Source organism: Falco biarmicus, chromosome 7 (assembly GCF_023638135.1).
Source record: "Falco biarmicus isolate bFalBia1 chromosome 7, bFalBia1.pri, whole genome shotgun sequence".
Classification (NCBI taxonomy): Eukaryota; Metazoa; Chordata; class Aves; order Falconiformes; family Falconidae; genus Falco; species Falco biarmicus.
In genome coordinates, this window is record NC_079294.1 from 67,063,145 (window position 1) to 67,174,763 (window position 111,619).

At 46.8% G+C, this 111,619-nt stretch overlaps 9 protein-coding genes across 16 annotated transcripts; 6 read left to right on the plus strand and 3 right to left on the minus strand.

The window, feature by feature from the left end:
* The first annotated feature begins 8,145 nt into the window (after nucleotides 1–8,145).
* On the plus strand, nucleotides 8,146–22,234 carry ANKDD1A (ankyrin repeat and death domain containing 1A). Of its 4 annotated transcripts, none has more exons than XM_056347832.1 (15): nucleotides 8,146–8,409; nucleotides 10,808–10,911; nucleotides 11,588–11,707; nucleotides 12,296–12,394; nucleotides 12,822–12,926; nucleotides 13,785–13,883; nucleotides 14,306–14,404; nucleotides 15,539–15,637; nucleotides 15,975–16,073; nucleotides 16,319–16,417; nucleotides 17,375–17,473; nucleotides 18,765–18,860; nucleotides 20,090–20,291; nucleotides 21,004–21,135; nucleotides 21,364–22,234. In XM_056347832.1, the coding sequence occupies exons 1-15, from the start codon at nucleotides 8,175–8,177 to the stop codon at nucleotides 21,423–21,425; spliced, it is 1,749 nt and encodes a 582-aa protein (XP_056203807.1). In that variant the 5' UTR covers nucleotides 8,146–8,174; the 3' UTR covers nucleotides 21,426–22,234. The 4 variants fall into 4 exon arrangements, with proteins under 4 accessions (XP_056203807.1, XP_056203808.1, XP_056203809.1 ...); XM_056347833.1 differs by having other exon boundaries at nucleotides 15,978–16,073; XM_056347834.1 differs by having other exon boundaries at nucleotides 11,588–11,686.
* Nucleotides 22,235–22,442: 208 nt separating this feature from the next.
* SPG21 (SPG21 abhydrolase domain containing, maspardin) lies at nucleotides 22,443–35,452 on the minus strand. Its single transcript, XM_056347837.1, has 9 exons — nucleotides 35,321–35,452; nucleotides 31,075–31,168; nucleotides 26,854–27,015; nucleotides 25,916–25,996; nucleotides 25,172–25,317; nucleotides 24,643–24,751; nucleotides 24,079–24,186; nucleotides 23,436–23,576; nucleotides 22,443–23,092 (listed from the first exon to the last, which is right to left on the minus strand). The coding sequence occupies exons 2-9, from the start codon at nucleotides 31,135–31,137 to the stop codon at nucleotides 22,970–22,972; spliced, it is 933 nt and encodes a 310-aa protein (XP_056203812.1). The 5' UTR covers nucleotides 31,138–31,168; nucleotides 35,321–35,452; the 3' UTR covers nucleotides 22,443–22,969.
* Nucleotides 35,453–37,244: 1,792 nt separating this feature from the next.
* CLPX (caseinolytic mitochondrial matrix peptidase chaperone subunit X) lies at nucleotides 37,245–58,061 on the plus strand. Of its 2 annotated transcripts, XM_056345268.1 has the most exons (14): nucleotides 37,245–37,404; nucleotides 40,982–41,142; nucleotides 42,602–42,719; nucleotides 46,869–47,023; nucleotides 47,869–48,028; nucleotides 49,214–49,255; nucleotides 50,432–50,608; nucleotides 51,489–51,653; nucleotides 52,005–52,093; nucleotides 52,652–52,816; nucleotides 53,795–54,094; nucleotides 54,597–54,689; nucleotides 54,941–55,047; nucleotides 56,164–58,061. In XM_056345268.1, exons 1-14 carry the CDS (start codon nucleotides 37,335–37,337, stop codon nucleotides 56,252–56,254), a joined length of 1,893 nt encoding a protein of 630 aa, XP_056201243.1. In that variant the 5' UTR covers nucleotides 37,245–37,334; the 3' UTR covers nucleotides 56,255–58,061. The 2 variants fall into 2 exon arrangements, with proteins under 2 accessions (XP_056201243.1, XP_056201244.1); XM_056345269.1 differs by lacking the exon at nucleotides 49,214–49,255.
* Nucleotides 58,062–58,141: 80 nt separating this feature from the next.
* PDCD7 (programmed cell death 7) lies at nucleotides 58,142–62,926 on the plus strand. Its single transcript, XM_056345273.1, has 5 exons — nucleotides 58,142–59,035; nucleotides 60,179–60,317; nucleotides 60,657–60,893; nucleotides 61,514–61,601; nucleotides 61,993–62,926. Exons 1-5 carry the CDS (start codon nucleotides 58,292–58,294, stop codon nucleotides 62,108–62,110), a joined length of 1,326 nt encoding a protein of 441 aa, XP_056201248.1. The 5' UTR covers nucleotides 58,142–58,291; the 3' UTR covers nucleotides 62,111–62,926.
* A 133-nt stretch (nucleotides 62,927–63,059) lies between these two features.
* UBAP1L (ubiquitin associated protein 1 like) lies at nucleotides 63,060–79,064 on the plus strand. 2 transcript variants are annotated; one of them, XM_056345272.1, is made up of 6 exons: nucleotides 63,060–63,904; nucleotides 66,455–66,606; nucleotides 67,283–68,023; nucleotides 69,200–69,409; nucleotides 74,003–74,104; nucleotides 75,073–79,064. In XM_056345272.1, the coding sequence occupies exons 1-6, from the start codon at nucleotides 63,889–63,891 to the stop codon at nucleotides 75,205–75,207; spliced, it is 1,356 nt and encodes a 451-aa protein (XP_056201247.1). In that variant the 5' UTR covers nucleotides 63,060–63,888; the 3' UTR covers nucleotides 75,208–79,064. The 2 variants fall into 2 exon arrangements, with proteins under 2 accessions (XP_056201247.1, XP_056201246.1); XM_056345271.1 differs by having other exon boundaries at nucleotides 66,452–66,606; nucleotides 75,073–79,062.
* Nucleotides 79,065–79,150: 86 nt separating this feature from the next.
* Nucleotides 79,151–80,863, minus strand: KBTBD13 (kelch repeat and BTB domain containing 13). Its single transcript, XM_056345270.1, has one exon. It carries the CDS (start codon nucleotides 80,531–80,533, stop codon nucleotides 79,151–79,153), a length of 1,383 nt encoding a protein of 460 aa, XP_056201245.1. The 5' UTR covers nucleotides 80,534–80,863.
* A 1,057-nt stretch (nucleotides 80,864–81,920) lies between these two features.
* Nucleotides 81,921–87,286, plus strand: RASL12 (RAS like family 12). Of its 3 annotated transcripts, none has more exons than XM_056347141.1 (6): nucleotides 81,921–82,194; nucleotides 83,118–83,234; nucleotides 83,341–83,397; nucleotides 84,519–84,592; nucleotides 84,686–84,876; nucleotides 85,706–87,286. In XM_056347141.1, exons 2-6 carry the CDS (start codon nucleotides 83,126–83,128, stop codon nucleotides 86,088–86,090), a joined length of 816 nt encoding a protein of 271 aa, XP_056203116.1. In that variant the 5' UTR covers nucleotides 81,921–82,194; nucleotides 83,118–83,125; the 3' UTR covers nucleotides 86,091–87,286. The 3 variants fall into 3 exon arrangements, with proteins under 3 accessions (XP_056203116.1, XP_056203114.1, XP_056203113.1); XM_056347139.1 differs by lacking the exon at nucleotides 81,921–82,194 and adding an exon at nucleotides 82,583–82,800; XM_056347138.1 differs by lacking the exon at nucleotides 81,921–82,194 and having other exon boundaries at nucleotides 82,807–83,234.
* On the minus strand, nucleotides 87,075–95,405 carry SLC51B (solute carrier family 51 subunit beta). Its single transcript, XM_056347137.1, has 7 exons — nucleotides 95,205–95,405; nucleotides 94,084–94,149; nucleotides 91,503–91,603; nucleotides 89,978–90,352; nucleotides 89,532–89,675; nucleotides 88,580–88,670; nucleotides 87,075–87,749 (listed from the first exon to the last, which is right to left on the minus strand). Exons 3-7 carry the CDS (start codon nucleotides 91,540–91,542, stop codon nucleotides 87,533–87,535), a joined length of 867 nt encoding a protein of 288 aa, XP_056203112.1. The 5' UTR covers nucleotides 91,543–91,603; nucleotides 94,084–94,149; nucleotides 95,205–95,405; the 3' UTR covers nucleotides 87,075–87,532.
* A 4,387-nt stretch (nucleotides 95,406–99,792) lies between these two features.
* Nucleotides 99,793–105,685, plus strand: MTFMT (mitochondrial methionyl-tRNA formyltransferase). The gene is made up of 9 exons (XM_056346761.1): nucleotides 99,793–99,967; nucleotides 100,562–100,774; nucleotides 101,200–101,322; nucleotides 102,143–102,245; nucleotides 102,778–102,853; nucleotides 103,409–103,500; nucleotides 104,006–104,087; nucleotides 104,716–104,801; nucleotides 105,102–105,685. The coding sequence occupies exons 1-9, from the start codon at nucleotides 99,819–99,821 to the stop codon at nucleotides 105,300–105,302; spliced, it is 1,125 nt and encodes a 374-aa protein (XP_056202736.1). The 5' UTR covers nucleotides 99,793–99,818; the 3' UTR covers nucleotides 105,303–105,685.
* Nucleotides 105,686–111,619: the final 5,934 nt, after the last annotated feature.

Below are 111,619 nucleotides of genomic sequence, written 5' to 3' on the forward strand. Positions count from 1 at the left end.
CGGGAACTCCGGCCTTTCTCAGCGATGCTCTCCCATGAAGGGCAGCAGGACATGCAGGCAGCCCCAGAAGGTCACTTCAGTGCCATGTAACGAGAGGCCAGCTCCTACCATCTGCTCAAGGTAAAATGAAACCTAAGTGAGGGATTGCAACCAAAGAAACCAGCTGCACAAGAAGCGCTTGCACTCAAAAATCAGCAACATTTTCAGAGAGGGGCAGGCAGGATGCCAGCTCAAAGCATACCAAGGCCATGCAGGAATTTTTCCAATTAAATATTTTTCCACCAGAAAATAACCAAAGCCCCAGCTTTTCATTTGCAAGGCCATGGAACAACTCTGATCAAAGCTCTTTAGGTGGGATCAAGGAGAAAAATGAGAGAGCAGAACTGTAGGGTGGCCTCTCACCCAGCAGCAGGCTGCTGAGAAGGGAGAGCCAGGCTTCAGGCCAAGCCTCCTCTGGAAGACTTAGCCCAGTGACTTGGACCTCAGCTTCTCATAACCCAGAGGAAACCGCCTTAACTCAACCCCTGCTCCAGGTCCAAGATACCTCCTTGTCCTCTGGACAGCCCACCCACTTGGAGCTTTTCACGGTGCTCTCCTGTGCCGTGCAGGAAGGGCTGCACTGTGGTTTTTACATGGAATGAGGCTGAAATGGGAAAGGCTGGGTTTGGCCCAGCTGTAGTGGCAGGCACCAGTTCCCACCTCACAGCTAAAGCCTCTCTATGCAGATCTTGGGTGAGGTTTTCAAATCTGACTCATGCTTGTGCAGTCTCAAACACAGAGTAACCCACCCATCATGCTGCAAGAGAAGGAACCAGGACCCAGTGTTTACTGGATGAGCAGTCAAAATACGCATGAGTGAGGCACAGCCAGCTCCCAAGTGAGCAGAGACTCCTGAGCTGGCAGTGCAACAAAGGCTTACACAAAGTAAAACACCATCCCTTCCTCTAAGGACTGACAGCCTACAGAACCCCAAGCAGCTACAGTCCTTGTATCACAGTGGGGAGTCAAGGCATGGGACAGAAGTCCAGATTGCTGGTAAGTCAGATTTCTGGTCACCAACAAACCATCGTCACTAGAAGCAGGATTTCCTAGCGCTGTGCACCTTTAAGAGACAGACCACCAGCAACTCCCTCCAGACCACAGAGGTCAGCTCAGGAGCTGCAGTAACTCTGCAGCTGTCCCCAGCCCTGCCTGATGGTCACTCCACCTGGTTCCAGCCCATTGCTACCCCTGTGAAGCGTCTGCTTGAAATAGTCCCATTTTGGGAATTCCACAAGCAGTATGGAAATTCAGAACATTTCCTCTTAGCTTTAGGAGTAGAAAACTTTATTTTCCCATCAGTCTTTCTCTGTAGAGAGAAGTATTAAAAGCTTCAGCAGAATAAGTGTGTTACTGTCTATAAACAGAAACTCATTCACAGGTTAACAGCAGAAAGCTGGAGAATTACAGGTGTCTACAGGCACAGACTGGTTGCCATTTGGTTTTCCCTTTCCATGAGTAACAGCATGAAAGTGAGTCAGGCTCCATAGCTGAGTCACAGCAAGAGAATATAAACTTCCTCTTCAGACCAGGAGAACCTTGGCAGGTGGAGGAAGAGCTCTGTGGATTCTTCTGCCCTAGATAAACACAATATGGTGAGTCCATGGAATTATGCTCCAGAGCCTGGGATCTGCAAGCCTGTCCCAATGATCCTGTGGTGGAAACATGATAAATGTATGACGAGATCTACCTTCTGTTCCCTGTGCTCTGTATAGGTTCTCTCTCTTTACAGATAACCCCATCTTTCTGAAAGAGAAAGCTAGAGTTTGTGCTTTTTAAACGCTGCTGAGACCAGCTACCATTTGAATCAACTTGTTCTATATTTGCTCTCAGACCGTGTGCATCACCCCATCACAGCATCATCTGCTAGATGCTCAAGCAATGTGATTACACATCTGTCCAGGGTTGTTTGTTCCCTTGTCCCTCCTTCTACAAGTACATTGCACTGAAGCCAGAAGCAGGACAAGCAAAACACTTGCTGCATTCACACATGCTCTCTCCAGAAACAGAGCAGAGCTGAAGCCCAGCTGTGCTCCCCCACCTCCTCTCCACTGATGTCATTATTTTCCATGTTGCTTGTTGTGTCCAGAAATGAGGAAGCCCCTGGAACGCAGCAGCCTGTGTAGGAGCTGTTCCTGCACTGATCACCAGCAACTTTAGCAGCAGATTTTAAAGGGAAGCCTGGTGGGCTGCAATAAAAGTCATCAGGCTGCGATTTGACATCAGCAGAGCTCCTTGTACAGCACATGACTCCGGCTGCTGTCCCAGCCCCCTCCCCCATCTCCCAATTCCGAGACCACGAAATTACTCATTAGGCTTGGAACAAAACTCTTTCGGTGCACTTGCATGTGGCTGGAGGCAGAGACAGATGTTTCAGGCTCTGGAAGAAAATTACTGAGAGAGATGAAATGCTTCCAAAGCTGCACTGCTGTCTCCTAACAGTAAGCTTTCCTGCTCCTGTTGCGCTCCGTGGTTTACCACGGGATCAGAGAAGAAGGGAGCAATGGCATCACAGTTTAGTGACCCTTTGCTTCCACTTTGCTTTTATTAAATGCTCAGAACCAAGATTTTTTTTTTTATGCTTCAAATTTTGCATGAAGTCCTACAGCATGGCATAAGTGCAGCTCAGGGCTGTGCTTCTGGCAATGGGTTTCAGCACTGCAGGTTTATGGTTGTAAGATCCTACATTTCAGCTACACTTTAGTCCTGAAAAAAGCAGGGAAGAGATTGCCTTTAGGAGTCAGAGAGTCCTCAGAGGCCCAGGAACCAGAGGATCCTCCCTCTTTTTACACATGCAGGAAAGTGAGAATAAAAACATTGCCTGCAGGCATGTCAGCAAGGGGATTAGGCTTAGTGTACGATTATTACTTGGTTTATAGGATGCAGCAGTTCCCACTTCCCGCAAACAAACACTTGCTCAGCTCCTCATCACATTCAGACCAGGAAGGCTCAGGAACCCAGCTCCATCACAGTATTTCTCTTCTCATATTCAAGACCCTTTAGACCCTTCCCTGCTACACTTGCTTTTGTTCACATAAAAGGTGTTTTAAGAGCATACTAGTCTTATGTTCCTGATTTTGAAAGACTGGCCTCCAGTCTTCCAGTAAGGCATACAGTTCAAAGCAAGGCCAGAATGACCACTGTAACCTGATCATCACTGTGAGACAGAGGTTGTCGTGCCAGTAACCTCCCTGCTACTGGTAAAAGCTGGGACTCGGGCATTAAGAGACTTTGAACACAATGGGCTCCTCTAAACCTCCTTCAGCAAAGCATCAGAGAAATAACAAATATCCCCCCCCAGTATTTTTTAAGATATCATTCAGGTACAAATGATACTGGGCAGTTATTTTTTTGCTTCTCATGTAGTCCGGCAGGATAGATGTCAGCCCAGTTCTCCACAGCTGGAAGGAGAACATACTCCATTCGAAGATGTAGCAAACTCGTGTCAGTAAGCTCAATGCTTCTGGTCAGGCATCAATAGGAGTGACCTCATCATCAGGAACAAACTTGGCCACAGTGCTAATTGCAGGTAAGCTTCACTTTCCAAGCTACATAGAAGCTTAAGCTCATTCATCTTTTCAAGGGATTTAAAGGCCTATCAGCTTTGGGAAGTAAGAGTGACAGGAAAGGGAAGTCCAAAATCACCAGTTGAAACTTCCAGTTGCTGTTAACATGGACTGAATCATATTTGTCAACCTCATGCAGCAGCATCTTGCCAGGCAAGACTCACTCACCAACCCTCTCTGACATTTCGTGGCTTCCTTGAGACATTTCCTTACAAACAAAGAAAGAAAACCTTCAATTTCTCTAAAGTGTCATTTTCTCCCAATCCCATAATACAGGATCATCCCTAAGCCTAAAACAGAGAACATGACTTTGTGATACAGGCTGCTTCCTGAGCTAGGAACAACAGCTCTGCCAAAATACCTCATTCTGTGTTGTCTTACAACACTGCACAGGATGAGCAGAGTCTGGGAAGACAGGAAAAATGGAATTACAAGCTCGTGAAATGGACACTGACAAAAACCTGAAGTATCAAGCTCACTCAGATGCGTCTGTGTTTAATGCAGTCATCAGACAGTCTCTGTTTAACTAAATATTTGACTTCAGAATTGGGCCTGAATTATTATTGGCAAAGCTTCCAAGCTCCACAGGTCCCTCTAACAAGCTGTTCCTCTGTGGAAGCCTTGCAAGGAGATGAATATAGCCTTTGAGGAAAGTGCTGGATCCCTTCTCAGGATTCCAGAGTGGGTTGTGGAGTCCTGTTAGGTGTCCAGGGTTTTTGAAAGCTTCATATGTTGACTGTTAGAAGCTACAGGACTGATGTTTGTGTGCACTTCTGGGATGTTCCCACAGGAGTTTTGGCTCCGCAGCATGTCACAGCAACAGAGTTATCAAAGAAAGCACCAAAAATAACCTAGTCTACAGGGCAACTAAAAGCGTAGCCCAGACAAAAAATAAATAAGATGGAGCCACACATGAAGCCATATAGCCAGAGTTGTAATGTGTATTCCATTCTAATGGGACATATCTGAAAGTGCAGTTTGCAAATCAGGACACAGAACTGGTGTGGTTAGTCCCTTTCGTACCCACAGCAGGGACATAAAGCAGCACAAACATACAGTTCCTCGTGGCATCAATGGAAGCCGTGTACCACAGTGCCCAAAGGATCTGGTTTACATGCTGCCACACAGATCTCATGGTTGCTACTCAGCACATTGTGCTGTTTGACACCCAGTCATGTAAAAACAGTCCATCAGCACTGAAAGAGGGACGTGGTCATCCCCTCTCCCATGCAATATTCAATTTCCTGACTGTGGCAGCATATGCCAGAAAAGACAATCCTCCAGGGCTGGAGGCTGTTTCCGGAGCCAGGCTCCCCCACTGTGGGCAGCTCCAGGGAAGCAGAGGCTTGGCTTCCTGGACTACAGGCAGCTGCAGGCAGGAGGAGTCTCCTTCCAGTTTTGCTTCAAGGGAAGATTATGAATTGAAGTCCAATTTTCTAAACCTTTAGGTAAGCAACTGTTTCTGCATAAACACATACTGGTTTGTGGGCTGTATTACATGGCTAGCTGCAAATCTGACTGACTTTAAAATCACAGTGTACACAACTAAACCAGAAAGCAGAGACACCTTTTAAAATGGCATGGATTTGAGCAGCTTGACTCATGATTTTTGAATGGAGATCGAAAATAACGATTATCCTAAACTAACACATAAAAATTGTGCATGCAAGGTAAGAGCACAAAATACTGCGTCTCAGAGAGCCTTCACTCCTAAGCAAGAAAGAGCATGTAGCTGGCTTAGATAAAATTATCATTCAAGTGAAATAAAGTCAAAGACTTTTAATACCTTTCTAAAGATGGAGTCAATATCTGGAATATATTGCAAAAAAAGCTCAAATTACCACCTCCCTCTGTCATTCGTTATGCTACAACATTAGTGGAAAAATCCAAAAGCACTTTTAGGTCTGTTAGCTAACAAATAGATCGCTAGGCAAGTGTTCGGTGTCATTAATAAATCCTTGCAGCATTCTGTACTTAGTATCAGCAGAAAGTCCTCATCCCTTCCAACCCTGAACACATACTTATTTAGTAAGGACAGCAGGAATTGCCTACATTGCTTTTTTGCTGCCTGCTGGAAACACCCAAGCCTACAAACAGATGCAAACTTTCAGTGCATCTGTGCTACTTCTCTTCTGAGGTCAGCATTAAGCAGCGTAAGAGCCGTAGGTGATCAGTCCTGGCTGATTCAAGCTCTGGAAGTGCAGACAATGACATTAACAGTGGCAGGTTAAATCCAGCCAGCTTTCCATCCAGCATAACAAAAGACTAGCAAGAGCCAGAGGTCCCACCCAAGGCTGGGATGCATGGTACACCGGTACAAGCAGGGATTATTCTCTGCCCTATTAAAGGCTGTTTCCCCAACCCCCAGGCACTAGGATACCCAGTGGGAAGGGCTGAACCCTTCTCAGTCATTCCTGCTGGCAACATTCCAATTTGTCTAAAGACACTTAAATATTCATCAAGAGAGAGCAAGACTCTGTCTCATCGGGTGCACAGACTGCTCTCCAGGGAGATGGGACACCTGCCTTCTCCACTCCCTGCTCCATCAGATCATTAATTATTTAAAATAACAGCAAAGAGCAAGAAAAACTCTCCGCATCAGACATGCTCACAGCCTGCTGTTTATGGTACTCTCTGGGGTCTTGAGGAGACCAGGGCTTGCATCTCCCCTCCGGCAGAACGGAGGATCAAACCTACCTTTCCCCCTTCCTTGGGGAGGATGCTGTACCCGCTGGGCTATTATACAAAAGGTCTCCCTCTTTATCCAGACAGACCTTATGTTTGCTTTTCCTACCAAGGACACTGTCTATTTTTAATTAGATTTGAATAAAAGGAAAACAAAACACAAATCCAAAGCTCTGAGACCAGCAGCTAGCCACAGATCCCCCCCCACCCCCCCCACCCCCCCCAATCTGTGTTCGCTCAAGGGCCTAAGGCCTATTTCCCAGCCAGGCACGCCAAGCCCCGCTTGCGGGCCCAGAGCAGGTCAGCTGCATCAGCGCCACGCTTGGCTACCCGAGGCCCTCGGTGGTGGGCTTCAATAAGATGGAAACCACCAGCTCAGCCCTGCTGTTCCCTGCCCTGAAGACAGCTCTGTGCCCACAGAAGGCTGTTTCTAAAGGAGACCCTCAGCTCCTTCAGGTCTCTGCATCCCTGCATCCCCCCGGCACGCTGCCAGCCTCCCCGCATCTCCCACCACAGGCACACACCCCGCGCTGTCTCGCCGGAGCAGCACAGACCCGCACAAGGGTCCCAGGACAGGGGTGACCCCCAAAACTGGCCTGAGCCCAGAGAACAGGCCCGTCTGCACCCTGGAGTTCGTTGCTCGCCGCAGCACAGCGTGGCAGGGGAACAGCACGGGCACCCTCAAGTGGTCGCCGGGATCGGTGTGCGCTCGCTGCCAAGCCCCGGCACGGCGCGGCTGGGGGCTGCGGGAGGCTCCTCCGCGGAGTCCTGCTCAGGAGGGGAGACAGCCCGTGACAAGGACCAAGTCTGTAGGCCAGCATGGAACAGGGAGGGAATACAGACCTGATGTCACCTCTCCTGTCCTGAGACCAGCAGCAAAGAAACCTCCCTCTCTGCAGTCTGGTCCCCTTTGCTGTCTTGGCTGCTGGGAAGCTGTACTCAGGAGGAACCAACGTCCTGCCTGCCATGAGTTAAGCTCATGCCTCCCAACGCTGCCCATCCTGGGTTTGCAGAACAGGTTATTCCCTTCTCCTCGCGGCGCCTTCCTATGCATTTGAAGGCCAACAAACAGCACCGAGTCAATCAACCCGAGGTGTCACTCAATTATCACCCCGTATCCATGGCAAGACTGAGTGCAAGCAAACATGGCAAAGGCAAGAAAATGCAAGGAGCAAGGAACACTCATGTGTCACACTAACCCTGACAAATTAAGATACGGGGGGAACGTTGCGGCAGCCAGACCCATGGCAGCAACCTTGCATGGGCTGAACTGAAATGGCTGGAGGGGTGGCCCCCGTGTAGCTGCAGGAAAGGTTTGCTGCCAGGAGATCCATGACCTGGTCCTTCATCAAAAGGCAGCATCATCTCTCTGGCCTGGAGATGGACAACACTTGACAGGACCAAGCACCCAGTTTTGTAATTGTTTAGGCCGTTTTGGACCCTTTTTTTCTGCCTACCTCAGACCTCACCAAAACAGATCTGATTCTCCCAACCTCAGCTCAGCCCACTGCCTGATTCCTTTCTCCTCATACTATCAAAATGGAAACGAAAAGACAAAACCAGAGCCAGATTCTGGGACAGAAGAATTAACTAAAACTCTGAGTGATGAGCGCTCTTAACCCCCTCCCGCACCTGCTGCTGCACCCCGGCAGTGTGGCGGATGTGAGCACCTCATCCCCTGGGAACACCAAAACCCTGCTTTCAGGGAAAAAAACCACCATCCCACCCCCAATTTCCCACGGAGCAGCAACCCCTCTCCTCCCAAATCGGTCTGGGAACAGAATTAAACCACTCACAGCCCCGGAGTACGAGCACTTGTCCCAGCCACGCTGTGGTAAAGGGGGGCACCGGCCCAGGTAACAGCCGTGCGATCCCCTGACTGAAATGGCGCCAGCTGGATGTTCGCCCCTCAAGTCACCCCAAAACGGCCGGAAAGCACCGTGCTCGTCGGAAAGAGCATTTATTTTATTTTATTTTCCTTTAAATGACAGTTCGAGAGGCGCCCTACGGCGCAGCAGCCAGCCCGCCCGTGAAGCGGCGGGGCCGCGCCCGTCAGCCCGCCCCGAGGCGGCGGCGGGCGGCAGCATGGAGGCCGGCGTGGCGCCGGAGGACGACAGCCGTGAGTGGGGGCGAGGGGGGCTGCCCGGCGGGGCGGGAGGCGCTGCGCGCTCGGGGGGGGCTGTGTGGCGGCAGGGGGCGCCGGCCTCCCCGGGCCCGTGCCGGCGGGGGGCTGTGCGGCAGGGCCGCGGTGCTTTTAGGAATAACACAACCTGTAAAAATCCGTTCAGAAAGAACGCAGCTGCGTAACCTACGCGGCAATCGCCACTGCTTTTGCCCAAAGCATCCTGCATGCCTAAGGTGCTGCATGTAACCCCGGTACCCCCCACCCCCGCGCCGTTCTGCCCCCCTCACGGAGCGGTCCCCGGCCGCCCTGGGCTGGCTTGGTGTCCTGCAGCCTCAGGTAGCGCCCAGCGGACATGCCAGCGCCTTCCTTTGCGGTCCTTTCATCTCCTTCGCTGCTTTTTTTTTTTTAAACCTCTTGCATAATAAACTGTCTGTGAGCTGGTGCATTGAACTGAGGGTAAATCATTTAAATTGTGCTCCACGCTGTTTGGGATAACTGAATGCATATTCAGTACCATCAGGTATGAAATACCCCAGAACCTGAGCCTGAAGGAGAAAGAAAACTGCTAAATATCTATGGGAATGCAGCTGTTGGAAGGGTGCGTGCTATGATGGGGGGTGCACGTACATTTACATTACATTACTTCGCCTGTGTGGACAATAAATAGGAAACTCAGGCTGTCAAATTGTTTCCTATGTGTTGCTGAAAAGAAATAAATTGAGACTTCTGCAGCCTTAGTGATGCCAGGTTGATTGTTGCATCTTCACAGGTAGAGGAAAGAGTAAATAAGTCAAGGGGCAGTTTGACATCTGTTGGCAATGATGCTTTGTGCCATCGTAAAATGTAAGAACACATTGCTGTCACCTGGAGAGCAGGTGCAGCAACATTTGCTTAACTGAAACGGAGGATTTACTCCACTGAACGGAGATAAGCCATCAGTGTTGTTAATTAACTATTAATTAATTAACATAAACTCTACAGATTTTCCCAAGTTCTCCAGATATTTCCCCTCAAATGAAGGGTCCTTGTGGTGTAAAAATGCAGCCCTGTTAACACACCTGACCAGATGAGAACAGGATCTCAATATACAGTGTAGAAAATCCTGTTCCTGCAGAAATCAGTGTCCAAATCCTACTGCCTTAATTGTAGCAGTAGGTCCGACACTCTTAAATTCCCTTGTCTGGTATTAAGGTTTGTGTTATTCGTGTTTTTCTTGAGCTAAAATTTTTTGTTTGAAGGTAAGAGGAACAGAAACTGGAGGATGAGGTTATACCTCTGCTGCCTGAAGAGCCCACAGTAGTGGTGCCTTTCTTCTGTGCCCTCCAGAGACAAATGTGGTAGTGCTATTTAGACAGCAAGTCTCCTGTTTATCTCCTCAGTGTGGTGGAATGGGAACAATAATATGTTTTGATGCCTCTTGTGTGGCCTGTGGTTAGTGTCTAGCCAATATGTTGAGACAAACTGCAGGTGCGTTGAGCCCCTGCTACCCTCAAACTGCAGCCTGAGATCTGCAGAAATGCGAAAGAGAGCAGAACCTCTGAGCCAGCTCTCCAGTGGGATGTAACAGGGTGAGGGTCTGACACAAGCACTTCTCAAAAGATTTCCCCAAAAAGCATTAGGACAGAGACTAAGTCCAGCAAAGACTGACACCAGGCTTGCCAAAAGCCTCCAGAGCCTCCCTGTCAGGATGCAGCAGGCCCAGAGTCACAGCCTTGCTCTCGTTTCTTGGCAGGAAGGTTTGTTTGATCAAGGAGAAGATTGCTGGGGCAAGGCCCAACATGGAGAGTAAACGCTCTTAAATTATGCCTAACTGTGCAGGACAAATACTGCTGGTTGTGGTAAATTATGTGCAGAACTGCAACGGTCTATTAAGAGATGCAACACTAATCACAGGCCAGGCTAGCAGTTTTGTGCTGCTTGACTGATTCATGTTACCTGGAGGGGGACAGCAGGACCATGTGTAAAGGCCTCCTTGTAGAGCAGTGGGATGTAAGTGGAGGGGTGGAGAAAAGAGTCAGTGTCTTCTGCCTGAGACCTCACACCAGCTCTGTACCTCAGAGGATGCCCAGTGAACATGGACCTAATGGATCAAAAGGTTTTGCAGCTGGAACAAGGCCATGCAGAGGACACTGAGTTAGAAGAAAAGCTGGTAGGACTGGAAGAGCACTGGTGTCACACCGGGTACTCAAGGAAGGGGAGATAATGGGAGAGGACAAACCCAGCAAACATGCCAATGTTTGTTCGGCTGGAATTCTTGCTGAAAGAATCTTTCTGCAGTCATCCTTCCTTGAAGCCACTGGGGCCGGTGAGATGCAGGGGAGATTTGTTCGGGCATGCTGCTCCATGCTCCTTGCCAGCACTGTTAATGCCTGCTCTTGTGTCTCTGTTGCAGTGCTTCATTCAGAGAAGGAGTTCCATGATGCGGCAAAGCGTAATGACACAGCCAGGATGGAGGAGCTCATCAGGAGAGGGGTCGACATCAAAGCAAAAAACAATGTAAGTCCTGGGGTTTTCTACCTCCAAGCTGCAGGAAGTGCTGAGGGCATGTTTCAGAACTGCAGCTCCTTAATGCTACTCTTCTCATTAGCTACTCAATTGGTCAAAGCTTTAAAATACACTGCCCAGTGCTAAATAGGGCCTGTGGCAACTGATGAGTTTCACAATACACTGAAACCCACGGCGCTGTCATCCTGGTCAGACTGGAAAGTTGCAAGTGCTGAGAGAGGGTGGTAATTTATGCCTCCCCTTGCAACCTGTGTGTCAGATACAGCTCCAATGAAAGGCTTTGGTTTTGCTATCTCTTTACGCCAAGGCTGTGGGTGTAACTTAGTTCCTGGTGCAGGTTCCCCCTTGTTGACCAGTAGGTTCCTGGAAATAGGGGATTGCACCCATCCCTGCTGTTTCAATCTGTCCATTGACGGTCAGCGATGTTTTTAATTCCTGTGCTGTTGCTATAGTCCAGAACTGCAGTTTCTGAGTAGAAGGTGACTAGCACCCGTCTACCTGAGAAGACAGCAAAGAGACAGATGGCTGTGTCCGAAGAAAACCCTGTACAGTGTGAGAAATTCTGGCTCCATGGATGGCAAAGGAGATTTTGGCCTTCATGAAGACTGGGAGATACACATGCGCTCTGCATACATCAGCCTTCCCTCTCTCCTTCCTCCCCTTCCAGATAGACCGGACTGCCCTGCACTGGGCCGCAGGAGCAGGCCACGTGGATGCTGTGCGACTGCTCCTGGATCACGATTTCCCAGTGGATGACGAAGACAGTGTACAAAGGCGACTCTCCCTTGCATGTCCTGCAAATGTGTTGGGGGAGCGCTGGGGGCTGGGCGCTGGGCCAGCAGTTACAGACTTCACCTTAGCCCTGGGTGGGTGGCACAAGGCATTGCAGTGCTTGAGAAGCTGTGGCCTCCCTGCTGAGGCAGGTGCAGTGCCTTTCTGGAGCAAGCCTTGTTTTCAGAGGTGTCAGTGCTCTGTCTTTTGGCCTTTTCCTTGCATGCACAGTGACCAGGAAGCAGGCTGGTAGAATCTGTGAGGTTTCCTGTATAGCACGGGGATGTTTGGCTGCTTCTGGTCCTGTTATTGGGGCTTGTGAGAAGACAGGGACAGCCAGCAAGTTCTCTTTCCCCCATAACAACCAGGCTAATACACACCATTGACTAGGAAGTGGCAGTCAAGAGGCAGGTCTCTGCTCAGCTGCTGCAACCATCTGTGGCAGGAATAATAGTAATTGGAGAAAGGGGCTAAAAAAACCCCAGAAAGAAACAAAAATGTTTGGGAAACTTCATGAAGCTAAAGGAACAGCTTGCCTCCAGGGTGGGTGGGGATGGTGGTGGCTGCAGTTTAGCTGTAAGTATCTCTCTTCTTTTCCACCCAGTTTGGAATGAATGCACTTCTCTTGTCTGCCTGGTTCGGTCACCTCCACGTCCTGCAGATCCTCGTCAGTGCTGGGGCCAAGATTAACTGTGTCAATAGGGTGAGGCAGTCTCCCTGTTTGGGTCTGTCACGTGCCTCTAGCCAGTGATGGTGTGGGGAGAGAGAGAGGCTTACCTGTGAACTAAGATTTGCACTTCTGCCTTATTCCTACACATGTAATAATTGTAGCTATAGAGATGTACACAGCTTGCTTAGCTCATATTTGTGCAGTGTTGTTGTGGCAGGTGTTACAGAAATGGGAAATGGGTTTAGTGAATCAGCAGTTCGTGTATTTTAAAATAGACCTTGGTTGGGAAAAGGAACATTAATACTTCAGTCGTAACGTGCTGTGTGCAGCACAGGCTAGTTTAGCCCTAGAGGCACAGGAAGGCATGGAATGGTTCTTTGCTAACAGGATCACATTGTTAAAACAGACTGTCCCGTGATCTTGGACTTGTTAAATGAGCAGTCCTTTATCTCCTCTCCAGAATGGCAGGAACATGCTCCACTGTGCGGCTCAGAGGGGACACATCCAGGTGATGGAGTTCATCATGGAGGACCTGGAGGACATGTGTGTGGATAAGACAGACAAGGTAGGAAGGCTCTTCACTGCTTTGTTTCGTCAGGTCTGACCTTCCTCTGCCAAGCTTAGCAGGAATGTTGCCCTTTGTCTTGGGAAGAGACTCAGAATCAGATGCTACTCCTGGAAGCCCTCCTGAAGAGGGGGGCTTAGGGTCGATGGGGGTTCTGGCTCTGGTAAAGCTTTGGCAGCCAGGGCTTCGCAATGTAGCCTTTTATAGAATAAATTCAGGAATTTCAGTGTCCTCCTCTCTTGCAGCTGATGCTTCAGAGGGTATTGTGGGTAAGTAATAACCAAAGCTAACCCTCTCCCAGCATGTTCCAGCATTGGCTGATCTGTTCCTGAAGACAGCATAAGAACACACAGGAGCTAGCGCACATTTTTTTTGACTCCATGGCCTTTATGGTTCCAAGAGTGGTCCCCACTCTGATGCTTGGGAGTTAAATAAAGTAACAAGAGATCTGCCTTTCCCCCAAGGGAGTTCTGACTCACTCAATAACTGGGATCTCAGATAGTAATTCCATTTTTTTATCCGTAGTTGCTTTTAGTAAACTACTTATTATCCCCTATATATATGAAATAAATACTGAAAAGATCTCTTTTCCAGTGTTTGGTGAGACCAAAGTGCCTGGAGCTGTTAGCCCCAGTGGGTAGTTCTCTTGACCTTGTTTTGTTAGGGTCATCCCAAATGTAAAGCAGTATAAAAGTTAACAACAGAATGAAAGGTAACTATTTTTGAAGTGCAGCACTTTCCCCCCCCTGTGGACTGGGTTATTGCCCAAGGCATTATTGTACTGCTTGCAGAAGGTGATCTAATCTTGTGTTTTCTGAGCTTTTCTTGGACTATAATTCTTTTTTTTTTCTTGCGAAGATGGACAGGACAGCGTTTCACCTGGCTGCAGAGTATGGGCGGCTGGAGGTGGTAGAGTTCCTGATTCGACTGGGTTGTTCTCACAGTGCCAAAGACAAGGTACAGGCATAAAACCACATGCAAGGGAGGTGAAGTCCAAGAATTAGGGGCTGTGAAAGTCAGGGAACAGGATACCAGAAGAGGCTCATGCATGCAAGTTCTCAGCAGTTGTGACTATGGTTGTGGTATGTCAGGGCTTTTCTTCCCTATCCAATTGCAAGCCATTTGCACCTCACTCCATGTTGGATTTCTCTCCAGGACTTGTCAGACAGCATACACAGCAAGCCTAGTGGACCATGCTCCAGTTTAAGGTAGCTGGGTTTCCTCCCTCCCTGCTGCAGCTATTAGAAAACTGTTTCAGACTCTTGTTACTGGTTACAACCCCCCTTTTCAGCCACCCTGGATATACTCTGTGCAAGGTTGTGGTGTATGAACACTCAGTCTTGTGGTACATACATGTATGAAGTGTTGTTTACCTTCAGGAAGAAAACACAGCATTGCATTTAGCTGCTAAAAATGGACACCTCTCTGTACTGCAGAAGATTGTAGACATTGGAGTGGACCTTGATGGAAAGAACTTAGTAAGTACACTTAAATGAAATAAAAACTGTGTCAGTTTCGCCCTTTCCCTCCCTAGAAATAATCTCCTGCCACAGTCATCAGGCTGAATAGTCAGTATCGACAGGAGAGGTCTAGAAGATAGCTGATTTTATCTGAAGTGTACGTGTGTAACTGCAGGTCACACTTGCAGAGTATCAGTGAAAGGCAGCACGCTTCTTGGACTGATATTGCATTCTAAAATATTGCCTTTTCTTCCTGCTCTATCTGCTGACCTACCGTATCACTCCATTTAATCTCCCTTTTTCTCCCTGACCCTTGTAAATTCAAGTGCCTAAATGGTTATTGAGTGTGTTTTAAACTAAACTTCACTATGCTTTATAGTATTGACTTAGTCACTGAACATATGGACCTTCTGTTTGAGATCTCTCTTTGCCAGACCTGCTTTGGAAAATTATGTGGCTGGTACACAGTTAATGATTTAGATAGCAAATATTGGTTTAGGAGCACTGTTATTTATTTCAGGGCACACTCCCAATTAAGTTTATCAGCAATTTTTTTTAGTCTTATTTAGTTACTGTCTTTGAAAAGTGTATTTGATTGTGATTAGGATCTGAAAGAAAGGGGAAACCACCTTCTCTGGTAACTGGTAGCATTTGTCTTCCCTTTTGTGCAAAGAGCAATAATAAAACCAGATTAAATCACTTCGGGATTCTGCTTGTTTCTGTTTTCTTGTAAAGAAATGAGCTGTAGCTCTTAGAAAGGAGAACCAGTGGTTGAGGGCCATGGGTTTCCAGTTCTGCCTATGGCTGTCTCTGGGCTACTCCAGGAAAACAGTTTGTCTTCATTGTCCACGTGAAATTCTTTTCTGTTTGCTGATGGGCTGAAGGGGAGGAAAGATGGTAGACGCGGTGTCTGTCTTGTGGCCCACAGGCCAGCTGTTTCCAGTGGCATAAGGACAGAGCAGTACTCTAATGTTGGTGGCAGGTAATAGTGTCCTTTATTTTCCTAACAATCGATTGGAGATCCCTGGCCCTCAGAATTGGTATTTTAACATGTCGTGGATTCAGAAGATGGGGTAGAGGCTTGCTCATTCTGCTCCTCTTCTTGGCCTCGTCTACAGAAATGCTGCTTGTCTCCTTTTTTGTTTTGTCCAGGAAGGACTTACAGCTCTGCACCTGGCTGCTGAGGGAGGTCACAGTGACTGTGTGAAGCTGCTCTTGGAAACAGGTGCTGATGTCAATGCCCAAACCCAGGTTAGCTCCATGGAAGTGGCTCCATTTCCAAACACTACTTTGTGGACTTTTGCCCAGGCCCGTGGTCTCCCAGGGAGGGCACCCGTGATCGGGTGAGGCCATGTGGAGCCCAGCACTTCAAAAATAGTGCAGGGAGTCCACAGGAAAGCACACATGACTTTATACAAAGAGATGGGTGAAGCTCCCTGGAACTGGTTTGGCTGTGGGGACATTCTGTATGAATTTGTCAGTATGGGGGTATGGGGGAGGCGGGGAGATCTCTGTTGATAGTTTGTAACACCGCAGCCTCTGAGAAGAAGCCCTGACTAATACCCGTCTCTTCTGACATGCTTCTCAGAAGAAGATGAACTGCCTCCACTACGCAGCCCTGCATGGCTATGAGGAGATAGCAAGGATCCTCATGGATGCAGGAATCCACACAGATGCTGTTAATCATGTAAGTCCTGCTCAATGCTCTCATCACTTACGAAAGGCAAAGCCAGTTTATAAAGCTGCTCAAGAGCATAAAGCAACTCCGAAAGGACCAGTGCTGCTACGGGGCTTGTGCTTATGGGGCAGCATCCCCAGTCTGCCCCCAGTCCAGGCTGGCAGCTGCCTTAGAGTAAGGCATGCTGGGCACAGCATGGTCCTTTCAGTGCCCTGAGATAAGCTCTTCCTAAGCACAGGGTCTACTTTCCACAGCAAAACGCATCAGCGACACACATTGCAGTACTGCACAACTTCCCAGCAATGGTGAAGCTCTTCATTGATGCAGAGTGTGACCTTGACATTCCAGATAATGTAAGACTGCGGTTCCTATTCTTTGTCTTTGAAATGTGAACCAGTTTCATGGGGGATTTGATCACCTTGGGGACAGGATTAAAGAGGAGTGCTTTAAAATGGAGAAAACCTGGAAGCGCAACTTAGGAAACATGAAACCTGTGAAATGATTCTGGATCGCTGCAGTGAGGTAATAGCTTGATGGCTTTCAACACATGGGCTGTGTCATTCCCCTGGGACCTGTGCACAGTGACGTTGCATAGTCAGATTCTTTCCTCCCTGCTGGAAGCAGGTGGCAGAATTTTCAGGCCAGAAGATATTCTGCTAAGTGTTTGGGGGGATGAGAATAGGAGGCAAGCCTGGAGGTAGCTGGTTGTCTCACCAAATCGTAGTTTTGTGAATGAGGGACTTTGTTGTAGCTTGTTTGTGATGCTTTATTTAATGTTCATTCTTGTAGTGATGTTCTTTCCTGATGACACCATAAAATTGCCACATTTTTTGTTTGATTTTAGTTGTTTCCGTTAAACAGTCCCAAGGTACATACAGTTTACAGTGCATACACATTAACCCAGCCCTGTGTCCCGGGAACAAAGAATTGGCACAGGTCCTTTCCTCCCTTTGCCAAACTGTCTGCCTGCAGATATTGTTTAAATAACAGGAAATAGTATAGTCTTATAAATGACCCTAGGGAGCTTTATGGAACTGAAGAAGTTCCTTCTTTGGACTGAAATGTTGTCAAGGAGGCTTCCTAGTGCTGGTGTTGGGACAGGGACAGATCAGTTCTGCTCAGTCTCAGGAACCCAACTCCAGTTTGAGGTAGGAGGGTGTTTGGCCCTCAGTTTGAAAAGTGATAGAGGGAAAGGAGGGCAGAGATGACAGCGTTCTTACAGTGCTTCCTCCTGGTATTGTTCTGTCCTGTCCTTCCAGCCTCACACTTTTTCTTCTCTGAAATTTAGTCCTTTCACCCTCCTTCTGTAGAGGCAGCAGACCTCACTCCACATCGCTGCGGAGCATGGCAGGCAGGACATTGCCGAGATGATTCTTGTCGCAGGAGTTAATCTGAAGCTAACAGACAAGGTGAATGTCTCCATGGGTTGAATAGGTTCTGTGGAGGTACAGAGGGAAAATATAGATGGTCTTTGTCACTGTTTTTCATCATTTTCAAGGGATGCTAGTAATATTAAAATCTGGATATTTCCAGGGATAAAGCCTTGAAACACTGCTTAGTAGGTTATTTTGATGTATTTTCCCAGAAAGAAGTGATTGGTTCTTAGGAAGGTAGAAAACAGTTCACAGAGTGAGCAAACTTTTTTTTCTCAGAGTTGTTCTAGTTCCTTCTACTCGTGCTATCGTGCACGTTAATATCAAACATCCCTAATAATGATAAAAAATATACCTCAAGAATTACAGCACAGATGTTTTAATAGGTTAAAAGTACCTGAATAGTATTGATCTGACACCAGTGTCCAGGCCTTCGACCCTTTAATTAAACCAACAAAAAGAATTCTAGAGGAATCAGGCAAGCTTTGTGCAGCCTGCAAGGATGGCACGTGCCCAGAAAATGCTGAGGGGGGCTTGGGCAGAGATTAAGATAATGCCAGCTATTCACAGCGGGTTAAAGCACATAGAGACTTGAAGCCACCTGGCTGGGACGGCCTTCAGCTGCAGTGAACGTTTGCCACCTTCCAGCAGTCTGTGGAACCGCAGTGAGACAGTGCAGGGAACACATTCACACTTTGCTGTGGGAAATTAGGTTTCTGCTCACATCTGAGGCTAGAACCGTTCTCACTGTCATGCCTCGTGGCTGGGCTGGCTCGCTTTCCTTCACGCAACTTTCAAATCTCGTTGCTTTCTGCTATATGCTTGTAGATATAAATACAAATCCCCCCCGACCCCAACCAGTCCAAAATCATGTTCATGTAAGGAGTGTAATTACATTTTCATAGTCCCGTCAGCCTGTGCTTCTAGGAGACCGTTTCTAATCATACATATGGGGAGCCTATAAAATTAATGAGGTTGTATAAATCACTTCAGTTTGGTGTCAGCAAACCCGCTGTGCAGCCTGAAAGCACCCTGCCATCCACTGTGGGTTGCAGGATGCTTTCCCAACTGCTCCTGCCAAACAGGCAGGTCCCCTGTGGCGACAGGGGAGATGCTGCACAGCCTAGAAAATTACTTCCCATGCCCTGCATGCAGTAGCTCAAAGCTAGCTCACATCCATGTCTTTACAGGTAGAGAACAGGGGTCCTTCATCCCGGCTGGGTGCGTTGCTCAATAGGCCATCCTGCCTGCTACTACAGACTGCTGGGTGGGCATGGAGATTGTGCCCCCTAAGCATGCAAGCTCATTTTTCCCCTTCTAATTTCAGCAAGGGAAAACATCTCTGGATGTCGCTGCCCGAGGCAATCACATCAACTTGGTGGACATGATTATCAAAGCCGATAGGTTTTACAAATGGGAAAAGGTGAGCAGCTTACACCACCATCCCCTGTGCTTTGCAGGGCAGGTGTAGCTTTACCCTCTTCATTGAGGCTCCACATTACCAGCTGTCAAAAGGAAAAGAAATACAGGACACCCTGTGGTGGCCTGACCTCTACTTTCATCACCTTACAAAACAAAGTCCTCATCTGCCAACAACATCTACTTAAGGCTTTCGTCATTCAAAACAGCCTTGTTGTTAAAAACCCCAGGCTGTGCTGAAGGCAACTGGGGTTTTCAAAGATGCTTTGGCAGCTGTTCCCAAAGCCCTGTAGAAGGGAGTGGGGTAGCATTTGTTCCTTTTCCCAGAAGGAGAAACTGAAGCACTGAGCAGGAAAATGCTTGGCCTGAGGTCACCGAATGGGACATGAGGAGTTTTTCAACAGTGGAAGGGAGACACCTCTTGCAAGCCGAGAGATCAGTTGTTGGTGGAGGCATACAACTTGACTTCCCTCTCAAAGAGCCCCGCAGCTGGGGCAGTTCCTCCTGTGTTTCCCAGCGTGGCCCAGCAGTCTCTCTGGTCCCACGTCCCGTGTGCAGCTGCTCAGCCCCGGTCCCCCACCTGAAACCCTGCCTACACCAAGCCTGTGCCCAAACCAATCTGAGCAGAGGGTGTGCTGAAAGTACAGCCAAACACCACATCCCTTGCCTCTTGGTAAGACTTTGGGCATCCTCCCATACCAGGAAAGGCAGTGCTGTAGGAAGTCAGCAAAGAAGGAAAAAGAAGGAAAGGCAGTGCTGTAGGAAGTCAGCAAAGAAGGAAAAAAAAGGAAAGGCAGGCATACGCCTGTGGCTCAGGTGCAGCTTCAGGATTAATGCTATGTATATCAGGCCCTTGCAATGGGCTTCCCACACAGCCCTGGGGAAAGTCATTTAGTCTCTTTGCAGTCTGGCACTTAAAGGGGGCTGAGCAGCTGCGACTGTGTTGCAGGGGACCAAGGAGATTTAATTAAATGATTCTGCATACAAGCCTCAGATAAAAGGCACTGTAGAAATGCAAATGGAGATCTGCATGGGCTTCCACAGCAAAGCTGCTATTAACAGGATGCGTTAACATGCATGATTAGAAGAGAGTGAAACAAGAGAATAAAAAATTTGTGCTGTGGCAGAAGGAACTCACAGCCACCTGCAGAGCTGAGGACCTGGGAGGCTGCAGTATGACAGGTACATCTGCAGCATCCCAGCTGAACCCCCCACCCCGTTCTGGCTTTGCAGGACAATCTGAACAGCGACTCTGACTCCTGGGTGGCAAAGCACTTGACCTTTAAGCAAGATCACAGGCTGGAAACACAGCACATTCGCTCAGTAATGTGGAGATTAGCTACTAAGTACCTCAGACCTGGTGAATGGAAGAAACTGGCACATTACTGGAAATTCACGGATGCCCACATTAGGGCTATTGAGCAACAATGGACAGGTATAAACCACTGCCCAGGTTATTTCCCTTCCTTCAGTTCAACTGTGTTTCTAGGAGGCAAGTCTGTAGTAATACTAAGGCATGAAGAAAAGCAGCTGACTTTTTTGAAACAACCAAAAGATTAGGTTAAAAATCCTGGTTTTAGTGGAGTTATTTACACACTGGAGTCTAGGAGTAAAGCACAAAAGCATGGGGATTAGTGGTTCATTGCTCACTTCTGAGGCACTTGCCAGACCTTCGAGTTCTTGCCACAGTTCTTGTTCTGTAGGACAGGAGAAATTTGCTGGCTTTATTTTTTCTTTTAAGGATCTGAACCAAGAAGTCAGGGAAGTCCCATTCAGAATTTAAGAGATATGTTAGCAGAATCAGGTTCTGAGTTTCAGGAACAGATGACCGCTGTTTCGGTTACTGTAAGGACTCCTGTAGTTTGCACGATGCGAGCAAGGGGCTAAGCTGTGCTCTGAAGGCAGAAATTCTGTATTGCCATGAAAGGTTGTCTGACAGGCCCAAGCTCATTCATAGCCACTCCATTAAGCTTCACATGAATCTAGCAATCACACCACAACCAGGAATTAAGCTGAACTGTATTTCAGAACCTCCTAGTAAAATCCAAAGGGGAGGGAGGGCTGTCCAAACCCACTGATTCAGAAATCTGCTCTGGTCAGGGCTGCGTGCTGTGTGCAGGATTACATTTGTGGTTTCATCTTGCCAGGCACTAAAAGCTACAGGGAACATGGCCACAGAATGTTGCTTATTTGGCTCCATGGTGTGATCGCAGCAGGAGAAAACCCAATCAAGGGATTGTACGAAGGCCTTGTAGGGATTGGAAGAAGAGATTTAGCAGGTAATACCTTTTGTCTTCCTCCAAATAATACACACTGAGCACTACCTGAATTCTGTGGTTATACAACATACACAGAGGAAAACTGAATTCAGTTCACACAGGCTAGAAGCCACCCCGCCCCCTTGCCACTATTATACATCATTTTTTTTTCCCTTTTATTTTGATCAATTAACACATCCTGCCACAGCTTTATACTTTATGTGCAGCAGAACATTCTCTTGTTTACAGAAAGCATTCGGAAAAAAGCAAATGCAGATTCTGCATCTCCACGGAAGTGCACAGCCATGTAACAGCAGGACACCAGAGGTTCCTTCAGCTGCTGCAGCCCTGGCTTGTCTTGGAGCTACAGGAGAAACACCCACTCTGCTCCTGATCAGCATAAAGAGCTGGCATGGCTGCTGCCGCCTTCTTGGTCTGAAATGGCAAGGGTGTCAGCAAAGGCTGACAGTCTAAAATGCCTCTTTACACAGAAGGGAGATTTTTAATCAGCTGTTGCATACAGTGCAGGTACTGTAATAAGACTTCAGTGAGCGAGCCTCACTTGGCATACTGTATCAGGAAATACTACACTATTTTACTGTAACTTGTTTACATCACATTTTTGTATATAAATTTTTAATTGTTATTTTTTTAAGTTGTCAAGGGGAAAGCCTTTGTTTTCAGGAATGTTATTTACTTACCTTTTTGGGGGGGCATCTATCAATTCTATCTTAGATGTGTTCATAACGTCCTTGTTAGGGTAGGAATTTAAGAAAAGTCAAGGCTACTGCTTGGTCCTTTTGGAACCTTAAGGGTTTGTGATCTTTAATGTTTCAACTCTTCACAAAGAAGTTTCAGAGAAGAACATTAACACATACCGTTTATATATATAGAAGTGTAGATTAGCATAGAAGTACTGCATAAAAGTAACTTCTTTAATCCCTTAGGTTACAGCTTGAAAAGTGTAAGAGTTGTCATTGGTTATCTACACAGCCTCTGACAAAGACATACAGCTTTCTTAAATACCAATTCATTGTGTAATACTTCATATTTATTTCTTACAGTGTTTCAAGGGGAAAATAACGTCTGTATTTCAATAAAATCAGATTTTACCCTTAAATTTGCAAGTTGTGCCTTATTCTTTATTAAAAAAATACTACATAATTCTTACTTAGAGCTAAACCAGTGCAACCTAGTGATTAAAGCTTGGGGGGAATTCAAGCAGAAGGTGGTGGTTTTCTTAATTTCTTGAGGTGCTTGTAGAGGCAAACCAGGACTGCAGTAAGCTACACTGCTCTTCTCTCGTAGTCAAAACAGGAGACACCTGCTGAAATTGAAGTTTTATTGAAAACCATTTTTAAACAGCAAGAAAGTTAAAAATTCAAATGCTTTATTTCAAATAGAAATTAACTAACAACACAACATACGAAGCAAGTGAGTGGCGGCAATGTTGTCACTTAAACACCTTTTAAACCAAATATTCAACAAAAATATATGTCAGCTTATAAGTACACAATCTGCATGTGGCAATATATACAGCTGAGTGAAAAATATAAAAAGAAATATTGTTCTGCTTAAGAACATGACAGTGACGACTTTGGTAGCAAAAATGTCTTTGTTTTTAAAACTGTAATCTTCAAACGAAGCCTCCTTGAATTCAAAGACTAAAAATTAAACAGACCTATCCTGTCACACTTCCAGAGGTTACTGTCCGTGGGTAGTTCACTGACTATTGATCCTGTTGGAATCACACAGTGATAATCGGTTAACACAAGGAAAAAGGCAGAGTAGGAACAGTTGATTGTACACAGGAAGACCACCAAACCAACTCCTCATTTTCACCGGCACCCAAAACCTACTGCTCTTCTTGCTCATTGCTGGTGTGAAGACGGATCTTTTGGACTTCCAGCTCTTCTGCGCTGACCATGGAGGGATCGATGGCTGCATACCGGGTACCGTGGAACTGCAGTAAATGGATCTGTTGCACATGGAAAATAACACTGAAACAGGTGCAGAAGCACAAGGTTTTGGTAAAAGAGAAGCATTCTTTCAGAATAATTTTTGAGAGGATGAAATCATGGCTCTGGAGTACAAGATGTTCAGAGAGAGGACAGAGGAAACAGGCAACAGCCAAACCCCCAAAGCCAGCCCTCCGTGAACGTGGCTGCTCCCAGCCTTGCCCTCCCTGTGTCAGCTATCTGCAAGCCGGAGCAAACAGAGCTCAGGCAAGCTAAAAAATAAAAGTAAGCACAGAAAAGGTGCTTCCTACAGCTGTTCTGGCTGAATGCATTGGTCGATTGGGTTTGAGTGCAGAGACTCACTTGAATATATAGGTTGACCTCAGCACTCCTGCAGAGATAGGGGAAGTTGCCTCCGGTTTTGAGATGAGCTCTTCTGGCATTAGGATAGAGCTTATACATTTCTTCTTTTGCTTCAGTAGAAAGTGCGCTTTGGTCAAATACCTGCATAACAAGTCACAGGAGTTAGCTCTGAATCTCAGATTTTGCTTATTAAATCAGACTGGATACGTGCTGCTCCTAGAAGCAATTCTCAGCTTCTCTGGAGCAGTGTTGAAGAAACAGAAAACAAGCAACCTGGTGTAGTGGATGGTGTCCCTGCCCAGGGCAGGGGGGTTGGAATGAAAGGATCTTTAAGGTCTCTTCCAACCCAAACCGTTCCATGATTCTGTGTTAGGCACTGACAGCTAGAATGCTAACGCTGTGATACATAAACATATGACTCTGTTATTGCACAGAATATCTAATTCATAATTTAACACAGAAGAGTCACGGTGTTGCTCAGTCAGTAGGTGGCTTATCTAAATATGAAGTTACATGCCACAAATAGTTAGCAAGTTGCTAACAGAATATCTAGGCCCCATCTGGATATCCAGGTGGATATCCAGGTCAAGGGGAGAAACTGTTAAAAAAAAAAAAAAAAAGGATTACATGGAGATTAACTTACATCCATAATGGTTACAGGGATGTCTCGAATTTTATGAGGTTCTACATAGGAGTTCTGGCAGTTGAGAGTAAGCCTTGAAGCAAGCTCGCTCTGGCCTAGACTCTCCAGCTTTCAGTAGAGAGAAACACTGATTAGCAACATATTTCACTGCAGGAAGTTAATGCAATATTAACAATACAGCCAAAGAGAAGTTAAAGGAAAACATGACTGCACTTCAGATGAAGATTACAGTTCCAATTTAGCATTACTCTGCATGAGACAAATGCTTAAAACATGTTCCATTAGTTGCTCCTGCCCCCAGAACCTACAGATGCATCCCAGCACTTTCTTCTCTTCCACCTCAGTTTAACTCCAGATTTACATAAACAGAACTGTAAGGTAGACAGTCACAGCATCAGTGAAACTGCTGGAGCTGTGACAGTCAATACCTGCTAAAAATTTATTCCTCACTCCTCCCTTCCGGGAAAGTAAATGAAGAAAGCAGCAGAAACACCTACAACCTCCTGCTAAGTAAATCTTTCACAGAGACTGACACCACAGCCGTTAGCGTACACAGCTACCTACCCTGTCCACCATGAAATCAATCCCATCAGCCATTTCAGGATCTAGAGGACCAGATGCAAAATTCCCAAGGACAATTTTTTTCAGCATAAAAGCAGGCATCAGCCAAAAGCTGAAACAGAAACAAGATGTAACAATCTTCAAGCATCCAGGACTCCAATATTAACATGTTCTGTTGTAAGCACTCCCTTTCCTTGCACAGACTTTGTGCTTTAACTTCAAATGAAAACCTGAAGAAGCTTTGAGAGCACTGAGATGGAAAACCTGGCAGCTAGGTACTCAAAATGTTCTGGGAAGCAGTTAATCTTACATTGCAAAAATGTATTTTAAACAAGGTGAATAACACTTTCATCACTCTAAAAAACTTCCATTCTCCTTGCGGCATGGCTTTAAAAGTCACAAGCATTCCACCCCGCACCTCCCTCCCCCAGGCTGGAAACAGGTTAGATGCACATCAAACCAGGTCAGCGTGACATTTCACTGCAAAAAAACTAATGCCATGAATCTGCAGGCTTGTCTCAGTCTCCCTCACCTGTTTGCTGTCCATGTCTGATTGAAGATAGAAGTGTCACTAAAGGAATTACACAGGATCAGAGATTGAACTCTGGGAGATTTGTGTGTGTATTCAGCAAATTTTTGAGCTAGAAAGCCTCCCAGAGAAGCTCCAAAAAGGTGAACCTAATTAAAGGAAAAAGAATCATGTTACACTTATGAGATGTGAACTCTAAGCACGATGTTTCATTACAAAAATCAGTCATCCAAATTCCACTGTTGTCATAAGCCATTTTTTTCAAAGATTCACTCTTCTGTTCAGCTTCTGATTTTTTGCATGATATAAATGTGATAAATACTGAAAAAGGGAAGTGTTTCCAGATCACAGTTCATGTTTCTGTGTGCTCATCAAGCTTAAGAAAATAAAAAAAATCAAACATTTCACTTTGTCTTCAACAGCTTTCCAATCCAAGATACTTTATTGTGGTATTCTGTACTACACGAATTAGGAAGGAAAACTTCCATGAGATCTCATGAAAAACTGAAGTTAACCAATGCAATTTAATAGGCCTAGAATAGCAGTTGAATTTAGGCCAAGTATGACAATTTTCAAGGGTATTCACCTTCAAAAATAAACTAGTTTCAAATGTAAAATTGCAACACAGCCTCCTTTATTTATAGGCTATGTTTGTGTCATATTTTATACCCTTTCTTTTAAATGACTCTTCAAACACCAGGTTTTTATTGCAACTATACATCCATTTCCCCATCTCTGAGCACTCACTTTATCCAGCTGAAGGTGGTCTAACAGTTTTCTGAATCCATCACAGAACTCAAGGTGATCCCAGTACACTGGATACTGCAACTAAAATAATACAAAGTTAGAAAAAGCCAGCCTCGGAGCAGTACCCATCAGCTGTCTGCTTGAAAGCCATACCAATTCTCACATGAAAGGTTTCAAGGTAGCAACCTGCCTCTCCTGTGTCATGAGGCTCAAGCTCTTCAGCAAGGTCCCTAACTCCCCAGGGTGCAAACACCTCCCCCTCGCTTGCACAAAAATACACAACTCAAAGTACTGGAAAGCAAACTTGTAGGGGAAAGTACAGCATTGCTTCACTCTAATCAGTGGCAGGAGAGGCTGGGAGGATTTTTCAGCAATTTTGTAGCACGTAGAGTTGGCAGGTACAGAGATCGTTAACTGCTGCAAGAGATACAGCAGCATTCCTAAAGCCGTACTGTTTAGCAGAAATACTGTACAGCTCAATAATCTCAGTTCAGCTCAGGAGCTGAGAAGCCAGACAAGAGCACGCTGTTAGGATTTTGCAGAGTGACTTAGCACTTGCAGCGATGCAGGCTAAGAACCAGGTTATCCACCAACCCTAAGGAAAACATGGAAACCCTGAACTAACTCACATTTGCCTCATGGCTAATAAAGATACAGCTGGAGGCAAGAATGACTGGCACTCAGGGCACACAAGGGAAAAAAGCAGACTGAGTAATTAATAATGTCCACACACAAAGGCTTTGGGTAAATGCTGCCATAAACATACCGCAGATTTCAGCCTGGACCTGCAATGCTACATATTCCACAGTACAACTAGCACCAAGTTTTTGATGGATTCCCTTAGTCAAAACTAAGTTGTTCATCTTCATTATCCAACCTCTGATGACAGCAACAAGCACAAGTAATACTAACTTTGACACAAGACAGAGAATACTCACAGCAATAACTCTGTAGCCCCATCCAGTCAGCGCCAAAATTTGCTGGAAAAACACATCTGCAGTTCCACTTACAGGAGGGAGAAATATGAGCGGGCACCGAATACTCCTAGGTCCTGCATCATACAGTGACCAGACTTTACTATCATCATCATCTACTATTATCTGAAATGACAGGCATCGGGGGAGAAGAAACACACAAGACAAATTAGATTCTTCAGCCACCTTCCAGGATTGCTTCTACACAACACTTTATCATCTAGCAAACACCATAATACTCAAGACCCCTTTGAACAAGACCATCTTTTACTCTTCTTCACAATAGCTTTCCTCTCTCAGGCTGTCTACTAACTGGAGTTACAGTGTTTGTGTGGATACAGCTGGAGCAGAACCGCAGCCACGCACTGTCAGACCAAATGCTTTGTGTGTCCTGACATAAGCTGGATAACAAACACGGTGCCATGGCCCAGGAGAGACCCAGGAGGTCAGTTCAAGGTATGGACAGCAGCAGCTGTAGGCTGGAAGACACAGGGCTGCCCCTGGGAGCAGTTTTTTAAACAACCATGGATATTTACATTCACTGGACAAAAGATGTTACACGTCTGGATACGTGCAAGCCTAGTGAATTAAGCAGCTAACACCACAAATTATTGATCTGAAACAGTTAAAGCCAGCTGCCAGAAACAGAGATGCACACAACTCCCCAAGCAGCACTGCAAAGCTGACCTGGAAAAAAAACCAAAACGCTTCCATCAGCTGGCAGCATCTCGGGAGCATTTGTAGTGCCTAGGACATGTGGCTGGCTGAAGCACATTATCCACATGCAAGCTGCCATCCTTAGTGAGCAGTTCCTCATACACTGCCCATCTTGGGCAGAAGTTAGAAGTCCTACCACAGTGAGTATATGTAAAAGTATAGGAATTAGGCAACGGTCATCCTTTCTGCAGTGCTGGAGCCTGACTTGCTTTTACAGAGCCTTTTCTACCAGCAAACTGTTTTATATATTTAAGGTGCTCTTTCAGTGCTCCACAACCCAGCAAAAGCGTGCAGCTTGTACCAGATCAACAAGCACAAACCTCTGGGGAAAGCCTGCGTCACACAGCAGGAATTCATCTCCTCTGTATCAAAATTGTGTAGCTTTTTGAACAGCAATATACAAGCACAATTTGCTTCATCACAGCAGTTAAGCTTCTCAGGGAATCGGAGAAGAATAGCATACCACAAATCAGATTTGCTTGACTAACAAATCTGCTTGTAATAAAGCCAGTATTTCAGGCTCTGGGGGCATGTGAGCGATCACATGATACTGCTGTTTTGTAAAGTATCTATAAAAAAAAAAATAAAACTGCATACCAGAGCTTCCAGACCACTGAAACCATTTAAAAATAAACCTTGTACAAAAGCCTCCCATCTCCCCCCAAAACCCTTGTCACACAACTCCAGAGCTCCAGGCCTCGCCGCTCTCAGCTGTTATTCCACCAGTAATGTCGGATCCAGGATCCGTTCAGGGTGGTGGTTGGTGGCTACTACAAAGTTTCCCTTTAGGAGTATTTCCAAAGGTGAACCATGCTCCTTGAAGTCACAAAACCAAAGTTAGTTCACGTCAAGAGAGCTGAGGCTCAGAGATAACGTTCCTCAAGCCCAGACAATGAATCAATGGGTTTAAACAATTGTTCTATTTGACTCCCAGCCACATACTGGATAGTTTAACTCCAGCTCCCGAACAAGGCTAAGCACCACGTAGGCAGATAGCAGTGTGGCTAACTGCTGGTTTGGTAGGTCACCAGCCTTTTTCTTGTTCTGGTCAATCGATCATTATCACCTACAGTTTACATAAAGGGTAAAATCTGCACTGCACTAAAAAACGGGCAGAACTTTCCCCTGTCCTAGCAGAGCCAGAGTGTCCCTTGCTGAAGACTTTTAGGAAGGGGTTATCTAAGACAGCAAGCAGTGTATGCAATTGCAGGCTCACAGGCAAGGCTAAAGACTCACATTAAAAATGTTATTTTCTGTGCTGTACTTCCTGTATCTGAGAAGAGCCGGAAGGGTAATGGAGCTGTGAGTTTCCTGCTCCTGTCAGGAGGAACATCTCAGCCCATTTTCAAACAAAAGACTTCCTTAAGTAGATCTGACAGCAGTGATGTGTGCTTACCAGCAGTAATGATGGTTGGTCATTCCTTCCTCAGCACTGCACATGCTTTGCCTATACTTCTGGGCAATAATGCAAGCAATTGTTTTCCTAACTACAGCTTCAGAGATTACATCTTCAAATAGGACTTTTTTTTTTTTTTCTTCTCGCTCCAGAAACCAGGGCTACTTTGTTTCTTTCTACCTTCTTCATACCCCACATTCATCACTGTGGCATCATTTTACTTTTGAGTAGACTGAACCACTCAAAAGGGTAAGGTATTCCCTAGTCTGAAGGTCACCAGGTCAACAGCAGCTTCAGTTTACACGTCCCCATTTATGAAATACTGAGTAGTCAGCAGCAGCTGAAGGCACTGCCCCTTGGCAGCGAGCTGCAGCGTCACACAGTCCCCAGGCAGCAGCAACGTGTCCTGTGGTTACAGCCTCCAGCCCCTTTCATCTACTGTACCGCATCCCACAAAGCAGCGCCTAAAAGCACCTATGCGTCATTCCGCTGAAATACTGTCCCCCGGCTTTGCTGACCCAGTGAGGCACTGCCTGAAGGCAAAAGCATGGCACAAACAGATCCAGCAGATCTGGTACTGGCCAGAAACAAAGAGCAGCTGGACAGCCAGAGCCTAGACATAGCCAACAGCAATGGATCTTTCTTACTTACAGAAGATGCAAACTGGCAAAAATGAACGAGAAACCCTGAATGGAAAATCCTACAGTTCTTCCATAAAGGTAGTTTCTTCGAGAAAGTTACACACCACTCAGTGGAAATAGTGCTGGGCACATATAAACATCGTTCCTTAGGTTTGGGGACACAGTCCCTTTCAAGTGGCCCAACTGCAAGCAACTTGCTATTGAAGGAGGTAATGCTGCTCTTGCCTTTGCTGCCAGCACCATCCCCGTGTTCCTGCAGCCCACACAGCCATCCAGGTTAGGGAGCTGAACCAACTGGAAGTCAGTTTAACCCAAAACCAAACTATAAAACACCTTCAAGCTAGGCAGGTCACTGACCCCGCTCAGCTTGCGCGGTCACATGAGCAGCCACCACGCTTGCAGGAGCAGCGGGCTGGGGTGTAAAGGCAAGACCGTCCTTCAGGCTGGCGGGAGCCTGGGCTGCTGCTGCAGGTTAGTCCGCAACCATAGCCCCAGCAGGCTTTATCTGCAAGAGCTATACATGAGAGCTGGTGCAGGTCAGGAGTGATGTACTAAGGGAGGGCTCTTAACTGGTCTAGAATTTCATTGCACAGTTTTCTTAAGTAAAATTACTGATTTTAGAATTCACCAGACTTATTTTTTTGGGAACACAGTAATTCAAAGCACTTTTTTAAAAAAACCCTCATGTTAAATGTCAAGTGAAGTGTTACAACAGGTTGAAGTAATTTCATGCCCTCTGTCGCTCAACATATAGGGAGCAGACATCGGGGCACTGCATACCTCAAACACTCTCCTGTGGTTCAGCAAAAGGAAGTGGAGAAATCCAAGTCTGAGGAGAAAGTGGTTGGACAATGTGATTAAGCAGAGGACTTCCAAAGGACACTCAGTGGAAGAAAGCATTTATTTTTCCCCACCATCGTTAAGACATCTGTCCACTTGCAGGAAGCCTGTGTGCAGCCTGACTGCCAAGCAGCTGCCTTCAGATACTCCGCTTCAACCTGAGGACGATGGTAGGAACGGCAGAGGTGGCTCCGGCAGCACGGCTGCCTGGCAGCTGGGTCAGCTGCCCACCTTGGTGTGGTGCAGCGCGCACAGGCAGCTCCATGAGAGGCCATGCACGAGGTCCCCAGCACATGCCACCTCCTCCAAGTCTCCTCCTCAGGCGTGGCTGGCATCAGGATGCCAGGTACCGCTGCCATGGCTCACAACTGTGAGCCTCAGCTCCCCACCACACGCAGAAGTGACCTCAGCATGTGAAAATTAAGAGTGTGCTTTCATGCATTCATATGATATGTGGGATAACAGTTCAGGAGATAAGCCAGGTCACTCGCACAAGCCACAACTGTTCTGCATTAACCAAACAGCTCAGCCTTCCCCACTACAAAGCAAGGGGAGACATTCTACCCACAAGACCATCACAGCTGTACGTACCTTTTTAAGAGGAACTGTGCTTCTGAACCAGTTATAGTCAGGAGAGACTTTAATCTCTCCCATGATGTTTAGAAAAAACTCAGTCTAGGTCAGCCTGAAAAAGAGAGACAAAGTTAGAAAGCAATACAGTAGCTTTACTGTGGGCAGCATTCAAAAGCTATGGTGTTTACATAAAGCATTTCCAGGGCAAGTTTGCTCTTATCAGTTATCGTACTACCTCTGACTCACACCAAGTTTACTTATCCTCAGTTTTCATCACAAACCATTTAATTATTCTCCTGAGAGGCAGTCACCTGACTGCCTTACTGTACCAGCCTCATTATGAAATGATGACACTTTTGTAACAGTATTCCCGTGTAACAGTTGTAAGAAAAGACAATTGTGTTGCAGGCTGTAAGTGGCTTTAATACTCAAAGCATGTTTTTGATTTGTTCTTAATTTATAAAGCACTCCAAATTTATATCTAATAAATATTTATCCCATTCACTCAGCAGTTCACACAATAGACTCACATTATTTCATGAACCAACTGCCTAAGTATTCAGACCATGTTCTTCCATCTCTAGAAGATGGAAAGAAAAAAACAAGATCACATCTTCCCTGTGCACGGGGAACATCAGCTGATCTGAAGCTTAATTTACAGAAGAGTCCTGAAGTTCTAATTCTATCCACACAGAAGCTGACTTGTCAGGAGTTACCAACAAAGGTATCTTTGAAGCACACCGATTAATACAGAACAAATTGATTTTGAGTTGGGTCCACACAGGAATACCACTAATTCACTCTGAAGTCAGAATGTCCTGCGTGTCTTATAATACTCCATTAATTAGTAATAAACACTTAGGTAACTTCTAGAATTAACTTTTTTAAAGCTTCCATTTATACAACAGATGGTATCAAACAGTTTTGAAGCTTGCAAACTCAATAGCTTTACCCTGAAAGCCAAGTGCCTCAAGAGATTATCTGCATGCATTCACACACAGCACTGAGCATAATAAAACAAAGCAACTTTTGCTCTTGTTACTTAACAGTTGCCAAGTACAGATCAATAGGTTTTGTCTCTTAATTCTTCATAAAATAAGACCTTGGTATGTTCTGTGAGTCAGCCCAATTAATTTCTCCTTGCAAGAAAGCTGCTGGTGTGCAGGCTTAACTAGCTTATTGGGTTCCAGCTGGACGAACAGTTACAATTTCCTTATCTTTCAGTCTTCATTTGCCATTTTACAAGTACAGAAATGAACTTCAAAAGGGAAAGTACTTTCTAAACTGCAAGACAACACACATCTTCCACAAAGCCCATGATACACCTCTCATGTCCAACAAGGGTCTGAGGTAGGAAATTCAGCTGCGTGGCCATTATTTCAATTTTGTGTTGCTTTGTTTCAGTGCTTGCATCAACTATTCTGCTCTTTGTCATAGCCTGGCAGCAGGTAAAAAATACCTACTCCCAAGAACCTGCAAAGCAGAGCAGGTACAAAGATTCGTTACCAGACTAAAGAGGGACAGCTGGGCATTAGAGAAAAGAAACAGCAGTGCAGACTATTAATTCCTTTCCATAACCACACATCAATAGTTTTCAAAGTGCTATTCAGTAAACGAGGGTGTGACAAATTAATGGCATAAATAAATTACAGCAAATGCCTTAAAATGATATGTTCTTTTGGAGTACGATATTATAGTAGGGCCAAGAAACTCAAGTCATGGTCAGGGCCTCGCTATGCCAGGCACTGCACAAACACAGAGACACAGGAGAAGATTTTTTGCTAATAATTCTGGCTGCCATAAAGGGTCAGCAATTTCTTCCTACCGTTATTACCTTTCTTTTTTCTGCCACCTCAGTCTAATTCATTCAGCTACTTTTCATAGAATCACAGAATGGTTTGGGTTGGAAGGGACCTTAAAGACCACCCAGTTCCACCCCCTGCCATGGGCTGGGACACCTTCCACCAGCCCAGGTTGCTCCCAGCCTCATCCAACCTGGCCTTGGACACTGCCAGGGATGGGGCAGCCACAGCTGCTCTGGGCAGCCTGTGCCTCACAATGAAGAATTTCTTCCTAATACCTAACCTAAGTCTACTCTCTTCCAGTTTAAAGTGATTCTCCCTTGTCCTATCACTACAAGCCCTCGTAAAACGTCCCTCTCCAGCTTTCCTGTTGGCCCCGTTAAGTGCTGGAAGGTGCTGGAAGATCTCCCCAGAGCCTTCTCTTCTCCAGGCTGGACACTCCCAACTCTCTCCGCCTGTCTGCACAGGAGAGGGGCTCCAGCCCTCTGATCATCTCCGTGGCCTCCTCTGGACTCGCTCCAACAGGTCCATGTCCTTATGTTGGGGGCTCCAAGAGCTGGACACAGGGCTGCAGGTGGGGTCTCAGGAGAGCAGAGAACAAGGGGAGAAGCACCCCCTTTGACTGGCTGGCCACACTGCTTTTGATGCAGCCTAGGATATGGTTGGCTTTCTGGGCTGCAAGCACATATTGCCAGGTCACGTTTAGCTTCTCATCAACCGACACCCCCCAGTTTTTCTCCTCAGGGCTGCTCTCAATCCATTTTCTGCCCAACCTGCACTTGTGCTTGGGATTGCCCTGACCCAGGTATGAGGTTTGCAGAGGCCCACCTTTCAAGCTTGGCATTGCTGGCAAACTTGCTGAGGGTGCACTCAATTTTTGTGGGCTGGCACATCACTTGGGAGCACAAAGCCGTCTATTGTTAGAATAAGTAAGGAAAGGGTATCATGCAGATGAACTTTGTCCTGTCAGCATACCTCAGCTCGCACCAGAGTGCGTTAAGAGTCCATCTGAAACCTAGATTTTGAGGTTCTCAGTTCACCTGCTACCACTTGTGGAAGCAAACCGTTGGCCACCAAGACCCTAGGCTGATTTCCTCCAGCTCCTTTCCTGCAAAGGTCCATCTGTGACCACCACTCCTAAGAACTGCCTCTCTTTTAAAGCAAGAGTAAACAGCCTTTCTTTGATTATAGAAGTTTTTGCTGAAGTCAGCGTCCTACTACTAAAATTTGTTTCCCCTGGTACAGAAATGCGGCACTGAATTTGCACACACAAATATTAATGTCATCAACAACTATGTGCTCTTCTGGACACAGAAAAGCTGAACTATTAACTCAAAATAGGAAACCAGCCATCAAAGGTAACTCAAATCACAAACAAAGAAATGACACTGTTCCTGATCCAGCCTCTGAAGACCCGAGTTTAATTTTTCATAAAGCCAAAGAACACAAAGAACCCTAACCCCTTAAAAACAATTCCCCTAGGACAAATCACCTACGGATGTGTTCAGAGCACTTGATAATATTCTCCCTATGAGTTATCCCCACTACACTAATGACATATTCCACTCGCTATGGATTTAGAAAGACTTTGATCCTGCTGCTAGAGAGGAATCCCCAGAGTGGATCAGACAAGCGGTGACTCCTCTCCCCGCTGCTGTGTCTGCCTGAGCCGGGGCCCTGCGCAGCCACCCCCCCTGCGCTGCCCACACAGCGCCCACTCCCACGGGCCAAGGGACCTGAATCAGCAACACCCACACCGAGAGCTGACGGGGGCTGCGGGCAAACCCCAGGAGATGCAGCTGACGGGGGCTGCGGGCAAACCCCAGGAGATGCAGCGGAGACGTAAGGCTACATGTGCTTCGTGACCACCAAACACAGGCAATGGGGAAGTTATGGATAACTGGGATGCTGGCAGCAGCACCCTCTCCTCTCCCCCAGTGCTGTTCCCACCGTCCCTGACGCAGCCGCCCGCCGACCCTAGCCCCTGCTCCATCCCTCCTCCTCAGCCACAGTGCCACCCCCAACCTCGCAGGGAGGAGGAGGCCAAAGCCCACCCTGCACCCCCGGCCCTGGTTTTCTGCCCCACAGCACAGGCTGAGGCAGCCTCTTCCCCGAAGCCTCCCCCGGGAAGACGAACGCCCAGGGCTGGGCTTTGGGCTCCCTGCGGGGCCGAGCCCCAAGACCTCCTCCAGGCCAGGGCCCCTTAGGGGCCGTGAAAACCCCCTCCCCCGGCCCGACGGCTCCTCACACCCTCCCCGACAACTCAGGCACAGCCTCGCCCAGGGGCAATGCTGTCCCGGAGCCTGAGAGACCCCCCCGGTCTCCTCTGGGCCCATCCGGTCCCTCAGGTCCCCCGAGCCCCCTCCCCGGTCGGGGGCTCTGAGAAGAGGGGGCAGGCCTGTCTCCACAGCGGTGACACCCCTCCACCCCCCCGCCTTCCCCGCTCGCTGCTCAGCCCTCACCGGCTCGGCAGGGCCCGGGGACGCAGGGCCGCCGCTCGCCTCCTCCTGCCCCGCTGCACCCAAGCGGGGGCGCCCGCCGCCGCCCGCTGCTTCCGGGTGCTGTGCCCGCGCCGGCCACGTGACGGAGGGGAGGAGCGCGGGCGGGGCGCAAGGCGCGCGGCCGCCATTGCTACCGAGGCGGAAGTGTGCGTGTCCGGCGCCATCGCTACCGAGGCGGAGATCACGTGCCCCCGCAGCGGGGCGCTGATTGGTCGGCGCGGGCCCGCGGCCGCCATTAACAAGTCTGGGGCGGCAGCGTCTGAGGTGATGGTTGTTGTTGATCTGCTGCTCGGCTGGTTCCTCACAGAATTGGGTTTTAACCTAGAAAAAAAGGCACAGCAGCTCCCCGGTGGTGCTTAGTTTCGCTCTCTGCTGCCGCTCTACTTGGTGCAGGTGTCACTGTTACCTGCCACTGCCATCCAGTAGGAGAGAGCATAATTTTTTTGATGTATGTTGAGAAATCCTGAGTGATTTCAGTGAAAGCACCGGTGAGTGAAACAGCTGTGTTCAGATCGGGGTCTTACTTTTAATATTCTAGGCTTTATCCAGCTCCCTTGACTTGGCTGTTGTGCAGCACTTGCTTGTCTAATACAATATCAGGGTCTTTTCATTGGCTGCATCTGTTCAAGCAAAGTTTATTTTTAAAAAGCCCATTTCAAGGCTGTGCTAAAAGCTGAGTTAGGTGAGGTGAGTTAGAAGGTGTAATGGCACTACCTGCCTTTCATACACGAAGAAACATTTGCAGGTAAAGCTCTGAGCTGAGAAAATTGTTTGTTCAAATAGTTATTTCATAAGTAGTATTTTACTGGTGTATTTTCAGTACACCAGGTTTACAAGGAAGCTGAGAGCACTGCCTGTTGCCATGAGTGGTCCAGACATTCTGTGGATGCGCAGCAGCATGCAACCGGTACTCGCTGGAGACACTGCTGCTGTTCCTTCTGTGCTTTCATAAGGTGCGATCGCAGGGCAAACAGCTTCTGTTGACGTGTGTCGGTGTGTCCCTGAGCCCAACCTGCTCTTCCTGCCTAACTCCCTCAAAAAGCTCCTGAAAGGAAACACGGAGGTGGATTTAATGCCGGTTAAAAATCAGACTGGCATCTGTCTGGCTGTAGGTGGTGGTGTTAAACCTGTATTTTACAAGGGTTAAACTCCATCCATAGTTTTGCAAAAACTAAAACTGATGTTGGATATTCTCGCTGCTTGCAGCTGAGCAGCATGGTGTGTGTTAACTGCTGCTGGCATGGTCTAATGGTATTTGCTGTAGGGCAGCTCAGGTTAATTAAGGAAAGCGACAGGTGATATATTCCTCTCACTGAGTTCCTCTAAAAACCAGTTGGGATCAATTAGCTTCATTTAATTGGTGTGTGACTAGTAGGAGCTGAAGGTGAGTTGAAAGAAAGGGACCTATAGCTAATTGTCAGAGGTATGTGTAAAGAATACCTTTGTATAGATTTACGTACACAGTGTTGCTCCCTGCCTGGAGCTGACCCCGTGACAGGCACTATCATTTGCATCTCACTCCCAAAGTTGCTTCCTTTTGCCTAAAGTTTTTTCAGCTGGTTTTTGTTGTTTTTTTTTTTTTCACGAAAGCCTTTTTGTCAAAATTATTTCTAGGATCCAAGGGACATATTTATCTGGTGTCGTGTGAAGGAAGCAGAAGGAGGCGGCAGGAATCGCCCGAGATGAGCTGTGTGGGGGGCAAATGCTGCAGGTCCCGCGGGGCCCGCCGCCCCGCGCGGCCCCACCCCCCCATTTCCCGTGATGCAGCGCGCCGGCCCCGCCCCAGGACTACGCCTCCCATGATGCCCGCCGGGCGGGGCTGTGCGCGGTGACGGCAGGTGGCAGCGTGCTGCCGTCACTGAGGCGGCGCGGGGAGGGGGGGGGGGCTGTTTACGGCGCGGGTGGGGCGCGCAATACCGCCGCCAGCGAGGCCTAGTCGGCGGCGGGGGAAGCGGGCTGGGCCCGCGGCCGCACCATGTCCGCCTGCCACAGCTGTGCCGCCGCCGCCCGCCTCCTGGGCTCCACGCTGCCCTCTGCGCGGAGAGGTAACGCCGTCCCGTCCGCCCACCGACGCCCGACCGGGCGCTGCCCGCCGGCGGGGCTGGGCCCTCCGTGGGGGCCCGAGCGCCGCGGCCCCTTCCGCTTCTCTGAGGGGGAGCGCCGTTCCCTGTGGCCGCCGCGGGCTGGCAGCGCTCCGCCGTGGCGCGCCGGAGCGGGGTCAGCGGGAGCAGCCCCCCCCCGGGGCAGGGGGAGGGAGAGGAGCCCTCCGGCGCCCAGCGGCAGCCGGCCTGGGCCAGCCCGGTCTGCGGCGCTGCGATAAGGGCTGCGACTAGGCAGTGGGTGCGTGTCTCGGCCTTGCCGCCTTTTTGTGGGCTACTTACCTTTTGCTAGTGTCACCCTGGGTGGTGTGAGGGGGCGGCCGGTGTTGTGTCAGAGTTAAGGGCAGCGTTAGGTGGTGCGAAGTTCTGGGAAACTACCCGGCATTGAAATATCTCCTGGGAGACGTACATAGAGAGTTAATTTCAACGGACGTGATTTTCGGCAGCATTTGCCTAGTGTGTGTTACCCTGCAGTGCTAGCAAATGAGCTTCATTAACTGACTGATTAAAAGCCTGCCTGTTCTGCAGCCTGAACTCGAATTATGTCTTATAAAGGACTTGCCCTCAGTTAGCAAAAAGTAATTATTTCCAGCTTGGTTGAAGTATGAGACTGCACAGACAACTTACTGGAAGTTGAAATGGAGGAAAGCTGCTACTTTTTTACTACTTTTGTCCTTTTCATGGTGGTGTGGGTGGTGAGAGTTGACAATACCATGTGCTGCTTTTGGTGAAAGGCAGATGATCACCCCCAAATTGTGCTGAAAATCTCTGCTGTTGCCACGTTTGCAACAAGATTTTGAATGATTGTGCCCTCAGTAATAGCCTGATGAGTCCAAGGTGATTTATTGCCTTCAAGAGGTGAGTTAACTCATTGCAGTTGACTTTACATTTACATCTGCATTTCATGATGTCATCTGCGATGAAAGGTTTAAACCAGTACTTTCAACTCCAGCCTGTCTGGCCTCATGTAAACTGGAGAAACAATAAACTTTAAAGCAAGTAACATTCTGGGTTGACTTAAGAATTATCTTTTTTATTTTTCTTTTTTTTGGTCAGAACTAAAATCTAAAAGGTATATAAAAGAACAAATAAGACTAAAACACAGATACAGAGTAATAAGATCATTTATGCATCAGCTTTCCACAGAAGTTCTTCTAAAAAAGAATAACCTTGGTGCATTTTTGTTGTTGTAACAGATTACGTCTTCTGCCAGGTACTTTGTTTGTTGTTGCTGGTTGGTACAAATGTGAGAGTATTCAGAGTACGTGGATCAATCTAGTCCGTCAAGCGTTGTGTGGGACAAGGAGGAGACTTCTGTCAGTCTCCCTGTCACTTCCTTATAGATTAGATTCTATAAGGCAATAGATTCTTCCAGGATATTTGAGGCTCGGCCCAAAAGTCATGATTTCTTTCCTCAAGTATCAACTAAAGGTTAATAAGGTGTGAAGGAGCCTCCCAGTATTTCTTAACACACTAATCTGAATGCCTTGGATAGATGCCAATTTGCTGTTTCAAAAAAAAACCCCAGCTCTGACTGCCAGCTACGTGTGTGAGTGAATACTGCTGTGCTAGCCAGCTGTTGCATATTTGAACATTTATCAGTATCTGGAAGTTGCCGGACATTGGGCTGGACTGTTGATTTCTCCTGAAAATCTGCCTCTGGGCTTATTTATGCAAGAAAGTAGTTGTGATAACTTTCTTACTACTTTATTCTCTAACTGTACAACTGTATTTTATTAAAAATAATCACTCGGACCTCATGATAAGCACAGGGACAAAGCATTTTGTGTTTAGCCACAAGGTGTTGTAGCAGTAATATGTTTGGGGTTTTTTTTCTGGTTTAGCCCATCTATACCCTTTAGAGTTCAGCATGTGTAGCAATGCTCCCCAAAGGCTGGCCAGCTAAGACTTTTGTGAAAGTGAATTTAACAGCAACAAAGGCATTACAGTGTGGGTGTAATGCTGCTGGCTATGGATCTGCTGCCAGCATCCTGTCAAATGCTGGAGGTGAAGCCCCACAGCTGCGGTGTTTCTGATCAGTAGATGGGCACAGTCAGTAATGTGGCACTTACTAGCTCAGTACTTGATGCTGTATATAGTTTCATAGTTTATCCAATACAGTTTTCAATATTTTCTGTGTCACAGGAGTACGGTGGATCAAAATCAGTCATCTTTAGTCCATGTGCAGTGCTTAGTGGTAAAACACTTAGTTTCTGTATTACAGATTTTTAAAAAGATTACATTTTTAGTTGTTAAAAATAACTGCAAACGATCCTCAAGTTCAGGAATCTTAAGCAGCGTATAAGTTAATAAAACAACTTCAAATCTTATTTGACACTGTCATCTTGGTTGTGGCTTTGCAGAAGCCTGTGAGGGTTTTGCTGATAAATTTAAGCTTGTTCATAATGCTTTTCTTTATTTTTCTATTTTTCCGTTATAGTAGCAAGGTGAATTTTCTTAAGTGTCCTCTTTCAACTAAGATTCCAGCTCTTGGTTGTCATTATTACCTGTTTCAGAGCAGATTAACTGTACTCTGTACTCCTCTTGCCATTCATACTGTTCTTATTATTTTTTTAGAAGATTTTTTTGCATTTCTCTAGGATTCTCTCTAATAGTGAAACCATGTATTGTCAGCAATTTTGTAGTTGTCATTGTTGCTATATAGCTCTTTTGTCAAGTAAGGCACAGAGTTCTTGCCAAACCAGAGAGCAAGTGAGAATTTTGCCACTTGAGATGAGAGATAGATTCCAAGCTCTTGTCTGTGCTGAGATGTTGAAATCTCAAGCACAGTATTTGTTGATTCACATCATACCTAGTCATGAAATGTAATCCTGCCCGCTGTTGCAAGAGGAGGAAAAGGCTGTTTAGTTTCTCAATGAGGTGTTTTTTTTCATGTTGGCAATAAGCTATTTCAACAAAGTTAAAATTACAGTGAATTTTTGCTTGTGTGTGTCTGTCAGCATGTGCCAAATATAACACTACCTTTCAGTTTTCCTCAGGACAACCTTTTCTGTGAAGTGGTACCTCAATTCCTGGAAACTAGTTTTTAGTAGAGTTCATGAGTGAAAGCCAGATCCAGACGTGCAGTCTGTGAGTCTGAGGCACTTTTTTGGTAATTTTTGCATAATAAGGGGACATTTCAAAGGTCTCTTTCTGACTTCAGGGGTTGAATTATTTCACAATAAATTCTGGATGTTGATCGTATTTATAATTCTGAGGATTGATTTCATAACTGGGATGTTCCCTATTTCATGACACAATGGGACTCTCAGTTATCTGATGTTAGAGGACCTGAAATTACTTTTGGGTCATTTTTGGACAATCCAGGCAGCTTTTAATGTGATGAACATTAAGGTGGTAAAGAGAATTTATTTTGGATAACTGAAATTTGGATGTTGATTTCTGTTGTGGAAGCCTTTGATCTCCATTTAAGGTAAATAAATTCTGGGGTTTGGTGGCACTTGTATTAGAACTAGAGTATTTTTGATGTTTAATTTTCATGTGTGTTTGGGTTTTTTTTTAGGTATTACTTGTGGTCGTACACGCATCCCTGTTTTAGGAAAACTTGGGACTTTTGAAACGCGTTCCCTAAGACGAATTCCTCTTAGAAACTTCTCAGAAACACCAGCGTATTTTGCTTCAAAGGATGGTGCAAGCAAGGATGCTTCTGGCGATGGAAGCAAGGTAATCTCATGCATTAGGTTTTTCAATAGTTTATATAAAATGTTTCTTTAATTTTTTTAGTAGATTATTTCCTTAGAATATTCCTGAAATTTTTTCTAACTTGACGTTTCTGATCCTTCAAATTGCTACAAGTGATGGTGAAGAAAAATGTAATTTGTTAGCAGACAAACTTCGTAAGCGCCCCATAACACTTTTCCCAGTTTTATGAATCTTTTTGCCTAGTGTAAAGGGACACTTGAAAATTTCGTAGAATGTTGCAAATCCACAACAGGTTTCAATATCTCAGGAAAAAGTAGTAATCAGAACTATTCTTCAAAAGTCTGCTACTCCAAAGTAGGCTTTTTAAAGTAAGTACATCTTGAAATTCTTTTTTCAGCATTGATTTGTTTATACTAAACAAGACAAGTTTGTGAGGAGGCTAGCTTTATTATTGTTAATATTGTAGTCTATTTTCATCCTAGTCTTTCTCTATAGTTATAGTTAATAAACAGCTTCTTCAGATAAATGATTACCTGAGAATAAAACTGCTCTTTAGTCAGCAAATAATATTCTGAGAGTTCACAGGCAGTAATGTCGCCTTACAATGGCATATTGTGACATCTGAGGAACTGTCTGGGTGACACAGGTGTGTTCTGAAGGTTCAGATTAAACTTTTTTTAAAAATAAGAAAGATAAACCTTTTTTTAATAGTCTTTTTTCTTGAGAAGGTTTCAAGGAGAACTGAGGTGGTAAGCAAGGTTTAAAAAAAATGGGTGACTGCCTTAGAAAAGGGAAGAGAGATCTTTGCTGTTTACTCAAATATAGTAGCTTTCATTAATAACCAAAGTATGAAGGCATAGAATGGATATAGATTTAAAATTTTTTAACCTTGAACACCACTAAGCAGGGTAACACAGGGAAAGATAAGTACGTGTCTGTCAGGGAATTCTGCTGTAGAAGTAAAAAACCATAAGTATTCCAAGCAATTTCTGAGATGCTTGTTTTATAGGCCATATGTACCCTACAGCCATCTGCCAGCATAGCTACATCTGTCAAGGACGTGAGAAGAGTTGTGGCTTCAGAAATCCTTAGAATCAACACAGTTGCGATAATGAAATTACTCTCTCTATAAGTATGACTTGTTTTTTTCTCTGGGGTTAGTATAAATTACATGGAAATATACTATTAAAACGTTCTTGCTGTAGTTTAGCTTGTTATCATTCTAGTGTCAGTCAAGCGGTTCTAACATAGATGGGTGTCCAAAATTGGCAGACCTGGGAAATGCAGATGTGTGTACATTTCAAAGTGTTTATATCCTGTTTTTCTAAGTTTTTGAAGTCTTTAAAAAAATCCTGACAATAGTTATTTTGTCATTCAGCTGTTGCGGTATTCACATTAGTGGATTCCATAAACACACTGCTAAATGCCTGATGTTAACAGCTCCATTGTTTGGGGCTAATTGTCTGGAAATCTTTTTTAGAAGTCTGTCGGTGAGGGAGGTGGTAAAAAGTCAAGTTCTGGAAGCTCTGGGAAAGGAGGGAACCAGCTGCGCTGCCCGAAGTGTGGTGACTTGTGCACACATGTGGAGACTTTTGTGTGTAAGTTGTAATGATACTTTCTTTTTTAAATAGCCACAGATGTGACTGTATTTGTGATCTAATGTAGTCCTGATAGCTAAGTTTTAGCCTACCTAATTATACAATGTCAAAAAATTTGCTATGTGTGGTTGGGCCACGTTGGCTTGATCATGTATTGTCTCTGTGGATATGTTTGTGTAATTTCCTGTGATGTGTGGTGGAGCAAAGTATGGCCGTGGAATTCAGACTGCAACTGTGAGTATGCAGTTTTATCCAGGTAGGAGGTTGTAAAGTCCAACTAGAAAATCCAAAATGTGTCAGGTACCTGGTGTTCAGCAGCAACAGCTGCTTTTTTTGAAGTGCAGTCCAAATTCATACCGGTTCTGCTTTAGGTTCAATCAGACTTGAGGACATTGCTCCTTGTTTGAGTGCTAATGAGGCCAGCTTAGAAAATAGTTGCCAGAAAGCAAATACCCATTGTTAGCTGGTGGGTCTTGAGGAGGAAGTATCAAGTTATAATCAGACTTGTACACTAAGAAGCTTAAGACAAGGTCAGCGTAAACTTGTTCAACAGTTGTTAGTATCACAGTTGGTGAAAATAATGAGCGGATGTGCTATTATTTGCTGCTACTTATATAAAATACTATTTAATAAAAATGATCAAACGTCATGAATCACAAGACAATTCTATACTAACATATTTATTTATGTTAGATAAAAGGATAAGTCCTCAGCTGCTATTTTTTTCCAGAAATAATAAGCTTTTTTTTGTTGTTTGCTTTTTGCCTATAGTTTCAAACTTTTCTGCAAAAGCTGGCGCTAGTTGATGTAACTAGAAGTACAACCCTATGTGGTGTTCAGTGTATCAGTCTCTCCTTGGACTAGATGTGGTTGAAAATAGTGGAAGGATTTTTAACCTCATTTTCGTTCTTATCAGATGGTTCATGAGTAGACACAGACATTTTGAAACTCTCCCTTCCCCGTTTGCTCCTCTTGTTACTGGAGTTTGTGCTTTTATCTGGAAATACCACTAAGGCGTTGCCCCGGAGTAGAAGCAGCAGTGTAACAACAAACAAACCAAAAACTAATAGGAAAAAAGAAATCTGTCCTGTTCTGCCCGAAATGAGTGGGTTGCAGGTTGTGTTAAACATACTGTAACTTGATTTGTCAGATAAGCGTTTCATGTTGCTTAGTCAGGAAAAATGATGAATTTGCTCAATTCTGGTTTGAATTACCAAACTGCAGAGCCTTAAGTCAATACTTAAAGCAAAAGGAAAATACGCAATTAGCATTTGTTTCAGTCTTTAAATATTAGGTTTTTCAGTCATTTTGTAAGAAGTAGGGAAACAAAATCCTAACTAAAAGCCACATTTATTAATAAATTAATTGCTATCGAGTTGTAGTGTGACAGGCTGGTTGTCTGGTGGAGTTTGTTTTTAATGGGGCTTCACTTTGTATCTGCAAATCTTGCACAAGGATTTGCTTGGCAATGCTTTTTCCAGTAATTAACAATTAAGGCAGAAGATGATGCAAACCAAAAGGAATTTTGCTTTGACACACTTTCTCAGCAGTTCCTGTATTGGTTTTGGTTGTGAGACTCTGTAAGAAGAGTTTTGTGATCAGTGAAATAAGATGTGAGCCTCAGATATAGGGTGAAATCCAATAGCTGTAAAGCTGATTGGCATAAGAAGCCTTACCTAGGCGCTGCTTTTACTGTCTCCACCTGATGCCGTCAGGTTAGCTCCCATCCTCCAAAGCAAGACTTCCCTGCTATTGTACCTACTTAATAGGCAAGAAGCTTCCCTGCTTGCTTTCCTGATGTGTTTTTACCTTATAGCATCTCAACCCTACAAGTGTTTTTGAGATTAATCCTCTGATTGTTTTTGCTTCCTGTATGTATTTTGGAAATGCGGCCTTTCTCTTTGATAAGGTCAGCTTGTATGGTATTTAGAAATCTCTTTGAAATGCAGCCTCCGTGGTAACGTTGCCTGAATCAAAAACCAACACTTGACTTGAATTTTAGTATACTGTAAATATTTGCAGACATCTTAATGACAGTGAAGTGGTTTGACAGGAAGCTCTTTGCTGTGCTTTCATGTGTTTGCTAAAAGAACTTGTGAAAACATGCCAGTATTTGAGAATAGCAAAGTTGCTTGCAATTTTGAGTTTTAGGGAGATAGAAGTACTCGAAATTGGTTTCCTTGCATTTCAGAGCAACCTTCTCAGTTCTCTTTGTTCTGTTAAACTTACATTGATACTTTTTCCCAGATTGCTGTGTAGATACAGAAACTGGCCAGTTTTACAGCTGTGTTTTGATAACTAAGTCTGCTCCCCCAGGCACCCTGTACATCAGAGTTTCTCTGTAACCATTGACCTTACTGGTCTTGCTGAAAATTGGGAAGATCTCTAATAACCTTCCTCTGTGCTGCCTGGAGTAATTGATAAAAAGTGTACTCTAAACAATATTTTGTTTTTGGTGAATGATGTTTTGAAGATGCACAATAGTATTCTTACAGCCTGCTATTTTATTTTCTATTTTTTTTAACCGTTCCGGTGGACCTAAAAAGGGGGCAAGTATTCTTGTGGCGCTTTCATCCTAATTAAGCTGACTGTTAGCATTGTATAAGGAAGGACAACCACCTCATGGCACTGCAGTCATCAAGAGTATCAGAGGTGTTTTGAGTGAGCACTGGGAGAAAGTTTGGGGGGTTTCCCGACAATTTTCCCTACAAAATTGTTGCTAAATGATAGTTATGTAGGAGCAGTGGGTGCTTGCAAGTGGTTCTTCATCTTGTCCCATCAGGCAGATAACCCAGGAGAACTTCCTAGTATTTATATGAATTTTCTTTGGAGTAGAGTTAATAAAGCTGTGATGGTCACAGTGTTATGTGCTACATTCTTAAAATAATTTGCTGGTCTTACTTATCCAGTCATAAGGTATGCTTAGTATTAAAAAAAACCCCAAACAACAAAACCCAACAAAAAAAAACAAACAAAAAACCACACCTGCTCCTCTTTTGCTGATGTTAGATCTATGGGAGGCAATAACAAGTTATAAATAAGCAGCTTGTTTATTGCTAGAGGCTGTTATTAAAATGAGCTGGTTCAAGCTGTTTTCTAAAAACTTCTTATGATTTCAGAAGTTTTGATGTTGAAGCTTTTCATGTGGTGGTTTTGCTACGTTTACTTTTAATTGAATACATTTACTAATTTATTTACTTTAAATCAGTCCTGTTGCACATGATTTGCATTTAATAGCATAGTAGTATGGTCAGAAAAGATCTATTTTTGATTACAATAATTACAAATTTATTCTTTACTGTCTATTTTTGTTTATTTCAACTTTGCTTTTCCAAAGGGAGGAAAAAAGGTAGTGCAAGTTCTAGTTCGCAGGCTTTTGAAGCCAATCTTTGCAGAGAACATGATTTCTTGAGATACAGTTCACAAAGTCAGTGGTAGAAGTGTTTGGCTTTTGGAATTTGAAAGAAATTTGTTCTGCTCCTGGCAGTAAAAATAAATAAGCAAAAGATCTTGCAAAACATCAAAGTCCCGATCATCTGTTGCATACCACAGCTGCCTCTTGTTGGGATGAGCCCTTTGTGTGACCCCACTGTGCTCTGTGTCCTGGGCTTAGGTGACTGAACCATGCTCCATAGTGTTCCACAGCCAGTGGGATGCAGAGACTGGGAGCTGCCACAGCTGTCCTTTCCTGAGTCTGCTGCATGCCGTCTTTGAGATTGACGGTGTAGATTGCTTCCTGTACTTTAGAGTAGTTGGTCCCTAACCACAATTACGTTTTTGCCTGCTAGTTTGAGTTAGGAACTGTTACTGTGTAGTTAAAGCCCTCGTTAATTTTACATCGCTCTGAGATGCAAAGTTTCCTCTTCTGAGTGTAGTGCTATTGAAGAAGTATGAAATAGATTTTTACTTTTTAATCCCTTGTTTGGTTGCTGCCCTGCATTGTGACTTTTTGGGCAAGTTGTATTCCCTCTGTGTCAAATTTCATAGTCCAATAATTTGTTTTAAATCTTCTAAGGTAAAGGAAGGGGAAGTGTGTAAACAAAGAGGTGACTGTGCTGTCTTACAGGTGCTTGCCCTTTGTATGACAAATGGGGCAGTTGAATGAATGCTAAGCAGTTCCTCTTACTGTTTTGTTTTACTTTTCTGTAGCTTCCACCCGTTTTGTGAAGTGCGAAAAGTGTCACCATTTTTTTGTTGTACTGTCAGAGGCAGACACAAAAAAGAGCATCATTAAAGAGCCTGAGTCAGCAGCAGAAGCAGTGAAATTGGCATTCCAGCAGAAGCCACCACCTCCACCGAAAAAGGTATGGTTCTTAATTTCATCCCAGTGTTTCCTTCTGTTACAGCCTGGTGAAATGCTTTACTTCTTAATCTGCATCAGGTGTGTAACAGTTCACTTTGACACAGCAACAAGCAATAAAGAAGATTAGCTCAAGATTAAACCTTTGAGAGCTATATGACCCAGCAGGACTCTGATAAAAGGAACAAGTAGATTCGGTAAAAGCAGCTGGGCTTGTTTTCCTCTGCCTTTGTCTTGTGACTGAAGTCCAGTACCTTCATTTTCTCCTTGTGGCCCTGCTAACCTCAACCCTCACCGTCCATAGTATCTTCCATTTCCTGCAATGGCCTCGTATTCTGCACCCTTACGTTAGCAGCTTCCTTCTGTAGCTGCAGAACCTTTTATTTGGCCTGTTTGTGGGTGAGAACTGTGGCTGGTCAGCTTGTGGCAATGACCCATCTTAAATCATTTGGTTTCCCTCTCTCGAATAATGCAGGAGCTTGTTGTGTTTCTCAGTTTCTAGTGCACTGTAATGGTTTCTGAAGCTGCACGTGGCTCCTGGTTAGGCCTCTTTTAAGAAATTTAAGTATACTTGAAATTTCTGTTCCTCTTACAAATTTGGGTGAAAATGACAATGGATTTAAATATTCTTAGGGGAGAACTGACAGACACAGCATGATTGTGTAAGCACCGTGGTTTTAAGTAAACTCATCAACAGCAATGTATTTTGTATTTTAGATGCAGGGCTTCTGTTTCTTAGTTCTGTAATGGTTGGTTTAGACCAAAGTCCATCTTTGGCACAGTACACTATTTTTTCTTTTCTGCTGCAAGATGATTTAGAAGTGTTACTAAGATGGAGTTACCTTTCAGATTTATAACTACCTCGACAAATACGTTGTTGGTCAGTGTTTTGCCAAGAAGGTGCTTTCAGTTGCTGTGTACAATCATTACAAGAGGATCTACAATAACATCCCAGCTAACCTGAGACAGCAAGCAGAAGTTGAAAAGCAGACTTCTCTAACACCAAGAGGTTTGTATGATGTTTTGTACTTTTTCTGGTCAAACAGAACCCATCATTTCATGGCCCTAACTTAACAAACCTGACAAAGGTTTTACCTTGATGGTAGATGTTCTGTATATGTAAAAGAATTTCTATCAAATTTAATTTTCACTGTACGTGAACTTCTGTGATCTATTTAAATAGTAATCCAGAAGGTTTATAGTGCCATGGGTATTAAAAGTTTAGTGGTTTTACTGACACATTATTAGATATTTAACTTTATAAAGTGAGTCTCCTAAATTTTTCTTTCTAGTCTCATTTACAGCTTAATGGTAAATCTGCTGCTTAATCTGCAAGCAACAACTAAGACAATATTTTGCATAGGTAATTTGATGAATAATTAGCTTTCTAACCTTACTTGCTGCTGTTGGCAGCATCTGTTGGTGACCATAGTATTCATAGTATTGTTCCATATCTAGCAGGTGTAGATGGAGTTACTCTTGGCAGTACTTTTGCTACTAAGTGTGTAGCTATGTTGATCTAATTTATTTTTAGAAGTAGGATTCAGTTACTGTTTCTGATTCAAAGTGTACCTTGATTTTTTTTTTTTAAGGTGTTTTGTTTGGTCTTGCAAAAAATAGTATGCTAGGCAAACAGAAAAGAAATCTTCCTTTTGTGAATTTACGTAAAGAAGTATTTTAACTGAGGGGAAAACACTAGTAGCACTGGCCTGGCAATGGTAGAGAGCAGTTGTGTACTTGGCACTGGAAAGTTCCCGACCCTCCACAGAAAGATAAAATGGTGCACATCCAGAGAGACTGGCAGTAAATGCTTATGACAGATAGTACTTTGAAATATGTGAAATCCTACATTATAACACTTGGATATAAACGTGAGAGTTTAAGGCAGCCTTTTCAAACCAAAATTATATTTTTGCATTTTTCCCCCTTCTAGAAGTGGTTTTAAAATTAAAATCTAATCAGAGGTAATAATTGTGACAGTTTTCAGTTGTAGAAAGCTTGCTGTCATTTTAAAAGCGTGGAAGCTGGGGTTTGGATTAATTTTGGCAGCAATAAAAACTAATTCATGTGGGAGTGTCTTGTTAGAAGTACATTCGTACACAGTGATGAGATATTCAGAAGAGGGCAAGAGGTGGAGAATTTATAAACTTTTTATAAACCTATATTTTATTACTGTTTTCATCCTCTCTCTTAGAATTAGAAATCAGAAGACGGGAGGATGAGTACAGATTTACAAGTAAGTGAACTCTCTCCTCATGTCCTCCTCTGCAATATTTACTCTTTTGATGTTAACATAGAATAGTCTTTAGTGACTGCTAGTTTTGAAATGCTGGGTAAACTTCTCTTTGCTTTTCTTCTGCAAGTAAGTTTAATTGAAGGCATTGAGTATGCTTTTTAACAGAGGTGGCTATGATTTGACTCTTTTTATCTAGTTCTAGGTGGAAAGCAGGTAAATTGTAAAATACAATCTTTTATGAAGTTAAATAATCATCTGTCCTTAGAATTATTCTCAGTAAACCAAATGAAATGTAGATTTTATTTTTTCTTTACTTAGATCTGAGGTGCGATGATATTAGTAATGACATACAGAATATGATGTGAGGTAAAAAATAAAGGAAGTTATGCAACTGTTTTCTGCAGGGTATTTGCACTCTTAATATGCGCTGTCACCTTGAAATTCAGAATGTTGCTGCTTTTTGTCTGGGTGATGTCAGTTATGTTTATTTTCAGTCCACTGGTGCTCTCACTGGCTATTGAACTTCTTTAGTCTGTGAACTTATTCCTTAGTCTAGTGTAGGTCATTTGGAATCACGGTTATTGTTCTTGAAACCAATTTTCTTGATCTTCAAAATTCTACCCTGCAAGCCAATTAAAAAATTGCTCTGAAATTAAAAAAGTGCTCTGAAAAAAGAAAATCCAACTGAATGTCTGTATCCATGTGTAGAGACAAAACCTGTAACAACCTGAGGCAAGTCTTTAACTCTTGAGACTAGAGCTGTGCATTGCTTTTGTAGTTGTTACAGTATGCCAATTCTTGTACTTTTTCATCATAGAGAGCAACAGTTTGGGTTTATTTCTTGTGTTAAAAAATAACTCATTTTAACTGTAATTTTTTATAATTTGTAAAAACTAAAAATGTCTCTAGTTTTTAATATAGAGGAATATTTTTAGATAATCCACTGTACCATTGGAAACTATTTTTGTAAATATAAATATAGGCTTGTGCAAAAATAGTTGGAACTCATGTTTTGGTACTAATTGTGCCATATTGCTGTTGCAGTCCTATCTGTAAACTTCTCTACAGATAGAATTATAGATTTGCAGAACAAAACAGAAGAACCAAGCTTTTATTGTGCATGTAAGGTAATGACAGACCTTGTGAGCGCTCAAACAGTACTGTTATTCTCTTCAGAACTACTGCAGATTGCTGGAATCAGTCCACACGGTAATGCTTTAGGAGCATCGATGCAGCAACAAATGAACCAGCAGATACCTCAGGAAAAACGGGGAGGAGAGGTACTAGATTCGCCCAATGATGACATAAAACTTGAAAAAAGTAATATTTTGCTGCTTGGACCAACTGGATCAGGTATATAGCTGTGTGTTTTTATAGGTGTCAGATTTTTCTTAGAATTGATTATTAACAAGTCATTTTCCTCTTTTGTGAATATTCCAGTCTGGTGTATAAAAAGCTGGGGGTTTTGTGCTTTCATGCCATGGTAATAAGCTGAGCTAAATGACCTTGAAAAGAAAGCGGATCTAGTCATGTGTGGGGTTTTTTTGTTTTGTTTGGGTGGGGTTTTTTATACTTATATTTACTGGCTGATTAAAAGATGCAACTTCCACTAAGCTAAAATAAAATACATTTAAAGTTTCTGTTACATGTTAGTTAGATGTTAGATGGCAAGCTGAGAAGATGCAGTTAGAAAGTGTTGGTTAGCGCCTGGGACAGATCAGTTGCAGGGGAGATAAAAGAGAAATTATATTTGTATGTTCATAAGAAGTGGAAGTGTTTGTGCTGAAGACAGCATTTTGTAGACTATTTGGGAGAACATTCACTGAAGAATTTTTTAATTCTGTTTCTCCCCAACTTCAAAGCAGGAGCACTGGACTTTGCACTGCACCCTGAGTGTCTGCAAAGGTCTACTGATTTATTTAATGTTTAATCTATGCAAGTACATGTATTCTGTTTTTTATATTGTGTGACATCTTATTTGTGATACTGTATGCATTTCAAGCTGCCTCAAATGTGTACTGTTAGTCTAATTCAGAAATAGAGCTTGCCAATGTAAAAAACACTGTTGATGAACACTAGCTCCCTTGAAAAATGTTCTGATATGAATATATGAACATGCTGGCATCATTCAAAAAGTCTACTAACAGTAATAATGATCCTATGGTAAATATTTTGGTTTGTGTGCTCTAGAGAAATGTATGGTAGTTGTAACATATGGTTTTTATTTTATCAGGTAAAACCTTGCTGGCTCAGACTCTAGCTAAATGCCTAGATGTACCTTTTGCTATCTGTGATTGTACTACCTTGACTCAAGCTGGCTATGTTGGTGAAGACATCGAATCTGTCATTGCAAAACTCCTGCAAGATGCCAACTATAATGTAGAAAAAGCTCAGCAAGGTAAACTTTTACAGTATGTTTTCTGAAGTTCATTCATAGACTGTGTTCATCTCGCCTAAGTGCTCTAAACTTTGAGACCACCAGTACTTCTGTAATATATATTCCTGTTGCATGTACTTGAAACTTTAACTCACTAAATCAGAAATAATAAACCTGAAAAAAGCTTGAAGCATATCTTGTAGTTTTTTTACGCTTGTCCATAGTTGGACAGGATTGCATACATTTTTGCAATTCATAGTATGGAGGTAGAAAAGACTGCTGCTGTATTAAATTATGTTCTTCCCTGTGTGTAAGTTCTTGCTTCTCTTTGAAAAGTGGAGTCTTCCTTAAATCCATTTGCTGTAACTGCAGGAATTGTTTTTCTGGATGAAGTAGATAAGATTGGCAGTGTGCCTGGTATTCATCAGTTACGGGATGTCGGAGGAGAAGGTGTTCAACAAGTAGGTATTTTTTGTGGAGTAATTTTACTTCATAAGTGAACAGCTGGTCAAGTCTATGTATCATCCTACTATGTGTCAAATATCATGGGAGTTTATAGAGTCATAGTTCTTCAGTTCCTTAATTATTAACCTTTGAAACCCTCATCTTTCCTTTTTACTTTTTTCATTCAAAAAAACTCTAAAAATCTCAAAAGTAACTCAAGACTGCTTCACAGAAATGTTTTAATTGAAAAACATCTTCATAGCATTCACATAGCAACTTGCATAACATAGGCAAAAATAGATAACTTTTTCTGTTTTGACAAAACTTGAAGTAACTTGTTAGTAAGCGCAGCTCATGATGTTCATGGGAGTCACTTTAAAGGAAGACTTGTCTGTCCCTGAGTGGAATTGTCTTACATGGAGAACAGATTCCTTTAAACGCTTACTGTTACTGTAAAGGCATAAGGGAGCAAAAAATGTAAGTACATCTGTGAAAGTAACCACAGTATGGTGTGCTGCCTTATATGATGCTACACATTAGAATTTTATATTTCTTCTTTCTTCTTTCTTCCTTAGGGCTTGTTAAAATTACTAGAAGGCACAATAGTAAATGTTCCAGAAAAGAATTCTCGTAAACTACGTGGAGAAACGGTGCAGGTTGACACAACAAACATCCTCTTTGTAGCTTCTGGTGCTTTTAATGGTCTTGACAGAATTATCAGCAGGAGGAAAAATGAAAAAGTGAGTGCATCAGGCTGTGTTTGAACTGAAAAATTATCTTAATTACTGTTCGCAGTACTGACTTCTCAAGGTCTTGCTATATTTATACTCCCACTGTTTGTAGAGCAGTGGGTTTCCATCTGTTACCTGGGAGCTTGAGGTCAAGCCTAAGAAAGGTAGCAAAGAACAAGCCTGTTGTTAGTAGGCTTAAGTAGCTTGCTGTGGTCTTCCACAGAGACATTCTTAGCATATGCAAACAGGAAAAAAATAGGGGGTGAAAAAGGTTGAAAACTGTTGGTAGAGAACTTGCTGTCTGTACTAGAGTGGTAAACGCTTTAAATTGTCATGTCCAATGTTTCTTAAAAAGGGAGTGTGTGAAACAGTTCTAGCAGTTGTAATAGGATTTCTTTCAGTTGGAGTGTACCAAGTACGAAACTGAGAAAACCTTTGGATGTTAGTAGAAAGAGGCTCTTGCTGTTGATGCTCAGATAGTTTGAGCTATCATTATCTTAAAATACCTAGTCATGCAGTTCACTATTTTTTGTGTTAATGTCTGGGGACAGAATTCTGGCTGCAGCTTTCTGACAAAATGTGCACGCTGTCTTTAATGAGAGTGACTGAAATCCAAATAACCGTTCATGGTAATTCATGTAGCTTTTCATGTAAGCACACTTGCATGCATTTGCTTCACTTCTGAACAGCCCTTTTCAGCATCACTGGTATTTGTAAACGTGGTGGGACATGTTACTACTAACCTTTTTTAAGAAAAAAACTTGCTCTTAGGCTGAGGTGTTGATACTTTACTGAGGGAATTAAATGTTATAAGAAACTGATTGTGTGCAAGGGGTCTAATTTTAGTATTGGTAACTTCTTGAGCTTGAGTGAGTATGTAATGACATAATCGGTTGCTTCCGTTTTTTTAATGCACGTGGAATGTGATTTAGTTGCATAAAGAAAACTTTAGTAAAGTTCTGTAAGTACAACATGTTTGTTTTGCAGTACCTAGGATTTGGGACACCATCTAACATGGGAAAAGGCAGAAGGGCTGCAGCAGCAGCTGATCTTGCTAATATAAGTGGAGAGTCTGATCCACATGAAGATATTGAAGAAAAAGATCGCTTGCTGCGTCATGTGGAAGCCAGAGATCTCATTGAGTTTGGCATGATTCCTGAGTTTGTGGGACGCTTGCCTGTTGTGGTTCCTCTGCACAGCCTAGATGAGAAAACCCTTGTACGGATTCTCACTGAGCCACGAAATGCTGTGGTTCCTCAATACCAGGCACTATTCAGCATGGATAAGGTTTGAATTTTTATTCGACAGCTCTTCAATATTTTTTGTTTATAAAGCAATCTAAAATATCAATTGGAATCACTTCTTGTCCCTACATGTGCACCTCCCCGCTCTGAAAAAGTAGTAAGCTAATTCGTTAAAACCTGACTGGTTTAGATTGGGTGCTTGTCCTTGTGGGGCAAGTAATCTGGAAATAGTTGGACCATTCTTCATGTTAGTGTTCAAATGAACATGTGTGACCTTGCCTAATAGGCATCAAGAGCCACTTCATGTACTGCAGAGGTATTTATAGTACTTGTAGGTAAAGGGCCGTAGTCCCTACTGGTAATGTTAGTCACAAACAAAGTCTAGCTGAAGGTTTGTATATGCAGCTTAAATGTTAAATGTTCTGGTCTGTAACAGGTAAATATTACTGTTAGTTATTTTCAGCAACGCACGCACTGTCGCACTCAAGACAATGTTGAGTTACAAATGAAATGATGAACTAAGCTTACCATTTTTCTTTATGTAGTGTGAATTAAATGTAACTGAAGATGCATTGAAGGCTATAGCCAGACTGGCCCTGGACAGAAAAACTGGTGCAAGAGGTCTTCGATCTATAATGGTGAGTAAATTAAGTCTCACTGAGTAAATGAAGCTATGTATGTTTGTGTGTATGGACCTAACAGAGACAATTTTCAGTCAAAACCTCACTTAATTCTGGGTCTTTTATGGGTACACTAAGTCTCTTTTTAAAACTTAGTGTATTCAGAGTTCTTCCAAGAAAACTCTCTAGCTCTGAAAATCGCTTGCTGACCATGTTGTTACGTAGAAGAAGGCATACAGAAATACTTTTTCCATCTTGCTTTCTTTCAGGAAAAGCTGTTGCTGGAGCCCATGTTTGAAGTGCCCAATTCTGACATTGTGTGCGTGGAAGTTGACAAAGATGTTGTAGAAGGCAAAAAAGAGCCAGGATACATTAGGTAAAACCGTAACGGAAGTATCAGAACAGACTAGTAATGTGGCTAGACAGGTATTCTGATGTTTGCTGTAGGAAGGAGCATGTAAACACAAAACCATGCACACAACCTAGAAAGGATCTGATTCTCTGTATACTGTACACAGCTGAATTAGTGCCTGTTCTGTCCTAGAGACTTTGGGTTTGTATTGCTTCAGTTTTTAATAGAAATTGTAAAATAAAACGATACGATGGTACTTTTAAGCCTTTTCTGTGTGTGTGTATACCTGTAGAAATAGAAATAAATTATAAGCATCATAAGTTAACAGTAAAAACCTGAAGTTTAATTGTGACTGTACTGAAATTTCTGAAATGGAACTCTTTCTTTCCTCCTCCTACCACTGTGAGGTGGCTTTTTTTTATGCAAGCTCCGGGCTGCTGCAGTTTTCCTCTCTGTTGCTCTTGCAGCAGAGGAGAGCCACAAAGGCACATCTATTGATTTGCTGAACTCATGTTAATTAATGTTGTAAAGGTTGTATTATGGTAATGAAGTGGTGAAATGCTGAAAGCACTGGATAAATCTGGATTTAAAAAAAATAATAATTAATTAGAGTGAACAAAAGATGGAGTTGAGAGGGAATGGGTCAGGTCTGAAAACACAGGTCTGAAACTTAGTAACTCTGGCTTGGTTTCTACGCCTGACAACTTACTTTTGAGTGACTTCCTCCGCTGAGGTACATGCTTTGCATTCATCTGTGTCTGTGCCGAAGCTTGGCTCAGCACACCTTGCGTCTCAGAGGGGGTGGTTGCACTGGAAAGTATTAGCTTACACGCATGGCTGCCTTAAGTGATTTTGTAGAGCACCAGCATTCATGTTTGCTGGAAATGTTTGATTTAATCAGTAAATTTATGACTTAACTGAATTCAATAGCCTTTTGATTTTCAGTAATGAGACTCCATACTGGTTGTAAGGTAAATTGGCATAGTGCCATTTTCAGATCAGAAACTCATTTAGCAGATGGATGCTTGTCAGGACACTTGTGGTTGGGGGCACTTTGCAGGTGGCATGTTTACCAGAAGCTATGGAAACTGTCTCCTTCCTCAATTTCTGAAGTATCTGATCAGTTCGTTTTAATTATAGGGCTCCCACTAAAGATTCGTCTGAAGAAGAATACGACTCTGGCGTTGAGGAAGAAGGCTGGCCTCGACAAGCAGATGCTGCAAACCATTAAATACTGTCAGAATGCTTGCCCGCATAAAGCGCACTTGGTTATTTCCTTACGATTGTCTCTGGCTTCAGTCTGATACTAAAGGCATTGGATCTATTGTGGATACGATACATGATGAGGAACTTTATTAGATAAATCAGATCATGTATTTTATTGCAACATCACATAGACTTATTTGATGGGCATTGTGTGGACTTGGATAGCATAATGTTCAAATATGAAATGTATATTACACTTGTTCAATTAAAATGTATAGCAAATACAGCAGCACCTGGATTGCTCTTTCTAGAACCTAAAACAGCAGTGCAGGTGCTGCCAATAGTTAGATTTTACAATAATGTTACTCTACAAATGGGAAATCAAGATTAATAATTAGTAGAGGGTGAATAAACCATTAGCTCCTCATACGGCTGACGGGGGGGTGCGTTCAGGTCAGTGTTAGGTACCTGCTGGTGTTTGAAACCCGATGGGTGTTGGAGTGACTTTGTTACATTGGTGGGGGAGGAAGCCCTTGCAACAGGATTTTGGAAAAACTGGGACACACTTTATGGCACTACTGGGAGATTTTGCTGAAATGCGACACGAGTTTGTTACAGTAATTTGAATGCAATATCAAATAATATCCTTTCCTTCACCCTTCCATTAGGACTAAGTTTTAGTCACCTTGAATACTGTGAAAGACGGTGAAGTCAGTAATTTGCTAATTTTTCCAGAGGGGTAAACAAGGTTTCTGGGAAGTGGTAAGCCATCTGAATTTGGATGAGAAGGAGACAGAAATTTTTAAATATTAATGTTCTAATATAGTACATCTTGTTTAACATATTGGAACTATCATGCATCAATTTTTTGGTGCCAGGTATTTGCCCAACCTATCTTATAATGTTAAGAGATGAAAGAAGTACATGTATAATATTTTTGATGTAATCGGTAGTGATTGTTCACATGACAGTGCTTTTTAAGTTATACGCTCAAATGCTAGTATTGCGTCTTGTGGGTGTCTTGATTTTTTTTTCTTTTTTTTTTTAGTCGCACAGCAAAGCAATCCTCCCTCTTTTGTTCTACACCGAAATTAATTCAATCCTTTAGGAAAGTCTTTGTAAAAACACTAAAGGACCTGTATGTCTTTGATTTTCGTTTTAGGAATTATGTTGCTTACAACGTTTTGTCCTTTGGTGATACGTGGACTTCAGTTTTACCAAGCCTTTTTTCTAAACTATTAATTCATGCTATTTAAATAAAACTTCGGTCATTCTTTTTGGTCTAGTGGGTGTGTTAGGACAGGAAAGGATACTTGCAGATGTGTTGACCTTGGTTTTGCTGTTAATTTTCTGTCATGTAAATTTTATGTAATACTTGTGATCTTACCTAGCAGTGTGACATGCAGCTGCAGCCAGGTGCAACAGATACTTCCCTTAGGATTTCAGGGTTTTTCCGGGTTAAATGACCCACTAATGGTTCAGACAAAGCTGCGGTTTGGAGTTGAGGATATTCTTGGGAGAAGCTTGGTCCCCTCACAGTGGGAATCTGTGGTGAACTATCTGTAACTGCATCCTCACTTTTCCTCTTTGTAGAGTGGGAAAAAAAAATATAACTGCTTTTAATTGAGTCCTTTAATTCACATCCTTTTTTAAATGGATTAAAAAAAAAAAAGAAAACAACAAACCATTTTAGGTGAAAACTGTTCAACAACTTGGTTTTGAAAGTTGTTTGGAATTATGTAATCCAGAATGTTTTTAAGGAAACAAAATGCTGTGTAACTACAGTTTGTACTTCACCTCTGGCGTTTGAATAAAACAAAGCGAATATTCAAGCAGCGGAGAGTTGTCGTCATCCCCAGAAAGTTTAAAGTTTGGCGCTTTAGGAGGGTTTTTTTTGTTTGTTTTGAAGGGTGGGTCTGTACGAAAGGACCCGGCGCTGCGGGCCCCTGCGAGGCGCTGCCCCCGCCCCCCTGTGCGGGCCGCCCCCGGCGGGGCGGGGCGGGTGGCGGCTCCTCCCGGCCGCGCGGGGGCGCTGCGGCGCGGCGGCCCCCGAGGCGGCAGCATGGCGCAGCCGCCGCACTTCGCCGGGCGCTTGCCGCCGCCATTCCGGGCATTCCCGCCGCCGGCCGGGCCCTTCCCGCCGCCCGCCGCGCCCTTCCCCGGCCCCGCCGCCCGCCCGGGGCCCTTCGCGGGGCCGGCAGCGGCGCCGCCGCCCTTCCTCCTGCTGCCGCCGCCGCCGGCCGGGCCCGAGGGCGACGCGGGGCCGCGCTTCCCGCCGGGCGGCGGCCCCTACTTCCCCGCGGCGCCACCGTTCCCGCCGCGGCCGGCGGCTGAGGAGGAGGCGGCGGCGGCGCAGCGGCAGCAGGACGAGCTGTGGCTGTCGCAGTTCCTGGGCCGGCGCCGGGCCTTCCCCCCGCCGCCGCCGCCGCCCGCCGCCAGCCCCAGCAGCGCCCGGCAGCTGGCGGTGGAGGCGCTGGGGCGGGTGGCGCGGCTGGCCGCGCTCTGCCGGGCCCTGCGGCGGCGGGAGGCCGAGGGGGACGAAGCGGGCTGGGCCCAGGCGCGGGAGGAGGCGGAGGCGGTGCGGCGGGAGCTGCGGGACGTCGTGCGGCCCCTGCGGGAGCCCGGCTACCGCGAGGCGCTGCGGAGGAAGGCCGAGAGGGCGAGGAAGAGGCGGCAGCGCCTGCAGCGCAGGAAGCAGGAAGCCCAGGCGGCCAAGGAGGCGGAGGCGGCCCGGGCCGCCGAGCGGGAGGCCAAGATCGACCAGTGGCGGGCCAAGTGCATCCAGGAGGTGGAGGAGAAGAACCGGGTACGGCCTGATCCTGCCTCCTCCGGGGAGGCCCGCCCGGCGGGGCAGCGCGGCGGGGCCGGGGAGGCCTGCGGTACCGGGCCCGCGGCGGGCTCAGCCCGGCCGGCGCCTGGCTTTGGCCCCTTGGTGCGGTAGGTGCCACCTGGGTGCTTTGGTCCCCTGGTTCACTAGTTGCCACCTGGTGCGGTAGGTGCCACCCGGCAGGTTCAGTAGGTGCCACCCGGGTGCTTTGGTCCCCTGGTTCACTGGGTGCCACCTGGGTGCTTTGGCCCCAGGTTCAGTAGGTGCTGCCTGGCTCCGTAGGTGCCACCCGGGTGCTTTGGTCCCCTGGTTCAATAGCTGCTCCCTGGTTCAGTAGGTGCCACCCGGGTGTTTTGGGTTTTGGTTCAGTAGGTGCCACCTGGGTGCTGCACGGCTTCAGCTGGCTTGGAGACATGCAGCTGCGAAAGCAGGCAGCCCTGCTTCTTCCTTAAAAGCCTTGGTGGGCATCACAGTTGTGCCACGCTGGTGTCTGAGGCCTCAACAATTTTGGTTTTAATGTTTCTGAACTCCTGGTTGCGTGAGGAGGGCTTCCTCTCGGCTCCCAAGCTGCCAGCTGGCTTCATCCTTGTAAAGCTCGTGGTTCACAAGCTTTTCAGCCTCACCAGAAAGTAAAATGGCTCCAAAGCAAAAGAAAACCCACAACCCCCACCCCAAGTTAGGCTTTCTGGGAAGTGCTGCAACACCTTTGTGTTGGCTGAAGAGCTGCTGTGCTGGTGGTGCTTGGTCTGCTGCCAGGGTGGTACAGAGCAGCTGTTGGGGAAGTGTTTGTGTTCAACCTGTGGCATGTTAATGGTCTTTAATTGCTGAGCTGTAGGACGGTTTATGTTTATTGTTAATGTTTTTCCTAACTTTTTGTGGTTATCAGGCTTTAGCCATTTGGCCCAAATCTATGAGTTGGAAATTTTGTTTCCTGAAGGCCATCCTATTCTAGCTTCTTCATAAAAAGGTGTGGTTGGATGGTTGACTTAACTTGCTATGGCTGTGTTACTAGGAAGTTATTCTGATCCCCAGTGCTTCGCTAATCTTTTTAAAGTACAGTTTCATTCTTGTCTGCATGGGATATTTCACACATCATGTCTGGTCTTTTTCTTTCTTTCATAGGAACGAGAACTTAAGGCTGCTGCAGACAGTGTCTTATCTGAAGTGCGGAAGAAACAAGCAGACACAAAGAGGATGGTGGACATTCTGCGTGCATTAGAAAAGCTTCGGAAACTGAGAAAAGAGGCTGCTGGCAGGAAAGGTTAATTATGAGATTTTTATCAAACTTTTAATTGCGTGCACAGGAAATAAGATGATATTTGTTCGGTGTGCAGACTAGCAGGGTGCAGCTTGAAACAGCTGTTTCTTTAGTAGTGATTTTAGTTACACTGTTATGCAAGAATAGCTATGCAATGCTAAAGACAGTGGTTTTGTTCCTATATTTCCAGGCGCTTTCTTGATAGAAGAATTATTCCAGTAAGGTAGTCTTTGGCAAGGTTAAGCTCACGTTCCTCTGAGATTTTGCCAGCTCTGCTGTCAAGTCTGATAACAGGGCCCCTTCTGAATTTGAAAATTTAAAATTAATTTTCTTTCTGTTTAGGTGTTTGTCCACCCCCCTCAGCAGACGAAGCATTTGAAAATCAGGTGGAGAGTCTCAAAACATTGCTCAAAAATCGCACAGAGCTGTATGAAGCTGAGGAGAGAGCATTAAGGGTTATGTTGGAGGGAGAACAGGAGGAGGAAAGGAAGAGAGAAATGGAGAAGAAACAGAAGAAGGAAAGGGAAAAACTACTGCAGCAGAAACTTGAAATTGATTCCAAGCTGTTTGGGGATCCAGGTAAATTCTGCATGCCGTATTTAACAGTATTTTTCCATACCACATCACCATTTCATAGACACTGGGTTTAAAATGTGGGCATAAAATAGTTGAGAAAGAAACCATCCAGCACAGTAATTTATGGTCTGAGGAAAAGATGGGATAAAAGTAGTGTGCTGTAGCACATGTGATGTAAGAAGAACTGTTCAGCTCTTCAGCGTAGACTACAGTATATCTCAAGCTGATTTCATAGTGTTCTGCAAGAAGAGGTTGTAGATTAAGCTGAAGTGAGAATAGACAGAATAGATTGAAGACTTCCAGCACCCAACAGATGCTTTAGTCTGGTGATTTTGGTAGGTGTGACTCAGGTAGCCTGTAACGATTCAGTGTTCATATGTTCCCCTTGTTTAGAGGATGGAGGTGGGAAAAGTTTTGCTAGTCTTGACTTGCCTCTGACAGCTCCGGTAAGGATGAGGAGACAAGCGAAACATGGCAACAGTCCTTACTGTATTACATAGGGAAGTGATTTCCAGTTATAGCTGGGGAGTGGCAAATGAGTTGGCAAATTTGGGGCTCCTAAGACTTAGTAGAATCAAAGGTCTTTCTGATTTATTGAACGATTTCTGTGTTTGATTTAACAGATGAATTTCCTCTAGCCCATCTATTGCAACCCTTCAGAGAGTATTACTTACAAGCTGAGCATTCTGTAGCAGCTCTAATCCACATCAGGTAAACCCAGAGTCTTTATTTTATTATCAAAGATGATGAGTATTGTTTATTGAGATTGTAAATGTGTGGCCCCTTTTGGTTCGTAAACTTCCAAATATGGTTACGCAGTGAATTGTCCTGTTCTGTTTTGGTTAGGGATCAAGCTTCTCGCTTGGTAGAGTTGTATCCAAACAGGTGCCCGTGTGAGGCAGAGTGCACTTCCATGCATAACCATGCCATTTAATAGAATAGTACTTAGAATTTTCACATTTGTGTTTTGAAAAACAAGTTTCAGAGTACAATTTACAGTGTTTTGTGTATTGATGGGTATAGAAAAATACCTGTGTGGGTATGTAATAAATCTTCAAACTCATACCGGCTGTCCTCTCAAACAACGCTCTCTCTGTTAAAGGCATGGATGGGATCGGTACTTGGTGCCAGCTGATCACCCTGAAGGAAGCTGCATCCCTCCAGGATGGGTTCTTCCGAGTCTCCCCACAAATGACACGTGGGCCACTGCGGTCAGATGATTTAGTAATAAATTATTTTAACATTGGAGGAATATTTCATTATAATTGCTTGTGTAGATATTAGAGGGTCCAAAGAGCCTCATCCTCTGTTTCGGTAGCCAGGTACTGGAATGTCTTGAAGAAAAGCGTAAGAATTGCTTTTGCCATCTGACTCTGCAGGGAAGTACCTGAGCAAGCCCAAAGCTGCTAGGCCTATTGTGGTATGGAATTACAATCCCGCTGCGAGTTTTTGTTAACTGATCTCAATCTTAATAAAGAAACATTACTGACCAAGGGTATTTGTGCCAATATGAACATCCTATTTTTAGTGGCTTTTATCTTTATAAGCCTAAATCCAGATGATGAAATCTCCAGAAATAAAGAGGTATAAAAAGAAAAAAAGAGATCATTAGTAAACATGTTTTTAAATGAAGCATGTCAGGCATCACTGTCAAAATAGTTCCTGCATTTTTCTGTATAGATACAAACCTATTACAAGTTTAAACAAATTCTGGAGTACAAACAACACAGGATTTTTCAAGGTTGATTAAAGCAGCTGTTGATGTTTTACTTTTGTGGACTGAAACTGGTACCACAACATGGAAAAAATTCCCAGTTGTGGTGAAATAGGTCAGACAGCCGTGTGAATATGTATGAGTTTGATGAATAAGCCTGGTGGAAAAAAAAACAATAAAATCTGAAGTCTAACCTACTGTAATTGTTTTTGCCTATATAGCTATTTTTGTACAGGGACAGGTCATGTACATAATACTTGATTTAAAAACCCAGCTCTATTTTGTAAGTTGTTTTTATACAGAATAAATTGAGAAAAATTGATGGGTTTTTTTGTTGTTTGAAGCATTTTTACTTCAAGGGAGAGATTTGTTTCAGTACTTGGCACCAAATACAACTCTAGTGTGGAGAGAATTGCTGGGAAAAGGTTTACGTCAAGGAACTTCTCCCTCCTACAAGCTGACAGAGGCATCTGATTTCAAAACCTTCCATGTTCTGGACAGTTTGCTTGAAACAGTGATGGGCCATATGGGTTTGGGGCTTGGGGTGGTCTATGCAGATTGTCATGGTGTGTTTCCAGAGCTGCGGTCGTTATTCTTGCTTAGCCCTAACGTCCAGGAATGGATTTAATCTCGCCGATTCCTTACCTCTTCACATCACAACGTTGTGTAATTCGTGGAGGAGGCAATGTGTATAATTGCCTAAATTAAACACTTGGGCCTTGTGTAACGTTAATAGTTTCTTGGCTGAAGCTTTGCATTTGTTTCTGTTAGCAAGAGTGCATGAACTAGTAATTTTTGATAGAGTTAGAATTAATCTGGGTGCAGAAGTTTGCAGTTCTTGCTCACTTGTGTATTGCTTACCTGTAGCACCCTACAGATTGCTGTGAAGTCCTCTGGAGGAAAGGGTTCTGATTTTCATGTCCGTATGTCTTCCCACCCCTACTGTCACCTCTACATCTCGTTACTCCAAGACCTACGGCTAGGTCAGATCCTGGGGAGTTACACCTGAAGAAAAAGCGGAAGTTCAGTTAGGATAGAAACAATTGCAGAAAAATGCTTTCGGTTCAGGAAGCTTAGTGACCGAAGGATGCTCTGCTTAAAGAGTTAGGCTCCTTATCCCATCAGCACATCTGACAGGACAGGCTAGCCGCTTAGGCTATGATAATCTTAAAACTGTCAAAGCCAGATGCTTGTCTGACGCTGCAAGAATTTGAAGAATGGAGCAGTAGATGAGCAGGCAGCGTAGAAGCAACCCTGTTCTCCCAGCCCTGCAAGAAGAGCTCCATGATTTCGTCTGACGGTAAGGATAACTTCATATTTTTAATAAAAATAGGACTTGAAAATGCCAGGGGATTTTCAACCCCTCAAGCTTTCTGTGGTTTGTTCTACATATTTGCTCTTGTCCTGACATCTGCATTAAAATTTTTTATGTTTTTAGTGAGGAAGATGTTGAAGCCACAGGTGGAAGAGGAATGTTTAAAATCTTAACTCGTAAAATACATGGAGATAGGGTATTCTTAAAAAAAAAAAAAAAAGGTGTATTCAGATTTAAGATTCAAATTTGGTTTAGTATTTCCTATTATTTTTAAGTTTTAAAGAATTATTCTAGCCCAGAAGAAGAGAGGCGTTGGCTGTGAGTTTCTGAGACTTGCTTGCATCCTGTTCCTTCCCTGGTCCCAGTGCAGTTCAGGTTTTTCATGCTTTTAAGGCACATTTGCTTCCTGATATTAATTTGTTCTTTTGCCAGCCTATATCTTTGATGTGAAAGCAGCAGGCCTGGCACGAAGCACATGAGGTTAGAACTCCTGGTGGAGTTGCTTTCTGGAGTAAGCTGGTGTTTACAACTGACCCTCTTTTATTCTTTAGTAGCGTTTTCGTTATCATCGCTTCTCACCCCAATGTGCTGCTTTTTTTCGAAATAGTGGTTTTAGGAATTAACACTTGTGGGAGCCTTTCTTAGAGCACGGTATTTAATGCAGTGAAATACAGTGAGATATACTACGGTAATCTCTCCGTATTTTCTTCATCGTGGCTTTGGACACATTCACTACCCATCTCTATCCCTTGAAGTAGCATTTAAACCCCAGTAAAGCTGTTCTAGGTGACGGATGGTGAGATACTCTGTCCCTTTGCACCTTTGTACCGCGTGGCTTTTGGGAAGAGCTGCTTTACAGCATAAGCTGCAAAGAGGGTCTGTCCCTCTTGCAGGCAGGTGTTGCAGGGCCACGTGGAGCAGTTGGAGAAAGTGGGGGAGGGTAGCTTCGCTTACAGATGTTTTCACGCGTTGTCTTTGTCAGTGCTGACGTGGATTGTAACATATGCTAAGCCCTCTTAGGCTGGGGAGCAGATGGCCTGGTGCCGTGCAGGCTCTGGACACGTTGTTTGAGTTGCGTGCTAGCAGCAATGCATATGTGGGAGCTGCAAAGCTGGTTAGGGGCTCTGCCTGCGCCACAGCCCTGGCTATTAAAGGCTCCTGGCGTAAACAGGCGAGTGACAACTCTTTTGTAGTTCTGATAAGACCAACTGAGCTGTGCCAAGCTATTGTGTGTGTTGCTCTTTCTTTGTGGTCTGGAAGCTAACATAAACTACCTTGAATGCTGTTTCCCATTATAGATCCTCATTTTTGCATTAAACAGGCAGCTTTTTCTGCCTTGTGTACATTCATCTGCTTGTTTTCTTTTTGTGGAGCATTTATCTTCATTGACGTAGAAATAATTTCTTTTTAGAGAAAAAAATAAATTGGTAAAAACTTTTAAGCATGTCACACAGAGTATTTTATTTACTGTTTGTCTCGAGGGTGACTGTTGAGGATTTTGGGAGGAACAGGCACAGGCTGCAGGTACCAGAACTCAGTAGAAGACTGACCATCAGCTCTTCCCAGCTGACAGTACATAAAGGAAATTATTTCACATGCTGTCAACGCTAGGAAGCTGGGGACTCGAGGTTCGTGCAGCAAGTTGAGACATTTATACAGAGCTGATGGCTATGCAGTAAGCGTAGTAATTGTAATGTTTATATAATGTTACATTTAATAATACTACAATTTAATATTACTATTAATATAATACTAATAAAAAAGCATAGTAAGTTGCAGTAATGTTTTCCATGCCACCATTCCCAGTTCATCAGAAGTTTTTCCCTCTTCTGCTATTCCTAATCTAAAAGCATCACCGTGCTTAAAACGAATAACTCTTAAAAGCCAGCCTGGCCTTAAAATGGCTCGTTTGACATCCCTCTGACACTGAAGCTTTCCTGACGCACCAGCCTCCTTGTCTGGTGCTCGGTAAGCTGCTGCGGCGCTGGAGGGGATGCCCTCACCCCAGCTTCCCCGGGCTGCTCCGTGTGACAGCTTAGCAGCACGTGGCTGTGTGATGAGCTCCGCAAGCACGAGTGCTCTCGGGTCACAGAGGGAGAGGAGGCCTGGGAGGTGTCCCCCTTGGCCATGGTTTCTGCCTCTGTAACAGGAAAAAGTGCTCGGTCTGTCCCCAGCTTAGGAAAGGGAGTATGCGATGGGCAGCGAGGAGGAATGGCAAACAGCGGGGCACGCATGGAGGTGGAAATGGAGGAGAAAAGCACTCGGGATCTCTCCCAATAAAGCTGTAAGCTTGGTCAGGTTCTTCTGGCTCATGCTCAGAATAGCAAAAGTTACTTCAGACAAATCTTCCCGGTACCAGTAATTAAGATTTTGCAAGTCTGGACATTACACACAGTGGTTTTTACTCGGCTGGCCGCATCTCTAAGGGTTGCTTTCCTTTTACCGGCATCACTTGAAACAGCTCACCTTTCTCTTCTTCCACCCAGTTTACATAGTGCTAGTCCTGCCTTTTACTTTCATCCCTTCCTCTAGCAGCAAGAAATCAGGCAGCAGCAATGAGCTACCTGGATGAAGTTCCCTTCCGGGCAGCCATAAGCCTCAGTGGAGACTCAGCGGCAGAAAACACTTTAATCACTGCCCCGGCTATCGAGCTCCCCGACTGCACCGACATCCTCATGAGCACCATGGTGAGTCGCCTCCGCTTGCATCCACGCAGGGATTCACTTCTCGGCGGTGCCCAAAGGGATGTCAGTGGTGGTTTCCTTTTCTTGTGAAAATGGGATGGGAAACCTCTCCTAACTGATCTCCTTTTAATTGGCTGGTTTGCAGCAGGAGTGGGAGGAGGTGAGGATGATTTGTGGTGGGTGGGAGGAAGGGGTTGGTTTGGTGTTGGTTTTTTTTTTTTTTAAATCCCATCCAAGCAGGAGGGTTGGGTCTTTCTGGGATAGGAGGACAAACTTCAGATTCCGCTCTGGGATGCAGTGCCGATGCAGCTGCCTGAAACCAGGATGCCCACATCTCCTGTCTGCACCCTCTTCCCTTCCACAGCAGCCGAAGTGACACAAAACCACCTCTGAGCATTAAACACCTGTCAAAAGAATCGTAGATGCAGCTCAGAATAGGAATAAATTCATAGATAGATTTTTCTTTCAAGTATAAATCTGGGGATTCCTTATAGGGATGAGGCTGGCACTGCTCAGTCCTACAGCCTCAGTGCCCGCAGCCAGCCCTGTGCTCAGGGAAGTAGGGGCCAACATGGGAGGGATGCAGCCCTTAAGGTGCCCTCGTGAAGCACGTGGTTTGCTCTGTGCTGCACGGTCTGGGTTCAGATGCCCTCACCACCTGCTTTTCACTCTTCTGCAGCATGACTTCTCACTGGAAAGAAAAGTGCTTTACTGGGTAGAGGTGGCTTCTCAGCAGCAAACCTCCCGGCATCAGGTCACCTCCGAAGTCATCCCCACAGCTCCGCCGTGCTGGCTGCTGCTGGTGGATCCTGCCGACAGCTGCGGGGGGCGAGCACGGGACGGGGCGGTGCGGCGCAGCATCAGCCTGAGCTCTGCCCACAGCAGCTACGGGCACACCGCGGGCAGAGGTGCCTTGCCCGAGAGCGAGAGCTGGCACTCGGAGGAGGACGAGTACTCTGAGGATGATGAGTATTCCTCAACCTCCTGGGAAGACAACGACAAGGATGAAAAGCTTCCCAGGAGGCGAAGCACTGAGAGAGGTGTGGCTCTGCGTCCTGGTTTTCACCAGCCCCGACCAAAGACATCGCCCAGCTTGCTGGAGCCCTCGCTGGAGAATGGTGGCCACAAGCCAGCCAGCCCGGACCCGAGCAAGCAGAGAAGATCCATGGTGATATTTAACAACATGAAGAACGAGCTGGAAGCTGCCAGGAGGAAGCTGGCTGCTTTGGTGCATCCTTTGAACAGAACCACCACGGAGAGCAGGGGGGTCCCGGTGTCCCGGCCGCTGCCCCGGCGCCCCCGCACCAGCCGCAGCGTCAAGTATGGGCCAGCCCCAGATGTGTCCCGGCTGGGGACCTTGGTGCCAGCTCCTCCAGCTGCCCCAATCCCCCCAATCAAACGGCATAAGCCCACGGTGCCGGTGAGGCGTTTTTCCTTCTGGTGGCCCTTTGCTTGTTGCTGAGACAGGAGGGAGGTGGAGGGCATTGAATTGGTCCCGTTTGCTGTGGTCCAAAATGGAACCGAAACGGGGCTTTGGGAACACTGAATCCGTGAGGAATTGCTGATGAGTGAAGTGAAGGAAGGTGGGGGGTTTTTTGCTAGAGTTTAAAGGCAAGCTTTCTGGGAGCACGTTTATTTTTCCCAACAAGCAAGGTGTCTTGATTTTCAATTGAAACACTAAAAAAAAAAGAAATAAGTTTTTTTCCCCTCTTCCTTCTCCGTTCTCCATTTTTGCCCCTCTAACAGATATAAACAGGGTTAATAGGGAAATGCCCCGCTTACAGCCATCATGTCTTCTTTAGGAAACTTTGGACTTCGTAGTCCTACTAGAAATACAGATCATTTAGTGACAGAGACAGTGATGTGAAATGATGGAGTAAATATTGCTTTGTCAATTTAAATCTGAATTACGCCATGTTTTTTAAGAAATCACGTCTTATCCACCTACTTGAGAGATTTAGGAGATGAATTACTCAAAACCTGCAACTGAAACCATTGGACACATGGAAGGCCAGGTTATTTATATGTAGTTGCATTAGACATAGGGTAATTAAGGAAAGATCAGATGCCCTTGTGTATTTGTACATTGCCTACCCTTCTCGGCTGCTGTTCCACATGCATCGTGCTGAATGCTAAAGCTTCAACCCCAGGCAAGAGCGTGCATGTGCAAGGTCATTTCTGGAGATGGCTTTGTAACAGAAGCCTAAATATATCTGGCATAAATGAGGCATCAGGGGAGCATCCTCCTGCCTGGGCTGCTGCATCGCCTTGCCTCTTGCTTGGCCGCTCAAGGACAAGCATGGTATTTGTTGCTGGAGAGATGACCAGGATTCCCGGGGAAAGGAGGCTGGGTTTGCTTACTTTGCTTCATGAACCCTCCCTACTGCTGTTTGATCTGTGTCCATAGCTGAGCCTGGATTTGATTAAGTCCAGTCTCCCCTGATGCCCAGGGGAGTTTGTTCTATGTATGGGAATTTTCTGCTTCTGGAGAGAGCAAGGTAACTGCTGGCATTTGAAAGCTTTGCTTCAGTCTGCATTGTTTGACATAATTTTATGAGCTGGACCAAGAAGACCATCTGCTGTTTTTCTCTTGCAGTCCCTCAGCCCCTACGCCTGCCTCCCCCCGGCCTCCGTGCCTGCGCAACCTCTCAGTTCCCACAGATCCCAGAGGGATTCGGCGGCTGACCTGCTCTTGGCTCTGAGCCAAGAGGAGCGGGACCTCATCGAGCCTGTTATAGCCTTGGGCTATCCCACCCACAAAGCCATCCTCACCCTCCAGAAGACTGGAAGGCAAAGCTTAAGTCAGGTTGGTGGAGCTGGTGCGGCATCGGGCGGAAAGCTTTTGGTAAAGATAAACGTGATTTTTGTGGAGAAAGGCATGGCTGCCTTGCTTGGGGTGGACTTCTCATGGCTTTTTTCTTTTCTCTTGGGTTTCCCACTTTGGAATCAGACCTCAGCTGACAGGGTTTTCCATGAGATCACGCGTTTGTACTTCTGCTGTAATAAAATAGCACTGAGTCGCCCTCAGCTTTTCAGCAAGTAATAACGGCCGGGTAATGTTATCTGATCAATCTGTTGTTTGGAGTGTGGTGTCCTTTTGAAGTACAATTTTTGCCCCTGTATATGGAAACTTTTTGCACATAATTTTTTCCCAGCTGTTAGATTCATGTGATTATTGCCATGGCTCATCCTGTCAGAGCGGGACTGTATAAATACCTTGGAGATTTGTCTGGGCTCTCTCCAAAACACAAGTTTCCCTGCACTGGAGCAACCAGGGACTCCCTGCAAGCATTGCGGCTGGGTCCCAGAGCTCTTTTCCTGAGGAACCCTCTATAGTAACCTGGAATTTATTCAAAATAATGAACGTACAACCCCTTCCTACCCCTGGCGTCAGAGTACGTCGCAGCCTGCTGTGCTGCATCCCAATTCCCAGCGCCTCTGCTTGTCCAGACAAACTTTCCGTGGTCCAGGTGGGCTCAGAGCACCTGTGCGGTGAGGGATGCTGCTGGCTCCGACCCCCTGGCTCGGCGCTGGACCTGCCCATCCCAGTGGAGCGTTCAATAGGGCTAAATTATCCCAGCAGCTCTTGCAGAGAGAGAAGGGGCTCTATCGCAGCTGAGCAAGAGGGATGTCCCCTGGGCTGTCATGCCAGGGAGCAGGGCAGAGGTGTGAGCAGCACGGCACGGAGCAGCCACTGCCGGGGGCCAGTCCCCTTCCCGATCCCCCCCCGGGGAGCTGCCTGTGCTGCGTGGGCCAGCTCTTACCCGGCTGGTCGGTGCACGAAGCTGCTCTGCAGCTGAGTCATCCTGCAGCTTCTGGCTCCCTCCCGAGTCGCCCCCGGCTGGAGCAGCCCCCCCATCCCCTCGCTGGTGTTTCAGGCCGGGGTGGGAAGGGAGGCTTTGCATTCTTCGTAAGGGCTTCATCCGGGCGGAGGGAGATGAACAGAGCCCAGCCCACGTTCGTTGCACAAAGCCGCGCAAGGGTGCCTTGTAGCAGCTACTGGCTTCAGTATCGAGAAGCAGCACATCTTCTTGAGGATGGGAATGGTACAGCCTGCTCCCTTCTGTATAAACACCGGGACTCCCATTCCCCTGGAGAAGAGGTTAATGCAGCAAAAGACAAGGTCTGCCTTATATCCTGTGCTTTCTTCACCAGCAGTTTCCATCTTTCCCACCTATGCCCAGTTCAGCCAAGATAAAACATAAAGCCTAGCCCTCTTTTGTATGTGCATCTCTTACAAGTACAAAACTACCAGATTAGGCTAAACCTTCCTGGAAAATACATTTCAACTCAAGTTAAAGGCACAGGAGGAGGCCGTCCCCATGTGCCAAAAGATGAGCTGGTGGGGGAGAAGACTGGCCTGGCTGAACAGAGAGCTTTGGCTGGGGGTGGGGGGTGGGGGGGAAAGGAAGAGTGTGCCACCTTCGGAAGAAGAGGCAGGCAGCTCTGGAGGGCTGTAAGGATGTTAGGAGGTTAGGCAGGGCGAAGATCAGAGAGATGAAAGCCCAGCTGGAACTCAGGCTGGCCACTGCCGTAAAAGATAATAAAAAATGTTTTTACAAATTCAGTAGAAACAAAAGGAGGGCCAAGGATAATCCAATAAGATGCGGCGGGGAGCATTGCCACAAAGGATGAGGAAAAGGCTTAATGCTTTCTTTGCCTCAGTCTTTAATAGCAAGACCAGCTTCCCTCTGGGCACTCGGCATCCTGAGCTGGAAGACAGGGACAAGGAGGAGCAGAATGGAGCCCCCACAGCCTAGGAGGGGACGGTTGACCTGCTGCGCCACTTAGACGTGCACAAGTCTATGGGGCCAGACGGGATCCACCCGAGGGTGCGGAGGGAGCTGGTGGAGGAGCTTGCCAAGCCACTCTCCATCGTTTATCAGCAGTCCTGGCTAACTGGGGAGGTCCCAGAAGACAAGGCGAGCCAACGTGATGCCCATCTACAAGAAGGGCTGGAAGGAGGATCCAGGGACCTACAGGCCTGTCAGCCCGACCTCAGTGCCAGGGAAAGTTACAGAGCAGATCCCCCTGAGCACCATCACACATCTCGTGCAGGACAGCTGGGGGATCAGGCCCAGCCAGCATGGGTTTATGAAAGGCAGGTCCTGCTTGATGTACCTGATCTCCTGTGAAAGATGACCTTCTTAGTGGATGAGGGAAGGGCTGTAGATGGTGTCTACTTGGACCCTAGTAAAGCCTTTGACACCGTCTCCCACAGCATTCTGCTGGAGAGACCAGCTGCTCGTGGCTCGGATGGGTGTGCTCTGCGCTGGGTAAAAAGCTGGCTGCCTGAAAGGAGGTCGTAGAGTGGGGGGGTCGGACTCTTGTCCCAGATAACAAGTGACAGGACAAGAAGAAATGGCCTCAAGTCGCCCCAGGGGAGGTTTGGTTTGGATGTTAGGAAAAATTTCTTCACTGAAAGGGTGGTCAAGCACTGGAACAGGCTGCATCAGTCATCCCCACCGATGGTGGCTCCTCAAGCCTCTCCAACGCTTGTAGAAGTTGTGTTCTCAGTGGTGGCATTTGCAGCAGTGAGTTGAGCAGGGCTGTCTGCTGCAGTGCTGGCTGGGGTCTCCCTGTCCCCCCGGAGAGCCTCTGTCCGTGGAGGCTAGCACCTGAGCCGTTGTGCCCAGCAGCTTTGCCCATCCTTGGCTTGAACCCCGCTGCAGGACTGGGGAGATGTTTACTTGGTTCCTCCACAATGAAATCAGCGTTCGGGTCTTCGGTGGTGTTTGCTTGTGGTTTTTTCCACACTATCAGCTTATAGTTCATGGTGCAGCTGGGTCGGTGAAGTGGTTGGTGGTAAGGCTTTGCTCTTCTTAAGCAGCCAGTTGTTGGAACACCTGAAGCAGGGACTGCATGGGAATGGGCCTTTCCAGTGGGCGTCAGGGTAAAACCCGCCAGAGGAGGGACTTCCTTCTGTCACTGCACGTGCTTGTCTTTGCTGTGAAAAGCTGCGTTGCTGCACATAGTATCAAATAGCAGCAAATGAGAGAAGAGATAAATGGGCAGGTTACTGATCTACCAGAGCCTGGAGGTCTCTTCCCACATGAGCAGTTTGTGACAAGGTTATTGGTTTGGCTGTGTCATGGATAAAGCCGAGCTCTCCCAGGGGTGCCTGTGCTGGAGGAACTTCATGTTTAAGTGTTATAAGGAGCCTCCTTGGGAGCTACAAGGGGAGAAGGAGCTTCAAGAGGGCAGTGGCACCTCCTCCTCCTCCCCAGTGGGGCCAGTGCTGGACCCAGGAGGTTAGGAGATCATAGGACTGAAAAACCTGATTCTGTTTAGTCTTGCGGATATAGATATAAACGTATGTATTGTTTTTTTAATGATAAAAATCATTGATTTGGCAATGGCACCGATTTCATGCTGGGCTTGAGCAGGCTGCCAGGACTGTCTGTGAGCACGGCGAGCAGCTGTCCCGGCTGCGAGAGGGCAAGAAAACACAGCAGTGATGGGGGGTCAGTTAGTGAGGGAGTGAGGGGAAAAAAAACCAGGTTACAAATGCCAATGACAAGTTACTGTCTCGTTTTTGAGTTAATAAGCCAGTCCTTAAGGCTGACAGGTCTTAAAATCCTTGCTCTGCTCTTTAGCCGAACTAGATCAACTGACTGTCTGGGGGACTTTTGTAGCTTTTTCAAGTTTTACGGTCTTTTACTGAATCCTTCTCCTTGGCTACGGCAGTGCTGGGGAGGGTGGAGGTCTGAGCGCTGGTGGATCTGGGGAGATATGAATCAGCTGCTCCTTGGATGAAGACGGCACCACTTCAGGGGGAGCCGTGGGATGTTTTTATTCCCCCTGCTATTGTATAGCTCATTTATTATTGTCTGTCCCATATGTTTTTGGACAGTGAATGATTCTTCTGGTATTTAAAAGATACGACTGGGAATAGTGCTGTCAGCGCTCCAAGAACAACGAGGAAAGCCAAAAATAACTGTTTACTTTCAGTAATGACAGCACACGGGTCTCCCCTGGGGTGGGTTTTGTGCTTGGACCCTGGGGCAAACCCACGGGTGCCTGAACCCCGGCACATCTAAGGGACGCCGGGTTGGCTGAGGGTAGGCATCTCACCAGGACAGGCTCTGCTGCACCCCACAGCCTGGAGGCCATTGCTCTGTATCTCGCGTGGTTCAGATGCTTGATTTGCCTCCTCATCCTCCCTCCACCTTGTTTCCATTCCTACTTTGGGAGAGTGGGGGGGACCAAGATGTTGTTTTCTCCCGGTGGGAGTCCTGCTGACAGACTGCCCTGGCTGAGCATCGAACAGGAACCAACGCCACAGTGGTGGCCCAGGTCTTCCCCATGAGTGTGTCCCTGGGAGGTGGCAAGGTGGGCTCCTGAACGCGCTCGCTCCCTGTGTCTGTGAGGCTGGATTAACCCTGGTTGTCATCTGCAGTTCCTGAGCTACCTGAGTGCCTGTGACCGGCTGCTGAAGCAGGGCTACGAGGAAGGGCAGGTGGAGGAGGCCATGGAAATGTTCCAGTACTCTGAGAAGAAGGTTAGAGCGGGGTGGCACAGCTCGGCCCGTTGTGCTGCATCCTCTGGGCTGGCTTTTCCAGCGGGCTGCACGCTCCCCTCCGCCTCCGCTGCCCCTCGCCCAGCCTCCTGGCACGTCAGACCCATTGCTGTGAGCCCGCACTCACAGCAGACCCTGGGGACAGCGTCACCAAAAGGACCCCCCGGGAGGGACACCTGCTCCCTCGCTCTTCTCTATCCATCCTCTCACTCTGCCGTGCAAACGCGATGCTCGCTCAGCCCCTGCGCGGGAAGCCCCCCCCTCCCCGATGCTCACTACCTCCCTCCTGGCTCTCCCTTCACATTCACCCCCCAGGGAGAAAAGAGCCATCCATGGTGGCGCGCCAGGCATTGGTCTCCATCACCAGTCTCCTCCTGGGGGTAATGAAGAGCCTGCGGGGGTAGAAATGCTTGAAATTTAGGCGGGTGGTGTTTGACGTGATGCTGCCGGCACGTAGGATTTCCAGCTCACCACACACTGGGGCTGGGGCAGCGGGAGAGCGCCTGGGTCTCGGTGGCAGGCAGGGTGTTTTTTACTGAGGACACGGCTCTGGGAGATGTCGTGGTGCTGGGGCCCAGCCTGAGCAAGGGGGGAAGCAGGACAAATTAATTCCAGCTTGTCCTCGCTGCCTTTCCCTGGTCTCTTTCTAATGCAGACAAACACTTGCATGGAATTTATATTAAACTTTATAAGGAATACGTGCAGCTAGAGGCTGACTTTATTCAATATTTCTTATTTAAAAAGTTGATGTAAAAGCACACTTTTAAATGCTAGCAGCGGTATGTGCGCTCTCGGTCCGCTGTTGGAATGCCCTTCAGCGGTAATACAACCCGGCCAGGTCGTCTGGCTGCAACCTCATCACCCAGCGCTGTTCCTGCTGCAACTCTACACTAAATCCATCCTTAACACCCCATGATAACATCGCTCTCTTCTCTTCCTTCTTCCTCCAGGCAGCTGAATTCTTGCGTCTGTTAGCTCAGTTTAACGACATGGGTTTCCAGCAAAATGAAATCAAAGAAGTTCTTTTGCTTTGTGGGAATCAGAGGGAGAAGGCGCTGGAAGAGCTTGTGATGAAAGCGCAGTGACCAGCGTGCTGGCCACCCGTCGCCGCTTCCCCTTGCCAGACCGGACCACCGAAGGACTCGGGTGGGTCCGCACACGCTCACCCTTCTGCTCCACCCCCACGCCAGGCAGCATGGCTCACCGGGCACAAACCTTCACGGCATGGGCTTGGTGTCTCATCTCGGTTTATGGACATCCATCGTAAGCGTGTTTGTCACTGTACTGGGGCAAAGGCTTTATAGCGGGAGTGTTTCTCTCCCCTCCCCCTCCACCCCGCCCCCATCTCCACCCTTGATCATGGTAGTTGTCTAGATTGGATGTCATAAAATCCAAACCACCTTTGGCTTAGATTTTGCAAAACCCAAACTGCAGTTTTCTCCCTCCACCTGGGGTGACGGGTATCGTGTTTTCAATTACAATCAAGTGTGGATTCTTAAAAGATTGTATGAATCAACAGAAGAGATTGTTTTCTTGAAAACTGAAGGCCTCTGCAGAAACATTTGTTGATCCTTGCTCAGGATGAGTCTCAGTTGACTTGGTTGAATATTGCAATTGAAATCCAGTCCAATCACATTAGCTTCTCCTTTTAAACCAGAAACTTGGGAAAAATACACAATTTAGTGAGGGTGAGGAGAGAAAACAGGCTGCCCTCGCTCTAGAAATCCATGAAGTTTATTCAGTGCAATGAAAAATGGCTTATGCAAGGGTTTGTGCTCGGGGAGTTCAATGAAATCAGAACAGAGAGATGGGGGATGGCTCGGCCATCCTCGTGCTCTGCCCACGGGAGAACTCAGGGGATGCTTCCCTAAACTGCGGAGACAGTGGCTCCACGTGACGTTAAGCACAAGTGTCAGGATCAGGAAAATCTGGGTACCTGGGGGAATTTTTGTATGTAACTGAAGAATGGAGAATGGGAGATTCAGATCACCTTACGGGACGTGTCTCCTGGCTTGGTAGTGGAGCAGTGGGCAGTGTTTTCACATGAAAGTGTATTTTTTTTCCTGTGAATTAGATATAAATGTAATTTCCTTGAGTGACAATGGTTGGAGGGGTGGTTAGGAAACGTATTTGTGTCTTTTCGTGTGAAAATGCCAACTTGCACAACCTAGCAGAGAAAATAGTTAATTAGTTGCATTAGTACCATTTTTCCATTGTATCCTTCTAAACGATCTTCCAGCCCAACGTACTGCCATCGAGCTAAAACACCGTGTCCCCGCTCCCCGCATCTCTAGGTAGGTGCCAGACACCAGCGGGAGGGTACAGCCCACCACGGCTGCCTTCATCCTTGCCTGCGTGCAGCAAGGAAACGTGGCATCCAGGTTTTGGGGGACTTGACCCATCCATACCCGAGGATGTTTTACACCTGCTCGTCTTTAATGGCATTGAAAAGGAAAACGTGGCACCTTGTATGGCCAAGGGAGATAATTTGTGGGGAGCTCACAGGCTCTTCCTGGAGCTTCCAGCCTTGTTTTTCCTCCAGCTTTCCCTTGGTTATACAAGCTTTTATTTTTGTTACGGCCCTTATAAGGCAAGTCCATTCTACAGACAGCTTTTCATTACGTACATCCTTGCCAAGATGATGTCACCTTAAAAAAGAAACTTGCAAAAGGTTAAACTGTGATTAGATAGGTCGCTTTGCCTCAAACTGTAATCTTTGGCGGGGTAAACACCGTGAAGATTGAAAGGGGAAGATAACGGTGCTGTGCTGGTGCCAGTAATGTGTAATGCTGAGGGCTAAATTCTGGTGGAGCGAGGCACGTTGGCAGCAGCGTGCCCACTCACCGTGCAAAGGCTGAGCAGCCTCTCACTCTTGTTAAGAGAGATGCTTGATCCTGGCTCATCGTTTTTTCTCCCTGTTTGCAGGGGTAAGAACTGTTATCTTTTTTCCTCTCTGTGCGCCTGAAATTGTCTTGTGTTACTTTCTGGATTGATGGATGCAACAACTCACTCCTCTCTCGGGAGCATCCATGCCATACCCAACGGTGCCTGCCAAGACCTGCCCTCCCCCGCAGGTGCTGCACTTGAAATCTTAAAACCTTTCGCATTTTGTTGGCAAATATCTTTGTAAACCCCTGAACTGTCAGAAAACAGCAGGTGAAGGTGTGGGGAGAGGTTGCATTGCTTGGTGGTGTTGGGGCTGGAGGGAAGGGGAGAGCCTGCCAGGTTCAGCTGTCCCAGGTTAGCCACAGGAGCCCATCATAAATATTTTAGTAACAGAATTATTTTAACTTTATTTTAATGGTGGTTTAAGCTGTTTTTTCAGCTTAAAATGGCTTTAAAGCAGTGTGCTTCCATGTGCTGCTTTCAGTTAGGAGAAGACAACGTGAAATGTTAATTGGCTTCGTCTAGGAAGGGAACAAGGGTTTGACTTGATGGTCTTTCTGCTAATGGTCTGCCCGAGGGTAGTAACACCGCTCAGCTGACGCTGCAGCGTGGTGTAGAGCTGGGTGAGACCCACCAATGTCCCCTGCCTCCCCCATGCCGCCACCACCTCCACCGGCTGCCGAGCCCACGCCAGCGGTGACAGCGGGTGGTGGTCTGGCCCAGTGGCAGAGGGCACGTGGGGACAAGGTGCATCAAGCGGCTCTCAATCTGGACATGGAGGCGAGCTGGGGTTTTCTTGTTTGTTTTGGTTTGTTGGTTGTGTTGTGTGGGCTTTTTCTCAAATGCGGGAACTGTTTTGAAAATGCTGAGAACTTGGCAAGGGTCAGCAGTGGAGGTATTTGAGGCATCCCAGCTGGTATTCCCTTCCGCTCCATCTCAGCCAGGACGGCACGGGCAGCCCCACGCCTGCCCCACGGATGGGAACCCAGCTTAGCCATGGGCTGGGTTTGCTGCTGCCCTGGTCCCTGCAGATCTCCCAGCACCTGTGGTCGCAAAAGGGAGCTCTGTGTCCTCCAGCCACCCCCAGAGCTGGTGTTGAGGGCTAGCAGCCTTCAAACCCAGCCACTGGTATCTGGCGGGAACTCTCGCCTGGCTGTGGAGCTCTGCTGACAGAAGACCTCTGCAAGCCCGGTGCCGCCATGCCATGGTGATGCTCTTTCCTTCCCTTTTTGCACCCCCTGTATTTCCAAGTTTGCCGCGTCCTCAGAAGACTCTGTCCTGGCTCAAATGAGCCACCACTGATGGCCAGCACTTGCCACCCCCGTTGGGGCTGTGCTGGGGCTTGGCAGACAAGCCTGGAGGAGGCGACAGCTGGCTGATGCTCTTGGGGGGTGACAGGTGGTTCCCAGGCCCCAGAAACCCCTCAGTGCATTAAGCACCTGATGCTCAGGAGATGCTTTCCTTCACCCCCACACCTCCCCTCCTCCTCCCAGGACCCCGCTGTGGCCGGGAGCTGTGGAGGTCTCCCCGGGGAGAGCGGGGCTGCGTGAGAACCGCGCTCCCACGTACGGCTCTGAAACGGAGCCACAGCTGAAAAAGCATTCAGTGGGTAGGAGCAAGCCTTGACGTGGATCCCCATTAGGAGGTATTTTCCTTCAGAAGCGGGGGGTGTGTGTGTGTGTGTGAAAAAACCCCAAACCCAAGAGTAATGAAAAACACAGGGAGGGTTTATAGCTTTCCTTTTAATTCCAGGATATAGTGAATGATTTCCCGTCGGAGCAGCGAGGAGGTGGGATGCTGCACATCTTCAGAGTGCAGTCAGAATAAATAAAATAAAACCTGTGTTTGCATCTCTCTGGTATCTGTCCTCTGCAGAAGCCATGAAGCCCTGCATGTAGTTGGCTTGTGAGCCCACGTCTCGTAGGATTCTGCACACAGCCTGCAGTGCAGGCACAGGCAGGCAGCAGCTGCCTCCAGCCCCTTTCCCTCTGGCAGCATCTAGTGCCGCCTCCAAGGTCCAACATCATGTATCCCTGGACCTGAGCACGGCTCTGTGGAGGAGGAGAGTTGCCCGGGGGAGCAGCAGGTGCAGAGATGAGGCCACATGCACGGAGAGCATCCTGATGTGGGATGGAGGGCCACCTACATCGCGATGTCGTGATTGCGTCTCGGCAGCCGCAGGAGGAAGGTCTGCAGGGAGCCGCTGCGTGGGAAACCTGCCCGCTCCTTCTTGAACCTCCAGGTCTCCTCTTCCACAGAGTAGAGGAGCGTCAGCATCTTGTTGACAGTGTAGACGGTGTCTCCTCTGATGACAGCAGTGAAAAGGGCTCCTTTGCTGTTCAGGAACTGCCCGGGCAGCGCGGTCCACTGCCGTGATGTCAGGTTGAAGCAATCGATGACGCAACGCAAGAAGTCATCCGAGGGGCCATTGCGCATGATGTAGAGGTTGTCGCGGTGGGCCACCATGCAGTGCCCGTAGCTCTGGTGCCGCTTGAGCTCAGTGACGGGAAGCCACGTGTCTTGCTGGGTCTCATACTCATAGATGACAGTGGTATCCAGCGGCTTCCACAAGCAAACGAAGATCTGGCCCATGGCTTGGGCACAGGGTGCTGCCGCGCTCGGCTGTGGCAGGTCAGAGACGAATGTCCAGGTGCCGGAGGCCACGTCATACCGCTCCACGGACTTCAGCGAGATCTTCTCGTACTCCCCGCCAATAGCATAGAGGTAGCCCTCGTGGCCCACCAGCCTGACATCGTAGCGCAGCTGGTGAGGGCTGGGGAACTCGCTCCAGGTGTTGGTGTCGGCGTCGTAGCAGAAGCTGCTCTCCACCACCTGCTTGCTGGCCCCATAGACGCCACCCACGATGTAGATCTTATTATCCATGGTCGTCATGCCGGCTAGGAATGTGCTGGCACTCAGCGGAAGGCAGGAGAGCGTCCTCCATGTGTTGGTCTCCTCGTCCAGGTAGCAGATGGTCCTGGAGAGGTCCTCCAAGAACTCAAAGGTGGGTGTGTGGGCTCCTACTGCCACAAAGGTGCTGGGTAGGAGGGCTTCCACGTAGGCCAGCAGGTCAGTGGAGAGGCAGTCCAGGTACTCCTCCAGCTCAGCGTAGCTGTCCCTGATGTAGAGCGCCGCGCAGTGGAAGAGGTCCAGGAGGCCAAATATGGCGGCGGCTTGGTACAGCAGGATGCAGTTGTCGGAGTTGATGGAGTGGATCAAGTACTTGGCCAAGAGCTTCACCTGCAGGAAGGCAGCACACTCGACTGCCTGGAAGGTCTCCTCACTGCTGAGGATGGGCCTCTCACCCGCCAGCACCCGCAGCATGGCGAGGAACCCAGCCGCGCTCAGCTCCCCCAGCCCGATCTCCTCCTGCGTGCTCTCCCTCATGCCTGAGCGGAAGAGGGCACGGAAGTACTCGCTGCTCTCCACCAGCAAGGTCTTCTCCACCCAGAACGACTGCTCCTCCACCCGGATACGCACCCGCTCCGGGGGCCCTGCTGGGGAGCCTTCCTCCTCTGGGGTCATCCTCGCCCAGGGGCTCAGCGATGCTCCTCTGTGCCGTGCCCTGGCGCAGCCCCCTCCTGCCTCCTCCACGCTTCGATGCCGTTGCTGCGCTGCCCGGTGGCCGCCACGCCACTGCCTTGGAATATAAATACCTTCGGCTAAAGATAGCCGAGCTCGTGACAGGGGCCTTTCAAAGGCATCCGCCGCGCTCGGCTGCCCACGCGAAACACAGGCAGGGCTCTGGCGTCACCACCCGGCACAGGTCATGGTGGAGGTGCCTGGATCTATCACGACTCACCCCATGGAGGATGCCCAGCCACCCTAGGGGGAGACGGGTTTTGCTCTCCCTGCTCTCAGACATCCTTCTTGCCATGCCCTAAAGGGACAGTCCCCACCCCAGGAAGGGCAACACGTTTACAAGGCTGGGAAGAGCATGTTGACACTTCCCCCCCCCCCCCCCCCCCCCCCCCCCCCTTAAAAAGTGAGTTTTATGGTCACAGGGAGGTAACTGACATCAGCAAATCTCGGTGCCATCTGGTACAGCCGTGGGAAAGGGGCTTTGCTGGCCCCTGACCACAGGCAAGGAGAGATCTTTTAGGGGCTGTTCCTTTGCGACCCTCCCCAGGGAACCATCGAGCAACCCAGGCAACATCCGTCCTGCGCACAAGGAGCCATAAACCAGCCTGTCCTTCATCTGGGGATCTCGTGGTGAGGAAAGCAAAGTGCAGCGACCCCTTCTCACCAAAGAAGTCCCCTCTGGCCACAGAGCTCGCCCCACACCCTGTAACGCCTGGCTTCAGGCAGAAACGAGTCCCCTGTGACTCATGTAGAGGTTGATGGTGAAGTGTTACTTGGGGCACATCACTTGTTGGTGTGCTATTCACAGCTTTTTCTGGCAAGAAATCCCATTTTGCCTCTGCCGCAGGGATGCCAAGGAGGGCCAGCAACAGGGACTTACCCGGGGGGCTGCTCCCTGAGTCTCCCTGTTGCCACCTGCAGCTGGTGTTTAGTTTTGATGCAGAATTTCACCCGAGCAGCCCACCCTGTTGAAGCTATATTTTTTCCTCCCTCCGTAGCTTCTCATCCCAGCAGCTGGGAGTTCCCAGGGCACTGGATGACAGCAGAGCCATTGCTCCGGGATTGTGGCTCCAGTGGGTTCCCCACAAAATCCATTTAGGGGAGAAGGTGAGAGCTTTGCGCTTGTGTCACTGTATTGATCTTTACGGGTACCTCACTTAAAATACCCCATTTAGCTCCGATTGCTTTTAAGCATCCTTGACCTGTGTCCAAAGGGGGTCTGGGGGCCAGGGATCCTGTCAGAGGGGCTCTGCTTCCCACGGGGGAGTGATCCCCATCCTTCCCACCCCTGGGGCTTGCAGGGACTTACACACTCCCAGACTATTTTGGGAGGGTTTAAAAATATCCTGCCTGCATTAACGGGCAATAATCCCAATGGCGCAGCAGCCCTGCCTGGCCACGGAGCAGCCTTCACCCCCCAGCCCCGGCTATGGGCCCCCATAGAAACTCCTCAGGGCCAGCCCAGGGGCCGTATCCTGCTGTCCTGGGTGCTGAGCCCCATCCCAAATGGCTGTGATTGCTATGACAACGCTGACTTCAGCCTCCGCCACCTACTCGAGCTGGGAGCCCGCTGGGTGCCAGCTGATGGCTTGGTGCGGGCAGCGGTGAGTACTCCCCGGGCTCCCCTTTCCCCCTCGGGATTGTGCCTTTGGGGAGGAAAAAGGTTGTGGGTTTTTTTCACCCTGCAGAGCCTCTGCCAGCAGCAGAAGGTGTCTGTGCTTAAATGTGCCCGAGGGAGCCGGGCAAGCAGCGGGCAGGGTGGCTGTGCAGGCAGCATCGTTCCTGGGCACCGCTCCTGCCTGCGGGAGGTAGAATGAGTGCGGCGGCCTCAGCCAGGGCAGCAGGAGCAGGCTTTTGCTTGCTGGGGACGTGGCAAGGGGCTAGGGACACGGTGAGGTGGCCACAAAAGCGGAGGCGTGGTGGGTTTTGGGGCTGGGGGTCCGTGCCCCAAGCCCCAGGAGCTCGGGGGGCTGGCGTGGGCCGTGGCGGGGGGACCACCCTTGGGGTGGCGGGGGCAGCGTGGCCAGCCCTGCGCGGCAGCTTTCCTTACAAGGAGTTTGGCTGGGGCCCGAGCAGCCCTTGCCGCTCGCCTCCGCCTGCCTCATTCAGCGGCCGCCCCAGCAGCGCAGGGGCTGCTGCTCCCCCGGCCCCGGCCGCGGCCCCTGCGCACCCCGGCGAGCGCGGCAGCTTCTCCGTCAGCGGGTGCCAAGGTGGGAGGCTGCATTTCTCATCTCTCTGGGCTGCCAAGGGTGGGCAGGGGGCTGGGGTGCGTGTGGCGTGTGCGTGTGTGTGTCCCTGCCTTTGCTTGAGCGGGGTGCTGGCTGCCGGCGTGGGATGGTGATGCTGGCTGCCCTGGCTCCAGGACGCACATGGAGGAGAACGGATCCCCCCCCCCCCCCCAGTGGTGCTGAGTCTCCCCTTCCCCTGGGCTGGGGCAGCCCACGAGCCAGGCGGTGAGGGGCGGTGAGGAGGTCCCCATCCGGCATGGCAGTGGGTGCCCCACGTCCCCCCCGGCTCTCTCCCGCAGGTCGGAGGATGTCGTCGATGTTTGGCAAACCCCGAGCCGGTGGTGAGCGGCTGCCCCAGAGCCCCCTCGCCGAGTGTAATGTGGCCATCCTGGGGTGCCGAGGGGCTGGCAAGTCAGGTGAGACGGGTGCCCTGCCGCCACGGGGATGGCCGGGCACTGGGGGGTGCTGGGTGCCGGTGCTGGGGGGGACACCCGCCTCACCCGCTTCTTTCACCTCCTGCAGCTCTGACCGTGAAGTTTCTAACCAAGAGGTTCATAAGCGAATATGACCCGAACTTAGGTAAGTCGCTTTCTCCAAAACTGGTGTTTGCCCCCAGTTGTCCCCCACAAGCTCCCATGGAGCACCCCTGCTCCCACATTTCCCACGAATATGGCATTTAAGGGGGAAAAAAACCCAACCCAAAATTACATGAAAAACAAGGGAAGGGCTGGATTCAACCCAAACCCGCCTGTAAAAACAGAGGTGAAAACAGTGCTCTCTCTGTGGGCATGTCCCACGGGGCGGCATCGGCTCCTCACATCACCACAAAGAAACTAAAAGTTGAATTACTGGGGGTCCTTGGGCAGCATCTCATGCCTCCTACTCACTCCTGGGGGCATCAGGCAGGGGAGGGGCTGGGGCAGCGAGCGGGGGCCGCAGGGCAGGCAGCACTGGGGGCTGTGCTTTGCAGCAAGCAGTTCTGGGCATTTATTTTTTCCACTCGTTTAAGTAATTAATAACTATTTTCCTAGGCCTGACTCCAGTGTGCAGGGAAGAGCCATGAATGATTTATCAGGGACATTAGGGAGATATGGACCTTGTCCAGGAACTGACTCCAGCCTCTAATAACTCACTGACTCTTAAGAAAGAAGGATAAATCCTTTCCTCCTCAGATCTTTTTTGGGAATGTGGTTTTATCTTCCCATGTCAAAACCTTTCCGAAACGCATCTGTTAGGACCCGGGTGGGAGACGGCATCTTTCTCCCAGGGGAATGGCTCGGCGGCTCTCCCTGCCTGCCTCCTGCCAAAAGAAAGGGGTGCTGCTTTTGCCTGATTTATTGGGAAGCACCCCTGGTTCATCGCTTTATCTCGCTGGGCCGTGGCATGTAGATAAGGGCTGAGCCCTGGGCGCAGTGGCGGCCACGTCGGGCTCCTTCCCTCCCTCCTTGTCCCGCGGGAGCCCACACTTGCGGCATGCGAGGGGAAATGACTGCGCCTAGCTGGGCTTACCCAGCAGCGGCAGTGCCAGTCCCCCCAAATAGCATTGTTGGAGGAAGGAGCGAGGTGGAGGCATTGGTGGAAGATGCTCCTCACCAGGGGCTGAGATTTTTCCATGGTGTCCCAAGCAACCAGGGCTTTGCTTGGCTTTGGCGTAGGTGGGACGCCCCAGCCCTTCCTCACAACCACTCTTCTCCTTGCAGAGGACACCTACGCCTCAGAGGAGCTGGTGGACCAGCAGCCCGTGCTGCTGAAGGTGATGGACACTGCCGACCAGGTGAGGCACCGGGGCACAGCTGGTGCCAAACACCCGGTGTGACCCGGCTGGACCGCGGCTGGATCACAGCTCAGCTGCTCCTCTCGCCCCCAGGACGGCCCGGGGAACTGTGAGCGCTACCTGCGCTGGGCCAGCGCCTTCCTCGTCGTCTACAGCATCGACGATAGGAAGAGCTTTGAGGGCTGCCAGCACTACCTGGATGTCCTCGCCCTGCACGCGAGGGGCTGCCAGCGCCGCTGCCCTGTGCTCCTGTTGGGCAACAAGCTGGACATGGAGCAGTACAGGTACCAGGCGTGCGGCAAGGCTGTCTTTTCCCGGTGGGGGAGAGCTCACAGACACCTCCCCCCGCATCCCTCTAGCTGGGATGCAAAACCTAAATCTAAATTTTTTTGTGGTTATTTCTGCCCCCATTGGTATTTGCCATGTCCTCCCACATCTCCAAGGTTCCTGCTCTCCTGCCTGGGGGATGATGTGCTTATTTTGAGCCCACTGGTATTTTCAGCGGGATGTTTTTCGGCTGCGTGGTAAGGCAGCGTCACTGTCCCCGGGCAGGGCTTGAGCCTGCTCCAGCTCCTTGCTCCCCTCTGGACGTGCCCGCTCCCTGGAGCCCTTTCTCGCTCCGTCACTGCTGCCAGGACTGGATGTCCTCGGTATGTTTTTCTGGCCTTTTGTGCCACTCTGGGGCCGTGCTGAGTGTTGCTCCCACAGGTCCTTGAGTCACGTGTGTTGCTGAACCCCCCTGTGCTCCCAGCACAGAGGCTTCCCCCTCCCCACGGCCAGGACCTGCCGCCTCTTCTCCCCGCTTCCCAGTGTGCTGCCATCGCATGCAGCCCCCTGAATCCCTGGCACACGTCTCTGGCACGGAGGTTGCATGATCCCCCAGCAACCCGCATAGTCTGTTGCTCCAGGATTTTGGGAAAGGCAAAACTATTTTGGACCCACATCTTCCGCTTGTCGCAGTAGGAGGGATGAGCTGGTGCTGCCGCGGTGCTCCCTGGGAAGCAGGCATGGGATGCAGGGCCTGTTGCCCGCCGCCTGCACCCCTCGCTCCCCTTTTCGGGTGGTTGCAAGCGCCCCAAGGGATGCTGCACCCATCCCCTCCGCTCTCGCCAGGCAGGTGCCCGCAGCCGAAGGGATGTCCCTGGCAAGCAGGTTTGGGTGCCTCTTCTACGAGGTGTCGGCATGCCAGGACTTCGTAGGTGTGCAGCATGTCTTCCACGAAGCCGTGCGGGAGGTGCGGCGCCAGGCAGAGTGGAGCTTGCCTGTCCAGCCACTATTCATCACTGAGGAGCGTCCCTGTCCGTCGGTGGCCACGCCAGTGGTCCTGCCCACCCGCCACAGCCTGGCCAGCTGCACCTTCAACACTCTCTCCACCGTCAACTACAAGGAGATCCCCTCGGTGGCCCAGGCCAAGCTGGTCACTGTCAAGTCCTCACGGGCTCAGAGCAAGAGGAAAGCTCCCACGCTCACCTTGCTGAAAGGCTTCAAGATATTTTAGGACACGTCCCTGCGGGCTGTGGAGGGGGTGGTGAGAGACCCCCATCCTCTTGGTTCTGTAAGGGCTGAGACCGTCCATGACAGACTCACGGGCACTGCAGCAGCTGCTGGTGGAGAGCGGCCCCGGTCTCTGTGCCAGGGCAAAGCCTGCGGTGGCAGTTTGGCAAGCAGGCTTGGTGCCGAGAGCCTGAAATTGGCTGTGGCACCACTCTGCCTGCCCCCACCCTGGTTCTCACCCGCCCTGGCCGAGCGCTGCCGTGGTGTTTGCAGCCTGTCCTGCCACTGGCATCGGGGGCGAGCCCAGATTTCTGGGCGGATTTGGGCAGTTCCTGGAGCAGCCAGAGCTGTGGGCACCACCGGGAGGATGAGGGTTGGGTGCCTGGAGCACAGCAATGGGAGCCCAGGAAGGGGGAACTAATCAAGCACGGAGGCACCCATCTCGTTTGTCTCCCAGTTCCCCTGACTGAGCAGTGAGTGAGAGGAATTCTTATCTTTCTTTAATCTGAACAAGAAAGGTGCAGACATTGTTTCAGCCAACTAAAGGCCTCAGGTGTCCTGAAACCAATTTCCATGCATCAAAGTAAGTCGTACCAAAATAGCTGGGTTTTTAATCACCTTTTTACACTATAGCGTTCCTTTTCAAAGGCTTTGTTAGGAAGGAGGCTCCACTGACAAGGACACACTCTGAAAAGCCTTTGTTCAAAAGACTGTTGTATTTCCAAAAAGATCTTTAATTATTTCATGCCTTCTACGTGTGCCCAGGGAAGGGTGTGAAGTGAATCCCAAAGCAGGGCAGGCTCTACCTGTGCCCAAGCCAGCGCCAAGGGCTGTGTGTGTGGTTTCATTTGCTCTATCAGGTTAAATGTTCTACTTCTCCCTGGAGTTGCAGTTACTCTGCAGAGTAAAATATCCACGTGTATATTTGTACATATATATAAATATATATATATATGACCTTACTCATAGAGAGATATTCAATGTGGGATTTCGATCAACCACTTTGGAAAGTATTTTAATAAAGACAATTTCTGCAAAGAACAAAAGTGCCTCCGCTTCAGTGTGGCTGTTTTCTTGATGGGACATGAGGGCGCATTCTCTGGCTGACCGCAGCGTGAGCCTCCCACTTCCCACCTCCCACCCGGCTGGTCTCCCACCTGGTTGCGGCAGAGGCAGGTGGCATCCGAGGGAGGGAGTGAAGCTAGCACAGGAGAGAAGGCTGGAGGTAGCCAGGAGCTGTGGGTAAAGACCAGCCACCCAGGAGCTGAAACGGGGGAGGCACAGGTTTGCCTCGAGTCCAGAGCTACTCCTACTGGTGCAGCTCTGCTGCTTCCTTCTTTTTCTCTCGTTTCGCCAGGCTAAACTGTGTTTTTAAACCTCCATCACTATGAATAGAGACATCCTGATATGTTCCTTAGGGCCTAAATGGTTTGACTTCAGCTGCTGTTATATGGCATCCTCAGACCTCTCTGTGTACAGAGATGTGACGGTCCCGTCCTTCCACTGGACCATCACTTCTCCTGATCTCTGCTCCTGAGGCACTGGCTCCTGCTTTTGCGGCTCGGCGGGGCTGTATTCCTGCACAGGCATCAGGGCTTGCTTGGCCTCCAGCTCCGCCTGCTGCGCAGTTTGCACTGCTTCTCTATACATTCTCTTCCTTTTTCTGCAGGGAAGGCATGGAAAGGAAATGCAGCATGAAGCAGCAAGCCCGGCCCACCCCTGGGGGCAAGTTCCTACCCCTGGCGATGGTTACATCCACCTCCTCACACCTTGGCCCTGGGAACACGTGAGCTGCTTACGTGCAAACCCTGCCAGCTGCACTGTCGTGTAAGTGATCTGAAGCGTCTGGGTACACGCAGCTGTGGGGTTTGCCCTCGGAGAACACACAGCGCCCAACGCGAGGCTGGAACACCCAGCAAGCCATTGCTAAAATGACAGCATGGCAGAGACTGATAACCTTAGCTCTTTCTCTCATTTTAAGATGAAAGCTCTGACCCAGATGTAAGTTTTCATGCTGTAGAAAACCGCGAGTTGCTCCTCAGCCGCAGGGTTGTTGTGCAGCAGCACAGCCCAGGGGAATATCGTGGGAAGGCAAACAGGGAAAGGCTGGGGAGTTGTCCTCCAGAGCCCCTGTACTTACTGGAGAGCATCTCACACTGCACATTTAATGTCACTTCCCTCCCAACAGCCCTGTCGGGCTGGGCAGAGCTGTTGCAGATACTCTACTGGTGAGGATCCACGGCCCAGAGAAGTGGCAACACATGGGGACAGCAGGGAGTCAGGCAAGGTTTTACAACGAAGCATTGTTCAAAGGGAGTTTGTCTTTGCTCTTTTCCCCATCACTCAGGGCTTGTCCTGCTCTACATCTCAGCATGCTGCCCTGCCCTGCCAAACCCACGTCTGTCTGCTTGGGCTGGGGGTGGGGGTGGGGGTGGGGTGGGGTGTTCAGCACACCATCACGCACCAAACGACCCCCAAATTTTCCCGTCTCACCTGTTTCGCACAATGTTAATGGCCAGAAGGACAAGACCCAAAATCATGGCCACAAAGGAAAGCGCGAGGATGGAGTAATTCCACGTTGATGCTGGGGGAAAGCAAAGAGGCAGCGTTAGCATGCGCAGAGCAGTGTGACCTGCAGAACCCAGCCAGGTGTTTTCTGAGGATGCCCAAGCTCAGAGTGCTGTGGCTGGGCCACAGGATAAGGGCAGAGGCACTGGTATCCAGCTCCACACTCAGAGCAGAGCACCCATGTCACATTTTTTGGGATAACCTCAGGCGACCCTCCCTCCCTGGGCAGGCGACTTGCACAACTGCTTTCTGCTGCTCACAGCCCCCTGCCTTGGGCTCTGTATGGCTCACGCTGACGCCAGCTGCCACGCATGGCTTTTCAACCTTGCCCGAGAGCTGTGAGCGGCTGTGCCCGAGGGTGGGAACAAGGCTGAGAGCTGCAGCATCCCACCATGAGAACTGCTAGAAAGGTCCCCCTCCCCGTCTCTGCAGCCCTTCTCACTGCTGCCACACCCAGGCAGGTAGACTTTGCCTTCGAACACCAGCTGGGGTGCGCAGCACAGAGGGCAGCCGATGCTCTGTCCTTGATTTTTGTGGCTTTGAAGTTGATCATCGTGGCACTGACCTGCTCATATCAATCTTCTCCCTCCACCCTGCCAAAATCACTGGTCATCCCAGACCTTTGCTCTCTTGGCAGGCTATGCCTGGAAAGAGGCTGAATCCCTCTCTGAGAGGAGATGCTATCTCAGCAAAGCCTCGTGCCTGCCTTCACCTGTGGCCTGCTTCTTCTGGAGGCAAGACTGAGGGTTTATGTATCTGGGGTAAATCACCTCCTTGGGTAATTCCCTCCATCATGTCCATTAGGCAGGAGGGTTAACAGCCAAGGACCGCATACCTCTATTTCAACTCTCAACCCAGGAACATCAACAGGACTTACGGTCTTCTCTGCGGAAGAACCAGAGCAGCTCCTCCAGCTCTTCTTGATCTATACCCAGTGCAAGAGTCACATTCCCTGCTGTGTGGTCATACATGTGTGTGCTGGCAAGGGCTGCAAAGAAGTAGCTGTCTTGCTCTGCCTTGGCTGTGGAGGAAAAGAGCAGAAAGATCAAATGGTCACTCGCTGCAATACTTCAGGCTAGAAATGGCCTTCTCCTCGGCTCCAGGGCTGCCCAGCACATCTCTCCAAGCAGGCAGAATGCAGCCGTGAGGGCACAGCCTTATCTCATGCACTGAGAAGTGGAAAGCATTTCTGCCTCACACTGCAGATGCCGTTATGGTGGGGCACCCAGGGCTGGAAAGACCCCAGGGCACTGACTGTGCCTTTCTGCATTCCCCAGCGGTGTGTGTGCATGTACCACTGGTCCCAGGGTGCGTAGCATTTACCTGGTTTCTCCTCACACACGCTCCTGTCTGCAACATCTTGCCATTGGGCCTTAAGGCCTCTCACATTGTTGAGAGTGACTCCTTTCCTCTTTGCCACCAGGTAGCCCTGGCTGCTGCCCACAGGAGAGAGCAGCGAATTCGAGCAGTCCCAGCTCATGTAGTCTGCGCTGTCGCAGAAACTTGTCTGCACTCTGTCAGCCCCAACCACAGAGAGGCAGCTCTGCGTGCCATGATTCATCAAAGAATCGCCTTGCCAAGACCAGTCCTGGAAATCTGACTCTGGATTACAGTCCTCCAGCAATACATTCCCATTCATCGGGCTGGCTTGTAAACACAGCTTGACGTTAGCATTTTTCATCAGAAAAGCTTCAGTGCCTGCAAAGAAACGAGCATATGAGATGGTCACCCCCTAAGGATGGGACATATATGCATACCAAGTGTATAGGGCAGATGGGAATGACACTGAGTTCTGGCACTGGGAAATCAACGCAGGGCAAAAGGCATTCAAGAGGCAAACTGCCTGCAGTCCAGCTGCTCTTTGCCAGGGCTGCTGGGCTTGTAGCTTTCCCTAACCCACACCTCTCAGCAAACATGGCTCAAGCACATCCTTTTGGGTGGGTTCTGGGAAGCCCAGCTAGACCATCCTTGCAACTGGTGCTGAGCTCCGGCTGAAGCTGTATCTGTATCTGTTCCCCAGAAAAAGATGGTGAGCTCCTCTCCTAGACTTGAGCTCTGCTAGGTCCCTTGGTGGGCTGGCAGCTGTCAGCTCACAGCGCCACACAGCCTGACCCACGCTTAGCCCCTTCCTGCTGTTCACGGGAGGTGGGAGGCTGCTCTCCTGGTTTGTTCGAAGAGGCAAAGGCTCAGACCCTTTGGTGGGCCTCACTGCTGGCTTCTGCTTTCCCTCTGGGAACAGACATGCTGATGTCCTGCTCCAGCTGGATGAAACTAGACACTGTCTCCAATGTCTCTGTTTCTGGGGAACCACAGGGGAAGGTTTTGGGGCTCAGGTATTTCTAGTTTGGTTGTCTAACCTTAAAGCGTCAGCTGAAACATCCCTGTGCACAGCATTGGTGTGGAGAGGCCCAACAGACATTGATATTGGGTTTAAAAAAACCCAAATCCCCATAAGTCAGGTGTCTTCCTTGGTGTCAAAAAGATGGCAACAGTGCTGGAAGCACAGTCTTAGGGTGAAACTTTCCCCATGGTTGAGAGTGCTATATACTGAGGAAAATGGGTCCCAGGAGAGGAAGAAACCATATTCCCAAAAAGTTTAGGTCTTGAATGCATGTCTTTGCCATAATGCTATCTGTATGTGTTTTCCCTCAGCCAGTGAGGTGTTCATAAGGTCATACAACAATGATGGAAACTCTTGCACATCTAGCTCCCATGAACCTGCCTTGCAGACAATGTCTTGCTGTATCCCCTGCTGAGCCTGGTGTGGGTCAGAGCCTGTGAAGAGGCACAGACTCAGCATGTGTGACCTGCTTCACCAACACCATTATCCTCTAAGCCAAGACTCTACCTTGCAGCAGCAAAAATGAGATTATCCAGAAGAACTTCATATTTGTATGTGCAGCTGGGATGGATCACGTCTTCACCAGTATTTCTTCAGTGCACAAGTGCCTGGAAAAGAGAGATGAGAGGTAAGGGATAACCTCAAAGCATCCTTTGCTAGCACAGTGCCACTGGTTTTATCACTAGGAGCACTGAAAGTTACACGAGTTATTACTGAGAGGGACTGGAGACAGCAGGCCAGCACGTTTCTGCTCTGGTGTCTACAGCAGCTGAATGGAGGCAAAACCACAAGTGGAAGCGATGATCTTTTAAACAACTCAATTCCCTTCTCTGCTCCAGCTTTGTACTCAGAGAGGGGACCTGATGTACCGCTGCAGCTGTGGCATCTGTTTTCTTCTGTGAACATGAGTCTGAGCTGCCAGGACAGGGTGCAGACATCCTGGGAGCCACTGAGGTGACAGCAGAGTGGGTCTGGCACAGGGTCTGCTGCCTGGGGCTGGAAGCCTTGCCTAGGTGACCCCGTGCAGATGTGAGCCTAGCTGCTGCAAGCCAGCCTCTCCCCAACTAACCTTGCTGCTTCCCTCCTTGCTCCCCCACCACAGTCCTTAAGGAATACATACTCTGTGACTACCTGCTACCAATCCTTGTATGGCAGAATAAGGGTGTGGAGATGATGAAGGGCTCAGCCCAAACAGGAGGAAAAGCCAGCTTGTCGTTGAGGCAAAGGTATCTCCCACCCCTCAGGGAAGCAGAAAGCTCCTCCTTGACCTTTAGTCTCTTATTTGTCAGTGGCATCAATCTGGCTTTTATGGCTGTTTGTCCAATTCAGTTCTTCAGCCTCCTTTGGAGGGACCTGACCTAAGCAGAAGGTTCCCATCTGTCCACTGTGAGTTACTTTGAGATGGTTAGGTGGCTCTCCCCAGCCCACTGCTCTGCCTCTGCTCACCGGCCTCACCTGAATCGTCACCCACTCGCAGGTGAATGACACAACGTCTGTGTCCCTCAGACATGCTGGCCCCACAGGCCATTACTTATTATGTGAGGACTTAAGACTTTTATGACTGATACTCTCAACTTTTACCTGCCTTGGTAGCATCGCCTGACACTGTCTGAAACTGTTCGCTGGAATTCACTCACAAGCACGTTCCAACATGCCGGTTGTGTCAACAATGCTGCTGCTGACTCCTCTGGGAAGCACTTGTCCTACTGGTTATAGACCTAATGATTGCTACTATTTCCGCTTCCCCCCCCCCCCCCCCCCCTTCTCAATGTCTTCATAATTCAAAGTTCACATTTTATAGCCAACTAGGCATTCAGGCTTGCTCCCTGCTGCCAGAAAACCACTTGTTAGCAGTTCTTTGAGGATGAGACTCTCAAATACATGATCCACTTTGGCTCTGTACTTCAGAAAATATGGCTAAAGCTACTCCCTGCAGTTGGGTATGCCAATTACCTTACCGACCAGGTAACCTTTAGCTTATTCACATGGATCACTCCTCAGAAAGGAGGAAATAAAGTCTTGGTGCCGATGAAATCAAGTTATAAGTCTGCTACACCCTAATAAGAAGTGAATGTGTTAAATCTTGCTGTGCAAGGCTTCTGTCTAATCATTTGCTCAAACAGGAATATTTGACATGCATGTTGCTGATTTTCTCCTAAGGTGTTTCATAACTTGTGGGCCACCTCCTGGTGTCCACACCAAAGCTGCCATGCACAGCAGGGGTGCTAGAAAGCTGCTAGAAGTACTTCACTACTTTATAAAGCAGTGACCACCAAATCTCCCCCAGATGCGGGAAGCTGGATCTTCTCAGGTAAAATACAGTAGCAGAGTGGATATTTACCATGCATTAACAGGAAATTTAGGTAAAAGAGTTTAAGGGAAACTCCCGTTATTTTAAAGATCTTCTACATCTACATCAAACTGGTTTGGAAGTTTCATTCATCAAAGCTACAAAACAGTGTTCTTAGGCCAGTGTATCTACCCCAGTAGAGAGCCTGAGCAGGTCCAGAACACTGCCTGTACCACCAGTTTCCCCAGTAAGGAAACACTGAGTCCCACAGTTGGGCTGAACATGCTCTGGAGAGTTTGGATCTTCCAGCCTAAAAGATTTTTAAAGACATCTCCTCCAGCTTCCCCCACACAGCTGCTCTGCCCCACTGCCCACATCCCAGCATGGGTGAGCGCTGCTCCACCAAACAAGCTGAGAGAGTGTGGGTGATGTCTTCTCTGTTGCTCTCCCAGCCACACATCTCAGCAGTCACTCTGGCTGCTGTTGGATGGGGGTCAGCCCTTAGATCCAGGCCTTTGACAACTCTTAGACTTTGGTCTCCTACCCTCTGAAGACACCTAAGACCCTTCTGAGGTTGCTTCCCTGCTTGGGTACAACATGGGAAGCTCAAATGAGAGAAAGCTCATGCATTTTATGCTTGTATGGAAAGGAGGCCAGCATCTTCAAAGGAAACATTTTACCAGTGTTATTTTCATCTGAAAAAAATTTTCATTTCTTTCTTTTTGCAAATGGGATATTCATATCAAAAGCTGCACAACTTGTATGCTGCATGTACTTCAGAAACAAAGAGTCACTCACCAGTGCTGTCTCAAATCCTCCTGTTCAAAACCAGGATCTGTGATCGTTGGTGGCATCCAATGAAATCTCAAGAAAATATAGAAAAATGGCAAGTGATTGCTTTTTGCTCGACATATTGATCATGGCACTTAAATGGTAAAATCCTTCCTCACTATGGAAGCCCTTGGAGATCTGAGACCCATCACACACACAAGGCAGAGCTGAGGGATCGGTGCTCCAAGTTGGCATAACCCAGCAAGGGGCCTGTCCTGTGTGGGAGCACACACGTCCCCAGCAGCATGTGGACTCTTTCCAGCCAGGGCACAGCACGTGGTGCTGTGAAACCACCATGTGCCCTGTATGTTGGTTTTTATCAGGTCTAATACTCACAGTTGCTTACTAAGCCAGATGTTGCCCTCACTCTGCAAATGAGAAGTCTTGAGATACTGTATTGATACAAGTAAAGATGGGGAAAAAAGTTTTCTGGGAAGACCATCAAGTACAGCTTCTGTTAAAATGATAATGTCCCTCTGGACTGCCTACTCCATATTCACTACACAATACGGGACGATGCACCTACAACATCCAGTCTTTGTAAAATAGTGTCCTCTTGTCATCCAGACTCTGTCTCTGGTGGTTACCTTAACTGATTGAGTTGAAATGTGTCAGTTATTCCAAATACATTACAGAAGTGGGATGCCCAGTCTTTGAGATTGACAGAAGATACACAATGGCACACCATGAAGATACAAATGGATGGATTGGTTTATACAGGTACATTAAGGACTCAGTTCAATTGAGGAACACAAGAAAAACAATTAATATTTAAAATACTAAAGTACAAAAGCAGTCTGTACTATTTTTTAACCTTTGTAAAGTTAAAAGTTAATGAACAAATCTGAGTTGTATTAAATCTTTTCCTTTGATTGCTTTCCAGACTGTTTACATGCAGGAGTTACCCCAGCCTGCTTCTTACTTGCCATTCACTCTCTCCTTAAACAAATGACATAGCCTTCACTTAAAATTTCCCAGAATTCCAGCTTTCTAACGGAAATAAATAAATAAGCCTTTCTTTACAGATAGCTATAAATTAACCCACCAGCTAGCGCAGCAGGAATGTCCGTTAATCTCCGCTAACTCACCAGAAACATGCAGTTCCCAGCAGAGGAAGCTACATTTCTTCAAGCCCTGCTGTCTGAAGACATCTCCTCCGAGCTCTCGTCAGCCCCTTACTATGGTGACAAAGTTGCCTTTCCTCCTATTTTGGTATGCTATGAGCTGTGATTCATTCTGCTCCTGAGTCATGTGTGAATGCTAGTCCAACAGGTGAAGTTCACTCCAGCCCCTGAAAAAAACACACCTCCTTAGTGGGTCGATTACGGTATGAGGTGAATGACCTTTCTGCAAAGTATGAGCTGTAGGAACGTCCCGCTTATTTGCTCAAGCTATTGGCACAATCAGTATTAACAGAGCACACCAAACAGAATGACAGTAATAAGTTACTCTGGGATTAACATAAACGATAACGTTCACTCTGCCTGGCTCGCTCCTTGTTGCAAAAAGGAAGCATGTACTGATAAAGCAAATATTAGCCCCCCGCCTTTTTTTTTTTAATTGTTATTCTAAGGCTCTGAGAGCACCTCACAAGAGCAATTGACTTTGCAGGCAAAGCACAAAGCACTCATCAGAGATTCTGCCATCCCTTTTTTACAGGTACTGACAACAGCTGGCCAAGTGAATAGACTGCTAAGAGGCTTTGCAGTGTCACAAGACTGATGTGCTGCCTTTTTGTGCCAGCCACATTTGGAAAGAATTCCTCCTCCCTGAACTAGCTGATCCATGGATGGAGCTGCGTACTGCAAAGCAAGTGAGATACTTCTCAGTGATGGGTTTGGAGCACATAGCTAGCACTGCTTAGCTTAGACTTAATTGGAGATGAGCGCAGTAATCTTATGTTCTTTCTGTTGTTGGTGTTTTCCAGCTTGAAATAAAGCATCTTTGGCATTGAAGCCAAGGTGCTTCCAGTGCAATTGATCCTTTGAATCCCATCTCACAGCTGATTCAGAGCTTCCTCTGGCTGCCCCTGTGATATTTCACCCAGCAGACACGCACACTCGCCAAACAGAGATGTTTCACTGTTGAGCGTTAGCCTGGCAGCAAGGGGATGGGAGCTCACGCTCAGAAACACATCCTCCAGGCAACAAGAGCTCCTCTCTGCTGGGGGAGGCAGGTCAAGCCAGGACATCACACCATGCTGTAAATTGGGCTGTCTTTCCTCCTCATTTCGAGTTGGATCATTTGAAAAGTGTCATCACACTAGGGAACGCTTTTCTTCAGTGTCCTTGTGACCCTTCCATTGCCAGGGAAGGGGTTTCAGTGACAGGCCAGCAAGCAGTCTCGCAGCTTACACAACCAAATCCTCTGGCTCACTGCCTTTGAGAAAGATGCAAAGGAAATGCCTGGCTCCTGTAGTGCAGTCTCTGAGTAGAGGGAAGGACATATTAGCCATGGTTAAGAGGTGACTGTGACAGGAGGAGGGTGAGTGCAAAGCCACAGAAGGTCCTTTTTAATCCCAATTTCCTATATAGCTTGAATTACGTATCTATATTTTAATTAAGAAAATACATATAAATTTCCCCAGCTGCTGTGCAGAAGCTGGGCATAACAGCGTAACCCACAATTCCCTAAACTGAAGCCTCTGAAACCAGGTGGGGAAACCTGATCAGAGGAGACAGAGTGACTATAGCCCCTGGGACGTCACGGGAACCTCTGCAGCTCTGCAGTGCCCATCTGGCTCCTGCCCTGCCTTTGGGCTGTTTGAGGAAGAGGTGTCCAACAGCTCCTCCTGTATGGGAGACCCCCAAACCCCTCATGCAGCCCTTGCAAGTCCAGTGTCCCACAGCCAGTGGTGCAGTGATGGGCTACTTCCACTTGCCTCCCTGGGGTGGAGCAGTGTGAGTCAGGGACAAGCCTTAGGGCACCAGCACAGTGGCTCCTATTTCACCCCCAATAACCCCCCAAAAATAGTGTCCAGATGCAGGTAGGTGGCTCAGATGCCTTCAGGACTTAGCATGATGTACATGGAAATAAAACCAGTTTCCTGCTGGTTACAGTTGGCCCTTCTGCCCAGTAATCCTCTCCTTCTCTAGAGGGCTGCGAACACATTCAGGAGCTGTCTCTCCAGCAATTGCTGTGTTTTAGTTCACATTTCCCTTGACGACACTGGCAGCCTTTAATGGGAGATATCTTTTTACTTCTTGGAGACACTTTCAGTGTCTTTGGCTAGGAAGCAAAGTGGAGATATGACATTGATTTGTGTTCTGCTTCCTCCTCAGATTTGTCCTCACTACTCTTAAGAAGAACTTGTCCGACCTTGGTGTTTTAATTGTGCTTATCTTTTTTGATCCCTTCTGTGTCTTTGACCTGAAATGCCTGGTTACAGAATAACTAAACATTCAGGGTTGTTGGTTTTTTTCCCCCCACGTACAAAAGCAGAGTTCAAATGCAGCAGGAAAGCAAGATTTGTGAGCTTCTTTTTGCTTTTTTTTGTTCTGAAACAATCATTGTTGATTTCATTCTGCTGGAAAAATTTATATTGTAATAAATCTTCAGTTAAAATTAATGTACACTGTGTCCAAGACATGATACTAAATAATAGCTGTAATCTGTTTGAACTGCACAGTTGTATCAGAGCCGAGGATTAATTACTTGTGAGCAAGTATACTGGAGTGAATTTAAGTCCACTTCATAAACTCACTGCAAATGAAGCATTAATTACTTCATGAGTAAGGATGGCAAAAACTCAGTATGGACTTCCAGTATTTCCAGGAGCCTTAATGACTGCCAGAACTAAGAATCCGTTTCCAGGGTTTAAGTCCCCTGATGAGCAGCAGGTGAAGCTCCGCACGCAGTGCCGATATGATATACCACTGACACGTTCAGTGCCTCCCGTGCTGGGATCTGATACCTGGAAATTAACACCGAGCAGCAGCTGGATGCAGACTTCAAATTCCCAGCTTTCAGGCAGCATTTGGGCTATCCAGACACGCATAGTATGTCCCTGGCCTTTCTGAATTGCTGGTGATAAATCCAGGGTTTCACCCAAGACCTCAGAGAGCTGGTATTTGCCAGCACAACACAGGACATCTCCTTCCAGCCTGCCTTCCATCAATTGCGTTGTCTGCTTCTGGAAAACATGACTATTTTTCAGCATCTGAGATAAGTGGTTACATGCTGCGTGGAATACTGCTTCCTCTTTTGGGGGGCCTAATACCCATAAGTGCCTGTAATTTCTTAGTTATTGTACAACAACTAATTGTTCCCTGTTTACCAGCTCCATACTATTTATAATAAGAGAGACTGCTCGCCTCCTCTTTTCCCCGTGTCCACTTTCCAAGACAAACTACACTGGTTCCTTTAATCTCTTCTCAAACAGAAGTTTTTCCATCATCCTTGTTACTCTCTTTATCTTTTTGTATGTTTACCGTATCCTTTCATCTATGCGCCCTGAAATGAAGCAGCTGGAATTGAAGTATTCTGCATGCGACTAAATTGAGGATTTTCATGAGGATCCCTGAGTAACAGAGAACCAAGTTTTCTGGAGCAATTGATTTTTATGTACTGATTCTCAGCTAGGAAATTACCTCAGTATTTGGTAGGGTATCCTCCTCTTTCCAGGATGCAGGAATATAAGCACCTCAGTTAGGATGGCCTTACTCATTTTTATTTAACCTGTAACAGCACTTTCTCATTAGTTTTTCTTTGTTTCTACCACTAGAGGTGGAGGCATCTTCCATACCTGAGAGAAGAAAGCCTTATGGTCAATACAGAAGTGAAAAAGGGAATGAACATGCAGTGCCGCTTAGCGCAGCACAAATTTTCACTTTCCTTAGCGATCCTTTCCTCGTGTGGCTGTCTGGCATAAATTCTATCATCCAAGTAATTTACATATTTTCACTGGCATCTATGAAATGTTTCCAGATCCTCACATTCCATGTTTTTGAAATTCCTAGTGCCAAAGACTGCAGGATATACTGTGATTTAGATGTATAGGGAATTTGTGTATGCAATTTACATTAAATGAAACACTACACAACTAAACCACGGGGGAAGAGAATGTTTGTAGGACAGTGATAAAGTATTTTCATTCTTACGTTATGCGAGACGACTGGTTTTTAAGTGGTTATTCTGACCCCATAGTTTACAAGAAAACATTCTTTATATTATAATCACTGTTAGAACAAAGCTGTCCACAGAGGCAGCCACAGAAATTAGCTTTTCAAGCGCTGCACTGGAGCCAGCAGAACATCAGAGGCTGCGGTGTCAACACCCCTTTCTGACCCTGACGTTTTTCCGCGTTATCTTTGCGCAAAGCAGCCAGTTTACGGTCATGAGGGCCAGGGTTATGGGTCCCCCGCCACAGGAGACGCTCGCTCGGGCAGCACCGACGTTGCGGAGAGCCAGAAGCCACAGGCCGGAGGCCGCGCTCGGGGCGTGCAGCCCAGCCCGGGCCTGAGGCAGAGGCAGAGGCCTGGCTCGGCTCCGCTCCCCTTTCCCCGGGCGCGGTGCCACCGCCTCGGCCCCGGGAAGCACAACTCGCGGCCCCTGAGGCCCCCGCCGCTCCCCGCCTGCGCGGGGCTCCGCGCCGCCCCGCCCCAAGATGGCGGCGCCGCCTCAGCCCCAGAGGCCGCCCCGCCCGGCTCGCAGCGGGCTCCGCGCGCCCGGGTGCGTCATCGCCCGGCGCCGGAAGTGCCGCTATGCGGGGCCGGCTGCTGCGCGCCTGGCGTCAGGGGCTGAAGGCGGTGCGCGGGGCGGCGGGGCAGGCGGCCGCACCGCCATGGCGGGTGCTCTTCTTCGGTACCGACCGCTTCGCCGTCACCACCCTGCGAGCCCTGGAGGCGGCCAGGTACCGCCTGCTGGCGGGGCGACGGGCCGAGCGGGTCGTGGCCTGCGGGGAGGAGGCCGTGGCTGTGGTTGAGGGGCGGGGGGTTGGAGACTGAGGGGGGGCGGCAGGGGCTGTCCTGTGGAGGGAGGGGCGGGGGACGGTGAGGGAGGGCTGGGCATCGGGGGGTGGGAGAGGTGGTGGGGTTCAGGGGCCGCTGGGGGATGAGCTGGGGTTGGAGGGGCAGGGACTGTAGGTTGGGCAGAGGTTGGTAGGGGAGAGGGGGTGGAAGGGACCTTAGGGTGGGTCAGGGACCGTGGCGTCGTGAGTGGGTCAATGGAGAGGTATCACAGGGGGTCAGGCCTTGGAGGAGGGGCAGGGACCATGGGGGTTCGTAAGGGGGCTTGGATTGAAAGGAGGAAGCCTTTGGTGGTGAGGGGGCTGGGGCTGGCAGGGTTGGGAGGCTAGGGTCAGTGCGGGGAGACTGGGGACCACGTAGGGGATAGCCGTTGGAGGGGCAGGTGCTGTGGAAGGGCACAGCAAGATGTGGAGGTGACCCAGTCTTTGTCTCTCTCTTGGTCTGCCTGTGTGAGGCCTTCAATGCCTTGTCCACCCTAGGGAGCCCAGCAAGGACTCACTCGTCTCCAGGCTGGAGGTGGTGACCCTACCCTCCCACTTGCCTGGGGACCTGCCTGTGAGGAACTGTGCCCGGGAGCTCCAGCTGCCTGTTCATGAATGGCCACACACAGGACCTGTGGGGCAGTTTGATGTAGGTGTGGTAGCATCATTTGGACGTCTCCTAAGTGAGGACCTTATTCTGCAGTTCCCGTAGTAAGTGAGTTGACCGAATGTCTGTTGCTGCTTTGTAAGCAAAGCTAGACTATGGTTTTGAGTCGGCACCTATGACTTGTAGCAGGCGAGATCAGCTTCTTCTTGGGTTCATCTGCTTAGCCTGAGCCTGCTTCTTTTGTGTGGTTCACTGTTGTTCTTTAACACGCTGATGTAGATCTGTGCAAATGTTCAGCACAATATGTATACCTTTATTCCCCTCATCTCCCTTTCTGTGTTTACTGAGAAACTGAAGGTTATATAATGTGAATTTTCCTTTAAATGTATATTTAAACCAGTAATACTTCAGAAGATCTGAGAATTTAATTCTTAAAGTAGTTTCAGTGTAATAAATGTTGCACACCTGTTTACATATGGGTTCCTCTTCAGGTACTGTTCCTATTCTAACTTTAAAATATTCAATTCAGTGGCGTGCTGAATGTCCATCCCAGCTGTCTGCCACGATGGCGTGGTCCTGCACCAATAGTCCACACAGTGCTTCATGGTGATAAAGTGGCTGGGGTGACAATTATGGAAATAAGACCAAAGAGGTAGGTTAGATGTGCTTCCCAAAACAATATACTGCTTCTCTTGCCTCTCAGGACTTAAAATCATCACCGCTTAAATCATGTAAATCATTCTATGTAATAACTTTTTTTTTTTAAAATGTGTGTTTAATATTAAAATTTGAAACATCTTAGAAACTTTCATCTGACCGTATGAGACTCGCCACAAATACAGTATTTTAGGGAGTGCATAATTTGTACTCTAGACTCTAGGCTTGTTCTCTAATTCTTAGTATTATCACAGGGGGCAGACAGAGAACAAACAGTCACACAGCTGGATGTATAGGCTTGGTATGATGTCACAGAAAAGATCTGGTTTTCAGACTTCAGAGTCACCTGTAACCTCCTGTAAGTGAAGCAGAGGACAAGCAGTTGCCTATCTAGAGATGGGAGAGATATTAAATGTTTTGGTTTCAGCATAAACTCTGGCTTAAAAGGCTTGGGAAAACACATATAGTTATCTTTTCTTAGATGCTTGTCTGATAATAGATCTCAGGAAAGTGCAAAACAAGTTCCTTCTGAATTCTTTAGGTTGTTTCTACTGAGGTCTTATGCTTCTGAAATGTAAATTCTGCTTTCTAATCAGTCTCAGCTTGCTGAGGTAAATCTTGCTTACCAGGATATATCTGATACTCTTTTCTCTGTATTGTCTTGTGAACCAAACGTTATTTTGATAATGTGTGAAAAATAAAGTTTTAGAGGAGGAAAGGGTAAATAGTAACTGAATTGACTTATTGAATGTAGATGTTTGAACTGCTGGTTGTTATAGCTTCCCTAGTAAGCTTGTATGTTTTCTGCCTGATAGGTTTGATATAGGTCCAATTATTAAGCAAGAAGAGTTTGCGGTTCCTCCCCGCTGTACTGCAAAGGAGCTAGAAGTGATGTTATCAAAGATGGGTGCAAATATGGTAAAGTCATGCAAGCTAGTGTCACTTCTGATTAGTACCTTTTAACATATGTGAACAGAATTCTTTTTTATCTTGTTTTGAGTTGACTGCAACTGTTCAGAAGGTAGTGATCTGAAACTTAATGTTTGTGAGCACTTTGCCTTCTTGAGAGGAAAACTGTGTGGTGTGTGATAAGCTGTCAGTGTTGGTCCTGTGTGTTGCCGTTCAGTTTCTATTCAGTGAAGAACTCAAGTGCTTTGTATGGAAACAGTGCGTGTTTCTTCTTTCATTAAAGGGAATAATATCAGAGGGGAGATCATCCATAAAAAAAACAGTTGGCTTTTTTAATTGTGATTCAGCAGGTAGGATGCCTTTAGTGTGTTTGTGTGTATGATGCAAGTCGTCTTAATATACTGACCGAGTTTTCTAAAAACTCACAAGAAAGTTTCACTGATGAAGAATTAAGTACTGTATTTGTATGTCTTATATTTACTGTTAATAAAAATATTCTACTTAGCTTTGCTAATATTCTGTACAAAATTTAATTTTGCAGCTGTTAGCAGTTTTGAAAAACTTGCCTGAAAGTTTAAAAAATAAAAAAGAGCAACCGAAAGAAGGAGTAACATTTGGTAGGTACACATCATACTTAATGCAACTTTTAAATTTTTTTTTATTATAGCAGCTGGAAAAGTAAGTTTCTTCCTACTGTGTTGGGTTATATATTCTTTAGATACCTTCCTCAGTATGGTCTCTTCACTGCCTTCTCTGGCTTAAAAAACTCGTACAGAGGGGAAAAATGTTTCAGAAATCTTCAGGCTTACTACATTAATGAGTTTTCTCCCAGTTGCCTGTACAATATCAAAATCACTAGTGATACTGCAAAATCTGAATGAGTTATTCTTCATGGTTGTAATGCAGACAAAAGTGTTACAGCTGTGCTTGTAAATATGTGTTATCAGTTCATAGTGCAGTGGGTAAATAAGAGGACAACTGAGAATAAGGTATAAGTAATTGAGTTTTTTTGCAAAATCTTCTCCAGTTTAAGGTACGTATGGTTAGACAGTAATCCTGCCATTGGTCAGAATAAACCAGTTTAAAATAGTATAAAATAGTACAGCTATTTGTTTACAAAAAGGTGCAAAACAAAATACAAAGTTTTTTAATTTCTTCTTTTCCCCTCCTAGCTCCTAAAATATCTATAGCTAAGAGTTGTATAAATTGGGAAGAGCAAACAGCTGCACAGATAATTCAGCTGCATCGTGCAATAGGAAGTATGGTAAGACAGTGGATTTTTTTTAAACCCTTTTCTGTCCTCTGGCATGTCTGGGTTTGGTGGGTTTTAACTAGTAACTAAAACTAATTATTTCAGCTTCTGAAACCTAGCATGTGTTTTAAAATCCCAGCACAGTTCAGCATTAGAGGCAGAATTAGTGTGGAGGAGAATTTTCATGAACTTGATCCCAAGTGTGAAATCTGCTCAATAGTTTTGTATTGTTTCCTCAGAACACTATAATGACATCTTTGCATGACAGTAAACAGTGTGAACGGCGACAGTAAACAGCTATTGTAGGTAGTCACTTTGTGTATGCTAGTGGTTTGCTTGTCAGTGAGATGAGGATAACAAGGAAAAGTAGATAAAATAAAGTCTCTTATCTGGACATTGACCTAAATTTTCCCCCTAATGTTATTATGACAGATATCTTGTATAAAAAGCCCCACAGCCTAGGCAGTTTTGTGGAAATTGTGATAATTCTTAATGTGTCATCTGCTTCTGTTTCCAGTTTCCTTTGCAGACACTCTGGAAGGGTACTACTGTTAAACTTCTGGATTTTGAGGAAGTGGATAATATTCCTGGGTTTTCTGGTATTTTAATTTAATCTGTTAAGTTTTCCTGTCTTTTCAAACATTGACTTGGAGATTGTACCATATTGTACTAAAAAATAGCTTTAAGTACTGCTTTCTGAAGTCAGTCAGCCTTGTATGTGCTCAGAGTGCAGCAAGTTTCTGTGCCCAAAGATGAGCATAAAATGGGTTTTAAGAACATTCTTGCTTTGTGATGATGTTGAGCAAGCAGCAGGTATTGTGTTGTGAATCCTGAGACTGGAGGATTTTAATCCTCTAATTAGTTAGGAGATCCTCTTCTAATGCCATTGTCTGGGGATCTCTCATGAGGGAAGCTGTCCCTGTGTACTGTGGCTTAAACCGTTTTGTATAGTAGTCTGTGAGTCTGAGAGCCTTGTGGGCTGAGTGGTTTGCTAGAGCCCAATCAAGCTTAATGACTGTTTATGGATCAGATAGGGAGCAGTGCCAGAGAGTGACTGTTCTCCTTCTCCCCTGCTCATTTGGGTACAATAAACCACAGAATACAATAAAATAGTGTTGAGCAAAATAGTGACTCAAGATGATTATCATGTTCAGAGAGACCTAAGTGTTTCAAACTTTTTTGTACTTGTTGGCATAAAAATGCAGGACAATCTTGCTTTGCTTTTAGATCAAATGTTAAATGATCACGGAGCTGTTGTTCCTGGTTCATTACTATACCATAAAGAGTCCCAAACGCTGATAGCTCGTTGCAAGGTAGGTTTTTTCCACTTCTTTTATATTCAGTACCCTAAAGATGAGGTTTTTAGTATTTGCGTGTTACATAACTTTTGTCTTAGTTGTCCATTTTTATTCACTGAACTAGTTTAGATTAGAATCAGCTTTCTCATTTGATACTTGAAGAACTCTGCTTCCACTAACAGGCTTGCAAGAGAGAATTTGACTTGTAAACATAATGACATTAAATAAAATGTGTTCTTTAAGCCAAACTGAGAGCTAAAGATAATTTTAAAACATGGAAGAAGCTTACTGCCATTTTCTTGGTTTTATTTTTAGGAAGGCTGGGTTGGATTCAAAAGAGTCATATTAAGGAAGCAGCTTACAGCACTTGACTTCTACAATGGATATTTGCACTCGTGGTTCCAGCGGCAGTCAAGAACAATTCATCAGGAATGCAGATTTCAAACACTCAAACTTAGCACAGCAAAAAAGACTCTGAAAAAAAGGAAAATATTTGCACAGGATATAAAACAATAGTTGTATTATAAAATGTGGAAGATGTCTGTAAGTTAATAGTAATATAAAATATTTCAGTGCCCACCTGAATGTTACAGTGTTACAACATTCAACTGAGTTAAGGGGTTTCCTCCCAAAGTGTTTGATGTTACTGTCATCTGCGTGTTTTCATCATGGGTTCCTGATGATACTCATTTCTTTTTCCCCATCAAGGAAGAGAATCTCTGAACACTGAAGACGGTTAATAAATCCTTGTTTCTACTGTTGAGTATATAAAAATATAAATGTTTTTTATACAATGCTTTCAATTTCTTTTTGAGGACTTCTGGTATAATTTTCTTCAAGCATAAGTTGTACACGGTTACTTTAATCTGGAAATATTAAAATCCTATGCTTCTCCGTAATTCAGAGTTTAGTGTTCACTGAGACTCTTAGATTGTCTAGTTTGATTTTCTTGTGGACCCTTCAACTAGCTTTGTATCCCCATGTTGAGATGAGTAACTTAAGCCTTTGCTGGGAACATCTAGAGTATCTTTTCCTGTCCATGATAGTTTTCTTAGTCAACTACATTTAACACAGGACATCCCTTATTTCTCACTGGAATTTGATGCCACATCTTTCTATAATACATATGTGGAGCTGTGTGCAGCTGGTATATGCCTTTGTCGGGTTGTTTGCTAGGTGGGTTTTTCTGAGCAGGTTGATTTCCCATCTGATTGACTTGTGCAGTCATTGCCAACTGCTTAATTACCTGTCTTCCAGCTTACTCCCTTTGTGTAGTCTCAGTCTGCAGGTGTATACTTCCAGTGTGCTGAAATTCGGTTTCAATAAATTTTCAATTTAGAAATGGAACAGACAGAATATTTATAATCTGTTCTAATCTGAGTTCTCATCCAGTTGTTTTAGGACCATCATGGTATTTGTTTGGGCCTGTTGACTCTGAAAATACTCTATGCAGTAAGCACTGTTTAATGTCATCCATGAATGGTAGCTGATGGTTTTTAGGTACCTGTGTGTGATGTGAGCACATGATTTTGTTTCCTGTAGAGGAGTGAAGGCAGTGGGTTCATTAGCATTGATAACATGCAGCTGTGGCCTTGCCTCGAAGGCAGTGGGTTGATTGCCATGGACGATGTGCAGCTGTAGCCCATTCCTGCTAAGTAGTTAAATAGCCCTGAGGAGTGTGGGAGAGGTGGTTGGGTGGAGGAGGGGTGGTGTGGTCTGACCTCTGGAGGAAGGAGAAACAGCACAGCATGGACAGTAGAACCTGACCGAATAAAAACTTTGTTGCAGCCTACTAGTTTGTTTGTGCTGCAACATTTGGTGCCCCGTGTGAGGCTGACTGAGTTGGACTCCCAACTACAATTGGTGTCCAACGTAGCTGAGACAAGCGGGAGAACCTTTGACCCATAACACACCATGAGGGGTGAGCCATGGACAACTAATCGATATGGGTGCATTGCAATATTTTTTGTCCATCTTAACTCAAATTGTAACTGTTTCCTTTTAAATTCAGAAAAGAAAAATTTGCTGTGTACGTTTGCTTTTCAATGCAAGTGACTTGTTTTAGTCTTACTGTTTCTAATCTACGAACTTGTCATTCACCTTGTTCAGTAGATATTTTTCTTTGATAGCTTTAGCTTTTCTGATCAGTGTCTTACCTTTTCTGTTTAATCATGTCAATTGCCATCTCTTCCTTCTCCTTTTTTGTTTTCGTATCCTAGAGTATATTCCACTTAATATTTGTATGCCATTCTATGTTCTGCTGTTGTACTTTCTGTCTGATGAGAGAGATTTTTGCCTGATGAGGAGCCGTAAACTGAATCCAAGCTTTTCTTCAACCTGCCTTTGGTTAACGGCATACGTAAGAAGGAGCATTTAATGTGAAGAATCCCCAAACTGTTGACTTTTTTTTTTTTCTTGTCTTGAAAGTAATGTAGCACTGTGAGGATAGCAATAAAACAAAGACCAGCTGCATCTTAGGAGCTGCTGTAATGTTACTTGCTCAGCTTATTCCTGCTTTTTCTGAATATTACTGATGTAAAAGCAGAACCGATGGTTATTCAGACTTGGGGTGGGTTGTTGGGGGGGTAGCACTGTTCTGTTAGGTTCACGTTTACAGCAATCTTGGAAGCCTCAAAAGGAAAAAAAATCGCAGGAGTTCCGTAGGCTTGGTGTTACAATGGTTGTTTTTCTCATGCTCGTCAATGCCAGCACATCCTCTTCCACATGTCCTATTGGCTCTTCAGACTTTTCAGTGCTTTCCTGTCTTTTCCAGCAGTCATGCCTGGAACTTAAAGCTCAAGTCAGGTGTTGAATTCATGGGACTTAAATCAAGGTGACAGGAACTTGATGTGTTTAAGTGTGACTCACTGAATGAAAGCAAGCAAAAAAATCTAGAAAAATGTGTTGCCAAACGGATTAAAATGCTTCTGAAAAAGCATCTGTTAAAGCAGATTTTTTGCATTAGTTAATGCAAATAATTAAATTAATGCAAAAAAAGTAAATAAATTGAAGTATTAATTGCTGTGGGTCCAACTGTTAATCTGCTTCTGACTGGTTTTCCAGAACACGATCCTCCAAGAAATCCAAGCCTATGAATCAGAGTCAAAAACTGGAAACAAAAGCAAGCTGGAAGTCAAGCTTCTGTGGAGAATGTTTTTTTTGTCTCTGCCCACAGACTCAAGGGTGCAATTTGTGCTGCAGAAGTTATAAAACTGGCAAGTTTGTTTCCAAGAAAATGATGTACTTTTGTGTTTTGCTCCCACCTACTACTTGCAAGTAAAGGCTGTGAAGTCGTTTTGCTTTTCCTGTGTTTAGAGCAGTGTGTGAAAGGTTAGTTATCACCTTATGCCAATAGAAAGGAGGGTGGGTGAGTAGGTGTTTTGTGTGTTTGTGGGGCTGGTGGGTGGGTTTGGGGGTTTTCTGGGGTTTGTTACATCACTGGTCTGAGCTGCATGGCTGTTTGCCTTGTGTTTTCCCTTCTGGAGCTTCAGGGAATTTTTCATCAGTTACTTGTAAAGAACACTCATAGGCATCACTGTAATTCAAATATTCAGTGTTTGCTGAGGATAAAAACTTTCTCTACAGCCCCTTCCCCATAGACAGTGAGGTTTTTGACACTAATCAGCTGCATGATAGGGGTCTGGCCTCAGGCATGGATTGTATCCAAAGCTGAATCAGCAGAGAAATGAGTATATGAAAAACCCCACCACTGCAATTTATAGATAATTTTAAGCACAAATGGTAAAGAATTTTAGACTTGGGAGAAGCGAAGCATTTTAGTTATCTGTTAGCATGGACAGAGCCAACTTTTCTGATGTACCAGGTCCCCAGGCACTGGAAAATGCATTGTGGTTCATTATGACCTGAGCAAAATGAACAGTGAGGTGTGACTCCCACAGAAAGAATACAGTATCAGAAGTCCAGGCAATGTAAGGTTAAAAGTTTTTAGATGACCAGACTGGTAAATCAACTGCTTTGTTCTAGGAATGACTTGAGGAAAATTCCTTGAAAGTTCTTTAACTCCTTTGCTTTATTGAACCTGCTCTGACCTTATAAAGTTGATAGAAAAGAGCTGTATCCCCATCCTTTGCATCTCCAAAACAACACAGAGCAAAGCGATGTTATTGCTGGGTGGCATTAATGCTGCTGGTTGGAATACCAGCTTCCAGCCAGCAGTGTCTGTGTTAGATGTTAGCATCAGAGAGAACCTGAAGGGCAATTTGTACGTCTTTTGCTGACAGCTTTAGATGACGCCTTGTGTGAGATCTGTTGCTGTTAGTTGTTGCTGGCAGGTGGTAGGTTCAGTTCAGACAAAACGATAAAGCAACAGGGCAGAGTTTCCCTGCGTCTTTGGGGGGATTTAAGGTGGCTTGTGCTGAGGAAGCCTGTAGATGGTGCTGGCTGCATCTCTTTCAGGGGAAAACCAAGGTCGGCGTGGAACATCTGGTGCAGAACGTCTTCAGTTAGTTGTTTAATACCAAATAATGTCTAAACCATATTGTAACCAGGATACCTATACTTGTAACTTAATCTTTTGGTCTGTGCAGAGTTTGCTTTAAGGCTTCTTGAAATTGTTTTCTAGGGAAGAGGTTATCAAAGATTAGGCAGTTCTTTGTTGCTTAACAGTTAATGTCCTAGGTCTGAATATGCACGACTTTACCCCAGTTGTTTCATGGAGGAAAGGAGGGCAAGATAATTTTTTTTCTTTTATGGAGGAAATATTCAGCATGCTATTTTTGGCATGGTGGAGAAGCTTTAAAGGGAATTGGTGTTCCCCAGGCAGCTGTTAGCCAAAATGTCTCTTTGGAAACTTTGCTTTCACCTAGCTCTGTAGGGATTTAACTTGGTAGGTAATGAAAATCTGATTATTTTTGCAGAACAGACAAAACAAAAATGGGGCATTCACTGATGAGGCGTAGAATAGCATGTGAGGGTTCACTCTGGAACATGGACATGGTGATTCAATGCCCAGTACCACTGCTGAGGTCAAGTACAGCCACCCTAGCAATTGGAAAGTTATAGTAGCAAAATAAAACATTTGTCCTCCTCTTGGACAAGAGGGAAGGTAGCAGAGGTATTCATAGACCCAGCATCCACTATGGCTCAGTTTAAGATCACTGGAGCCAAATTACTGGTAGAACTGCAAAACGTTTGGGCACCAGAAGGGCTCTGGTGTTAGATAGGGGTGATTTAATCTTGGATTTCAAATAAACGTTAGAGGGAGTGATATTTCTTAGGATGCTGATGGCTCATAGTTAGATGCATCTGTTTCATGATCTGAAACCTTGCTACTCCCCCTGCTTCCTAGGAAACCTCTTAATTCCTGTTCTATGCTGAATAAATTACAAATAAACAAAAAGTATAAGTGACTAATCACAGGAGTACTTGAGTCTCTTTAAAAAGTTGATTGCAAAATCCCTGAATAATTTGAAGGTTGAGACTAGACAAGAATCTCCTTTTGTTTATCCTAACCGCTGACGGCCTCATAGCTTCTGGGAAGCAATATTTTCCCTTTCTTAAAAGCAGGAGGAGGGATAGGTCACCAGATTTATCTGCGGGTTGGAAACTAAGTGACCTTAATGGAAGATGCTTTGCCATTAGCTGCAAACCTGATGATGTTTAGGAGCCAGGTCTCCCACTTCAGCCTGCTTCTCAAGGTTGGTGGTCCAAAGGCTAAGGGAGGAGCTGAGTCGAAGCCTTCCTGCATTCCTCCAGCTGATGCTCTCTAATATGTGGGAGTGTGGGTTAGGTTTCAGGTTGCAGAAAGGACATTGCCATACACTGACCATAGATGCAAGCTGGAGAAGTCAGAACTGACATTGAACTATAACAGAACACTTTGAGTGGTGGATGCCAGGGCCTGCTGTAGCTTTTCTCCTCTTTAAACTTCCTTAATGTATTTGGCATGGTGGCTCATCAGTAATGAGGAAGTGTTAGCAGTGAGAAGAAGTGAGTGGTGGTTGTTGGGCCAAGGTTGTTTTCTGTTGATAGTGATTAAGCACCCATGATTGAAACCTCTCTGTCTTGCTCTGTATCCAATGTAGTCTGCCAGCAGCCTCCTCTGAGAGCTCAGGGACTCGGTGCGTGCAGAGATTAGTTTGTTCCTCCAAGTCGGAGTTAAGCTGCAGTGGGGGACAGTTTGGGGAAACTTGGAGAGCATCTTGCTGTTTCAGGCTGTAGGGCTGCACCCATTTCATTGCTGTTAAACAGACATTTCTCGCCAAAGCAGAGCATAGTGCTCTTCCTTGTGTTTGGCGAGCCCACATGCAGCACAGGGATCAGATCCTGAGCTTGCTTTCATCCATGTATCTCCTGGGTTGGTCTGTAGAAGTCATTTGTGTTACTTCACCCTCAAAGTGATAAAACTAAGTTCAGGATTTGGCTCTCTGTCTGCAGAGGGGGAGGGGAGCAGAGGGAAGAGACATTTCTCTGTGAGTCTGCAGCACAAGCCAAGAGCTCTGTGGGAAGGTCCAAGCTAATGCTCCCCACTGGCTGCCTTGGCCCCAGCTCGCGCCAAGCCCTTGCAGCAGACTAAACACAAAAGAAAACACAGAGTCTAAATTCATTGGTATGAAGAGGATGTGCCAGGGTATTCCACAGCTCTTCCTTTTCTGCTTCTCTTTGATAACTGTCATTTTGCATAAAAACATGGATTATTAAGGTGGGGTTTTTCTCTTTTTTTTTTTAAGCATAGTTCAGGCTGCATAGGCACTCAGTCCTGCACAGCTCTGCATTTAACGCCTGGGATGCTCTGTGTCAGACCTGAGAAACCTGTTCTGAAGCTTGTGAAATGCTGTTGAAAGATTCCCCCTGCCCTTGATGGGCTGTAGGTA

Excerpts from the sequence above, each read along its gene's own strand:
- ANKDD1A (XM_056347832.1), top strand. The coding sequence starts at position 8,175 with ATGGCGCCAGCTGGATGTTCGCCCCTCAAGTCACCCCAAAACGGCCGG. Across the intron at positions 11,708-12,295 it reads TACAAAGGCGACTCTCCCTT|TTTGGAATGAATGCACTTCT; the intron begins GCATGTCCTGCA and ends TTTTCCACCCAG. Across the intron at positions 12,927-13,784 it reads GTGTGGATAAGACAGACAAG|ATGGACAGGACAGCGTTTCA; the intron begins GTAGGAAGGCTC and ends TTTCTTGCGAAG.
- SPG21 (XM_056347837.1), bottom strand. The coding sequence starts at position 31,137 with ATGGGAGAGATTAAAGTCTCTCCTGACTATAACTGGTTCAGAAGCACA. Across the intron at positions 24,752-25,171 it reads CAGACATGGACAGCAAACAG|CTTTTGGCTGATGCCTGCTT; the intron begins GTGAGGGAGACT and ends TTTCTGTTTCAG. Across the intron at positions 23,577-24,078 it reads TCCCTGTAACCATTATGGAT|GTATTTGACCAAAGCGCACT; the intron begins GTAAGTTAATCT and ends CTTGTTATGCAG.
- CLPX (XM_056345268.1), top strand. The coding sequence starts at position 37,335 with ATGTCCGCCTGCCACAGCTGTGCCGCCGCCGCCCGCCTCCTGGGCTCC. Across the intron at positions 47,024-47,868 it reads CACCACCTCCACCGAAAAAG|ATTTATAACTACCTCGACAA; the intron begins GTATGGTTCTTA and ends GTTACCTTTCAG. Across the intron at positions 52,817-53,794 it reads GCAGGAGGAAAAATGAAAAA|TACCTAGGATTTGGGACACC; the intron begins GTGAGTGCATCA and ends TTTGTTTTGCAG.
- PDCD7 (XM_056345273.1), top strand. The coding sequence starts at position 58,292 with ATGGCGCAGCCGCCGCACTTCGCCGGGCGCTTGCCGCCGCCATTCCGG. Across the intron at positions 60,318-60,656 it reads AGAGGCTGCTGGCAGGAAAG|GTGTTTGTCCACCCCCCTCA; the intron begins GTTAATTATGAG and ends CTTTCTGTTTAG. Across the intron at positions 60,894-61,513 it reads CAAGCTGTTTGGGGATCCAG|ATGAATTTCCTCTAGCCCAT; the intron begins GTAAATTCTGCA and ends TTGATTTAACAG.
- UBAP1L (XM_056345271.1), top strand. Across the intron at positions 66,607-67,282 it reads ACATCCTCATGAGCACCATG|CATGACTTCTCACTGGAAAG; the intron begins GTGAGTCGCCTC and ends ACTCTTCTGCAG. Across the intron at positions 69,410-74,002 it reads GAAGGCAAAGCTTAAGTCAG|TTCCTGAGCTACCTGAGTGC; the intron begins GTTGGTGGAGCT and ends TGTCATCTGCAG.
- KBTBD13 (XM_056345270.1), bottom strand. The coding sequence starts at position 80,533 with ATGACCCCAGAGGAGGAAGGCTCCCCAGCAGGGCCCCCGGAGCGGGTG.
- RASL12 (XM_056347138.1), top strand. The coding sequence starts at position 83,075 with ATGGCAGTGGGTGCCCCACGTCCCCCCCGGCTCTCTCCCGCAGGTCGG. Across the intron at positions 83,398-84,518 it reads CGAATATGACCCGAACTTAG|AGGACACCTACGCCTCAGAG; the intron begins GTAAGTCGCTTT and ends TTCTCCTTGCAG. Across the intron at positions 84,593-84,685 it reads TGATGGACACTGCCGACCAG|GACGGCCCGGGGAACTGTGA; the intron begins GTGAGGCACCGG and ends TCTCGCCCCCAG.
- SLC51B (XM_056347137.1), bottom strand. The coding sequence starts at position 91,542 with ATGAAGTTCTTCTGGATAATCTCATTTTTGCTGCTGCAAG. Across the intron at positions 90,353-91,502 it reads CTCATTTTTGCTGCTGCAAG|GCACTGAAGCTTTTCTGATG; the intron begins GTAGAGTCTTGG and ends GTTTCTTTGCAG. Across the intron at positions 89,676-89,977 it reads CGTGTGTGAGGAGAAACCAG|CCAAGGCAGAGCAAGACAGC; the intron begins GTAAATGCTACG and ends TTTCCTCCACAG.
- MTFMT (XM_056346761.1), top strand. The coding sequence starts at position 99,819 with ATGCGGGGCCGGCTGCTGCGCGCCTGGCGTCAGGGGCTGAAGGCGGTG. Across the intron at positions 100,775-101,199 it reads CTTATTCTGCAGTTCCCGTA|TGGCGTGCTGAATGTCCATC; the intron begins GTAAGTGAGTTG and ends TATTCAATTCAG. Across the intron at positions 104,088-104,715 it reads TAATATTCCTGGGTTTTCTG|ATCAAATGTTAAATGATCAC; the intron begins GTATTTTAATTT and ends CTTTGCTTTTAG.